Source organism: Staurois parvus, unplaced genomic scaffold, assembly GCF_062004578.1.
Source record: "Staurois parvus isolate SC_StPar_1 unplaced genomic scaffold, SC_StPar_1.0 ptg000430l, whole genome shotgun sequence".
NCBI classification, from domain to species: Eukaryota; Metazoa; Chordata; class Amphibia; order Anura; family Ranidae; genus Staurois; species Staurois parvus.
Window position 1 is genome coordinate 1,183,719 of NW_028318226.1, and position 144,179 is coordinate 1,327,897.

At 44.6% G+C, this 144,179-nt stretch overlaps 1 protein-coding gene across 1 annotated transcript; it reads right to left on the reverse strand.

Annotated features, from left to right (window-relative positions):
* Positions 1–20,731: 20,731 nt before the first annotated feature.
* CARNS1 (carnosine synthase 1) lies at positions 20,732–71,656 on the reverse strand. Its single transcript, XM_089687561.1, has 10 exons — positions 71,532–71,656; positions 40,878–40,893; positions 33,753–34,011; positions 32,698–32,787; positions 29,065–29,528; positions 28,775–28,979; positions 28,040–28,125; positions 27,567–27,798; positions 26,673–26,956; positions 20,732–23,407 (listed from the first exon to the last, which is right to left on the reverse strand). Exons 2-10 carry the CDS (start codon positions 40,878–40,880, stop codon positions 22,037–22,039), a joined length of 2,994 nt encoding a protein of 997 aa, XP_089543687.1. The 5' UTR covers positions 40,881–40,893; positions 71,532–71,656; the 3' UTR covers positions 20,732–22,036.
* Positions 71,657–144,179: the final 72,523 nt, after the last annotated feature.

The window sequence follows — 144,179 nt, forward strand, 5'->3', positions numbered from 1 at the left end:
TTCCCTTCACTGGAACAAGCCCAACCCATGAAAAACAACCCCACACCATAATCCCCCCTCCACCATACTTTACACTTGGCACAATGAAGCCAGGCAAGTACCGTTTTCCTGACAACTGCCAAACCCAGATACGTCCATTTGATTGCCAGTCAGAGAAGCATGATTCCTCACTCCAGAGAACTTGTCTCCACTGCTCTAGAGTCCACTGGCAGCGTGCTTTACACCACTGCATCTGACGCTTAGTATTGCACCTGATGTTGTAATGCTTAGATGCAGCTGCTCAGCTATGGAAACCCATTCCATGAAGCCCTCTACGCATTGTTGTTGTACTAATCTGAAGGCCACCTGAAGTTTGGAGGTCTTTAGATATTGACTCTGCAAACAGTTACGACATCTGCGCACTGTGCGCTTCAGCATTTTCCATGGCCTACCACTTTGTGGCTGAGTTGTTGCTGTTCCCAGTTGCTTCCACTTTGTTATATCATTACTAACAGTTGACTGTGGAATATTTAGTAGCAAGGAAATTTCACAGATGGACTTATTGCACAGGTAGCAACTTATCATGGTTCCACGCTTGAATTCACTGAGGTCCTGAGAGAGACCCATTCTTTCACAAATGTTTGTAGAAACAGTCTGCATGCCTAGGTGCTTGATTTTATACACCTGTGGCCATGGAGGTGATTGGAACACCTGAATCCAATGATTTGGAGGGGCGTATCAATACTTTTGGCAATATAGTGTATTTTGACTTATTTTCAATATAATATGTTGTAGTACTCATTTTTGACCACAAGATGGTAATGTCTATTAATATAGATTTTCCTACTATATGACCTGTTTTTGTCTACCATTATGGGGAGAGCGGTGTGTTTTGGGGTGAGAGGACAACGATTGTGCCCTAACCACTACCTAAAAGAGTATCTCTAAAGAAACTGGAATATTGAACCTGAAAACTAGTCTGTAGGGCGGCGGACTGACGCTGATGCAGGGACACATTATCCTTCATCCTATGGAGTGATCCAGGAATCTACAAATATCTGCAACATTATCACATGCACACACTGTTATACACATTGGAACATACTCTAATTCTTAAGACTGTGAATGTATCTCTGGAAAGAACAGGATTTATGAATGACAAAGCCACAGATGGGGTGAGATTGGATGTGGACTTTGCAAGTTGTATTTAGGAATTACATTTATAGTGTAAACCAAATTTGCAGCCAAAAGCCAGCATATTATACCTAAGGGATAAATGGTGACTGCCTATGCTAGGCAGGATCCATGGCAATGATTTTGGCAAGCTAAGTCCATTTATATAACCTATGACTCCTGGTGGCTTGGGGGAGCCTTTTGTCCTAAATGTACACTGAGTTTTCCCAAGATCTGGTTAATTTAGACATAGGGAAGCTTTATAAAGCTCCTGCTGGCAGTGGTGTATTTTGGTTTTGTGTTGCCCTAGGCAAGATTAAATCCGGCACCCCTCCATCTACATTTGTCCCACCCCTTCCTGTTTAAAATCCACCCCTTCATCTGTAAATTTCACCCCTTCCTCTTTAGGCTCCAATTCTTCCTATTAGAGCTCCGCCTCTTCTTCTCTGTGTACATTAAAAAGTGGATAACGAGTGCATATATTTTGCTGGGACACTGACAACAATGTTGGGACACTAGTCCTCCCACTGAGACCAATGATGGGGCACTGTTCCTCCCACACTGGCACCAATGATGGGGCACTATTCCTCCCACACTGACACCAATGATGGGACACTATTCCTCCCACTGACACCAATGATGGGGCACTATTCCTCCTACTGACACCAATGATGGTGCACTATTCCTCCCACTGAAACCAATGATGGGGCACTATTTCTCCCACTGACAACAACAACGGAGTACTATTCCTCTCAATGACACCAATGATGGGGCACTATTCCTCCCACTAATACCAATGATGGGGCACTATTCCTCCCACTGACACCAGTGAAGGGGCACTATTCATCCCACTGACACCAATGATGGGGCACTATTCCTCCAACACTGACACCAATGATGGGGCACTATTCCTCCAACACTGACACCAATGATGGGACACAATTCCTCCAACACTGACAACAATGATGGGGCACTATTCCTCCCACACTGGCACCAATGATGGGGCACTATTCCTCCCACACTGGCACCAATGATGGGGCACTATTCCTCCAACACTGACACCAATGATGGGTCACTATTCCTCTAACACTGACACCAATGATGGGGCACTATTCCTCCAACACTGACACCAATGATGGGGCACTATTCCTGCCACACTGACACCAATGATGGGGCACTATTCCTGCCACACTGACAATAATGATGGGGAACTATTCCTCCCACACTGGCACCAATGATGGGGCACTATTCCTCCCACACTGGCACCAATGATGGGGCACTATTCCTCCAACACTGACACCAATGATGGGGCACTATTCCTCCCACACTGACAACAATGATGGGGCACTATTCCTCCCACACTGACACCAATGATGGGGCACTATTCCTTCCACACTGACACCAATGATGGGGCACTATTCCTTCCACACTGACAACAATGATGGGGCACTATTCCTCCAACACTGACACCAATGATGGGGCACTATTCCTCCCACACTGACAACAATGATGGGGCACTATTCCTCCAACTGATACCAATGATGGGACATTATTCTTCCCACTGACACCAATGATGGGGCACTATTCCAGTCCTCCCAGATCCAGCAGAGATGAAGTTTGTAAGTAGCACACATTTGTCACTGACAACAAATGCATGACTGAGCCTGAGCTATATTTGCAGTGAGTGGCCACCAATGTATATGTTTGCACTGACCAGACCAACAACATACAATAAGGCCATGTTTACATTGACGACCCTTCCTCCAGGCCGAGGTCCTTCCCCCTCCCATCCACAGCCAGCATACCTGCAGCACCAACCTCTGCTCTCCCCAGATCCCAGCCACATGACACAGACACTCACCGATCAGCTGTCTTCCTTGTCTGACCACTCTCCTCCTCTCCACAGGCTCTAGCTACTCCCTGGCAGCACACTGATTAGCTGTCTTCCTCATCTGAATCCAACCACTCTCCTCCTCTCCCCCAGCTCCGGCCGCTCCCTCACAGCACACCGATCAGCTGTCTTCCTTGTCTGGCTGCTCTCCTCCTATCACGTACCTGGTGATGGAGGCTAGTGGAGAGAGGGCTTCCCTTGCGGCTAAGTTCTGGACTCCCCTGAGAGTGGGACAGCGGGAGTCTGGCCCAAAGTTGCACAGGTCGCCTGTAGGTTGGTGGTCCACTCAGAAGCACAGCTGGTGCACGGAGATAGGTCTGCAGACAGGAGGTGCCTGTGCGTGGTATGCAAGCCCTTCCGGGATTTGGATGTTTACTGGATAGTCAGTTCAAGCCAAGGTCAGGTACCAGGTGGGAATCGGAGCAGTCATAGTCAGATGGGATAGCCGAGGTCATTCACAGAGGAGCGAGAGAGAGAGTGTCCGTAAGCCAAGCCGAGGTCAGATCAGGGGTTAAGCAGAGTAGACTGGTCCAGGAACAAGCCGAGTCGGTAACAGGAAATCACTAGTCAGAATCTGTCAGGGATCCCCTCGATCCCCGCCGCGATTGTCCCGGCGCAGGCGCACTGCACCGCCCTGTGCAGGGACACGGGCACTAGTTCCGGGCCGGCCGCGGCGTTCGAGTTCGCGCATGCGCAGTAGAAGCCGCGGCCGCCCGCTGGGCACCAATGGCAGCGCAGGGCGGGATATTTAAATGTCCCTGAGCTGTCATTTCAGTGCCTTCTGGTCCTACCTGTATCCTGCGAATCTGAACCTTTGCCTTGTAAGTTATTTGACCCAGATTGCTCTTGACCTGCTGATTTTTCCTGCCCAGACCCTTGCTTTGCCTGACCTCTCTTCCTGAATGCCCCTCATTAGATCTGACCTACTGTTGCTGACCTGGCGTGTGACCCGACGATTCTCTGCCCGCTCCCTTGTACCTTACCGCCCTCTACGTTACCAACTCGGCCTGTCTGACTTCGCACTTGCTCAGCCATCCATCCATCCATCCCATCGGGGTCACCCGACCTCCTCACATCTGGCTCTCCCTGGTTGGAGCCCCTGGCGAACACCCCTACCACTGACAGGTGTGCTCAGTAGTGGCGACCTGGTCCCGGGGTACTACAAGTCCATCCCCACCATCAGGGGCCCTGGTGAACAAGTACCCTGGGGCTTAGACTCCGCGCTCTGGGCACGCCTGACCAGTGGAGTGCTAGTGGTGCCGTCCGGCGGTCTCTCACGGTACCAGAAGGCCATGACTGAGCCTCAAGGAGGACCCTCCCCGATGGAGGAGGTTTGCAGGCACCTGGCTACCCTGACACAAGCAGTAAATATGTTACAGGACAGATGTTTGCAGATTGAGAATCGGTTTCAGGCCTGCACCATATCTGCTCCTGTTTCACAGGCCCCGGCTCCTGCACCCCCGGTCGCAGCAGCCCACGAGCCGGCTCCTGGGCCTTCCACATCACTCCCTATGGCGGAACCCCGAGTACCCTTACCCGAGCGCTTCCACGGGAATCGCACACGCTTCCGGTCATTCCGTGACTCCTGTCTGCTCTATTTTGAACTGCAACCACGGACTTTTTTGATGGAATCGGTGAAAGTGGGGTTTGTTATCTCCCTGTTGCAGGGTGAACCCCAAGACTGGTCCCACCGACTAAGGGGAAATAATGACCCCCATCTGGTTACGGTTGACAACTTTTTTAATGCTATGGCCATCTTATATGATGACCCACAACGGGCGGCCTCGACCGTGGCCACATTATACGCACTCCAACAAGGTCGGCGAGCGGCTGAGGAATACGCCTCTGACTTTAGGCGTTGGATGGGAGACACTCGCTGGAACGAGTTTGCGCTTTTGCACCAGTTCCGTATGGGCCTATCTGAGGCCCTGAAAGACGAGCTCGCCCGGGTGGAGGTGCCCGAGACATTAGAGGACTTGATTGCACTCACCATTAAAATTGACCGTAGGCTACGGGAGTGCAGATTGGAGAGGTCTGGTCAGGGTCGCGGAAATACCTGGGGGTCATTCCAAGGATCCAGTCAAAATACTAGGCCAAACATTCAGAACCTGCCGTCTGAAGATGCTCCCGAACCCATGCAGCTAGGCCTGGCACGGCCTAAACTACCGCCAGAGGAACACCAGCGCAGACGCTCCCAGAACCTGTGTCTCTACTGCGGTGAAGCCGGTCACATGGTACGTTCCTGCCCGCAGAAACTGAGTAAGTTCACCTCAGCTTCTTTATCTATTGGCAATATGAATCCGTCCCAATACTTAGTTGTCCCCCTCTCCTTTCAGCTTTCAGAAAGGACCGTGGAGGTGACGGCCATAGTTGATTCGGGGGCATGCAGCTGTTTTGTGGATATCAATTTTGCTCACCGGCAGGGTATCCCCCTCCGTCCAAAGGAGAAGGGGTTTCACATCTTTTTGGCTGATGGTTCCCGGATAAAGTCAGGGGTGGTTAACCAGGAGACCCCTTCCATTGTGACTTCCGTCAAAACCGGGAGCTCCTCCGCCTGGATGCTATTGCATCACCCCTTTTCCCAGTCATTCTGGGGCTCCCATGGTTGCGGGCCCATAACCCCCAAATTGACTGGGAGACTGGGGTTGTCTCGTTCCCTTCCCCATACTGTCGGGAACTGTGCCGAACTTTGGGCCCGGAGGTCCCCCAGGTCCTCCTGTGCTCTGAAGGGGATGCCAGCCGAAAACAAGTAATTCCTGCAGCCTATCATAAGTTTCTTGATGTGTTCAGTGAACGGGGAGCAGATACTCTACCCCCCCACCGCCCATATGACTGTCCTATCGATCTGTTACCCGGTTCTGAAATTCCCTTCGGGCGAATTTTTCCCCTTTCTGAACTAGAATTAGGGGCCCTAAAGGATTATATTGAGGACAGTCCCCGGAAGGGATTCATCCGTCCCTCCACTTCCCCAGCAGGTGCAGGGATCTTTTTTGTAGAAAAGAAAGACAAGACCTTGAGGCCATGTATCGACTATAGGGAACTGAATAGGGTCACAATCAAGAATCGTTACCCATTACCACTGGTACCAGAATTATTCCAGAGCTTAAAGGCTGCAGTAGTATTTACCAAGCTGGACTTAAGGGGAGCCTACAACTTGGTTCGCATAAGGGAGGGGGATGAGTGGAAAACAGCCTTCCGCACCCGTTTCGGCCATTTCGAATACCTGGTCATGCCTTTCGGGTTGTGCAATGCGCCGGCCACCTTCCAGCACTTTGTAAATGACATCTTTAGGGACTTCCTGGACATCTTTGTCATCGTCTACTTAGACGACATTTTGATTTTCTCATCCTCCCTGGGGGAGCACAGGGTACATGTAACAAAGGTTTTGGGGCGGTTGCGGCAGCATGGGTTGTACGCTAAAGCAGAGAAATGTTGCTTTGAACAGGCTAGCGTTACATTTCTGGGCCTGATCATCTCCACCACGGGGGTCGCAATGGACCCTCAGAAGGTCTCTGCGATCCTAGATTGGCCTGAACCCACGGACAGGAAAAGCGTCCAACGTTTTATCGGGTTCGCAAACTTCTACCGGAAGTTCATCAAGAACTTCTCGGGTCTGGTTTCCCCCATCACTCAGTTAACCAAGCTTGGGACGCGATTCAGATGGACGCCAGAGGCACAGGAAGCTTTTGAAGCGTTAAAGAAGTTATTTACCTCGGCACCCATTCTGGGTCATCCAGACGCCTCCCTGCCCTACATCTTAGAAGTAGATGCGTCGGAGAACGCGGTTGGCTCCATTCTTTCCCAGCGAAAGGGCGCCAAGGAATTACTTCACCCAGTAGCATTCTTCTCATGGAAACTTACCCCTGCGGAGAAGAACTACGACATTGGGGATCGAGAACTACTGGCTATCAAGACCGCATTAGAAGAATGGAGGTACCTGCTGGAAGGTGCCTCACACCCCATTCTGATATTCACGGACCACAAGAACCTGGAATATCTGAGGACCGCCAAACGTTTGCGCCCACGACAAGCAAGATGGGCATTGTTTTTCTCGAGGTTCCAGTTCCACATCACATACAGGCCGGGATCAAAAAACACGAAGCCAGACGCGTTGTCACGCATGTACGAGGACGCCAAGGAGATCCCAGTACCTGACACTATTCTGCCTGCAGGAAACTTCTTGGCCCTCCAGACGAACCTTCGCTCCGAGATAATGAGAGCGTCCACAGCCATGTCTACCTCCGATGGGGCGCCCCTCCAGAACAAGGGGGGACTCCTATGGAGGGAGGACCGGATTGTGGTGCCGGAGGAAGCCCGAACCCTAGTCTTGGGACATTGCCATGACCACCCGATGGCAGGACATTTTGGCCCGGTCAAGACCCTGGAACTTCTCCGACGTTCCTTCTGGTGGCCAGACATGGCCAAGGATTGTAAGAGTTACGTGGGCTCCTGTGTCATCTGCCAGCGGAACAAGCCTTCAAGAAATAAGGCGTGGGGCCTGCTACGTCCATTACCCATCCCTGAACGGCCCTGGCAGAAGATCTCTATGGACTTCATAGTCGAACTTCCACCTTCACTGGACCACACAGCAATTCTCGTGGTTGTGGACCGTTTATCCAAGATGGCCCATTTCATTCCTTTACGGAAGACTCCATCGGCAGCCGAGACGGAGCAAGTCTTTATTCGAGAGGTTGTTAGACTGCATAGGGTCCCCGAAGACATCGTCTCGGACCGAGGGGTGCAGTTTACCTCGAGATTTTGGAGGGCATTGTGCAAAGCCCTGGATATCAAGCTATCCCTTTCCTCGGCATTTCACCCTCAGACCAATGGTCAGACCGAAAGGACCAATCAGACCCTAGAGCAATACTTGCGATGCTACGCATCATTCTCTCAGGACGACTGGGTGCCACTTCTTCCTTTGGCGGAATTCGCGTATAACAACGCTGGCCATTCAGCAACAGGGCAGTCCCCGTTCTTCTCCAACTATGGGTTTGACCCTGTCTTCCTCCCGGATTTAGTCCCGGAATGCCCAATTCCAGCAACACAGGATACACTAACCTTTTTCGCGTCAAACAATAAAAAACTACAAGAAGCCATCAGTCAGGCCCAAGAAGATTACAAGAGGGCTTTTAATAGGAAGTGAAGAGGGGATCTGGTGTTGCGGCCCGGAGAGAAGGTTTGGCTGGCTACAGCTAACTTGAAGATGCTCTGCCCGTCAAAGAAGTTGGGACCTAAATTTATAGGCCCTTTTTGCATTAAGCGGATGGTCAATGAAGTGGCCTATGAACTTGTTCTCTCTGAGACACTCAAGATCCACCCTGTCTTCCACGTGTCCCTGCTGAAGCCGGTAGTCCCTGATGCCTTCCCGGAACGGGAATCCAGGCCCCCGGAGGCCATAACAGTCGAAGAGGAAGAAGAATTCGAGGTGGAGACAATCCTGAAGTGCCGATGAAGGGGGGGCCAGACCCAATTTCTCATCAAGTGGAAGGGCTACGGCCCTGAGGACAATTCATGGGAACCAGCCCATAATGTCCATGCACCCAGACTTGTCCGGAGGTTTCTTTGTGATCACCCGTGGTGGAGAGATCGGGTGGGCATCGGGAAGTTGCCCGTAGGGGGGGGGGGCAATGGCCGGGCACTAGTTCCGGGCCGGCCACGGTGTTCGAGTTTGCGCATGCGCAGTAGAAGCCGCGGCCGCCCGCTGGGCACCAGTGGCAGCGCAGGGCGGGATATTTAAATGTCCCTGAGCTGTCATTTCAGTGCCTTCTGGTCCTACCTGTATCCTGCGAATCTGAACCTGTGCCTTGTAAGTTATTTGACCCGGATTGCTCTTGACCTGCTGATTTCTCCTGCCCAGACCCTTGCTTTGCCTGACCTCTCTTCCTGAATGCCCCTCATTAGATCTGACCTACTGTTGCTGACCTGGCGTGTGACCCGACGATTCTCTGCCCGCTCCCTTGTACCTTACCGCCCTCTACGTTACCAACTCGGCCTGTCTGACTTCGCACTTGCTCAGCCATCCATCCATCCCATCGGGGTCACCCGACCTCCTCACATCTGGCTCTCCCTGGTTGGAGCCCCTGGCGAACACCCCTACCACTGACAGGTGTGCTCAGTAGTGGCGACCTGGTCCCGGGGTACTACAAGTCCATCCCCACCATCAGGGGCCCTGGTGAACAAGTACCTTGGGGCTTAGACTCTGCACTCTGGGCACGCTTGACCAGTGGAGTGCTAGTGGTGCCGTCCGTCGGTCCCTCACAGAATCACAGGAAACAGGAACAGCTCACGGGGAGCTAGAGATCATCCAGCAACCAGAGGAAGTGATGAGCCTCCTTATAAAGGCCGTCTGGCACCAGACTGAGGCTGATGTGTACTTCTGCGGCCATGTAGAGTATTGGCAGAAATGCCAGATCTTCCAGAACTCCTGCCGTGGACAGGACCCTGACAGTGACCCCCCCCCCCCCCTAAAGGGCAGCCTCCGGATGCCCACCTGGGCCATCTTTTCAGGATACTTGGAATTAAATTCTCGGAGAAGCCTGGGGGCATGTACATTCCCTTTTGGTTTCCAGGAACTTTATTCAGGTGGGTACCCCTTCCATCTGACCTTCTGCAGTCCAGAATTGCTTCAACCTCATATTCCGTCTCCTCTTCAACTGTTATCGGCGGAGGTGGTGGTTCTACTCTTCCTGGAAAAGGACCAGGAACAGCTTGCTTGAGTATGGAGACGTGGAAAACTCGGTGGATGTTGTATGATTCCGAAAGGATCAACTCAAACGCCACTGGATTTATTACCCTCTTGATCCGGAAAGGGCCAATGTACCTTGAACCCAACTTACGTGATGGGCACGGGAGTTTTAGATTGGCAGTTGATAGCCAAACTTTGTCTCCAATCTTCAGAGGAGGGTTTCCTCTCCGTTTCCTGTCATAGTGTTTCTTATAATCAGCCTGGGATTTCAGTATAGACTCTCGGAGGACTTTACAGTTGTTCTGTAGCATGGAGAGTCTGTCCTGTACTGTGGGTACCGAAGCTTCAGGAATGGTGTCAGGTAGGGAGGAAGGGTGGAATCCATAACTGGCCCAAAATGGCGACTGGTTTGTGGCAGAATGAACTGAGTTGTTGTAGGCAAATTCATCCAACGGGAGTAGAGATGCTCAATCAACCTGAGAAAAGGCAGAGAAGCACTGTAAATATTGCTCCAAAGTCTGGTTTGTTCACTCCGTTTGCCCGTTACTCTGTGGATGGTAGGCGGACGATAAGCAGAGTTCCACCTTCAAGGCTTTGCAGAGGGCTCTCCAGAACCAGGACGTAAACTGCACCCCTCGGTCAGAGACGATATTACTGGGCAGACCATGTAACCTGACAATCTCTTTGATGAAGGTTAGTGCAGTCTCTGGTGCGGATGGTGTACCCACCATCGGTAAAAAGTGGGCTATCTTGGATAGCCGATCCACTACTACCAGAATGGTAGTAAACCCCTCCGAGGGCGGCAAATCCACAATGAAGTCCATTGCGACCATCTCCCAGGGACGATCAGGAATGGGCAGGGGCCTCAGCAACCCCCAGGCCTTGTCTCCCTTGTTCCGCAGACACACTGTGCACGACTTCACATAAGCTCTACAGTCATGATTCAAGTTGGGCCACCAGAAGGATCGCTGGATTAGTTCCATTGTCTTACGGGCTCCAAAGTGTCCAGCCAGTTGATGGTCATGAAAAGCGCTTAACACTTGAGACCTCACTTCTTGGGGCACAAAGATTTTTTCCTTGTGCCACAGAAGAGCATCATGCCTACTAAGCGAATTTTGTTCTGGTTCAGGACATAGTGCAGAGGCTTGCTTGATCAAAGTCTTTAGGCTGGGTTGGATCAGCAAAAAATTTTGGGCCGACAAAATGGTGTTGGGAGGAGAAGGCTCCTCTGGGTCCGGGAACATGCGGGAAAGGGCATCTGCCTTCCCATTTTTGGATCCTGGGCGGTAGGTTATGTGGAAGTTGAACCTGGAGAAATATAAAGCCCATCTAGCCTGTCGAGGTCTTAGGTGCTTGGCGAACCTTAGAAACTCCAGATTTTTATGATCTGTGAAAATCATAATTGGGTGGCTGGCTCCTTCGAAGAGATACCTCCATTCTTCAAAGGCTATTTCAATCTCTAAAAGCTCCCTATCGGGACAGACTAAAACATTTAATGTGAAAATGGCTTAATGTAGCTTAACGTGCAATAAACTGTCTAAATCTTAATCAATTGACTTGAAACTTTGCACAGCCCAAGTTCTCAACGTCCCAAACATGTCCTAGACGTTTCATAGATTTCAGCCTTCCACAAAGAAAATGGGGGACATTAAGCTTGTTTTTTGGGGAGCTTAATGTAGCTTAACGTACAAAAAAGAGCTTAGATGTTGACCAATCTCCCCCAAACTTCACACATTAGAAGACCCTATCTATGGCAACATATTCTGAAAATTGCAGGTCATTTGGTAAATCACACCAAAAGTTATTCACATTAAGCTATATTTTACAGTGCTAAAACATTTAATGTGAAGAGCTTAATGTAAAAAGAGCTTAACGTACCATAATGTGCCTGAACCTCAATCAATTGACTTGACACTTAGCACAGCCCAAGTTCTCAATGTCCCAAACATGTCCTAGAAGTGTCATAGGTTTCAGCCTTCCAGAAAGAAAATGGGGGACATTAAGCTTGTTTTTTGGGGAGCTTAATGTAGCTTAACATACAAAAAAGAGCTTAGATGTTGATCAATCTCCCCCCAAACGTCACACATTAGAAGACCCTATCTATGGCAACAAATTCTGAAAATTGACCTCAATCAATTGACTTGAAACTTTGCACATCCCAAGTTCTCAACTTCCCAAACTTTTCATAGAAGTTTCATAGATTTTGAACTTCCACAAAGCAAGTGAGTGACATTAAACTTGTGTAGACCCTACCACCTTGTGTAGTGGCCGTAGCGTGGGACAGCCAATGGGGGAATATTATGAGTGTGTGTTTGTAGCTCACCAGCCAATCACTGGGGATTTCTGGCTTGTGGTGCATGCTTGGGAAGTGCATTCTTCCAAGTTCCAAATACCAGTCAATATTGGCACAAAACCTTTAGGCTTCTGCTAGAAAGCTGAACATGAAGAGGAACTTCATCTTTCAGCATGACAATGACCCAAGCATACATCCAAATCAACAAATGAATGGCTTCACCAGAAGATGATTAAAGTTTTAGAATGGCCCAGCCAGAGCCCAGACCTGAATCTGATTGAAAATCTGTGGGGTGATCTGAAGAGGGCTGTGCACAGGAGATGCCTTCGCAATCTGACAGAGTTTAAGAGTTTTTGCAAGGAAGAGCGGACAAATATTGCAAAGTCAAGATGTATCATGCTGATAGACTCATACCCAAAAAGACAGAGTGATGTAATAACATGAAAAGGTGCTTCAACAAAGTATTAGTTTAAGGGGGTGCACACTTATGCAACCATATTATTTTAGTCTTTTATTTTTACTTCCCTCCTTAAAAAAGATTTCAATATGTTTTTCAACTGAGTTGTACAGTTTATAGGTCACATTAAAGGTAGAAATGTTTCTGAAATTATTTTTCTTTGTCTTCTTATTTTCTTACATCACAGAAACCTGACTTTTTTAATAGTGGTATGTCGACTTTTTATATCCACTGTATATATTCATGAGAATTGCTATGTGCTCAATCTTAGTACAGTCTACCTCCAGGCTTGGCCTGGGGAGGTAATGCTTATGTGCGGGAAAGGTTTGACTAGGCCTCAAGCCTAGAAGGGGCCTCACATGCTGATTGAGGAGGAGAATGAGAGAAGTTGGATGGCTACTGGAGGTACCTGGTACTAGAATGTACCTAAGGGGCAAGTCTGTCTGACCTATTGAAGATCACATGACTATCCATATTTAGCTGTTCCTCTAATAACCAGTGCCGGCTTGTGCTCCTATTGATTCTGCACTGTGAAATACTGAAGTATTTGAAGGGTCTGGTGAGTCTGAAGTTCTTTTCTAATATAGTTTTGACATGAATGTTCTAAACCCTATGTCCTCGCTCCCAGTTATGGAGTTCCCCAATAAAGAATTCAAAGATGTACTTAAACTGACTGGCGCCTACCATTTCTTTGATCGCACATCCCTTCACAGGCCTAGGATCTGCACGAAAACAAGATGTCATCCTTCCCTACCTTTGAGGGTCCACGCTACGCCTCTGGGGGTCAGGGGGGTGCTGCACTTATTTTTAGGGGAACTAATTGTGGCTTAAAGTACAAAAGAGAGCTTGGATGTTATCCAATTTCCTCAAAATGTATACAATAGAAGACTCTATCTATGCCAACATATTATAAAAATCTCAGGTTGTTTGGTAAAACAGACTAAAGATTATTAACATTTAAAGGAGAACTCTGGGCAAAATCTTTTTTTACATGTTCTTGTTGCTTATCTCCTGCCTTCCCTGAATATGTAATCCATATTCTTGTTATCTGAGTAGTTGTTCTAGTAAGACCGATCACTGCTATGCCTCCTATTCCCACAGACACCGGTCTTGGTACATCCCATCTGTAGTTCTGTTCTCCAGCAAGCAGGGATGTATTTCCATCCCTGCTTATTGCAGTGGGCAGACCAGGATACACAGACCGCCGGTATGTATCTTCCATGGAGGTGGTGTCCTAGGAATGACAGCCCCCCTGGGCTGCTCTGAAGGCTGCATCCAAGGGAGTCTGTAACCCATGCTGCCTGCACATTGGGGTAGCATCACAGCTGGCTCAAAATCCTCTGTTTTCTGTACCATCCAAAGACCAGCTTTCGGAAGACCAGCTTTCTGGTTCTGGTAGCCGTTGCCCAATGTCCCCCAGTGAAATCACTGGTTGCTAGGACCGCCTGGTATCTAGCAACCAGTGATGTATATGCAAAGCCACAGAATTCACAGCCAGGAGGCTCCAACTTTATTCTATTGAGCTGCTCCACCTCCTCCATTGTCTGCCCTGCTTACCATGACTATGGAAGAGTCTGAGAGCTGTGAGTGATTAGGGGAGCCAGGAATAGAGAGACAGAGGCATTCTGTGCTGGAGGAACAAGAGAGTGTAACTAGAGATGGGTGGGGGGGGGCAGAGCAAGCAGCTGGAGAAAGCAGCTGAACATCCTACACTGGCAGACCTGCAATACCATCCGTGAAAATTCTGCCTCCACTGCTGTTCTGCACCAACAGCCCTTCTCTGCCTTTACTGACAACTGAGAGTACGGGAAAGGCTGACAGGCTTTAGTGATCACTTTGCTTCGTCTCCTGTGCTGTGAGCTGAGCAATTGGAGCCAGTCAAGCCTTGATATGTAGTGGCATTGAGAGTCTCGCCCCCCCCCCCTTCTTTCTCTCTCTCTCTTCCTCTTCCTCCCTCTATGAATAACTTTTGGCATGTTTTATGAAACAACCTGAAATTTTCACAATTTGTTGGTACATGTAGAGCAGGTTTCACAAGTGATAGTTCAGTCTGGACCTCAGCCGTACCACCTAGCAGCCTGAGCGGACTTATTTACTCCCACCACTGCAGATGTTAAGGATTACTGTCCTGCAGAGGGTGGGAGAAATGGCAAGGTGGACGGGGACCTGGACTCCCCATGCACCCGCCCACCGCAGCAGAGCGGGTGGAAGGAATGGAAGGTCTACAGGGGGAGCAGCAGTTGCCCGACCCCTCCCCCTGAATACACCTGTCGCCACTGAACCCACAGCAAGGAGAACCTGAATCCCCTCCCCCCACATTCACTCACCTGCCACCGCTGTTGAAGTCACAGCAGAGTGGGTTGGAGGAAAGTAAGGTGTACAGGAGTATGCCCAACCTCTTCCCCCCAATGCACTCGTCCACCACTGAACCCACAGTAAGGAGGAGGGCAGGAGGCACGGAGCCTAGTGGCAGGAGCAGGTGTGCGCACCCAGAAGAGGAGTCTAACTTGCCACTCTCCCAGCCCTCCACAACACTGAGTTAAGCTAGGGGGAGATTATGGGGGGGTCTGTGATGTCAGAGAGGGAGCTGTGATATGGGGGGCTGGGAAGTGAGAGGAGGAAGCTGTGAGGGGTGAGCTCTGATATGAGTGGCTGTGAGAGAGGGGAATTGTAATACTTGGGGAGCTGTGATGTGATAAGGAGAATCTGTGATATGGGGGGCTGTGATGTTATATAGGGGACTGTGATGTGAGAATGGGGAGCTGTGATATAAGGGGCTGTGATGAGAATGGGGGGAGTGCTGTAATATAAAGTTTTGTGAGAGTGGGGCAATAATGTGAGAGGGAGAAGCAGTGGTATGGGGGGCTGTGATGTGAGAAGGGGAAGCTGTGATGCGGGAGGGAGAGCTGTGATAAGCCGGGCTGTGATGTAAGATGGGGGAGCTGTATTATGGGTGGGCTGTGATGTGATGTGGGTGGCTGTAATGTGAAAGGGGGGCTATGATATGAAGGGTTTGTGATGTGAGGAGGAGGGCTGTGATGTCAAGAGGGGGTGAGCTGTTATGTGGGGGGTTGTGATTGCAAAGGTGACTGTGATGTGAGGGAGGGGTCTATGATTGCAAGGGGATGTGATGTAAGTGTGGCTGTAATGTTGGGGGCTCTGATGTGAAAGGGAGTTGTGATATATAGAGGGGTGTGATTGGAAAAGGGGGACTGAGGCAATTAATTGAAAAGGGGCTGTGACGTTAATGACCTGAGTCATAGAAGAAAAATGAGATTCGGAACTCTGCAGAAAAAAAGGATTAAAAACTGGACCTCCATGAATTTGAATTCAGTACCCGTGATGTAGATTCTTGTATTTTGTAAAGTTTGGGGGAGATTGGTAAACATCTAAGCTCTTTTTTGGACGTTAAGCCACATTAAGCCCCCCAAAAACAAGCTTAATGTCCCCCATTTTCTTTGTGGAAGTCCAAAATCTATGAAACTTCTAGGACCTGTTTGGGACGTTAAGAACTTGGGCTGTGCAAAGTTTCAAGTCAATTGACTGAGGTTTAGGCACATTATGGTACGTTAAGCTTTTTTTACATTAAGCTCTTCACATTAAATGTTTTAGCACTGTAAAATATAGCTTAATGTGAATAACTTTTGGTGTGATTTACCAAATGACCTTAAATTCTCAGAATATGTTGACATAGATAGAGTCTTGTATTGTTGGAAGTTTGGGGGAAATTGGTCAACATCTAAGCTCTTTTTTGTACGTTAAGCTACATTAAGCTCCTCAAAAAACAAGCTTAATGTCCCCCATTTTCTTTGTGGAAGGCAGAAATCTATGAAACTTCTAGGACATGTTTGGGACGCTGAAAACTTGGGCTGTGCAAAGTTTAAAGTCAATTGATTGAGGTTTAGGCACATTATGGTACGTTAAGCTCTTTTTACATTAAGCTCTTCACATTAAATGTTTTAGCACTGTAAAATATAGCTTAATGTGAATAACTTTTGGTGTGATTTACCAAATGACCTGAAATTTTCAGAATATGTTGCCATAGATAGGGTCTTCTAATGTGTGAAGTTTGGGAGAGATGGGTAAACATCTAAGCTGTTTTTTGTACGTTAAGCTCCCCAAAAAACAAGCTTAATGTCCCCCATTTTCTTTGTGGAAGGCTGAAATCTATGACACTTCTAGGACATGTTTGGGACATTAAGAACTTGGGCTGTGCAAAGTGTCAAGTCAATTGATTGAGGTTTAGGCACATTATGGTACGTTAAGCTCTTTTTACATTAAGCTCTTCACATTAAATGTTTTAGCACTGTAAAATATAGCTTAATGTGAATAACTTTTGGTGTGATTTACCAAATGACCTGAAATTTTCAGAATATGTTGCCATAGATAGGGTCTTCTAATGTGTGAAGTTTGGGGGAGATGGGTAAACATCTAAGCTGTTTTTTGTACGTTAAGCTACGTTAAGCTCCCCAAAAAACAAGCTTAATGTCCCCCATTTTCTTTGTGGAAGGCTGAAATCTATGACACTTCTAGGACATGTTTGGGACATTAAGAACTTGGGCTGTGCAAAGTGTCAAGTCAATTGATTGAGGTTTAGGCACATTATGGTACGTTAAGCTCTTTTTACATTAAGCTCTTCACATTAAATGTTTTAGCACTGTAAAATATAGCTTAATGTGAATAACTTTTGGTGTGATTTACCAAATGACCTGCAATTTTCAGAATATGTTGCCATAGATAGGGTCTTCTAATGTGTGAAGTTTGGGGGAGATTGGTCAACATCTAAGCTCTTTTTTGTACGTTAAGCTACATTAAGCTCCCCAAAAAACAAGCTTAATGTCCCCCATTTTCTTTGTGGAAGGCTGAAATCTATGAAACGTCTAGGACATGTTTGGGACGTTGAGAACTTGGGCTGTGCAAAGTTTCAAGTCAATTGATTAAGATTTAGACAGTTTATTGCACGTTAAGCTACATTAAGCCATTTTCACATTAAATGTTTTAGTCTGTCCCCTGTTGGTGTGCAGCTCAGCTTGAAGCAGTCTACAGCAGCCAGAGACTTTAGCAGGTCCTCAAACGTTGTAAACTGTTGCAGCATTTCTTCATTTTGGGGCATCCCATGTACCCCCAATCCCTATTCAAGTTCTAACCAAAAATAAAACAAAACAAAACCCCCTAGACTGTTTTGTGGAGCCATTTGAAGTGTGTGGATAGTTCCTGTTGCCTGGCTGTGGCTGCTGTGTGGAGGAAAAGGCCCGAAATCGAGTGTCTCTTCTGGGTCTCTTCCGGGGGGTAGCACTACATAACATTATGATCACTAACAGGTGAAGTGAATAACATTGATTATCTTCTGAAAATAGCACCTGTCGGTGGGATATATTATGCAGCAAGGGAACATGTTGTCCATGAAGTTGATGTGTTGAAAAATGGGCAAGCGAAAACAATTTTGACAAGTGACTAGACAACTGGGTCAGAACAATTCCAAAATTGCAGCTGGAATCCTAGAATGGCCTAGTCACCATCCTGATTTCAGGTTAATAGACAGTTTGAGGTTGGACTTGAAAAAGGCCATTCATTCACAACCTACATGTAACTTGACAAAGTTTAAGCATTTCGGCAAAAAGGAATAGCAAAAGATTATGGCCAACAGACCGTACAGGAAGTTATTGGCAGGATCACCAGTTTTTTTATGGAACGCTTTCAATAGTTTATTCAACATACCAAAAGAGACCAAATAAGATAAGGTGGTTAACTTCACCCATTTGTTGAACTTCCTCTTATAACAATGCTCAATGGCAATACAAAATGGATATTGTCAATTTTTGATATAATTCATAAATACCTTTTCCAAATGCAGTTTGCCGGCACTTCCTGTCTTAGCTGCCTAGGCGGTTACATCATTAGGCGATTCCCTAGGACTCCTGGGATATCGGCGTCATCTATCCCAGGAGTCTTTGGGTAGCCTAATAGTGTAATCTTGCCAGTACTTGCCTCTGCTCCTTCTGGATCCTTTGCTGTTAACAGGTTGCTATTACAACAGGGCGGACACTTCCACTGCTGCCAATGCCATTGCCAGAGCAACTTGTTGACAGCACTGTGTGCCGGGCACTATCACTTGTGCGTGAGATCAGGAATTTCATGCTGCACTACATTCTGGAACTCACTGGCGCCAGCTTCAGATGCCCTCACCTAAGATGGCTGCCGCCAGCATTTGATCAGGGGCAAGTAGGGGGAAGTAAGCACTTCATGTAAAATATTGACAATATCCAAATTTAAAAGAGCATTTTTTTTTAAGTAGCATGGGGAGGTTTTTATTGTATTTTTCATTAGGAGAATGGTTTTGCACAGAGCGGCCCTAAACCTCCTCTTCTGAGCACCCCACTGGCGCTCTCAGCTCCTTCTGCCTTCCGAGTGCCCCTATAGCAAGGCACTTGCTATGGGGGCACTCATGTGGGCTTGATCCCAGCTAGGTTGTGTGTCTGCTTGGTTCCACCTCCTGCTCTCTCCTTATAGGAATTGATTGACAGCAGCAGGAGCCAGTGTCTCCAGCGGCTGCTTCTATGTCCAGTGAGGAGAGAGAGAGAAAGCAGCTCCACTGCTCTCAGGCACATTGCTGGGTGGAGAACAGAAGTGTTGGGGGGGGGGGGGATCTGACCATGGAAGCTTTTTACCTTAATACAGAAAATGTACTAAGGTATAAACCTTAAAGTGGTTGTAAACCTTACATATAACCAGTGAAGTGACTGGCATTGGGTTATTTACAGGGATTAAACAAATCCTCCTATATAAGTTGTGCCTGTTTACCTGTAGTCTTCTCTTCTCTACTTCCATTCAAAGTGCAGAATGTATAAACCTTGTCTGAGAGTTCAGAAAAAAAGGACGGAGAGATGAAATTACACTCTGAAGAGTTCAGTGAGGAGAGCTCTGAGAGCTTATTGGAGGGAAGGAACATACCCCCCTCCACACAACTCACAGGAACAGGGCTTAGGCTGTCAATCTGATGGAGGTCCCTCCCCAGTCACCATTTTTCTCTTGGTGTGAGGAAAACTTGGCAGAAGTGATTCATGCTGATAGCAGAGATACAAAGCAGCAGAAATAGCACTTATACACTATAGAGAGATCTGCTTTTTTATATTTCATGTCTGAGGTTTACATCCACTTTATGTCAAACCTTTGCCCAGAATAATCCACAAAGTTTACCAGTATTGTGTCTTCAGAGGATCAAAGCAGCAGACAGAAATAGCACTTATACACTATGGAGGGATATGCTTTTTTATATTTCATGTCTGAGGTTTACATCCACTTTATGAGCAGCACAGTGGTTAAATGGTTAGCACTTCTGCCTGGCAGTACTAGGGTCATTGGTTCAAATCCCAGCCACACCACCACCTGCCTGGAATTTGCATGCTCTCCCTGTGCCTGCGTACGTTTCCTCCGGGGGCTCGAGTTTCCTCCTACACTCCAAAGACATGCTGGTAGGTTAATTGGATTCTGTCTAAATTGGCCCTAGTATGTGTATGAATGTAAGTAAGGGACTTTAGATTGTATGCCCCTTGAGGGTTAGGGACTGATGTGAATGTACTCTATATATATATATCTATATATAGATATATATATATGTAAAGTGCTGTGTAAATTGACGGCATTATATAAGTACCTGAAAAATAAATAAAATTAAATAAATGGCAAACCTTTGCCCAGAATAATCCATAAAGTTTACCAGTAATGTGTCTTCAGTCTTCAGCTGCCACAAGAGGGTGCTTGGAGCAGCATTTTTTCTAGCAAAAGTATGTATACCAGACCTTTTAGTTCTCAAAGGCATACCTTCCAACTGTCCCCCATATGGAGGGATTTGCAACTAAATCCTTCGGTCCCTCTTTCTTTCTCAGTTGCCCCCCCTTTTTACTTTATGTAAAGATCTTCAAAAATTATCAAAAGTGTTTTACTGCATTGAACTGCAAAAATGTTTTATCTAAAATTTAGATTTGTCCTATGTGTTATTCTGAAAAGCCAAAATAAAGGAAAAGTAGTGATTAAAAAAATATTAGTCAAACCAATGATCCATCCTCACAGTCCTTGTTACTGGAAGTACGTGTGTCTTTGTGCTTGAATATATTCTTCTTTTCCATCCCACAAAGGTGAAAGGTGTGTATTAACTTATTTTATGTTACTATTTCAGTATAGGCTCATAGTAACAATAGATCTTAAAGAGACATACAAGATTATCTGAGATACCCAACAAGAAACAACCAAGCATTCGCAATTAGGAATAGGAATTTTAATTTGTTTTGATTATACAAAGGCAAAGCCAAATTACCTGCACAATGACTATACAATTAAGATACAATAAAACTTTATTACAATGACCAACAATCCTTCCAAGACTGACAATTCAGTGCATTCAGTTATTTAAAGGAGAGGTACAGTTTAGGTGAAAAGCAGACTCATAAGTAGTTACATAGAGGAGTTTATCACATTATAAATAAGAGAGGACGTCTTTCCCTGTGTTGATTACAATGCTTGGTGACCAAAAATCTGCCCCATACAGTACAGTACATTCTGAGCTTATTCACTCTTGCATGTGCACATTTTCATTCCCACATCGATGTGCTCATTTTCATGCGATTGCATCAACCTGGGAGGAGCTGCAATACTGGATACATCCCTTGTTGGTAAGATCACAGTTCCCAATTCTGGTAACACAGGGCAACTAAGAAACGTGTCAGATGTTCCATGATACTGTGTTGAGGGGGGTGGGAGGTCATACATACATTGTACTGTAAATTTTTCTTTTAAATTGGGGTTTCCATTTAACTACACAGAACAAGAGATTAAGTTTGAAGTCAGTCTTAGAAGCCAATCACTGAGCAATTTTTATTATTATGCCAACATCATACTGCTGAACGCTGATTTCCATTTTTTTCCAAAATCTGTTTTGCATTTTGCATCGTATATATATATACATATACATATATATATATATATATAATTTGTAGATTTAAGATGTTCCCAGCTGTTAGTTTTCTTGATTTTGTTATTTTACATAGTCTACTTTCTTGTTACCACCCTCCCCACCACAATAAAATTCCATTGTCTAGTTTTATGCTTACATTATTAAGGAAGAACTCCATTCTAATGAAAAAAAAGATATTATTTAAAGTGTATCTGCCGTGCATGAATTTCCTTCAGAAGTTAATATTTCTCTATGCTGATCCTGTACCTTTTAATGGATGTCAGTGGCCTGGAACAAGTATGCAGATTTGGAGTTTAAACTTCACTAGATACTTCTGAAGTAAGTAGTAGAATTGAAAGTATAAAATTTGTGATCTATTCATTTTAAAAATTAATATCTGTTCAGTTTGTTATATCAAGCAATCAGCTGTATTTACATTTCTTGAAAAAAGGAAAACAGCTATAGTCAAGTTACCCTCACAAGGAATGGGGGAACCCACAGTTTTGTTTTTTGCTGAATGGCTTGTTGCTTTTTTAAAAGTTATAATGCTTTTATGGTATGGACATATTAGAAATGGTACTTTGCAGAGTTCTTCTTTAATGGATTTCTTATTGAAACTCTCCAGTTAAATAAGGTACTGGGTAGTTCTGTTTGTCAAACCCAAGCACTGAGCATACCCCAAGAAGTCTCTGCCTAGCTTCCTTCTGATTCGTTCCCTCACAAGCCACATTGCCGTACGGTTCCTGATCTGGTCCATGCACTGCGCTACCCTCCAGGCAGTTGAAGCGGATGTGCCCAGCATTATGAAGCTCTGTCAACCTCTGTGGATTTGCTGTGCTACTTAAAGCTTCCTCATGAGATTCTCCTGTACACATCAGCCCAACAAGTACTGTAGACTCTAGGGCACCTTTTTCAGGCAATGCTGGCTCAATGCCACATGACAGTGCCAGAGCCACAAGCACTAGGTCAGTGCCGTAGATATGGCGAATCCAGTCTCGTAAATAAAACCCACCCATGCGAGGATTAATCTCTAGTAGCCTTGGACCAGATTCAGTCAGTTTGAGCTCTACATTAAAAACTCCAGGGTAAAGGTTTAGTGCCTGGCAACTGCGCAAAGCAGCCTGAACTAACTGACAGCGTCTTTCTTGGTTTAGACGGGAGGGAAGTGCTGCTGCTGTTTCAGTAAAACCTGGAAGGAGGGTTGGCCCATTATCAGACACATATGCAGCCAAAAGACGGCCATTAGGACCTAAAACTAGATCCACATCATGCTCAGTGCCAGTAATGTACTCAGCAAGAAGAGGTGGGGGTGTAGTTTGGGTACTATCTCTGGCAGGCTGGCTTTGGTTAAGACTGGTTTCTCCATTCTGTATTACTGCCTCAGCCATTTCTTGTCCCAAACTTAACCCAATTTCACCATTACAGATTTTACTTTCATGTATTCCAATGTGTGTTTCATTTTTTTGCTTGCAAGCTTCGGGATCCGCTCCCATTTTCTTAACTAGTTTCCTACACTCTTCTGCACCCTGCACTAAGCGTACACCAACAGCACCTGCACCAGACTCTGGTTTTATAATCAAAGGGTAAGAAAGAACAGATTCTGCAGCTTCTATTCCACCAGTTCCTGGACCCAGAGGGAAGCAGGGCACAGCAAATGCCTTAGCATATGGATAGGGTGGCGATTTTGAGGCCATGTTGAGGAGACATAGTTGTGTTTGTGTCTTGCGCTTGGCAAGTCTCACTGCGCTTGGAGGAGGACCAGGAAGACCTAGTAAGCGGCTTAGTATGGCAGCGAGGATAGTGCACTCATCCCAGAATGTCATACAACCGGAAAAATGTACAGCTCTCTCCTTAACTATAGCCAAGATATTCTGAGCATGTTCCTCATCTCCACAAGAGCGGTCATCATAGTCATAGTGGATGAAAGAGGCCACAAGAGAAGAGGCAAAATGGTTCGGATTTGACTCCACTAAATGGATCTAAAGGAAACAGAGGTTTGAAAAGAAGTAACAGGTTTATAAAAACACCATTACAAACAAAGGAATCAAAACAGTCAGTATACCATTACACACCATAATATTACATTTGTATGTCAATTCCTGGCAGGTGGAAAAACCATTGTCAAAACATGGGATGGGTATGCATCTAGGGCCTTCAATCATCTGTGCACCTGTGAAGTTCTAGAGACTAACCCTGGCCTACTGTATAAACACATATGACCTATGACCATCAGAAAGTACATTGCTTTGCTCTACAACTTTGTAATATTTTTTTAAAGACCTAACTGAATGTTCAAACTCTGCCGTGAAACTAGTATCTCATTTGTGGGATGGGGAACAGCTGCTTCCATCAGAGTTACCATGAATGGATGTTTTTCTTTCTGACAGAGTCCTTCCTCCAGGAATGTATATTTTAGGTACAGGTGGATTCAGATGGACCACCAATGGCCATCACTGTTGTGACTATTCTAAATCCAAGAATAAGAGTCCAACTGTTTGTGTTGCTTTGTCCTGTATAATTAACATAAATAGAGAACCTGGAGCTAAAATCAAGTCCTTATGATCCTCACAACTGTACCAGGAAGCATGGCTGGATCTAGGGGGGTGTTGGGGTGGGCTGCTCCCCTCCAGATTTCAGTTTCACTGCCCCCCCCCCAGGCAACTCCTCTTCCTCATGAATATTGTGCCCATCAAGGCTGCCCATCGCTCATCAGCACAAGCGGCTGTCTGTGATATTCTGCCCAACCAGCACACAACCCCCCTCCCCTCCATGAACAGGAGAGGAGAGAGGGCTTGGTCAGCTCTGCCACCTCTTGCTCCTATCCCCATGTCTGCCTAACCTACACTGCAATCCCCTGTGTGCAGCCAGTGCTGTGCATAAGAAAGGGGATGTGTGGGCAAGAGATTGGAAGTAAAGCAACTGGCAGCTCCTTCAAGGCTGCGTGAATGATGCCTTTACCTGATCCCACAGATTCCAGAATGAAGAGAGTGAGCAGCTCTCCCCATCTCCCTCTCTTCTTCCTCCCATCCCCCCCCCTTATTCCAGGAGCTCCTCACACTTGCCCACCTGATTTCATGTCCAGTTAGCACTTAGGGACAACTGAACCCTGATGTAAGGGGGCACTCTGCCAGGCTCTTATGTAAGGGGCACTCCGATGGATTCTGATGTAAGAGGTCACTCTGTTGAATTTTGATTTAAGGGGTCACGCTGTTGAATTCTGATGTAAGGGGACACCCCACTGGATTCTGATGTAAGAGGACATTCCACTGGATTCTGATGTAAGAGGGCACTCTGCCGTATTCTGATGTAAGAGGGCACTCTGCTGGATTCTGATGTAAGGGGGAACGCTGCAGGATTCTGCTGTAAGAGGGCACCCTACTGGATTCTGGTGTAAAGTAGCATTCTGCCAGACTCTGATATACTGTAAGGGAGCACTCCACTGGATTCTGATATAAGGGAGCACTCTGTCTGACTCTGAAGTAAGGGGACACTCTGCTGGGTTCTGATGTAAGGGGGCACTCAGCCAGAATCTCGTGTAAGGTGGAACTCTGCTGTAAAAGGGGACGATGCAGACTCTGATGGTGGTGGAATTCAGGGGACACTGATGTAATGTAGGACTTTGGAGACATGGATGTAAGGGGGGACTCTGATGTATATGGGGAATGCTGGGTTACTTTAATCTAAGAGAGGACTCTGATGAGAATGTGACACTCGTCCTGGCTGTTGCACTCCATATGCTGTTTTGTTTATTACTTGCTCATGACTCCTGTATTCTGTACGTTATGCTGTACATACAGTAGACCTGACCAAGATGTTCATTGTCTCAACAATTGCTGGTTTTAATTAAGTGCACCTTTAGGGTAGGCTCAGTAAGGCAGCCCATACATTATTCATTTTTAAAATTTAACCACTAGGTTGAAAGGAAAACAAATGTTCCAATTCACACTCGAGGTGGATGGGGGAATCTCACCCACTGAGGTATTGTGTTCTGACAGCTGGGAGACTTCTCTGCCATCAGAATACACTATTATTGCTGCCGGCCACAGCCAGCAGTGCTGACCAAACGGACGTTTTCCTAAAAGCTGGTTGTACAGAAGTTCATGGGTAGATTGACCTCTATACAATCAGCCTGCCCATACATGGAGTGAAATTCAGCTGGTGCCTAAGACAAAAATATCCTTTTTGTGTACATAAAAACATGTAATGGAAACGTTTAATTGATAATCCTTTGTCCTGAGGTTTATTTGTGTCCGTGAAACTGTCGGTTGTTGCACAGTATTTAGTATTTTGTGGGAATTGTATACAGCAGATGCAGATTCTGTTCAATCCCCCTTCAAGAACCCCACTGACCACTGTAGAACATTTCTGTTCTGTCCCAGAGCTCTCTATGACTTTCATAATTCTAGTCTTAATCACATTTTGTCATGCTGTTTTGACTTTTTAATACTAAAGCTAGGCAGATTACTTGTTATGAGTATTATTAATATTCTCAATGTTACATATTGTTTATTCTGTTTAAAGGCTAAGTTTTTCTTTAGGAACATATTATGTGTTCTCTGCCCTGCTGACCCACCTGTGCACTACAATACTGACTCCCGTACGCTCCCGTTAACTTCTCACTTTCTGCCCCCCCTGACATTTTGTACTGCACCCCCACATCAGACCATGGAACTCAGATGCAAAGCTATAAGAAGCAGGTGGGTGCATCAGTCCATCAATTTCAATATAAATATGAATAGTGTACTCTACTGGCAATCAATTCTTTCACAAAGTTTGAAGTTTAAGTGATACCTTTTACTGGTTAACTTAATATTTAAAAGAAGAATCCAGGTTTGGCATTTTATACATACAGTAGTACATTGGTTCAGCTTGGACCAATGTGACTATGCATTTACCATACCTGTGGGATCACTCTTAAACCAGAAAATCACTGTAGTGGCCACCACTACTCCAGTGATCTCCACTAGCTTCTGAGTCCCATTCCGAGCGGTTGCCCTGCTGCATTCTGAACAAGGTTGGCTGCTCGGCACAGGCACTATTTAGAGAATACTTTGCATTTTCTCAAGGAATGCAAAGCAATCCCTGATTGGACAAGGTGCAAAGGCAAAGCAGAGACAGAAACACTGAAGCCATCAGATGGTCCCACACCAAAGAAAAAAAAAACAAAAATGTATGAGTCTTAAATCACCAAATACATTTCTGTTCTTTTTGCAGTTACAAACACAGTAACATGTCTCCACACACCTTTATTCCATAGTCACGAGCTGCTTGCCAGATAAATTTTTTACTGATGCCACCAGCTCCAATCACCAGGACTTCTTTCCCTTCCATTATATAGGTCATTGAGCGTCTCAGCATGGTCTCTATCAAAGGACTTGATGCGGAGCTAACAGTCACAGATTTTGCGGCAGCCAAGCTTCCCAAAAGACATTCGTGTATTCCACAGCTCTCCAGGCAGAAGGCAGTGGTGACACCCAGAACTACCGGGGTTACCATGTAGTCAATGCAAGTAAGCAAAAGATCGACTCCTAAAGGTAAAATAAAAAAATAAACGTAGCTTTATTCTGGCAAGGTTAACAGTATCTGGTCAGCAGGTACTCAGAAATTTTCTTGTTTTCTGCACATTATTTGAATGTCAGTTTAGAATAGCAAAAAATATAATATGAGATATTATCTTATCATGCATAGGTTAGGACATGGTGGTGTTAGGATCTATTATGTACTGTTAGGAAGTGTGCACTCTGCCACTGTCACCATAATATTCAAGAGCAAGAGCACTATGCTTATAATGGTAATGGCCTTAGATGATAAAAGTTCTTCAGTGGGTATGCAACGGCATAACCATAATCCACATGAACTAGGCTGTTTAAGCTTTCATTTACCAACATGGTCTAATTCTTCATGGATGCCAAGGACAATACTGGTGAGAACAGTAAATATGATTAATGCTAAGTATTTTTAAAGAAAAGCTGGTGTCTAGGGAGAATGGCAGACACGACTGAGGGTTATAAAAAAGCAAATAGGTCTACCTTCAAATACATTTATAATTAAAGGCTATGTTCTCATCTTTGTAAAAAGGTCTTATATTTCTAATGCTACATGCTGCATTTTTTCTTTAAGAACTTTTGTAATCCTTACCAAGTACATCTGTTTGCACCTTGTTCCCTCCTCTTAGTTTTGGGCTCAGCTTTTTCTCTTCCTCTATTATTACTTTCATGACCCTTTCTGAGGTCTCTTTGAGTTGGGCCCGAATATTGTTCTTCTGTCCTTCATCTTGTATTCCCCATAATTCCAAGGTTGTGTCCAGTGACTGGGGAAGGGCCGATCGATGGCAAAGAGGTTTCTCTGCCCGGCCCACGGTACATACCACCTAGAACCGAAGCATCAAAAACCCTCTCAATAAGAGAAAACAGAAAAGATAAGATCAGCAGCACAAGATAAAAAAAATCACTGATTAGCCAAAAATACACTATTTGCTCATGAAACATTTGAGAAAGCGATTTTCCATTATGAGAAAATCTAAAAGAACTCTTGTCTTCAGGGGCTCAGGATAAGGGTTTGTAGATTGGAGGGGTTACAAGCCCCAGGAGAATAGGGGGCAGCCCCGTTACCTTGCTTAGAATTGGTTGGTCTCCGCGAGATCGGCAGACAACGGCACAGAGACGAATCGCCAGCTCTGGGGGGCGCACGGAGCAGCCTGGGGGGTGGGGCAGAGACAGTAATACAGGAAGAAAGAGGGGGGAGAAGGAAGGGAGGCAGAAGTCGAAGAAAGTGGAGAATGATAGAAGCAAAGATGTACAAGGAAGAGAGAAAGAAAGAACTGACCCTCCTTCAATACAGAAGCAATATATCTCACAATAAAAAAAATATTTGGGATAAGAAGAGGGAAGCCTCTTCTCAGACTTCCATGAAACTGCTGCCCTGTGCTGGAAAAAATGTCACCTCTATACCACTAGAAAAGATGTGAAATCTTACCCAGCACAGGAGACAGACCTTATGATTGAGTAAGGGCCCAGCGAGATACAGAGGAGGTCAAAAAGGACAAGTGTGACAGGGTGTGCAAGAGAGGAACATGTTTAATACAGAACATGAAAAAAATGCAGATTGAGTATAAAGCAAGAACAGGAAAACAGGAAATCAAGGTAGAAATGAAAGATGTAAAAAAATAAATAAATAAAAAGCAATAAAAATAAATAAATAATGAGAAAAAAACATAGAGAGAGATGGGAAGGAAGAGACAGAAGGAAAGGGGTATCAGGAGAGGATGCTGCAGAGTATCACTCTCTCTTTGCCCCTCCCATAAAGAAGCAAATAGATTTTCCCTCCCATTAAGTCCCCATGCTTACGTGGTATACAGGCAGGAGGTTGTGGTGGCTTGAGTCTGCGTGGGGGCACTGTGTTTATAAACCCCTCAAGCAGAACTGCTTGACCCTCTGGGTACTCAGATAGAATGTTCAGCACAGCATCAAACACAGCATGTGGGTCATGAGTGAAATAGAAGGTTGGTGAAGAAGAAAGGTTTAGATGAGGCCAGCAAGTCTTCACCACAACCTAAGATAAAATGAAACAATTTATAGAATCTGTAAAGGCAAACTACATTGTTGAGCCCTAAAATTGAGAAACATGTCTTTCCTACCTTATGATGACCCTTTAACTTCAGTGATTCAAGAAATGCAGAAATCTCTTGCTGTACTCTTTGTTCTCTACCTTCCTTTTGAAGGAATTCCACCACTTTTATGGATTTAGCCTCCCCATTACGTGGTTCCCAAGGGCCTAACTGATGAGAAGAATTAAGAACCAGGGCAGGAGGAAGTGGAATTTCCTTGTGATCTAGTAAGAGTCGCACCCCCAAAGTATCAGCAAAGAGGCAGGAAAGCTGAGGAGATCCTCCCATTGGGCAGTCCCACTGGTCTTCCAGCAAGAACTGCTCCCCTAACCAGGAGAGGTATGTAACTTTTCGAGGGGGAGAGAAGGTATCCAAGAAGGTTTGACCCCCATGATCAAAAGTTATAGCCTGTCTGATGAAGAGAGGAGGTGGGCATGCTGAGGCAGGAGGCCGTGGGCAGAACCATGAACTGGACAGACAGAGGAATATTTTGCCTGTAATAAAAGGAAAAATCTGTAAGAGAAAATTTGTAAACTGCATTTACCCATCTCTTTTAGGAACCCTACATACAAAAGCATTGTACATCAAACGTGAAACAAATGTAGCGCTAATCGCTTGATGTTCAAATAAATCAATGTGCAAATAAAATCCCCTCAATTATAAGTGAATAAACGTGCTACTATAAATAACCTCGTGCTTACAAAGAAACACAAAAAAATTCCTATAGTGATGGTGAAAAACCAGTCTTATTGACTGACATAACAGTGCATATTTAAACAAATATACATAAACACACAATGTGCACTAATATATATATATATACACACCTACACAAATCCCATAAAGTGGATAAAACAACCTCATGTGCAAGAGGTATAGTCATCAACCCACGTTTTTTACACGGATATCAGCACGAGTTGTTTTGTTCACTGGAGTGTGATTATTGAAAGATTGGACTCTAAAAAACGCATGAAAATAGATTATTGTGTGTATACTATGTCACTAATCAGAGTTCACTCTTGCATATGAGGTTGTTTTATCCACTTTATGGGATTTGTGTAGGTGTGTATATATATATATATATATTAGTGCACATTGTGTGTTTATGTATATTTGTTTAAATATGCACTGTTATGTCAGTCAATAAGACTGGTTTTTCACCATCACTATAGGAATTTTTTTTGTGTTTCTTTGTAAGCACGAGGTTATTTATAGTAGCACGTTTATTCACTTATAATTGAGGGGATTTTATTTGCACATTGATTTATTTGAACATCAAGCGATTAGCGCTGCATATGTTTCACATTTTAATTTTTGAGGATCATTGGATACATGATTTAATGTTGGCAGCTTTTCGCTATTAATATTATCGTTTAAAATTAGTCTGAGCGCAGGAGGTTCACACCACTATTGTACATCAAACGTCTCCACATATGCTTATACTTTGGAACAAAGAATAACTGTACAAAGTTTAACAGAACCCCTTCTCTCAGTTTGACATTATATTGGACTTCTAAAAAGCTAGATCAGAAATAAGAAGGAGGTCTAATACACAACTTATGTAAATATAGACATTATAGATGCAGTTACTGGGGTGATCTGTTTTTAATCTTTCTCATTGCAATGCAATATAATGTTTTGAATCACATGTAAAATTAGTGACTGAATGAAAACAAGCCATATAATTAACATATTCTAAATAATTTAAAGGTTGGTTGTCAACCTTCATCTTGGAGCAGTTCCCTCACAGTGAATGCACTGCAGTGTTCCCACATACAGTGCATCCAGAAAGTATTTCCAGCGCTTAACTTTTGCCACATTTTGTTATGTTACAGCCTTATTCCAAAATGGATTAAATTAATTTTTTTCCTCAACATTCTACAGACAATAATCCCTTAATGACAGTGAAAGAAGTTCGTTTTGAAATCTTTGCAATTTATTAAAAAAAAAACACATGTACATAAGTATTCACAGCCTTTGCCATGACACTCAAAATTGAGCTCTGGTGCATCCTGTTCCTACTGTTCATCCTTGAGATGTTTCCACAACTTGATTGGAGTCCACCTGTGGGAAATTCAGTTGATTGGACATGATTAGGAAAGGCATAAACCTGTCTATATAAGGTCCCACAGTTAACAATGCATGTCAGAGCACAAACAAAGCCATGAAGTCCAAGGAATTGTCCGTAGACAGGATTGTATCAAGGCACAGATCTGGGGAAGGGTAGAGAAACATTTCTGCAGCATTGAAGGTCCCAATGAGCACAGTGGCCTCCATCATCCGTAAATGGAAGAAGTTTGGAAGCACCAGGAATCTTCCTAGAGCGAGCCGCCCGGCCAAAATGAGCCATCGAGGGAGAAGGGCCTTAGCCAGGGAGGTAACGAAGCACCCAATGGTCACTCTGAAAGAGCTGAGGAGAACCTTCCAGAAGAATAACCATCTCTGCAGCACTCCACCAATCAGGCCTGTATAGTAGAGTGGCCAGACGGAAGCCACTCCTCAGTAAAAGGCAAATGGCAGCCCGCCTGGAGTTTGCCAAAAGGCACCTGAGGGACTCTCAGACCATGAGAAAAAAAACTCTCTGGTCTGATGAAACAAAGGCTGAACTCTTTGGCCTGAATGCCAAGCATCATGTCTGGAGGAAACCAGGCACTGCCCACCACCTGGCCAATACCATCCCTACAGTGAAGCATTGTGGTGGCAGCATCATGCTGTGGGGATGTTTTTCAGTGGCAGGAACTGGGAAACTAGTCAGGATCAAAGGAAAGATGAATGCAGCAATGTACAGATACATCCTTGATGAAAACCTGTTCCAGAGCACTCTGGACCTTAGACTCGGGTGACGGTTCATCTTTCAACAGGACAACGACCCTAAGCACGCAGCCCACATAACAAAGGAGTGACTATGGGCAAAATCAGTGGATGTCTTGGAGTGGCCCAGCCAGAGCCCAGACATGAACCCGATTGAACATCTCTGGAGAGATCTGAAAATGGCTGTGCACCGACGCTCCCCATCCAACCTAACGGAGCTTGAGAGGTACTGCAAAGAAGAATGGGAAAAACTGCCCAAAAATAGGTGTGCCAAACTTGTAGCATCATACTCAAAACGACTTGAGGCTGTAATTGGTGCTATAGGTGCTTCAACAAAGTATTGAGCAAAGGCTGAGAATACTTATGTATATGTGGTTTTTTTTCTTCATTTTTTAATTTTAATAAATTGCAAAGATTTCAAAACAAACTTCTTTCACGTTGCCATTATTTGTTGTAGAATGTTAAAGAAGAAAAATAATTTAATCCATTTTAGAATAAGGCTGTAACATAACAAAATGTGGCAAAAGTTAAGCGCTGTGAATACTTTCTGGATGCACTGTATAGCACAAACAGGCACTTTCATCTGCTCACAAATATTCTCAGAATCACCATATCTTTGGAAACGTACCAGAGCTGTCAGAATGTCATTCCAGGCCTTCTTTTTAGTATATTTTTAGTCTAATTGTATAGAATTGTCGTTATATTTAATGATCTGAGGACTCCAGAATTGTGGAACCCTAAAATAATTCTGTTCCCACAAAAATATTTATATTCTGCCTTTCAGGAAATTCACTTTCAAACTTTCATCTCTTCCCATGGCCCAGTGATTTCTTGATAGAGATATTGTCCTACCTGGACACTGTCTTACTCCTTCCAGAAGAATGGATATGGTAAAGGTTGGGGCCCCAGCAACACAAATTGTGATGGTGTCCTCATTATGGCCTGGGTAGAAAACAAAATATTAATGTTTGTCATTACTAAACTAATATAAGGTAAGTAGAATCTCTAATCTTCTATGTTTTAATATATACGGTACTTGTGGAAGAGACTAGCAAATATTCATTTTTCAAAAACAAATGCGAATGGGGTAAAGACCTTTTCTCATTACGTGTGTAGGCTCTACTTTCTGCTTATTAGTGCTGTACAATAGATGTGCATTTTTACTCCTTTTTCTTACTGTCAAGCTACCAGACAGGGTATGTCTGAAGAACAAAAACTCACTAAGGATGTCTCTAAGAATGTGAATCCACCAAAATGATGGTGTCATTTTTGCCTTAAAGCGGAACTAAATTTCACACAGGTTTCTAAGGGCTGTTGCCATAATTAGCATACTTTCACATTAAGTCCATTTTCACCCTTAGGGGTCTATGTATAAAAAAAATCACCATGTAGCTGTCTTAAGCATTCACACAGGCCCAAGGAGTGACTGCTACATTATTTGTAATATGATCTCCTATGATCATCATCCAGTGACCATAAAGTAGTTTTTTTCTGAAATACCTCAATAAAAAAAAAATATTTCTTTCTGAAATAACTCAATTAAAAATAATTTCTACAGTACATTATACTGTATAAAGTATGTACACAGTTTTTTCAGACTATGGTAGTTCTAGCTGCAGGAATCTGGGGCTGTATTTCCCATTTTGTTTTTAAAAAACTTTATCAGACCTCAATGTTCGGCCTAATGGCATGCTTTCAAAATTAGCACCTGCTTGTAGATTACTAGCACAAGGTGATAGCTTGGTAAGATAATTGTTTTCCTTATCAAATACATTTTATGTATTTGTAATCTACATTGACGTTTGCCCAAGGCTCAGACATTTGTTCATCATGCTATTTTTGTTGCCAGTTGGGTCATTCTGTTTGACTAAACTTGCCCTGAATATGGTTCCAATGATATAACATACCTGTGCGTGGTTGTTTGGTCCGGTCTTCTGTCTCTGGCAAACCTGCATTAATCAGAATTCTCTGTAGCTCCCTAAACCGCTCAGTGACATTAGTTTTATGGTCCATTCCATTACTGCTATTCTTCAGGTCTTGTGATTTGACTGATGAGTCTTTTTCCCATGGTGGACCATCAGGAACAGCTCCTGCAGACCACCCCTTATTTATGTCTCCATCTTTGGAGTACATAGGGTGATCCAATATAAGCTGATCAAGTGACAGCTGAAAAAAAATGCAAAAAAACACAGAACAAAAGCATTTTTATTTTCCTAAGGTGGCTTGACAATCCCAAAAGTCCAGTAAACAAAGCAGATAAAAAGTTAAACTGGTAAGCAAATTTTGGAAGCCTAGTTTATTGTCAATGGAAGGATGTATCACTTGGGTCCCTAAAATCAAATTTTGACTCCTACATTTGACCTCCTGGCTTCTGAGTTCTAAATTAGTTTGTCTACAAATGCTACAGTCATCAGCCACTTTATTAGGTACACCTTGCTAGTACTGGGTTGGACCCACTTTTGCCTTCAGAACTGCCTTAATTCTTCATGGAATAGATTCAACAAGGTGTTGAAAACATTCCTCAAAGATTTTGGTCAATGTTGACATGAGTTACTGTTTCTTTTCTATCATCTGGAACCAGTCTGCTCATTCTCCTCTGACCCCTGACATTAACAAGGCATTTACATCTGCACAACTGCCTCTCACTGGACATTTTCTCTATTTTGGACCAAGCTATGTAAACCCTAGAGATGGTTGTGCATGAAAATCCCAGTAGATCAGCAGTTTTTGAAATACTCAGACCAGCCCATCTTGCATCAACGTTTACCACATTCAAAGTCACTTAAATCCCTTTTCTTCTCCATTCTGATGCTTGTTTTGAACTTCAGCAAGTCGTCTTCACCACGTCTAGATGCCTAAATGCATTGAGTTGCTGCCAAGTGATTGGCTGAGTAATATTTTGTATTACCAAGCAATTGGACAGGTGCAGGTTTTTTGAGTTTGGGCAAGGACACAGGGGCCCCATGATCCCCTATTGCCCGGAGGTCCCATGAGTTGTCAGTCCTCCCCTGGACAGGTGTACCTAATAAAGTGGCCGGTGAGCGTATATAGATGTTTCCATATTAACAGGGTACAAAGATGCACCTTATTAAATTTAGAGACAAAATGTGGCTCAATGTATTCAGCAATAAACGGATCCCTATTTAAAGAGACTCGTCAGGTCTCTAAACAAATCAAAAGACCAGTTTTACCTCCCCCAAATCCCATGACTCCCATCTTCCCACCGTTTCAAAGCCATGGCCTCTATCTGTCTTTTCTGCATTCAAATCAGGGAGTGTAAGATGACTGGCATATCCTGGCACCTTCCTTTGACCTCTAGTCTTAGCCTAGTGCTGCAAGGTGGGGACACAGGAACCCAACAGTCCTAGAAGTTTTAAATGCCACAGAGACTGTCAGAGGCTGTTGGACCAGAATAGAGGGAAGGCTGGAGTCATGGCTACCAGAGAGACAAGTATAATGCCACTTCTCTTGCAGGGAACTGACCGTATGATTCGTTTAGAGTTCTGTCCTGCAACTGAAACTTGAAAAGGCAAATTCAGGTCTTAAAACATGCAATTAACATATACCTGCATGTACCTTTATATATGTGTATGTCCAGCAAAAACCTTAATTTTGTATAGAGTGGGAAAGAGTCTACAGAACTGGGAGGAAGTGGGGAAGGACCAAAAGTCAATTGAACTCTTCAACAGCAAAGCAACACTTTGCTGGTTTACTCAAAAAATAGCCTTTGAGGTTGGTGAAAATACATATGCATATACCAGCGCACTTCCGCTAAAAGTTGAGTGTTTGTCACCTTAACCAAAAAACATTAAAACAAAAACAAAACTGCCCAAAGGGTAGGCAAAAGTGGTTACTATTGTTGTCAAATATTTACTGGGCATAGGTATCACAGAAAATGAGTCTTATTACTTAGTATCACAAAACCGACAATTTTATTATTCTATTTGAATAAAACACCAGCGTGGATGCAAACATCAATCATAATAGATTCAGCACATAGAAAACATGAATAGACAAAACAGAATAGACAAGAAAAAATAATAAAAACGTCCGGACGCATGCAAATTCACACATGGGTTACATGTGCACCACGCCGCCTATGTTGTCTAGAATAACTTTCAAGGTAACCCGCATGTGTGAATCTGAGATCTGTAGGGGCCCAATAATTAAAAAGAGACAAAAGTGCAGTAAAGTAACTCAAAAATTTTTGAGGCTTCAAAAGCATGCTCAATTGGGTTGCCAGGCCTTAAGTGGTCAGTGTGGCGATTTGTGTTAGAAAATTCATCCATTAGATGGTTATATCCCATAAGGCGTCAGAAAGATCAGTTCATCACACAGGTCCCTATGGAGTGTATTGCAGGAGGCGGAGACCGTAAATTATCCTGTATGATATAGGACTTAATAATGGCACTGTGATGGCGTTCCTGGAGTGTCAGTAGGAGCATGAAGAGATTTTTGACTCACACAAAGCTATAAGGAGCAGCAGCCAACTCTCCGTGAGGATCGGACTGACATTTTTAACTGTGGAACGGCTGTGGACAGGCAAGTGAGTGGTAATGTATGTGCCACCCTTTCCTGGGAGGTAGTGGAGACCCCAAGGACACAAGAATACTTAATGCTCCTTGATATTGACCGGAAGAAAAATGGAGTTATAAGTAACTGTGTGCCATATCAGGTTGGCTATTTGTCCTGGGGTGACGCTGCTCACAGTTTGCCCATATTTACCATATCTACAGTTGGATTTATGCTGCTCCCTGATGCTGTCACGTACACTTATTAAGTCATATATTGTACAGGATAATTTGCGGTCTCCGCCTCCTGCAATACACTCCATGGGGACCTGTGTGATGAACTGATCCTTCTGACTCCTTATGGGATATAACCATCTAACTGATGTATTTTCTGAAACAAATTGCTACACTGACCACTTAGGGCCTGGCCACCCAATTGAGCGTACTTTTGAAGCCTCAAAAATGTTTGAGTTACTTTAGTGCACTTGTGTCTCTTTTTGAATATTGGGCCCCTAGAGATCCCAGATTCACACATGGGGGTTACCTTGAAAGCTATTCTAGACAACATAAGCGGTGTGGTGCTGTAGCATGTAACCCATGTGTGAATTTACATGCGTCCGGACGTTTTTATTACTTTTGTTTGTCTATGCTGTTTTGTCTATTCATGTTTTCTATGTGCTGAATCTATTATGATTGATGTTTGCATCCACGCTGGTGTTTGTTTCAAATCAAATAATAAAATTGTTAGTTTTATGATACTAAGTATTAAGACTCATTTTCTGCAAAACCTATGCCAAGTAAATGTTTGTTATCAATTGTAACCACTTTTGCCTACCCTTTTGGCAGTTTTGTTTTTGTTTTTTAGCACTTTTTTGCAGGTTGCTAAAAATATTTTATTTAGTAGTGTAGTGGAAGGCTAGAACCCCTGTTCCAATCTTTCTTTAACATTTTGTGGTTATTGTACAGAAATGAGAACAAGAAATCATAAGTATTTGCAAGACAGAATATATAGGGGAGTCATGAAGGTACATTGTAGAGGAGACACTGTCATTGGCATATCATACAGTTGGGTAGTAATCAGTATACATAACAGACAAGGCAGATGGTTAGAATTCAAAATTTGCTTCTTTGGCTGAAATATATATGGGATAAAGTTGTATCTTATGTTAGGAGCAAGCACTTTTGTGGATGTAACAACATTTGTTGTGATGTTCAGAATAGAGGGAGCATTTCTGCTGTAGTACTGTACTGTACTGTACTGTAGTATCAACATTGTATACCAAATTAAAAAAGAAGAAAAAAGCGCCACTTACAAAAAACACCAAAGTGTCAGCAGCATATCCCATCCCAAATAAATTTTGGCAACAATAATCCAAATTAAAAGGTATGCGCTAATAACAAACTTATACAAAAGTGTATGTCATCATTCATGGATGATGACATACACTTTTGTATAAGTTTGTTATTAGCGCATACCTTTTAATTTGGAGTATCAACATTGTGTCTTGACTTCCTATAGTACCTTAAAACTTACTATATATTTGTCAGTAAAGAAAAAGTGATAAGAAATCAATATCAGTAGGTAAGGTAGACAAAGGGGTTTAAGTAAGATGTTGTAGGGATTAAGTGTTAGAAAATGTAGGAGATAATAGTACTTTTTACATTATTCTCAACAAATCTTTGGCTGATATTCTTTCATATGTTCAATAGATTAATAATCACTCCACTTGGCTCCTCTTACCGCATTATTTAATATTCAATATGATGACTGCATATAGCAAGGTCTCCACCCAAGAACCAATCTTTCTTGACGCATTTCACCACTCCTGGCTTACTCACAAGGATAAAGTCCAGAGTCAATTTATTGATTATTAAATTAGAAGTAAAAGGTAAGAGGAACCAAGCGAATTGCATCTATTTCTTCATATTTTCAATAGATGAATGATCAGAGATTTGTTAGTCAAGAATAATTTAAAAAGTATCTAGCATGTCCAGGTTAGCTGAAATTGTGTAATGGTATGCATAGAAAAAATATTGGGACTTCCAGTGGGTGAGAACTAGAGCTTTTGCTGAGTTAAGAAGGTGTATGGTCAGTTAGGATTTATATTTATAAGGAGAGACATTTGATATACTGTAGTAATCTGAGTAATTTGATATACTTTATTCTGTAATCTGAGTGATGAGGTCTCTGACACTGGACTAATAACGGTAATGTGGGATCATTTCCACCAGATATGGCTAATTGGCATCTCCACCAATGGTCAGATCTGGTGGGAGACCAAGATTGGAGTTTAGCTTGGGTAGCTCACCTTTCCTGGATTCTGGTGCTAAGTAGTAGTACTTATGAAGTATTTATGGGCCAAAATACAGGCCCAAAAGATAGGAGTTTAGCTGGGGAAGCTCACCAATATACAGTATATTGCCAAAAATATTGGGATGCCTGCCTGCCTGCCTGCCTTTACACGCACTTGAACTTTAATAGCATCCCAGTCTTAGTCCATAGGGATCAAAATTGAGTTGGCCCCCCTTTGCAGCTATAACAGCTTCAACTCTTCCTGGAAGGTTGTCCACAAGGTTTAGGAGTGTGTCTATGGGAATGTCTGACCATTCTTCCAGAAGCACATTTGTGAGGTCAGGCACTGATGTCGGACGAGAAGGCCCGGCTCACAGTCTCCACTCTAATTCATCCCAAAAGTATTCTATCGGGTTTAGGTTAGGACTCTGTGCAGGCCAGTCAAGTTCCTCCACCCAAAATTTGCTCATCCATGTCTTTATGGACCTTGCTTTGTGCACTGGTGCACAGTCATGTTGGAGCAGGAAGGGGCCATACCCAAACTGTTCCCACAAAGTCGGGAGCATAAAATTGTCCAAAATGTCTTGGTATTAAAGAATTCCCTTCATTGGATCTAAGGGGCCAAGCCCAAGCCCTGAAAAATTACCCCACACAATAATTCCCCCCTCGACCAAACTATACACTTGGCACAATGCAGTCAGGCAAGTACCATTTTCCTGGCAACCGCCAAACCTAGACATGTCCATCGGACTGCTAGACAGAGAAGCATGATTGGTCACTCCAGAGAACATCTCCACTGCTCTAGAGTCCAGTGGTGGCGTGTTTTACACCACTGCATCCAACGCTTTGCATTGCATTTGGTGATGTAAGGCTTGGATGCAGCTGCTCGGCCATTGAAACCCATTCCATGAAGCTCTATATGCACTGTTTTTGTGTGCTAATCTGAATGTCACATGAAATTTGGAGGTCTTTAGCTATTGACTCTGCAGACAGTTGCCAACTTCTGTGCAGTGTGCGCTTCAGCATACGCTGACCCCGCTCTGTCATTTTATGTGGCCTTCCACTTCGTAAGTTGTTGTTCTTCCCAGTTGATTCCACTTTGTTATAATGCCACTAACAGTTGGAATATTTAGTAGCAATGAAATGTCACGGATGGACTTATTGCACAGGTGGCAACCAATTATGGTACCACGCTTGAATTCACTGAGCTCCTGAGAGCGACCCATTCTTTCACAAATGTTTGTAGAAGCAGTCTGCATGCCTAGGTACTTTATACACCTGTGGCCAAGGAGGTGATTGGAACACCTGAATCCAATGATTTGGAGGGGTGTCCCAATACTTTTGGCAATATAGTGTATGAGGAGTTTGTAGGACTTTTTCTGGATTCTTCTGTTAAGCAGTAATGTCTATGGTGTATTTATGGGCCAAAATATAGGCCTTTCCCACTGTTTTAGCAAAGTGGGGTCTGGAGTACTTTATGTTTAATTTTTGTCCTGTAAGATTTTATTTCTGTTTGTGTCCTTGTTGCAGATTTTCACCTACTTCCAGTCTGGTGAAAGCGTTGTCAGCAGGACAGGAAGGGAGGGTAAATCTCTCTAATGGAGGTTTAGATAGCAGTAAAAGCCCAATAGGAGTTCTAATCTTACTCCACTCTACTGAAAGCTAGAATGTTTTTGGCTTGACATACACATTTAAGAGCAACCCGATATGCAAACTGCAACTCTGAGCTCTGCCACTTCATCTTTAACATGAAACTCCTACTTGTTAGAGAAACTCAGTGCATTTCAACCATGAAACTGGAGAGTTAAATAAACTGAGCACCTCAAGTTTTGGTGATTTTTGGGGTGCTTAGGAATGACATAAAGGCTCTCTTTTATAGCATGTTTATGGATTTAGCTCAGTTTTATTGGAAGTACTTTAGGTAGAGACATAAGAATGGTGTCACAGAGCACTGATGCTTGCTTTCACCATAAAGAGCAGTTGTGATAAAATAGGTTTACACTATATTGGGAAGAACAGGCACATTCAACATAGCCTTTCAATGACATAGGACATGCTTCTTTCTGAGAAGTATTTATGTCGAAGAAGATGACACAGTAACATTACCAGATAATCAGCTTAAGTGAGAGAGGACAGATAGGGAAAAGCAAACACAAGCTGACAAGTGTGAGAAAGAGTTGGACAAAGTAAGAGAGGCGTAGGACGATTAGGCATTATACTCTACTTACCATCGCTGGTCTTGTCCTGAAAAACAAAACACACATTACAGTTACAGATACGTTACAAACAGAACCTTGTTATTGAAAATATATCTGAGATTCAATGGCAGTTATGAAAATCTGACATTTAAAAATAAATTATTTTACACATTTTCATTGAATATCTTCTCATCAATTTATATGAATCAATAAACTTAGGTTGCCTTTATTAGATACTTGTATAGTTAACTGCAGACCATGCTGTTCATTTGGATATTTAATGAAAACCATAAATCACAAATTTCCCCTATAATAATGTAATAATGTGATAATGTAATGATCAACTTTGCAAAAAGTATAAATCATCTGCCTACTTCCATTACGTTCCACAGAAGATATCTCAAGCTTGAGTTTTTCAAGGCTGTATACAGCCTTACAATTTTTTGTGCCCATTGACCTTTTTATAAAGAAAAGTGATGGCAGAAAAAGACCGAACGGTCCATCGAGTCTGCCATTTTTTGGGGGTTTTTTTGCGTGTGTGTTTTTTGTGTGTTTTGTTTTTTTGGGGGGGGGGCATGAAAGGAAGCCATCCATTGTATACGACCGTCATGTGACCTGATGTGATTGGTCACAGCAGGTCACATGGTACTGACAACGGGGCCGCTACACAGATCTGTCATCGGCCGTGTCCGAGGTACACGGCTGGTGACACATTGTGCCGCTGCACGGCTCTGCAGGCAGGCAAACTGCGCATGCCTGAAAGGAGGGATCCGGAGGGATGAGCTGCTCGTCCGGCCGCCTATGTGCTATTGGCCGGGCGGCAACTGGTTAATGTTTACTGGCTCACTACTTCTGCTGGCAGTTTAATATTTGTTTGAAGTTTATGTATTTATTTTTTTTGTGAATTTTATGTAATGCTTTTTTAGTTTTGGATTAGGAGTCAGGAAAGATTAGAACTAGGTTTTTACCATTTGACATCCCGAAAAGCTCCGATCTTCCTCCATTAACCATGATAGCGGCAGTAGGCCCTCTATATAACCCTCCAATCCACTTTCTCATTCTATCTCCTATCCCCAACACTTCCAAGGTATCCATCATAAATCCCCAACTCACTCTATCAAATGCTTTCTCAGTGTCAATTGACATCAGTACCATTGGGGTTTTCCCTTTTTTACCTTACTGTATGAGCAACAGTGATCTCAAGCCGTTGTCTCTACCCTCTCTCCCCGGGACAAACCCCACCTGATCCCCATGTATCCACTCCGGCATCAGATCCTTCAGTCTATTTGCCAAAACCTTTGCATACAATTTAGTATCTACATTCAGCAGCGCTATTGGTCTATAACTTGCACACTACGAGGGGTCTTTATGTTCCTTATGGATTAAAACTATATTAGCCTGTAAGGATTCTCCCCTTATTTCCATCTCATTTCCCAAAGCGTTCATATATATCTTCAACTTAGGTATTAACAGCTCTTTATATTTTTTATAATATTTTACCGTATATCCATCTGGACCCGGGCTTTTCCCCACCACGGTACCTTTTAACGCTGTTTTTATTTCCTCTAATGTAATTTCTGCTTCTAGGGAGTTCAATTGTATTTCAGTTAATTTTGGTAGATCTGCCTCTTTTAAGTATGTTCTTTTTTCTCTATTTACTGTTTCAGTTTTATTTAATGTATCCTGGGGTGTAATATTATATAACTCATTATAGTAATCTTTAAATACTCTAGCGATGTCTTTAGTTGAGTGCACTAGTTCACCCTTGGGATTTCTTATTTTTTCTATATAATTCCTATTTTCTTTTTCCTTAAAGTTCTCATTAAATACTTTCCTGGCCTATCTCCCCATCTATACCTTTCACTTATTACTTTATTAAAGACTCTTCTTTTTTCCTCCTCCATTACATTCTCTAGTTCTTCTTTCTTCTTTATTATTTTCTGCATTATCTCCTTAGACATTTCCCTGTTATGAGCCTGTTCAAGATCATATATTTCATTTAGCAGTCCAATAATCTTTTCCCTCCTTTCTTTTTTCTTTTTTGCCCCTATTGCGATGAGTAGTCCTCTAATGTAGGCCTTGTGGGCCTCCCACACTGTTGCAACTGACACATCCTCTGTTTCATTCTCCTCAAAAAAACCATTTAATTTCCATCTCGATCTTTCGATCGATCTCTTCATCCAGAAGGAGTGCCTCATTCATCCGCCATACAAAACCTCCTCTCTCCTCTCTACCCCATCTTGACTTATCGCAACAGGGGCATGATCCGACAGAGTACTTCCTCCAATTTTTACTTCTACTACGGACTCTATGAATCGATGTTCTACCAATATATAATCCAATCTAGAGTAAATCTCATGTTCATGTGAGAAAAAGTATAGTCTCTATCTTTCATATTCCTGATTCTCCATATATCCACTAATTGACACTCATGCATCAGTTTCTTCAATAATCTCAAGGACCTGCTCTCCTCCCTCCTTACATAGGAAGTAGTATCCATAAACGGGTCCATACAGACATTAAAGTCTCCAGCTATTGTCAAACAACCCCTTTTGAAGTCCATCTTCAATGCACCTCTCAAGAATATCTCCGGTTTCTTATTTGGACAATATATACTAGCTATTGTACACTCAATTCCCTGCAGTTTACCCCTCAAAAACAAAAACCTTCCCTCCAGATCCGTTATTCTCTTCTTCACCTCAAACCTTATATTCTTTGCGAAACCTATAGCAACCCCCTTTGCTCTTTTAATTGGTGAATCCGCATAATACCATGTCAGAAGATATCTAGTCTTCAGCCTAACCTTTTACTCCATCTCTAAGTGTGTTTCCTGTAAAAATACCACCGAAGATGTTCTATGTTGTAATTCTTTAAATAACCTAAATCTCTTCCCAGGACAACACAACCCCTTTACATTAGAGGTTATAAATTGGACTTCTTCCATCTTACCCTACTCCTCTTAACTCCTTCTTCCTTGTATCTCCCTTAATCCTGCAGAGTGTTAACCCTAATACCCCTTCCCCCCTACCGCACCCCTCCCAACCTACTCCCCTCCCCTCCCTCCCTCACCTCCCCCCACCCCCGCCTCCTCCCACTTTTAGGCTTCTAATATGCCTATTAATCATTTGTGGACCTAAACGCCACTATTGATTGTTATTCGGGGTTGAACTCTGCCCATGGGCAGCTCCTCCTCCCACCCACCTCCCCAGCACTCCCCATCCGTTATATCAACTCTTTAAAGTTAAAGTTCCACAATATCCCCCCGGAGAAGATCTCAAAAAGGTCCCTGTTTAGGCAGTGAGTCTATTATTTTTTTTTTCTATATCCCCACTATTCCTCAAACCTCCTAATATGTACTTCCGAGGGGGATATTAAAATCCCACAAGAGCGGAGAGAAGAGGAGCTAGAGGGGAACAGAAAGAAACAAGGGGAGAAAAAAAAAACAAAAAAAACTTTCCCTCTCCTTCCTCTCTCTCTCCCCCTCTACCTTCTCCCCCTAACCGACTGCCAGTCCTCTTGTCTTGTCTCTCCTTGTTCTCTATTTTCTTCTTCCCATCCAGGAATCTCCATTCTTTGCAACTCAAGTCTTTCACAAAATTCCCTCATATCCTCTGAAAATCGCAAGTGAGCTGTAACTCCATTTTTCCAACCAATCAGGCATACTGGGGTTCCCCATCTGTAAGACACATTCTTTTTTCTCATCTGCTCTATCAAAGGTTTCAGAGTTCTTTTTCTCCACAAGGTCTCTGGTGTAAGGTCTGCAAAAATCTGAATGTCCATTTCGCCATATTTAATCGTTGTTTTCCCTTTAATCTTCCTCCAAATCTCCTCTCTATCCCCATATCTGTGGAATTGGACGATTACATCTCTCGGTTTTTCCTTCCCAGCATTTTGATATCGTTTTCCTCTTCTCAAAACACCCTGCACTTCAATCACTTCTAATTCAGATCTGTCCATTATAAAATTCAAAATTCTGCATATTTCTTTTTGCAATATTTCCCCTTCTATAGTCTCTGGGACACCTCTCAACCTTAAGTTATTCCTCATGTCCCTATTTTCTTGTACTTCCAATTTATACAACAACTTTTCCTGGATTCTCTCCATATTCTTTATTTTTTCTCTAATTGAGAAATGCTTTGGGCCTGATGTTTAACTTTCTCTTCCGTTTCCTCCACTCTTATCAGCACATGCCCCAGATCATTCCGGATAGTTGCATTTCATTCTTTATTATTTTTTCTAAGGCCCCAAACATTTCTGCCATCTCTTTTTTGTTTGGCATTTGTAGATCACTTTCCATTTCTCTCGTCTCCACTATTCCGATTATTTGCTGATTACTGACATTCAAGCCCAATGATAGTCTAGGGCTATTTTCCAAACTAATATCACCTTCCCCTTTTCCGTTTATACCTTGTAGTCTTTCTGGGGTCACATTTCCCTGAGACGTGTATTTTTTAATTGTTCCCGTTTGGGACCCTTTAAGCCCACTTCCTTTAGTACTTTTTCTCTTCATATCTTCTATAGGGCTTATTCTCTATAGTTTCATAAGATAATAGGTGTTGCAACTATATGATAGGGTCCCCTCTTTGCCTAATAAATTGTCCACTAGGTTTCCTTTTTAGTTGCTTAATTTCTTCTTTTTATCTCTCCTTCAAAACCCCTGGGAATCTCCTCATCTCTCCTTCATCTTCTGCTCTTCACTTGCCTACCGGGCACTTATACCCCCTTCCTTACCAGGCCAATTTTCAGCTTTCAGCACTGCCGCACTTTGATTGACAATTGCGCGGTCATGCAACATTGTACCCATATGAAATTTTGATAATTTTTTTCTCACAAATAGAGCTTTCTTTTGGTGGTATTTAATCGCCACTGGGCGCTTTACTTTTTGCGCTATAAATTAAAAAAAGTGCAAAAAATTTGAAAAAAAAAAAAAAGTTTATTTGTTTCTTTTATAAAATTTTTCAAACAGGTATTTTTTCTCCTTCACTGATTTGCATTGATGAGGCGGCACTGATGGGCACTGATAGGCGGCACTGATGGGCACTGATAGGCAGCACTAAAGGGCACTGATAGGCAGTACTAATGAGGTGGCACGGATAGGCGGCACTGATAGACAGCACTAATTAGGGGTCACGGATAGGCGGCACTGATATGCAGCACTGATAGGCGGCACTGATAGGTGACAATGATGGGTACTGATAGACGGCACTGACTGGCATCACTTCTGGGCACTGACTGGCGGCACTGACTGGCACAACCCCTGGGCACTGACTGGTGGCACTGACTGGCAGCACTGGTGGGTGGCACTGGTGGGTGGCACTGGTGGACAGCACTGGTGGGTGGGCACAGGTGGGTGGCACTGGTGGGCACAGGTGGGTGGCACTGGTGGGCACAGGTGGGTGGGCACAGGTGGGTGGCACTGCTGGGCACATGTAGGTGGCACTTCTGGGCACAGGTAGGTGGCACTGCAGAGTGGCACAGGTGGGGGCACTGCTGGGCACAGGTGGGGGCACTGCTGGGAATGGGTGGGCGGGGCTAGTGGGCGCACTGCTGATCGGAACTTGCGGGGGTCACTGCTGGGCACCGATCATCAGGGCACTGATCATCAGTGCCCTGATGATCGGTGCCGATCCCCGCTCTGACAACTGCCGGTTCTCGGCAGTACTTTCCTCACGATCTGACAGCGTGAGGAAAGTGCAGCCGAGAACCGGCACTTTCATTTTCCTGTGATCAGCGTGTCATTGGACACCGCTGATCACGTGGTAAAAGGCCGGTGGGATCGGCCTTTCACCACATCACGTGACCAGCTGTGTCCGTAGGACACAGCGATCACGGAGATCGCCGGGTGCGCGCCCCCTGGGGCGCGCAGGAGAGCGCGTTCTGGGAGGACGTCATATGACGTCCACTCAGAAATGGCCGGCCGCGGTGAAGCCGTCTTTCGGCTATGCGCGGTCGGCAAGTGGTTAAACTTTTATCATGAAAAATGACTTGAAGCACAATATAACATCAGTTCATTTCAAGCTGCTTCCACTCACCCATCTCCTCTCCTTCTCCTCATTGTGGCTCCAAACTGCTGTCATCCAGCTACCATCCTGGAGCGGTCTCCAGGGGGATTCCACAGGGTTATTTCAGTTGTATTTCCCGGCTCCTAGGTATGTTAGGGCACACGTCCTCTCTCTGATCCGGGTATCCAGCCAGGGGGTACTCAGGGAAGCCGACTCATCCCCCTCCTCTCCTTTAGGGACGCCGACTGGCTTCCTCCTTTCCCAACGCTCCTTTGCGGTTGACCACGTGGTCACGCCGCTCTCCTGTCTCCCGGCAACCTGGCTTCCCGGCTCTCTCACTTGCCGAGCTCTGGGTCTCCGGACAGACCAGTCCCCACCAGCAACTCCCCGCTCTTCTCATCCCCGGATCCCCGCACCACCACCGAGGCTCCAACACCTCAGGTATTTCTCATCTTGGGATATCCCGACACGGATAGGGTTCTTAGGGAGGCTGGGTGGGGGAGTCTTTTCGGAGAGCTCCTACCTCGAGCTCTCCGCCCCCGCCATCTTCAGGCTCCTCCCCTCGAACCATCCACTTTTCTAGACAGGGATGCCCATTATCCCCACTGTTATATGTTTTATCATTGGAGCCATTGTTGTCTATGATAAGGAAGAACATAGATATAAAAGGAATATGGATAGGAGATAGAGAACATAAGGTGGCGGCTTATGCGGATGATTTGATATTCTATGTTGGAAATCCTAGGATGTCACTTCCAAATTTAATGAAGATATTGAAGGAATATGGGGAATTATCAAATTTAAAAATTAACCCGACAAAAACCGAAATCTTAAATATAAACCTTAAAAATAGTGAAAAAGAAAAAAATACAAAGACGAATTCCCATTTGTTTGGAGAGATGAAGAATTAAAATATCTAGGGATAAAACTGTCAGCCTCAATTAAGAATCTGTGTAAAGTTAATTATATTTCACTACCAAACAAGCTTAAGGAGGAGTTGAAGAGAGTGGGAGGTGGAAACCCGTCCTGGATAGGTCGTATAAACTTGATAAAAATGGTAATTGTGCCCAAAGTATTATATAAATTTCAAATGATTCCAATCAAACTTCCAGAGGCATATTTTAAAGAACTTAAAAAAATTATAATAAGATACTTATGGAGGAATAAAAAACCTAGAATACGCTATGAAATGTTGACTAGAAGTAAAGAAAGAGGTGGTTTGGGTGTACCAGATTTTAAGAGATATTATAAAGCGGTGATAATTGCGAGAATCTTTGATTGGACTCATAATCCAGAGAAAAGTTGGGTCAAAATGGAAAATACACTGAGTGGAACAAATTTAAGTAAGATAATATGGGTGCCTGCACAATATAGGGGATTAGATGATAGCACAAGTACGTACACTTTTAAGGTTTTAAGAGTTTGGAAAATGTTACACAGACAAAAAGGGATGGGTTTTTAATTCACAGTTAATGCCACTAAGGAACACAGAATATTTTACCCCTGGGCAGGAAAACATCACAGGGAAATGGATAATAAAACAGGAGGCGCAATTGAGAGATATAATGGTTGGGGAGGAATTGGGATCATATGGAGAGCTGGAGAAAAAAAAGGGAGAAGTTTTCAATAAGATGGACAGATTACAATACTACCAACTGAAACATTTCTTTGAGAGTCTCCCAAAGCCTATGAGAACTAGAAAAGAGAATCCATTGGAAAGATTGTTAGAAGCATGGGGAGATGGGAGACACGGAATTGCAAAAATATATAAGATTTTAATTGAATTAGACACTGACACAAAATTAATATATATAGAGAAATGCGAAAGAGATATGGGAAGGGAAATAGATGAGGAGGAGCAAAGGAAAATGTTTAGATTAATTCATGAAAATATTAGTATGCGGGAGGTGGAAATAAATTATAAGTGTTTGATGAGCTGGCACATTACACCTAATATAGAGCATAGATTGAATGGGGAGATTTCACTATTGTGTTGGAGAGGTTCTGGAGAGGTGGGCATGTGGTATCATATGTGGTGGGAGTGTCCAGGAATACAGGTGTTTTGGCGGAAAATAGTTTATCTAGTAAGGAAAATCACTAAAATTAATATTGGATTAGACCCAGAGCTATGTCTTCTCTACATCACAGAGCTTCCAGTGAAATTATATAAGGTTTTGGGGATATGGCATTATTTGAGTGCAGCGAAGAGCTTGATACCTAGGTTTTGGGAAAAAAAGGAGGTGCCAACAGAGGAGGATTGGATGGGCAGCATGAATCAGATCTGCGGGACAGAAAGATTGTATTATATGCATATAGATAAGATGGAGATGTATAATACAAAGTGGAAAAAATGGGAAGAGTACAGAGAAAAAGTGAAATATATGAGGATGTAATACCCCTTGAAATGGATTTTAGAAATAATAGAAATGTATGGCGTAAAGGAGAAGAGAGAAAACGCAGAGTGGGAGGGGGGGGGGGGTGGGGGGGGGGGGTGGGAGGGGGAGGAAGGGGGAGGGATGAGGTGAGGGATTTAAATAATTTATGCTAATAGGAAGATATTGTTTTGAATGTCTTTTTAATAGAAATGTGATTGTGATTTGTATTTGGATTGATAAATTAATAAACATTTATAATTAAAAAAAAAGAACTAGGTTTTTAGTGCTGTCTATGTGCCCTCTTTATTTATCTGGGTGGCCATTATCACAGATATAGAAAGTGATAGGAAATCGAAAGTGTTAGAGTTGTTAAAAAAATTAAGAGACAAAAGGTAAATCTTCCACTAGGGACAGCTATTTTGGTGACATATATCTAACAAAGAAATTCTTCTTTTTTGTACGAATATTTCTCATTTCTTGTTGCGCCTCCGAGGCAGGATATCTTCCCAACACAGGCAGCAAAAAGTATACTGACCGGGGTTTTAACCATGGATAAAATATTGCAGCTACAGTTGTTATATTATTACCACTAAAGTTTTTTAGTATCCTTTATAACTACATAAGTACAACTCATTCTGTGTATTATGCTACAGGTGACAAACAGTTCAGATTTTTTATGCAACACACAAATTGTAAATCTATAATACAATTGTAGAAATCTTTGTAAGTGAACACATAGGCAGGCCATAGATTGTGCAATTTTCTTTCCTTCCACCTGCTTGATTCCTCCACCAACACTGACTGCTTGCTAATCTCTAACATTTCTAATTATTACATGCAATATCAAAGTTACAAGGGCCACACCCGGGTTCATAGGCAGGGTTGAAAGTGCAGTAGCCTCAAGCAACTGTTTTCAAATGATCTTTTATCCTGTCTGGTCTGGAGTTCTACCATAATTTAATTTACTGAAGGTTTTAAAGTTCAATTCCACATTATTATTTTTTTCAGAAATCAGTAGCCCAGCATCAAGTTATACTAAAAAATAGGATTGAGATTTAACTGTAGACATTTTGCAGAACAAAGAGAAAACACTCATCAGACGCAGCACAGCATCACAGCAATTTTGCAATTCTAGGCCATGTGACCTAGGACTGCCTAAACTTAAAGTATAACTCCAGTTTCGTGGGAAAAAAAATTAATAAATATAAAAAAACATAGTGTTTACTATTGTGACTCAAGTCATATTGTAATAGAATGTTATTGAAAAATACTTTCCATTTTCAATCTGCAGTGCTCTAATTTTTTGTAAAATGCAATACAATATGGCTACCTAGAGGTGTTCTGTACACATAGTGTGTACAAAACGCTATCTGAAAATGTAATTTCTTGCTTGTGTGATTGGCTCACTGCTTTTCCTAGAAGTCTGCACTAAGATACAAGTCAGATTTTTGGCATCCCCTGCAACATAAATAAAATTTTTGGTAAAATACTTCCTATGGGAAATCACATCTAAAGAGATGCAGACCCTGCAATTTTTTTCAGTAGTGTCCTGCAAGTGCAGTAGCTGATTGATAATTCATCAGTCACTCCCATATACATTCACTCTGCACATGGACAAGACAAACAAACATCTACTTCTTCAGAATAACAAAAGGAAGGAATCTGCAACAAAGTTTGTTAAAATCATTTCAATGTACGTAGATTTTAAATTAATAATAATTTTGTTCTCAACAAAATTGGAGCTACTCTTTAAATGAACTTCACTTTCATAACATGAATAACTGCTACACCACCCACTGCTTAGATTGCAGCTGATATGATTTCCTAAAATTGGTAAAAAATTTCCGATTTCTGACAGCCATGGCATAGCTTTTAAATTCTCTCTACCATCCCTGTTAATGTTTTTGACTACTTTTTTCAGATGTCTTTACAGAGCTTGCAGTCAAATTACAGTCAGACTCCACAATAGCATATTTCCAATGAAAGAGAAAGGTATTGCTTGTGGGGGAGATATACTTTTTAATGCTCAAAGGATTTCCTCCTATAAAATAATCCAGACAAGAGATTGTGGAAGCAGAACCTCGTAAAAATCGTCTCACAGTTCCAAAAAAAAATTTCCAGTTAAGGGGTATATCTAGAAGCCCGCTACGCGTTGATTAAAAAGGAGAAAAAGTAAAAAAAAAAAATGTGCATACCTTCTACATAGGCTGTATAGTAGCATATGGTGTATAACAGCTACAAGCACTTGTTCCCATCAGATGCGGGTATTGAGGCTTCACAGTGGAGATGGATATTGATATCCACTGGCAACTCACGGTTATGTAAAAATTCCAGATCCTGCGAAGCCTATATATGGAGTGTTGTAAAGCTTCTAACAGGGGGTCATTTGGAAGCTTACAACACTCCATAAATAGGCCTTGCAGGATATGGAATTTTTACATAACCGCGAGTTGCTGATACTTAATAAGGAGACAAGCTGGATGGTATAGGACATTGGTTTTAAAGTGGATCAACAAGGCAGCTACCTCTGCCATATAGCTTTTTAAAAAGGTCAAGGGACCAAATAAAATGTACAAATTGAAAAAGGGCTGCAGTATATTCTTGTATATGTTTTAAGATATATTTATTATGTTTTAAAAATATAAATATTTTAACTTTGTCCAGAAGACTTGGGCAATTATATCTTGTATGCATAATATATATATATACACACACATACATACATATATATATATATATATATATATATATATATATATACATACATACACACACACACACACACACACACATATATATATATACACACAGTGAAGGAAATAAGTATTTGATCCCCTGCTGATTTTGAATATTTGCCCACTCACAAAGAAATGATCAGTCTAAAAATCGAATGGTAAGTGTACTGTAACACTGAGAGACAGAATGGCAAGAAAAAATTCAAAAGAAATGCATGTCTAACAAATGATGCACTGATTTGCATGTTCATGAGGGAAATACGTATTTGATCCCCTTCACAAAACATGACTTAGTACTTGGTGGCAAATCCCTTGTTGGCAATCACAGAAGTCAGACGTTTCCTGCAGTTGGCCGCCAGGTTTGCACACATCTCAGGAGGGATTTTGGCCCACTCCTCTTGGCAGATCCTCTCCAAGTCTTAAGCTTTTGGTGCTGGAACACCCATCCACGACCCATTTTAAATGCCCTGGCTGAGGGAAGAAGGTTCTCACCCAAGATTTGACAGTACATTACCCCGTCCATCATCCATTTGATGCGGTGCAGTTGTCCTGACCTGTCCAGAAAAACTGATCATTTCTTTGTGAGTGGGCAAACATTCAAAATCAGTAGGGGATCAAATACTTATTTCCTTCACTGTATATATATATACCATGTATATATATATATATATATACATACATACATATACATATACACACACACACATATACACTCACCAGCCACTTTATTAGATACACATGTTCAATTACTTGGTAAAACAAATTGCTAGTCAGCCAAACACATGCATTCAACTCAGCAACTCAATGCATTTAGGCATGCAGACATGGTGAAGACGACTTGCTGAAGTTCAAACTGAGCATCAGAATGGGGATGAAAAAGGGGATTTAGGTGACTTTGAATATGGCATGGTTGTTGGTTCCAGATGGGCTGGTCTGAGTATTTAAAAAACTGCTGGGATTTTCACATACAACCATCTCTGGGGTTTACAGAGAATGGTCTGAAAAAGAGAAAATATCCAGTGAGCGGCAGCTGTGTGGATGAAAATGCCTTGTACGTCAGAGGAGAATGGATAGACTGGTTTGAGATAGAGAGGCAACAGTAACTCATATCCATATGAACCAAAATCTCTGAGGAGTGTTTCCAACACCTTGTTGAATCTATGCCACGAAGAATTATGGAAGTTCTGAAGGCAAAAGGGGGTCCAACCCAGTACTAGCAAGGTGTGCCTAATAAAGTGGCTGGTGTGTGTGCACATGCACACATATACTGTACATATATATATATATACATACATACACACACACACACACACACACACACACACACATATATATATATACACACAGTGAAGGAAATAAGTATTTGATCCCCTGCTGATTTTGAATGTTTGCCCACTCACAAAGAAATGATCAGTCTAAAAATCGAATGGTAAGTGTACTGTAACACTGAGAGACAGAATGGCAAGAAAAAATTCAAAAGAAATGCATGTCTAACAAATGATGCACTGATTTGCATGTTCATGAGGGAAATACGTATTTGATCCCCTTCACAAAACATGACTTAGTACTTGGTGGCAAATCCCTTGTTGGCAATCACAGAAGTCAGACGTTTCCTGCAGTTGGCCGCCAGGTTTGCACACATCTCAGGAGGGATTTTGGCCCACTCCTCTTGGCAGATCCTCTCCAAGTCTTAAGCTTTTGGTGCTGGAACACCCATCCACGACCCATTTTAAATGCCCTGGCTGAGGGAAGAAGTTTCTCACCCAAGATTTGACAGTACATTACCCCGTCCATCATCCATTTGATGCGGTGCAGTTGTCCTGACCTGTCCAGAAAAACTGATCATTTCTTTGTGAGTGGGCAAACATTCAAAATCAGTAGGGGATCAAATACTTATTTCCTTCACTGTATATATATATACCATGTATATATATATATATATACATACATACATATACATATACACACACACACATATACACTCACCAGCCACTTTATTAGATACACATGTTCAATTACTTGGTAAAACAAATTGCTAGTCAGCCAAACACATGCATTCAACTCAGCAACTCAATGCATTTAGGCATGCAGACATGGTGAAGACGACTTGCTGAAGTTCAAACTGAGCATCAGAATGGGGATGAAAAAGGGGATTTAGGTGACTTTGAATATGGCATGGTTGTTGGTTCCAGATGGGCTGGTCTGAGTATTTAAAAAACTGCTGGGATTTTCACATACAACCATCTCTGGGGTTTACAGAGAATGGTCTGAAAAAGAGAAAATATCCAGTGAGCGGCAGCTGTGTGGATGAAAATGCCTTGTACGTCAGAGGAGAATGGATAGACTGGTTTGAGATAGAGAGGCAACAGTAACTCATATCCATATGAACCAAAATCTCTGAGGAGTGTTTCCAACACCTTGTTGAATCTATGCCACGAAGAATTATGGAAGTTCTGAAGGCAAAAGGGGGTCCAACCCAGTACTAGCAAGGTGTGCCTAATAAAGTGGCTGGTGTGTGTGCACATGCACACATATACTGTACATATATATATATATATATATATTTATTTATTCCAGGTACTTTATATAACGCCATCAATATACACAGTGCTTTACATATATTTTGTACATTCACATCAGTCCCTAACCCTCAAGGGGTGTACAATCTAAGGTCCCTAACTCACATTCATACATACACATACTAAGGCCAATTTAGACAGGATCCAATTCACCTACCAGCATGTCTTAGGAGTGTGGGAGGAAACCGGAGTACCCGGAGGAAACCCACGCAGGCACAGGGAGAACATCCAAACACGTGGCTGGGATTCGAACCAACGGCCCTAGTACTGCCAGCAGAAGTGCAAACCATTTAGCCACTGTGCTGCCCACAAATAATAATGGATGTATACATCTGTACATGTATGTGTATATGTGTGTATTTATGGATGTACCCACATATAGCATATATATATGCTATCCATGATTTTTCTATGTTGTAGCACTGATGAAAGAGAAGTATTTTCTACCCCCCGGAAATGCAGTGGATGTTTAGTGTAAACCAATAAATGGACTTGGACATTCTTATCCTTTGTTCTGGAGCTCCTTCCATTGGTGCATGTATTTTTCTGGTCGTTCATTTGATTGACTTCTATCAAAAGGATAAGTTGAAGAATTATTCTCAGTCAGTGGTTGCAGCCATTGATCAATATATTCTGGAAGCTGTCAGAACACAATGTTCTTTTGGGTCAAGATTCTTCCATCCACTTCATTTGTGTACATGAAGTTACCTGCTAGGATTTTTTATGTTCAGCCTGAAAAACTAACAGTGTACAGCCAGCTTTATCCAGGTACTAGAGGACCTGCAGGCTACTTTCCCAGAAATTTGGACTGGATTCAGAAAGGATGCATTGTTTGAATGTCCTTATGTACCTAGCTCCTGCTCATATGGTGTCTGTCTGTGTGTGACTCAGGCAGTAAAGATAGCATGTGACTGATGATTGGATATGAAAACAACAAATACCCCTTGTTGTCATCCATTCTCTTTTTGCGTTTATACCCTGCCCCCTGGATGGATCTTTGGCATCATGGTTACATGCCTATTTACTTGTGATAATTCTATAGTCTGTCAATAGCATTATCACAGCAGTTTTTAATTTTCTGAGCCCACCCTGATGTTTTTTTTTAAACTATTGATTCTGTAAATCCATTCCTACTTCCTTTAACAAGCCAAGCTGTCCGGTAAAAGTGGCAATTACTAATTCACAAGTCTCTACCTACATGGGGTTTAAATGCTCTCCCTGTGCCTGTGTGGGTTTCCTCCGGGTACTCTAGTTTCCTCCCACACTCCAAAGACTTGCTGGCAGGTTAATTGGCTCCTGTCTAAATTGGCCCTAGTATGTGTATGAATGTTACAAGTTAGGGACCTTAGATTGTAACTCCTTGAGGCTTAGGGGCTAATGTGAATGTACTATATACAGTGGATATAAAAATTCTACACATCCCTGTTAAAATGTCAGGTTTCTGCGATGTAAAAAAAACGAGATATGAGCCCTTTTTTCTGTCATTCTGTAAGTTGCCAATTGTCTTTTGAAGTGTCAGCTAAATTTGTTCTCAAAATCCAAAGCCAGACTCAGTCACTACAATTCAAGCCATTTACACATGAATTTTAAACAAACAATTGTCTTCCAAAAGCCAGGTGGGTCACTAGACATAACTGGCATCAAACCCCTGGACCGCAGCCAGTTCAATACACGTAAATTAAAATTAAAGATATCAAGTACAATATCGGATATGTTTATGCCATCAGGTCTATAAAGACCTGCAACACCACCTTCTAAATACACCTGCCTTTAACAGCAGGCATGAATTTTTGAATAGCCCTGTTTATATGGTTTTTTGACTTTTCCAAATGGCCTCCATATGGGAGAAGGCAAAGAAGCCTAGGAATTATTTCTGAAAACACAATAACTGTATTGGGAGAGGATCATTTAATATATTTAAGGTTTTTTTCTGATAGAAAAAAGTAAATCAAGAGCTTTCTACTGACCTATGTCATTACCCCCGAATGTAAAATTAAAATATCGGGGGGCAGCAAAAAATTATATAACCTACCAAATTCATAAAGTAAATCCTTCCACAACATACTCTGAAGGCCACACCAAAAACCTTTAAATGACCCTGAATGAAGGCCCAGATTTCCAATGTATACTCATCTTGCAGCTCTTCTTTGAGCTCAGAAAATAAAGGAGTGACCAGCTATCCAGACAATACATACTGGACCTAGAAGCAATGATGCAAACAAATAAGTTAAGGACGAATATATTACTTGTACCTATTAGAATGCCATCTGCCTATCTTCCTAATAGTACTAGCTTCTAAACCAATTCTCCAGTATCAGAATGTCCCTTACCCCCCCCCCCAGAATCATCCTGGTGGTCTTTTCCATGCCTCATCACTGGTTGTGCTCCTTCTGTACATGGTGGGCTCTGGGACATTCATTGCGGGGATATTACCAAATAGGTTTTTAATACCATGGTCTATATGTGACGATGTCAAATAAAGCAATATTGATTTTATTTATATGTGTACCTAGTCTTTGTGCCTATACAGCCCATTTGTAGTATTTCTGTTTCTTTTGACTAGCTTCTAAACCATGTTTGGATGCTTCAGTGGCCGCTCCAATTTGGGACAAATGAAAAGAAGAAATTTGAATTATCCAAATTAAGATACTTCAAACATTTTTTGAATACACTTTTACACTGGAACTTTGTTAACGGAAAACCAATGGAATGAATAAAAAGAAAATTATCAAACTGTGGACGAATTGTTAAATATTCCCGTAGTAGACAAACAGGACAAAATTCAGAGCCACTGTAAGCATACAAACTTATAAAAGAAAGAAATTTATAGAGTCCACAAAGTATGGCATATATATCTGAGACGACGATCTCATTTCTTATGTCCGAAAAAAATGCCAGGACAGTACAAATATCCCCTAAATTACCCCTTTTTGGAAATTAGACAGCCCAACGTATTTAGTAAGATGCATGGCAAGTTTTTTTTTATCATAATGTTTTTGGAAAATGAAGAAATTAAAAAAAAAAAAAAAAAAAAAATTTTTTTTTACATATCACCAGAGCAGTACAGCATCATAATATAACAGGTGTGGTGGTGATCATGGATACTGACTGGTGAAAAAAAATAAAAAAAAATAATTAAAATAAAAATTATTTCATTTTTTTAAATTTTATTTTCTTTTTATTACATTTTACATACTGTAACCAGAGCAAAACAGTGTTACCATAGTAACATTGCACTACTCTGGGGAAGGGATCAGGATTTTTCACACTATAATTGCTTATATATCAGTGAAATTTTATGGTTATAAGCAACCATTTTTATGAAATGAAATCAATTAATTCATTGTTTACCATTGTGATTAGTTGTGATTGGCCACAGCTAATCACATTATTATTATTATTATTAATATTATACAGGATTTATATAGCGCCAACAGTTTGCTCAACGCTTTACAATATAACGGGAGACAATACAGCAACAATACACTTCAATATAAGAGGGTTAGGAGGGCCCTGATCCTGGGAGCTTACAATCTAAGAGGTGGTTCAGATGGGCTGTTATTGGCCCTGTCTGTAACATGTGATCACTGTGACCAATCACAGAGATCAACACAATAGTACACAATGAATGGCATGAATAAACACCATCCATTGTGTACAACTGTCATGCGATCTGCTGTGATCGGTAACAGCAAGCAATGGCCAGTACACGATTGGTCATCAACTGGACACAGCAGGTGACAGATCGCACTTCATTGAACAACTCCTCTGATATTTGATCATTCAATGAAGCACCTATCAGAAAAGATAAATGTTCTAATTATTTAATTATTTTAAGAACCTTCCTTTTTCTTGGGAATAACTCCTAAAGGTGAAATTCTAAATTTACATTTTAAAGGTTTAAATTTTTTCCCTAACTGCATCACCTAAACTATTTACAGATTTTAAATTATTAACAACGGTACAACAAAACTCTCAAAACTATGTAACAGAAAACGTTCATTAAAACCTTCAATTAATTGCTGAGCCGTCTGATGGTCTGGATACTCCAGAAGCCACGGTAACATTTTTTCCAGCCTCTCCGGGAATGGGGCTTTTAAGAAAAAGCTCCCTTCCAGGTTGCTTATTTGCTAATGCCAAACATTTAGAAAGTGGGTGCTCTCCTGAGCAAAAAGCACAATCAAGTCTTTATCGGCATGTATTAGGCCATTTGCATTGACTATGATTAAAGGAAAAGCAAATGCCTTTATATAACCATAAGCCAGAGTTAATTTACCTGTAACTAGTTGTTTGAGACTAGATGGCGGCAAAAATAAAGTAATCCACAAGCCCACGTCCTTTGAACCCCCATTTAAAAAGTGGGATACATGGCCAACTTTTGCCTGAAGGACTTGTGTATAAAAGCACAAAAGACTGCCAAAATTGTATAAGCTTCTACTCAGGGGCGGACTGACCATTTAGAAACTCGGGCACTGCCCGAGGGCCTGACGTCAGTAGGGGGCCCCATGAGATGCCCCTGGTACCTTTTTCAAAGGCTTTTTTGAGTTTGGGCAAAGACACAGGGGCCTCATGATCCCCTATTGCCCGGGGGCTCCATGAGTTGTCAGTCCACCCTTGCTTCTACTATTATGTCAAGTCCCGAACCTTTGTCCTGAAAATTCTCACACATTACACTAGTGGAAATGCAGAAAGCCTGCAGCCAGTTATTAAAATTCCTTGCTGCAGGCTTACACTTACAGTATCATCATCTACATTATTATCTTTTGTATCATCTCTAAATGCTCTAAAATTATTTTACGAGATGGAAACAAAGCCAATAAATCAAAGTCACCATTCCAGATTTTTTTCCTTCAGGTTAGCTGAGAGGTCGAAATCTAGAGGCGATAATTCACCTTTAACCACCTCAATTCTGAATATTTTCACTCCCTTCCTGCCCAGCCCAAATGACATTATTATCTTTTTTTATTAGATAAATAGAGCTTTGTTTTGGTGGTATTTAATCACCACTGGGTTTTTTACTTTTGTTATATAAATGAAAAAAGGCCAATTTTTCTATGCGTTTTTCTTAGTTTATGTTACAAAATGTTGCAAATAAATAATCATTATTCATAAATTTTGGCCAAAATTTAATCTGCTACATTTCCTTGGCAAAAATAACCCAAATCAGTGTATATTATTTAGTCTGTGTGGAGTCTACAAGCTATGGTACATATACGGTATATGAAAATTGATCAATCCTGATGGCCTCATTTGATCTAATTTCCTGAGGCCCTAAAATGCCAGGACAGCACAAATACCCCCTGAATGACCTCATTTTGGAAAGTAGACATCCCGAGGGATTTATTAAAAGTCATTGTGAATTTGTTTAAGTTGTAATTTTTTCCCACAATTCTTTGGAAAATGTAAAAATTAAATAAAATTTTTGGTTCTGTTCACAAAATTGTCATTTTAACAAGTTATTTCTCACACACAGCATAGGCATACTTGCAATTACAACCCAAAACACATTATGATAAGGGGATACCACATGTGTCTGGGCTTTCAAGGAGCATAATTTATGTATAAATTACGCATTTAATCCCATGACTACCTATCACGTAGGTCCTGGAGCACCAGGATAATGGAAACACCCACAAAATGACAACATTTTGAAAAGCAAACATCACAATGTATTTTGATGCATTGTGAGTTTTTTGAACATGTAATTTTTTGCCACAAGTTTTTGGAAAATGTGGAAGGAAAATGAAAACCTTCTTTTTACACAAAGTTGTCAATTTCTAAGATATTTCTGACACAGATGTGACAGATGTTTTTGTGCACTGGTACATTGTGACAGATGTTGATGGAACATTGGTACAGATATTGATGTGCACTTGGACACTGTGACAAACGGTACTTGGTGCACTGGTAACAGATGACTGCACTATGTGAGATCTGTGTTTAACTGCACAGTAAAATCAGCAGTTACACACAGATCCCTGACAGATTGCATGGATTGGCTCTCCTTCTCACTGTGCTCTCTGTTTGAGGAAGGAGAGCCAATATATTGGCACATATTTGTATTTACATTGTGTAATCAATATACAGCCATCACATGAATAGGAGGGCCAATCAGAGAGCGGACGAGGGACACAGCCATCACAGGATCGCACCGCTAGTTTCATGCCCCCAGGGAGGACGTACTGGCACATCCTCCCAGAATGGAACTTGTCCCCCCCAGCCGTTTATCTGCAGCGGCCGTGTGAGAAGAGGTTAAAGAAGTCTCATGAATGTCCTGCAGTCTATGTGCATCAGGAGACTCCTTACTGACACCAGTATTAGACTCATGCAGAGTATCAATAGAATTTCTAGTCGCATTAGTAATGCTGTGTAAAGACCCAACAACAGCAGGGGAATCACCACAAGAATTACCAACATAAGTCTTCTGGTGAGTCCTCTCATTTGAATGTACTACATATGTAGCACTTCCCCCCTAGGAGTTGCAATAGATTGAGTCCCCCTATAGTCCTGCACTGCCAAACAACATGAATTTTTTATTCAGACTTGCATCCAGGAGACAGTGACCAGTCCTTGAGCTTGTTTTGATGTTTGATTAGGGAATAATAAAACTTGGATGGGGTGAGGGGTGTACAGAATGTCCATTGGAACTGGAACTGAGGACAAACTTCCTGAAACTATTTGCAAGTCTGTACAGCAAAATATCCTCTTCTGATGAGCTAGCCAGCGGTTCCTGGTGTACCAACCCAGACCCCAGACTCTCCTCTATCTGGCTGCCTGGAGGAATCCCTGAGCAGGGGAGCTAGTGCCTCACAGGTGGTCCTCTCTCAGGGGGCTGGTGAAGTCCCAGATTTTCCTCCTTCCAAGATCTTCATTTGGGCCCTCTCATAGGCTCCTGCCTCCATCCTCACATCCTTCTCTCTCCCCCACCCAACTTTCAGTTACCCTTAAAGAAGGTTGTCTTGGCCCCTTGTCAAGCCTCCTGTTGGGGATTGGCCAGGGTCCTCCAAGGGTACAGACCAGCCACTCCTCAGATTCGCCCACTGCTTCTAGACCTTTCTCCAATGTTCTATAACAAAGGGAAATTATAGAGGGTTGGTCTGCAGGGCCTCTCAGCTTTGACCACAATTTAACCCTAAGTATTGCACCCAGGCTGCTACTTAGCCCTCTTGACTAACAATTGAGCTAGAGCTCCCCCTAGCTAACTAGGAAGGTGCTTCATGTACTTTAACTGATTTTGTCTATATTGGTTAATGAAACAGGCTGACGGTTCACTGAAGCATGATGGGTACAGATCACAGGAATGCTGCAGGCTTCAGCTGGTCCAGATGAAAAAGCAAGGGATTCAGCTCTGCTGTGGCTTTTCCCAGGTGATTTTCCTCTGTAAGAGGACCCAAGTGCATGACTGGAGGCCCCTCTGCTTCTCCTTGGCATTCCTGGTTACCCTAGTGACCAAGCTCCACTCATGGAGAGTGATGTGTAGATCCGCCATTCTCTGCCTCCAGATCCTTCTAAGGCAAAGCCCCCCCCCCAATACCAATCTCAGGCAGGGAGAATCAGTCTTAGGCTTAGTAGAAACTGCATTATGTGGAGGGGAAGGAAAGTATCTCCTGTACTGCCTGTGCCTCCATTTTGCTAGCCCACCTTCAGGAAATCCTTCTCTTCGGGCGGTACTCCAGGCTGGGACTGCTTTCCAAGAGAGAAGGTCTTCTTACTTTTCCTCCCCCTGGGTATTTTCTTTCTGGCTGGCTTCCTCCATGGTGGAAAGGGAGAAAATGGCCGCAGAATGAAGCGATGGCAGCAAGGGTATCAGCGGGGATGGCATCTGAGGCAGGTCAAGTCATCTTCTAATCCATTCTTCTGCCACTTCGTCATCCTTACAGGAACTCACGGGTGGTGTATAACAAGAAGATGGCACCTGAGGAGGGCTCTACACAGCCTTTAAATAGGAAAAAGATTCATCCAGAACTTTCCAAAAGGTCACCTAACCTTTTTACAGACCCTGGAAAAGTCACCTAAGCCTTTCCTCACATGTCAGCCCTCACAGGTACATGTGCAGGTGTGAGGGGCCTTGAAACCCCCTGATGCTGTCCCATGAGGGAAAGGGAGCCTTGAAACAAGTTTCTTTGTGTTTCCTCAAGTGAACTGGCCCTCAAGGCATGCCTTTGGGAATAACTGTCACAACTATCAGTATGCTAGCTCTCAACCTGAGTCTTTTAATGGCTGGTGTCATAGTTGATCACACGTGCAGCATTAAGGCAACTGCAGATCTTCACAGAGGCTAAGATGGCACCATCTTTGGTGAGTGGGGTGAGCATGAAAAGTTTTTTTTTAAATCTTTTATTTTTAAACATCCAATGCCATTAATCTGGAATAGAGATGACGATTTTTATCTTATTACTACAAAGGATAGGAGGTTCACAGGGTGACAGCACTACTGTGCAATTTCACTGAATGATCAACGTTGTCACCCTATTACAGGAAGTGGGAAAATGACAGATCTACTGGCAGAATGAACAGATTATAAAATTATGTTTCAATGGGACTCAAAAAAAATAAATCCTCAGTGCGAGCGACAGATTGCATCATGTTATCAGTCATTTTTTATTTCATAGTTCCACTTTAACTAGGTTTTGTGAGATTTGCACAGGAGTTTGTGTCAAACTATCTTCAGTGGGCACTTCAACTCTCTTTCCCATCAGTAGCTGAGTGGGTGTTACATTTGCATTCGAGGAGCATTCTGTAGCTGAACTGCTACGTGTGAATTAACACTTGTGCAGAATGACTTATTGAAAAATTCTACAGTCTGAATCCTCCTCTCATTTTGCACAATGGATTATGGGAATCAGCTAGTTAGAACCTGCCAGCTTTAAAACAGTTAAACCAAAATGCTTATACTCTAAAAAAATGTAAGTCTGTTTTCAAGACATGTTTTGAAGTTTTTTCCATATTTGTCCAATGGCCATACACATAACTCCACAAATTGTGCCTTATTTTTAGTCTGCAGTCTGTCACTTGAAATTATTATATAATCAGTAATAAATAATGATGCGTACAATGCCATAAATCCTGCAATTTGTGTTTATCTGTAACTGTTCTCAAAGTAATATTACCCTTTGCTTCCTCTTATGGTTTGTAGCCTGCAATTTGTCTTTGTCTTTAACTGTTCTCAAAGTCATATTATCCTTTCGTTCCTCTTATGGTTTGTAACCCTTTTGCCTTCCATTGTTACTTGCAACCTTGTGTATCCATTAGGAATCAACTTAATACCATCTAAGTTTCTGATACTATCAAAATGGTCTTCTTGGGTTCAATATTCACGAAAACAGTAAATTACTTTTAACTCGTATCATATTAATCTCTGGTCCAGTATGTAGCATAAAGAAAGTCTGTTAAAGTGGTTTTAAACATCTGCAATTAAAAATTAACAAAGCCTATCCTTCTATAGTGTGCTTGCCTCAAACAAAAGCCCCAAGTGTGATTTCTGACCACTCTCTCATTCCTCTGCAATCTGCATGAGTCACTTCTAACAGTCTAAACAATTGTGGGAGACAGCACACAGCAGGTGATTGACAGCCTCAGCTGTGCATGTTTCTGTAAGAGACTGTGTAGATGGAGGTGTATCCATTTCCTCCACTTGGGTCTCAGATTACACCTGCTATGTGCTCTGCAGTGTCATCTGCTATGTGTCTCTGCAGACATCAGATCCCTGCTCCCTGCCTCCTAAAGCTCAGTAATGTAGTTAGTACAATGTGTGCTTTAGGAGGCTGTAGAGTTTAGATGGCTAAAACTAAACAGGTACAACATATGTAGGAGGATTTGAGTCATCTGTGTATCATCTGAGGCTAGTCACTTCATTGGATATATGTAAGGGTTTACGACCACTTTGAGCTCCAGAAGGTTTTACCCCCAGCACTGTGCTACTTTAACTGGCAATTGCACGGTCATGCAGCACTGTATCCAAATTAAACTTCTATTATTTTTTTTCACCCAAATAGAACTTTCTTTAAGGGTATGTAATCGCCACTGGGTTTTTTATTTTCATTATACAAACAGAAAAAGACAGATAGTTTTGAAAAAGAGACAATATTTTTTACTTTCTGTTATAAAACATTTCCAATAAAAATATGTTAAAATCTAATTTCTTTTTAAATTTAGGCCAAAATGTATTCTGCTACATGCCTTCGGCAAAAAAAAATCCCAATAAGTGTATATTAATATGTTTGAGTGAAAGTTATATTATACAACCTATGGTATATATACTGGAATTTTAATATTTTTTTTTTATACTTGTAATGGCAGTGATCAGCAACCTATAGTGGGACTGTGATAGTATGGTGGCCCCCCACCCACTACCACCCGCCACTTCCACTCTGTGCCAAGATACTCAAGTGGCTAAGGAGTTAAGCAGCTGACAGATGATATACTTTTCTTCCCTTCCACTATAAGTGAAGGAAAGAAATTGTTTGAGTCTCACTGCTGGTGCCTACAGCCACTGGCAGAAACTGAATGTAAAAAAATCTGACAGGTTGGTTATACTGAAGTCGGTTGATGAATCAATGAAAGAAAACTCTTTTCCTGTACGCGCTGCCCTCTCCTGCGCTCATTGCCCCCCTCCCTGTACACAATACCACCTCCCGTACACAGAGCCCCTTCTTGTACACACAGCCCCCTCCCTGTACACATTGGTGTATTTTGGTTTTGTGCTGCCCTAGGCAAGACTAAAATCGGGCACCCCTCGCATCTAAATTTGCCCCACCCCTTCCTGTTTAAGATCCACCCCTTCATCTGTAAACCCCCCCTTCCTATTTAGGCTCCACCTCTTCATACTGACACCAATGATGGGGCACTATTCCTCCCACACTGGCACTAATGATGGGGCACTTCCTCCCACTGACACCACTGATGGAGCACTAATCCTCCCACACTGGCACTAATGATGGGGCACTATTCCTCCCACTGACACCAACGATGGGGTACTATTGCTTCCACACTGACACCAACGATGGGGCACTATTGCTTGCACACTGACACCAACGATGGGGCACTATTGCTTCCACACTGACACCAACGATGGGGCACTATTCCTCCCACTGACACCAATCAGAGGGGGAGAGAGGGGAGAGAGGAGGGAGAGAGAAGAGAGGGAGAGTAAGAGAGAGAGGGGGGAGAGAGAGGAGAGAGAATAGAGGAGAGAAGAGAAGGGGGGTAGAGAGAGAGAGGAGGGAGAGGGAGAGAGAGAGAGAGAGAGAGAGAGAGAGAGAAGAGAGGAGAGAAGGAAGAGAGAGAGGAGAGAGAAGAGAGAGGAGAAGAGAGAGGGAGAGGGAGGAGGGTAGAGAGGAGAGAGAGAAGAGAGAGGGGGGGAGAGGGGGGAGGGGAGAGAGAGGGGGAGGGAGAGAGGGGAGAGAGAGGGGGGAGGGGGGAGAGAGGGGGAGAGGGGGGAGAGAGGGGAGAGAGGGGGAGAGAGGGGGGAGGGAGGAGAGAGAGAAGAGAGGGGGGAAGGGGGAGAGAGAGAGGAGGGAGAGGGGGGAGAGAGGGAGAAAGAGAGAGGGGGGAGAGAGGGGGAAGAGAGAGAGAGAGAGAGGAGATAGAGAAGAGAGGGGAAGGGGGGAGACAGAGAGAGAAGAGAGGGGGAGAGAAGAGAGGGGGGAGAGAGAAGAGAGGAGGGAGAGAGAAGAGAGGAGGGGGGGAGGGAGGAAGGGGGAGGGAGAAAGAGAGGAGGGAGGGGGAAAGAGAGGAGAGAGGGAGAGAGGAGGGAGGGAGAGAGAGAGGAGGGAGGGAGAGAGAGGAGGAGGGAGAGGGGAGAGAGAGATGGGGGAGAGAGGGGGAAGAGAGGGAGAGAGAGGGGGGAAGAAGGAGAGAGAGAGGTGGAAGAGAGAGAGAGTGAGAGGGGGGGAGATGAGGGGGGAGAGAGAGGGGAGAGAGAGGCGGGAGAGAGAGTGGGGGGGAGAGGCGGGAGAGAAGAGAGGGAGAGAGAAGAAAGAGGGGAAGAGAGAGGGGGGGGCGGAAGAGAGGAGAGAGAGGGGGGAGAGAGAGAGGGGGAAGAGAGAGGGGAGAGGGGGAGAAGGGGGAAATAATACACAAGGCTGGCTGGAAGTGTGGGCGGGGCAGACACAGGAGGAGTGGGCGCAAGGAGGAGGGGCAGCTTTCTCTCTCCTCTCCCGTCTGTGTGGGGGGGGGGACTGTCAGCACTGGGGACTGCATATGCTGACAGATCCCCTGCAGTGCTGGAGGGGGGGGGGGCGGCCGAGGGGGAGCATACAGGAGCTGACCGCATGCAGGAGATGGATAGGGGAGGTGACTGACGGCACATAGAGCAAAAGAGAAATGCACGGTCCTCTATGTGCCGCCCGGCCCTCTCTCCAGCTGGCTCCATGGCTGACAGGTTCTCTGTCTCCTCACCCATCCTCGCTGCCGAGCACACACGTACCCGCCCCACTCTAGTACACACGAGCACGCCCCCGTGGCCAAGCACAGCCCTTTGCAGTGACAGCACTGGTCCCTTCTGCCTGGGGGCAATGCCGCCCCCCTGAAAAGTGCCGCCCAAGGCAGATGCCTTGTTTGCCTCGCGGCAGATACGCCCCCTCCTGTACATGTTACCCCCCTCCCTGTACATGTTACCCCCCTCCTGTAGTATATTTTGTATATATAGATATATATATATATATATATATATTGAAGATATTTAAACACATACTGTTCGTTCTGGGACAAGCCAGTGACAAAACCACTTTACACATCAAAAGAACTCTCTGCTATGTTAATTTTCTGCAAGGTCATCTGGTATTTGGGGAATACCCTGTTTATCTAATTAGACATTCCAAAGGGTACATTGTACTGTATATGTGATTTGACCATACAATAAGTATTTATTGATGGCAATTAGACTCCAGGGGGTAATTCATGGGAAATGGTGAAAGGGTGACTTGATTACCTGGGAAACACTATAGTGACCCTAATTGTTATTTATAGTAATGATAAGTGAAATCTTTTCATGTAACACCAAAGTGGCCAATCAGAGTGCTTGCCATTGTACTGAATGGGGAAAATGTTTATATGAACACATAAGACAAAACACAGTGTGACAGGACACAGGAAGGTCCTCTAATGATTGCCTGTCATCTTACTTGTCTGTACCTCAGCTGGATTTCTGTAATCTGTAACAAATATCTTTATCCGCATAAATGCATCTCTCTGGAAAAGGACTATTGGTTGCTGCGAGAAAAGTATATATAAATATACAATGGTCATACATCTTCCATAATTGATATAAGACAACAGATTTGACTTATGAACTATTTCTGTGTGGACTTCAATATTTTAAGACAACACCTCCCTGTACATACTACCCCCTCCTGTACATATTACCCCCCTCCTGTACATGTTACCCCCCTCCCCATACATACTACCCCCTCCTGTACTTCTGTACATATTACCCTCCTCCTGTACATGTTACCCCCCTCCCCATACATACTACCCCCTCCTGTACATATTGTCTCCCTCCTGTACATGTTACCCCCCTCCCCATACATACTACCCCCTCCTGTACATATTACCCCCCTACTGTACATGATACCCCCTTCCCTGTCCATGTTACCCCCCTCCATGTAAATATTACACCGTCCCTGTACATAATACACACCCTGTACATATTATCCCCTCCCTGTACATATCCCCTCCCTGTACATATTATCTTCTCCCTGTACATACTATCCCCTCCTGTACATGTTACCCCCCTCCTGGTACATATTACACCCTCCTTGTACATACCACCCCCTCCTGTACACGTTGCCTCCTCCCTGTACATATTACACCCTCCCTGTACATGTTACCCCCTCCCTGTACATACTACCCCCTCCTGTACACATTACCACCTCCTGTACACATTACCACCTCCCTGTACATATTACCCCCTCCCTGTACATACTACCCCTTCCCTGTACATACTACCCCCCTCCTGTACACGTTACCCCCCTCCCTGTACATAGTACCCCCTCCTGTACACCTTACCACCTCCCTATACACAGAGCCCCCTCCTGTACATACTACACCCTCCTGTACATGTTACCCCCCTCCCTGCACATATTATCCCCCTCCTTGTACATATTACACCCTCCTTGTACATACTACCCACTACCTGCACATATTACCCACTCCTGTACACAATGCCCCCTCTTGCCCATATTTACCCCCCCCCTCCCTGTACACATTACCCCCTCCACCCTTGCATTGCCCCCTCCATGTACACATTGGCCCCCATCCCCCTACACGTTGTCTTTTTACCCAAAATATGGCTGAGAAGTTGCGCTAATTCCAGCTCAGCCTGGCAAGGGTTAAAGCTGATGCTGTCTCACTGGGATGCCCACAAATAGAGCTTTCTTTTGGTGGTATTTGATCACCTCTGCGTTTTGAATTTTTTGCGCTACAAACAAAAAAAGACCGACAATTTTGAAAAAAAAAAAACATTTTCGACTTTTTGCTATAAAACATATCCAGTAAAAAAAATAAAAAAAATCTAATTGTCATAAATTTACGTCAAAATGTATTCTGCTACATGCCTTTGCGAAAAAGAAATCCTAATACATACAAATTAATTGTCTTACATGAAAGTTATAGCGTCTACAAATGGCAGTATATATACTGAAATTTAAAAAAAATGTTTATACTAGTAATGGCGGCGATCAGCGACTTATAGCGGGGCTGCAGGACTGCGGCAGGTATTCTGACACTGGGGGGAACTGACTAACTGTCACTGACATTCCAATGACACCAATACAGTGATCAGTGCTAATAAAAAGCACTAACACTGTACTAATAGCACTGGGCAGGAAGCGGGTAACATCTGGGGCAATCAATGGGTTAACTGTGTGCTGTGTGTGTTTTACTAGGGAAACATACTGCTGTGTATTTCTCTGCTGTGCAGAAAAATACACAGCAGCATGTTACTGCTGGCAGGAGTGAGACCTGTGTTGGTTACATACAGACCTCTCCCCTGTCAGTGATACTTGGCGATCGCCGGGTAATCATCGGCCGTGACTCGGTGATCGGCATCTATAGCCGCCAATGGCGGTGTGGGTAGGGCAGCGCGCATGCCCCCATCCCTGAAATGCAAAATCACATATATATTCATGATTGTGCTCAGCCCTGCCACCCTGTAGCAGTAGTTCTGCTATTGGGCGGTCGGAAAGCGGTAAGATTTTCTTATCCTATGTACTAGACTTAAGTGTTAAACCCACAATCTTTAGCAGTTTCACCTTTTCCAAATATTTGTCTGTAACTACAAGATCTGCCATTGGGTGAGCTGAAGACTTATATCTGTGATTTCAATAGTCTTCAAAATACAAAAAACCTGAAATCTCCCTTTCAGACAATAGATGGTGCAGTGACTGCATCTCCTAACAGACAAACCATAACTCATGCACTTACAACTGAACTATTGTAGTTTTAATTTTTCTGTGGTAAGTGACACAATATTTAAACAGATTTAAAAAGGTAAAAAAAAAAATCAATAATATATATGCACATATTTCCAACATGATCACGGCATATATTTTGATTAAATGTGGAGTTCTTCACTATTTTGCAAAAACGTAAATTCAACTCTCAGCAGCTATATTACAATTATGGATTATGGAATGTAGGGCTGTCTAAAAACCCCATATGGCAGGGCAATACAGTACTACGAAATTCACAGCAATCACAAATCCTCTCTTAACAGTTACAGTATACTAAAATCTGATTGGTTCCTAATATTTACAGCACTTTGTGGATTACCACTGTTTACTCAGTTAGTTAATAAATGTGTAATTATTTTTGTATTAATAATAAAGTAACAATTACATGAAATAACACCAAGATGTTTTGGAGGAGCGTCAAAACCAAAAAATAATTAAAAAAAAAAAAAAAAAAAAAGCACAAATGACCATTAAAAGAATACTTAATAAAAAATAATTTAATGTGTTGCTCTCAGGTTACAATGTGTGGCTCAGTTTGAACCCATCCCATCTTTACATGACCTTCTTCATTGCCATAGCGTGGCTTGTATCTGTTCCTCCATTTTACTAGCTCCAACTCTACCACACAACCAGGATAAAATGGCACTGGGTTCTTAAATTTGCCATTTAAGGGGGATGTAACTGCATCACTTACTAAAGATCACAAAAATCTAAAGCCAGTTATAGCCTATTGGGGTAGCGCTAGTGGTACAACCAACTAAAGACATCATAAAATATTCCGCATACAAAAAAGAAACAATCCTTCCTTTTCCCATGCTTCAAATGAGGATAATCTAATCTAGGGCAATGTGGTTTTGTTTGTTTTTTTATTTTTAAAATTTGAGTATCGCTATAGATGTTTAGATGTTACGATACAACAAGCAGCAGTGAGCATTTATAAGTGATGTAAATTATCAGCATTGTTTATAGGCATTTTACATTTTTTTTTCTAACAGAAGATAGCAATCATTTCACTGCATATGCATAAAACAGAAACATTCGTGGATGTTCAGAGATGATGTGCCTAAAGAACAAACATACAGGCTGATGTGACTATAGAACAAACATACAACTCTTTCAAATTTAAAAAAATGTGCCCAATTAATGCGAGCCCAAGGGCCGTCACGGTATGTTTGCTAGCGATACAACTAGTACAAGGCTGTGTAGGAGTTAATTTTCGAGTAGTAACAAGTGTCAGCAGAAGTAAAACGGTAACCGAATAAAAGTCTACATAGAACCACACATGCATCACTGACAAACTTCAACCAAGTTGGGAAGGAAAGTTGCAACAGACCCCCATCATTTCATCATCTGAAAGAGCATGGCCAGATCTCTAAACACTTATTCTCAGTACAAAATCTGCCTATATATGTTTTATTAAAAGAAGCAAATGGTAAAATAATCAATACAGGCATATTGGATTTAAATAGCTCCTGTGGTTGCCCTTTACATTGTACCCAGAAGGTTAATGGTGCCTTATGTCTAGAACAATCAGATCTCACCTCTAAATGTCCTCGCAGAAAGAACAACAGGTAAAGAGGAACCTCACAAGACAGACCAGCACACAGAGAGCTCTGAGGGATTAGGGCGTCTCTTTAAATCCTACTCTCCCCCCTCGCCTTCCCCCTCCCTGCTAGGCTTTGCTTGAGCTGCTCCCAGCTGTCACTCAGCCAGACCCATATCAGTGGGTCAACATCACAGCAGTGCCCGTCAATCACTCTGATGTGATATTGGGAACTTATTCCATGACACCCAGTGCTGTGCCCTGCTCTTTCTGCTATATCTGTACAAAATACACACTCAGCTGTTAGTGAACAAGGCGGCATTCAAAACCACGCTACTCATTCTTATACTTCTACTTTGGACAACTGCCTCTCATTAGCAGGGGTCACCCTTACAATGCTGGACTATATATAGTTGTATTGTACCTTACTACAATTGTACTGTAAAATTAACTCTGCATAAGCTGCAGAGTAGGAGCAGGAATTACATACAGGGTGCGGACACTTTATTTTATGTGTTTTTCTTGTTGTATTAAAGAGAAACTATGGACACATAGGTTAAAATGTTGCCCTGTGTATTAACCTCATATATCTGCGAACCTTAAACAAGTTCTGCTTACCTTTGTTCAGTGAAGAAAAAGCCCTCCTGTAGTCAGAAGCTTGATTGATGCTGGTTTGAGGGTCAGATAGAGCAACCTACCTTCACGTTGTCTGATGACAAAGCATCAATGGTGCAAAATATATCTCCCAGTAGCCCCTTGGGCTCAAAAGGCAGCTTGTGTGAATATCACCACCAATGGTGTGACAGAAGAGCAAATTGGGTGGATCCAAAGTCTGGATGGATCCACCTAGCCGGAGGCTGTCCTTATGGATTTGCCCAACTCAAATTAAGGTACAGGATCACATGACTAAATACGGTAGATGGGTGATACCAGATGGGTCATTTTTTTCTGCCATATTTTTTCTGTCAACTGAAAAAGGTTTGCTAAGGACATGCAAAAGTGACTTCTTTATTGATTTTTTTATGGTGTATAGATCTTTACATTTATTTTAAAGATTGCTTTTATACTTTATTTTTAAGTTCCAATAAAAGCTAAGAAAAATGTTCCATAATCGTTTTCAAATAGGTACTGTATGCTTTTCACAAATATGTTACTGTCAAAAATAGCTTAGATCCACAAATCCTAAAAAGCACATTGCAAGGAGACAAGGAGCAATTGCAGTTGCAAGGAGATTCGCATTATTTTCACATAACCAGCTGGGCATTTTGCTTCTGTTATCATACAGATGCTATAAAGAAAAGGAAAAAGAGGGCACTCCAGCCTAGTGCATTACCACAAATAACAGCTTTATTGTATCCAAGTATATATTTTCTCACAAACTGTGGTAAAAGAGCATATCAAAGTCCAAAGGACCCTCAAAATGACAGACACGTTTCTAGAAGTCTCCTCTTCCTCAGGACTCCTCGAAACGCATCATCTCGCATTAATCACAGTACTCCCTCTGACAATGTCTCCAGAAGGACAGTGCCAACTTTGTTCAGGTACCAGAGACAACACAATTATTATTATTATTATTATTATAAAGGATTTATATAGCGCCAACAGTTTGCTCAGCACTTTACAATATAAAGGGAGACAATACAGCAACAATACATTTCAATGCAAGAGGGATAGAAGGGCCCTGCTCCTTGGAGCTTACAATCTAGGAGGGAGGGGTTAGTGGTACAAAAGGTAATAACTGTGGGGGATGGACTTTTAGAAAAAATAGAAGATTCTATTATTAGCTGAGGATAGGCTTCCCTGAAGAGATAGGTTTTCAGAGCTCGCCTAAAAGTGAACAGAGTAGGCGATAGTCTGATAAATTGGGGTAGAGAGTTCCAGAAGATGGGAAAGCTCTGGAGAAGTCCTGGAGATGAGCATGGGAGGAGGAAACAAGGGAGCTAGAGAGCAGGAGGTCTTGTGAGGAGCGGAGAGTACGGTTTGGGTGATATTTCGAGACAAGATTGGTGATGTAATTTGGGGCAGAGTTATAAATGGCTTTATATGTTATTGTTAATGTTTTGAATATTATCCGTTGGACAATGGGAAGCCAGTGTAGGGATTGGCAGAGAGGGGTGGCTGATACAGAACGGTTAGTAAGGTGGATGAGTTTGGCAGCAGCATTCATGATAGACTGAAGAGGGGATAGCCTGTGATTAGGTAGACCAATGAGTTACAATAGTCAAGGCAAGATATAACAAGGGAGTGAATAAGTTTCTTAGTGGTTTCCGAGGTTAAGAACGGCCGTATCTTGGAGATGTTGCGGAGGTGAGGTCTACAAGATTTGGACAGCGATTGGATTTGGGGCTGAAAGGACAGATGGGAGTCTAGGGTTACACCTAGCACCCTGGCATGATAAGAGGGACTGATGATTGTGTTATTGATTTTGATGGAGAAGTTAGGGGAGGGGGCACGGGCTGGAGGGAATACTAAGAGCTGAGTTTTGGAAAGATTGAGTTTGAGGAAGTGGAGTGACATCCATGTCGATATGTCGCTTAGTAGGTTAGTAAGGCGAGAGGAGACTGAAGGGGTGAGGTGAGGGGTAGAAAGATAGATTTGTGTGTCATCAGCATAGAGATGGTACTTAAAGCCATGGGAGTTTATCAAGTGACCAAGAGAGGAGGTGTAGATGAAGAAGAGTGAAGAGGAGGAGCCAGAGTTATAAGTAATGCTGAAGGAGTGCTGCGATAGGTAGGAGGAGAACCAGGAGAGAGCAGAGTCTCAGAGGCCAAGAGAGTGGAGTTTTTTTTTGAGGAGGGGATGGTCAACCATATCAAAAGCTGCAGAGAGGTCGAGTAGTAAAAGTACGGAGTAGTGGCAATTGGTTTTAGCAGGTACCCTTTAAAATTCTGCACAATCTCATGGTACCCCATTCTAAAATGTGAAAACCTAAGCAAATAGTTGTACATAATGCAACAACATTCACACACGTAGGACACCCAACATTAGAGGTAATTTATTCTTCCAAAGCAAATACACCTTTGCGCACTGGTACAAACTTGTAGTCCAGTGTTTCTCTTCTCCCTCAGTTTCTTTCCCTCACTCTCCTCTCATCTAATGTGACCCCAGTGTTGATGGAGAGGGGCAAACAAGAATGTTGTACAGGGGCCTGACATCCTCCTTATCAAATGATGAGATCATTGGTTGTTAGGACACTGATGGTTGTAATGATGCACAATGAAAACTTGTGGCATTCTGGCAAGGCATCTCTGAAGAAGTCTGAAGGCACTGCAGGGTACTTGAGCACCCTTGTTGAAAAAGACTGGCTTATACCAGCTTCTGCTGTTGTCTAGCCACCCCAAGCTTGACTTCCTGTGCCATCAGGTTCTACATGTCTTAGTATTCATGGCAGAATTTTAAAAGGAGGTGGCTCAGGCTTTGGTTCCATCGTATCATCAGGCTTGGAAACCAGGAGCTTTCCAAACTATTCTGCACCACCACTTTGTATAATTTGCTGCTCTGTAATACACACTTTTTGAAGCCTAGTTTAGATTCCCATTGACTTCAAAGGGACTTTCTAATCATAAGTTCAGAATTTTGGAGGTTTGCAGTTTTTCTAAAACATTTGGTTGAGCCAAAACTGAATGGAAGCTTCAGAAGTTCACTGACCTCTTGCAAGGCTCTGCTGTGCTCTAGGCCTTATGACTTGCTACAAAGTTTCAGCATTGAAGTTTGATAACCGGGAGAGAGGAGAATGAGGAAACACTGCCTTCTGCCAACAGCAGACTAACAATATTATCTCAGCCAAAGAAGTGTCACCTGGAGATTAAAGCAGAACTCTAAGTATGGTTTTTATTGCACAAGTAAATTGATGCTAGTTTGAAGCAATGAAAGTGTCAGGGCTCCCAGGTATGACCAGAGGTGTGTGACTGAAGCAGGGAAACGCAGACTTCAGATATGTGATTAACAATGTAATTTATTAACACTAACAATACAAACATAAACGCAGTGCAATACTAAACATAATACAGTGCAAACAAACCCAACCAACCACCCACAGATAACAGTACATACAAGCAAGCGTCGTCAGGCAGGCCGAGTCAATATCAATTGGGCAGGTAGGTACAGGGGGAGCAAGCGGAGAATGGTCGGGGTCACAGGCCAGGTTCAGCAGGTAGCAAGCAGCGTAGTACAGAGGGTCAGGCAGAGGGATGGTCAGGGTCACAAGCCAGGGATCAGAACAGGTAGCAAGCAGCGTAGTACAGAGGGTCAGGCAGAGGGATGGTCAGGGTCACAAGCCAGGGATCAGAACAGGTAGCAAAGGAACAGAAACAGGATGCAGGACAGATACAGGGCCCAGGACAAACACAACACCAAGGCAGAGTCTGCAAGTCTGGCCATCCCTTAAATACACCAGTATCATCAGTTCCAGGTGTTAGCTGGCTGAAAGGTTGAGTCTCTGATTGCTGGGAGCACCCGCTGGCCAGCCCTGGTACTGCAGATCAAAAGGCAGGTGAGTCCCACCATTGCTGGCCAGTCCATTCCTGACAGAAAGTATGCATATCTAATACCCAGCTATCACTGTGGAAGCTGTAAATCACTGTAGTAGTTAACACTACTACAGTGACAGCAGCGATCGTCTGCGTCTTGTGCCATGCATTTTCCTTATGAATAGTAACCACAGGGGGTGGCTCATTTGGCACTGCCACTTTTCACAGAATGCAATGTATTTTTTTATGAATACAAGGCACTTATGATTGGACAAGGTGGAGAGGAGCAGTAATGTCACATATGCCCTCAGAGAACACCTTGTACTCATTTAAAAAAAAGGGGAAGCTGCAGCTTATCCTCTTGTCTACCACATAAGTCATATGTGTAACCTGGTCCATGATTGGCAACCAGCAACAACCATGTTGGTCTAGGGCACGTCCCTTCATTTCCTGAAATGAATAGGTTGGGGGTATCTAACACACCTTTTTCTAGAGAAACTTTGCCATTTTGGCTACTCACATAAACCCAGACACAGGCCCCCTTACCACTTATTTTTGAATTTGATTCCAATAAACAATTGTTGAAATGGTCAGAAACTGCAGGCGGCGCTGGACTGCAGCAGCAATGCAGAGAGGAGAGGGTGTGGAGAGAAACTGGGTTTCTCTATGACTTCTCTGGTCACAACAGTGATGTGGTTGGATGCTCTTGATCCATGTGTCTCTGGTGGCCATCTCGGGTCAAGAAGAGTCTATTTAAGACTGACCCCAGGTTTTGGCATGCTATATGTAAGTGGCTAGTGTGGGGGACAGGTTCCCTGCCTATCAGGGACAGCACTAGCAATAGGTAAAGGTTCTTGTGGAGTAGGGAGAGAGCAGGAACTACGTCTACCTTCTCAGGAAGCTTCCCTTCTGGGTTGGACTGACCAGATTGTGCTCGGATCCTCGTGGCAGACGCGATCAGCAATACTGAGTCTACATAACACTGTCTCTACGCACTGTTGTAAGTATTCCTGGGAGTGTGAGCCTCCCCGCCTGGCCTGGTTCTACAGTTGAATTACTTTTACAATATACTGTCTTTAGCAAATTGGGACTCTGTGTGCTTACTGTCCGCCACAGCAACCTGCACCTATCCAACACTTGAGGGCAATTGCCAAAATATGGCCATCTTTTCAGCTGTTGTGGAAGGAGGAGCTATTATGGGACCGTTAGGAGTGACCTTGGCACTGGTACCCAAATTTGATCACAGAGCTGGCCATTAACTGTCTGGAGGATGACACCTGTAGAGCAGTGATGGTGCTACTGGAGGACTCTCAGGCCAGCCTGGAACAAATTGTGGTGTGCTTGAAGGGTCTGTTTGAGGAGAATGTGGCAGTCCCATAGTTAAAGCAGAGGTTCTTTGTTTGCAGGCAACAAGAGGACAACTTTGAGGAAGCTCTCCAGAATTTGTGGAAGCGCCTAGAAAAGAAGGATGTACTCGGCTTTACTGACATCACCACCTCAGAAAGATTACTGAGGGACCAGTTTGTGGTGGGAATGAAGGCCGGGCCTGTCAGGATTGCCCTGCAGGAACAAATAAAAGCTCAACCCTTCCTCTTTCAACAATTAGGTAGTGAAGGCGGTGGCAACGGTAGATGTGGAAGCAACATTAGGAGTGAGAAAGAGGCATGAACCACTACCCCGAGGGAGGAATGCTTGGCCCCATCTCTCCTATTGGACATTCAGATGCCATATGGGACCTCATATGGCATCCATAAAGCGAGATATGTCCACATGTTAACAAGAGCTGGTCCACCTCTCCAAGGCTGAGAATCTGCTATGGATGGAACTGAATGAATACTGAAGTGCTGGTAGTGTGGCCACTTTAGACCACTATATAGCCAGAAACTGTGGCAGGCCTGATTAAAAAAACATCCACAGGCCGCCATTAACCTAGGGGCACCTGGGGCTGAGGGACGACCCCCAAAACCATCAACACAACGTCCCATCAGACCAGAAGCCATGGTCACGCCAAGTCCAGTGGTCAACGCACTAGTCAATGACCAAGAGGTCCCCTGCTTGATTGACAGGGGGTTACTGTCATGGAGTACGAGTTCTAGCCCAGCAGTTTGGGACCCCTCCTGATTGTCCCTAAAGGTGTCCAACAATCTGCCCATCTTAGTGGAAGGTGTCACCTGGGTCAAGATGCAAATAGAAGACCAGGTAGTCGAATAGGTGGGGGCAATGGTGACTCACTGCCAAGTGAGCTCAGCATAACCCACTGTCATGGCCTTTGAGGCCTATCAGCAACCATCTAGAAAACAGACTGAATGGGTGGGGGGTTGTCCGCATGCAAAACAAACAAAAGCTGCTTCTGGCACCCCTCCTAGAGGTAGCATGGTCCCTGCCCATTGGAGTTCACAAGAAGTTGCAAGGGTCCACGGTAATGATAGAGCTCCACAAGTACATAGGGGTACAGGGAGAGTGGTTGACAGCCTGAACCTTGTCCAAAGTCCACAAGTGAAAGGTGCTCGTCCACCTTATCAACTTGGGTACCTCCCTAAAACCATCTCCCAAACAATCATCACAAACCTCTATGTGGTGCCTGTCACTGCATCTCCAAAGCTCAGCCAGGAGTGGAAGCCATCTGTACACTGTTACAGGCCGCCATAACCTCCCTGGATGAGGATCAGTACATATTGCTGCTGCAACTGTTGGCCATCCCCTTCCAGGACAATCCCTTATCACAACAGCTCCTTCATCATCGGTTCCTGGAAAAACACCTGCTGGTTTTTGGAACCAGCCCTGAGGATTACAACTGCACTCAAGCAATAGACCATCCAATCTATACAGGGGATGCTCCACTCATCCAGGAGCAGTGCCAACATATTTTCCTGGCCCTTTGCCAGGAGGTCAAGGACCTGATCCATAACATGTTACGAAGTGGGGTCACCCGAGAGAGTTGCAGCCCATGGGCCGCCCTTGTTGTTTTGATGTGGAAAAAATATGGGAGCTTATGGTTCTGTGTGCGCTATCACAAATTAAATGCCTGCACCCACCAGGATGCCTACCCACTACCCAGGGTGGAAGAATCGCTCATGGCACTGGGCCAAACTAAGTTCATCTCTATGCTCAACCTGGCAAGTGGCTATTGGCAAGTCCCAGTAAGGGAACAAGACCAAGAAAAAACTGCCTTCATCACGTCTCTGGGACTATTCCAATTTAATCATATGACCTTCGGACTGAGTAACGCTCCCAGTATGTTTCAGCAGCTGATGGAAAGGTATCTGGGAGATTTCAATTTGAGACTGTGTAAGTCTAACTTGATGATGTCATAATCTTCTTTAAGTCATTCAAGGATCATATCCAACATCTGGACTGGGTGTTGATAAAGAACCCGAAATGTCAAAGTGGGCAGTAAGCTGGAGTCTTCACGGGAGTGCACCCCTTACTGGGTGGAGAAGCAACCTTTTCCTCAGACTCCAGTATACAATGTGGTCTCAGAGGGTCCTACACCTTTTAAAAGGCTGCTCTAGTGCAACCTATTGAGGCCATGCGTACTGAGTGGGGATTGCTCCATCAAGCCTGCCGGATACAAAGAGGACATGAACGTCCCACCAGTACAGGAAGTCCCTTTTGAATGGTACCTCCCTCCCCTTGAGCTAAAGCCACCAGCCCCTGTGGATTTTGAAGAAAAAAGCCTCAACACTGTGCCTGTGGACAGTTCAGCAACTTCTCCTCAAGAGGCTGCCAGCCCCATTGACTCCCTGGACTCTTCTGAGGTGGTAGGGTGGCTGCTGACACTACTGACCCCCAGCCACCTGGGGCTTTGGAGTCCCAGGAAGAAGCTGAGGACTGTGATGAGGCCTACCACCCCAATTCAGTCTAACCATGAGCAACTTCCTGCAAAGTATTCTGATTATGTTGTTTGAAGTTTTCATGCAATAACCGTATCTATGTTGTTGCTTTTGATGTATTGTTCTGTTTTGTTTGATGCCTAGGACAGCATCTGTCAAAGAAGGGGGGTGTAGGCAAGTGCACTCTGTATTCTCCACTGCAGGTGGCACGGAACCACAGCAGTAATTCAGAGGGGATGACATACAGGGAAACTGGGTTTCTCTATGACTTCCTCGGTCACACGGAACAGTGATATGGTTGGATGCTCTTGTCCCATATTACTCTGGTGGCCATCTTGGATTATGCAAGTGGCTAGCATAAAGACAAGATCCCTATCAATCAGAGACGGCAATAGTGGAGGGGAAAGGTTCCGATGGAGTAGGGAGAGAGCAAGGACAGGGTCTTCCTTCTCAGGAATCTTCACCTTTGGGTTGGACTGGCCAGGCCACACTCTGTTGCTCGTGGCAGATGTTGTCAGCAATACTGAGTCTATATACCGCTGTTTCTATGCTGCATTGTTGTAAGTGTTCCTGAGCATCCCTGCTGGGCCTGATTGTACTGTTGAATTACTTTTACAATACATCGTCTTTAGCAAATCAAGACCCTGTGTGCTTATTGCCTGCCACACCACGCTGAACCTACTCAACACACCCTTCAGGCTAGGAACAGATCCACAGTCTCCACTACAACATTGGACTCCTCAAGACTCAAGAGGGCACTGGAGTTCTAAAGATAGCTGGGAATTCGTCTACTCAGGTATGCTCCCCTTTCACTAAATGTACTACCGCAGTCCACAGTGCTCCAGGTAACAACCAGAGAACAGTGTCATTCTTGTGGTTCAATTCTAATTCCACCAGCTCCTGAATTACTTTTACAACAGCTATCTGTCCTACCAGGAGGAAGCATCCCTTATATCAAGCCACCTCTGCAGGTACCTGTATCTTCCCTGCATCCCTCTCTGGTACCATTTTCATGTTCTTTTGTGGTTCTCTCTGTGGTATAGCAGCTGAGTTTACTGATACACTTGGAGCTTGCTCTGCCACACTCAGTGGGAGTGGTTGCAATTCCTCTGGCTACATTCGTTTGGGCTCTCAGTGAGCTGACTCAAGTCACATGATGGTTGTGGAGTCTTCCCATGACTACCATCCTGCCAGCCAATGCCAACTGGGGCTAGGAGAGCCAAAGGGGTTCCTCACCAGCAACCAGGCCACTATACCCTTTCCACATGGAACCTCTTCCCATGCTTCATCCTCTTCGCAGCGTGTTAATAAGTTCCGGGGCTCCTCACAGCCTAGGAGAACCTCAACAGGAAGGCACAACATTTTCCACAGCATGCCTAGGGAAAGATGATTGGTGTTACCTGGCTGCAGGGCAAGCACATCAGCACCAGGGTTTTACTGAGGCTGTAATGGCATAGGACAAGTCTTTTCTTAGGCACAAACCACAACCCAGTCTCCACAGTAGCTTCCCACCCTATCAATACTGCTATATAAGGACTAACCCCATCTTCAAGGCTCTCTTCCACAGGAATCAAAACATGTTCCTTGTTATGACCATACAGTCTGACAAGATGTCACACTCGCCTGCTGCCATGGATGTTCCACTCCTTCCACACATACTTACCTTACTTCCAAAGGTTCAGCGCCTGTGAGGCATCTTCTCTCTGGCTTCTTCCGGATCTTGGTCTTGGGAATTTTGATTGGCCAGCATTGGATGATGTCACTTCTGTACATGCACAAGAGTGCAGCCTTCCCAGCATACTGGCAGTGTGCTGGAATGTAAATTCACAGAGGAAGTGCTTCATGCAATGTTGCTTCTGCAATAAAAAGCCTAACTGGTCACATTTTTTAACTATTTACATTTAGTTCCGCTTTAAATTGTGCTGCTGCTTTGACAAGTCAGGAATTTATTGATACATTCTAGTAAAATGACTGAAAGGTCCAGTTTAATAAATTCTAATAACAATATAACTGCCGTCATTCTCCTTGGTTACATTCCTAAGCTAAATTTAAATTGAAAGCAGCAAGGAAACCCTTAACCTGACTAGCAAATATTCCTCTCAATATGAGTGTTATAATGAACATTTGTATATCTAAATAACGTTTCATCACAGAAAACATCCTTGTATCCTTAATACGGTTATACAGGCCTTTGTTGCCTAGGTGATGCCTCAGGAAGAGAGCTTATCTCCGTAAGCACGCTTGGTCCCTGTATGTCTCCCTCTCTCTCTTTCTCTCATCACAGCTCACAAGGCATTTGTACAGGTCAGGGCAAAATGGAAGTTTCCAGCCTAACCTTAAATAGGACCCTAATAATTTATCCCATTACACCCATTAACTATTGTAGCACTACCCACCAAGGAGCCAGTTGGTAATTTGGGCTCTCTGCTCTGTGACTTGACTCCAAAAACAACCTCAGCCCTTCTTACACAACTGGTTGGATCCCTTTAAGGTAGCTGTGAGTTAGTACCAAGAAATAGACACAAGACTGTTTAGTGGTAAATTAGCTCAATGTATTGGTACAGGTTAGAATAAATGATGGTTTGAGCATAAAAGCACATACAGTACATAGATACAAATGTAGTCTGCAAGACAATGTAATAACTATGCCAAAGTAATTTAGAATAGAGTTATGTACTACTTGACTGGAATTAATTCATAAATCAGCAAAGTCAACAATAAACATTGCCTATACACATTAATGTGGTTGTAAAGCCTCAAGGTTTATTACCTTCATGCATTCTATGCATGAAGGTAAAAAAAAATATTTTCTGTGCATCTCCCCCCCCCCCCAATAGTCTCCTAAGGCCCCTCTCGGTCCAGAGATGTGCACTAGAGTCTCGGATATCCTGGAACTCCTTCTCCTCATTGGCTGAGACAGCAGTGGAAGCCATTGGCCAGATGTATGGCCAGTTCCTATAGGGCTCAGTTTTGGAGCAGCAATGAGTAAATCCCCACAGCAACAGCTCCCAGTAATATTGCTGCTCACCATCCAGTCACACCATGATTAGTCCATTCTCTGCTCTGCACCCAGGTGACTCTGTCTTTCAGCACCCCCAAACTCAGCACTCTGGATCCTGCTCACGCCACCGATGCAGCAGTGGTGCACACTGGACAGCAATGTGCAAGGGGAAGTGGTGTCCTGTACAGCCTGGAAAATGCAGCACTTTCCTCCTGGAAATTTCCTTTCTTCTTAGCAGCTTCTTCTTTTTGCTGAAATAGTTGTTAACCAGTTCATCACCACAGGGCAGCAGCTACAGAGAGCAGCTGCAGCCAGTGTTTCCTTCACTCTTATTCATTGCCAAGCAGCTAAGCAAGGGCTTCCCTCAACTTGGTTCTAGCTTACAGATGTAGCATCATTCTAGCATAGGATGCTAGGCATATTTAGTTTTTGTCTCTTTCTGTAGTCCAGGGAGCAGTGGTTGTTTGTTCTAGCCTGTTCAGGGTTTCATACACTGGGAGTTTGATTTCTTCCCCCTGCCTCTGGAGGAAGCTTCCAGAAAACAGGGAGGGAGTCAGATCAGCCTGAATGTTTATAATGTTCTGGCCAATCCCCAAAAAGGAGTGTCTAGGAGGTGATAAATAGGTGACAGTCTAAAGCCCTGGAGATATTGTTCCTTCTCCCCCAGTTGCGTTCCAAAGCCTCAGGGGCTGCTGTCCTAAGGCAACTCATGGACAGCGTAGCTGTCAGGGCAGACAGCCTAGATTGATCTACTGAGGACCTGGTTGTAGGACTCCACCACAAGGAATCTGGCCTGAAGAAGGATTGCCTCCCTCACTGGACTGGATGGTGTCAGCTGTCCTGGGGACTTGAGAGTAATGACCCTGAATTGATTCCTGGTGACTGTGTGCTTTTGGGGTGTAAGTGCCAGTGTTAGCTGTGGACTGAGGCAGCTCTCATTGGGTCTCAGAGTACATAGTTACATAGTTAGTCTGGCTGTAAAAAAAGACAAAAATCCATCCAGTTCAACCATTAAAAAAAAACCGTTATAATCCTATACTCAGTTGATCCAGAGGAAGGCAAAAAAACCCCAGCAAAGCATAATCCAATTTGCCCCTGCAGGGGAAAAAAATTCCTTCCTGATTCCCTGAGAGGCAATTGGATATTGCCTGGATCAACTTTACCTACAAATGTTAGTATCCAGTTATATTCTGTGTATCTAGGAAAGAATACAGGCCTTTTTTAAAGCAATCCATGGAGCTGTCCAGAACCAACTTTTGAGGGAGTCTATTCCACATTTCCACAGCTCTCACTGTGAAGAAACCTTTCCGTGTTTGGAGATTACATTTCTTTTCCTCCAGATGTAAAGAGTGTCCCCTTGGCCTCTGTGATGACCTCAGGGTGAATAACTCTACACCGAGTTCACTGTATGAACCACTGATGTATTTATAAATGGTGGTCATATCCCCCTTAATCTCCTCTTCTCAAGAGAATAAATTCAGTTCCTCTCATCTTTCCTCATAGCTGAGCTCCTCCATGCCTCTTATCAATTTGGTTGCTCTTCTCTGTACTTTCTCCAGTTCCCCAATGTTCTTTTTGTGAATTGGTGCCCGAAACTGACCTGCATATTCCAGATGAGGTGTTACTAATGATTTGTACAGGGGTAAAATGATATCTCTCTCTTTGGAGTCTATACCTCTTTTAATACAAGAGAGGATTTGTTCGCTTTAGAAACCGCAGCTTGGCAATTGCATGCCATTATTAAGCTTGTGATCTACCAGAACCCCCAGATCCTTCTCCACCATTGAATCCCCCTAGTTGTACTCCCCCTAGTATGTATGATGCATGCATAATCTTAGCCCCCAAGTGCATAACCTTACATTTATCAACATTAAATCTCATTTGCCACATAGTTGAGCAATTTAACAATGCATTGAGGTTGGCTTGTAAGTTGAAGACATCCTGTAAGGACATTATTCCACTGCACAACTTGGTGTCATCTGCAAATACTGAAACTGTATTTTTAATCCCAGACCCTATATCGTTTATAAATATATTAAAAAGTAAGGGTCCCAACACTGAACCTTGGGGTACACCACTGACAACCCTAGATCATTCAGAGTATGAATCATTAACCACTACTCTTTAAATACGATCTTTTAGCCAGTTTTCTATCCATTTACATATGGATTTTTCCAAGCCCGTAGACTTTACCTTACACATTAGCCATGTGTGGGGAACTGTGTCAAACGCTTTTGCAAAATCCAAGTATACCATGTCCACTGCCACCCCTCTGTCCAAGGTTTTGCTCACCTCCTCATAAAAAGAAATCATATTTGTTTGATGTCTGTCTTTCATGAATCCATGCTGTCTGTTGCTTAAAATATTTGGCCATTGCCCTGTCCTCAGCAGAATCCTGCAGTGTCAACCTAGAGAAGAGTGTTCCCCCATTACTGTGAAGTGTTATGGAAATCACACTGGGTACCAACAGTTGTGCAATGGCACAAGGTAGCAGATGCCAAAAATAATTGCCTTATGATCTACAGCTGTAAGGCTTTAGGCTGTTCTAAGTCCCAATTACCTTCAGAGAGATTGGAGAGGAAATTGTCCTCTCATTGTTGTTGCTGTTTTTTATTGGAGTATCCCATGCCCTAACCCCTCTACTGTTTAAAGTTTTCCATGCAGTAAGTATTAAAAAGACAACCCCTAGACTGTGTTATTACAGCCGGTGAGCATGAACTGGTGCTTGTGGTAGTGTTTAGCCTCTGTACTATTAGGGAAGAACCAGTTTTTACCAATGACCCTGGCGCCCATAGCAACCAACAAGAAGATTGAGAATTTAGGGTGTTCTGTGGACTGAATGGTTCATGCACAGGCAGGAGAGGGTTGCTGTGGGGCTTATTTACTGTGAAAATGGAAGTTTGTCTGAGGAAATAGCTGCCAGAGCAAGATGCATTTGGCAGTGGGAAGCGAAAAGTTAACTTTCTCTGATGAAGGAGTCTACCCAGCTGAAATGGAAGGTTTTTTTCCTGCCTCAAAATATTAAAATATGCCTAATTGTCCTAATGTGCATGGACTGATAGGATAACACATGGACTCATAGGATAACACTGAACTATGTCTACAGGAAAACACAAAGCTCCTGTAGAAGCAGCCAGTGTGCATGGAGCCTTACATACACCCCTTGAGAGACTTCAGACCAGGTAGATTAGATGAACAAACAGAATATTTTACTGAGGTAGTTAAAGATAACAAATTAATAGTGCCCCTGAATAGCGCCTCGTGAGGTAGTCATACTTTGGGCAGATGGTTAAGTCGTCCATAGAGAGTCCTTCTCAAGGCAAGAGTCCATGTTTGGCATTAATCCACCAGAGGTAGCAACAATCCATAACAGGCTCCAGCTTAAGTTAGCACAATTGATATAAGTTCAAAGGTTCCAGACCCCACTTGGAACCCTTGCAAGCCGTGTACCGGGGTGGGCTCCCCAGGATACCGTGAAGTCACGAACGAGGAAAGCAACCACAACACCAGCTTTTGCCACAACAGAATTTTACTTAGATGTGGCAAATAAACACAACCACAAATGCTGGAAACATACAATAAATTTACATACACCCAGCCCAAAGGCTGAGACCCTTGTGCTGCACAGCACCTTCTGATGGATGAAGGTAGAAAGTGAAGTAATTTACCTACTGGAGGGCACAACTAAGCTGCCACAGCTTACCTGTTATTACCCTAAAAGAGCAGGAGTCAGTGTATGGGTGTATGGTATGGGCTAGCCTGCGGTGCAGCACAACAGCTTACAATCTTACACAAATCTACAGTATTTCCTCTCCCATAACTGGTCCTGTAGCACGTGCCTGAGTATTCCTTCTGAACAAAACGCCAGTCTGGCTTGAGTTTGTGAGATTTTATCAGCTCTCCAATGTGAAATGTCACTTTAAGTTGTGGAGTCCTTCCAATGATCAGTAACAACACTTGTGGCCTGACACAGAGACCCTAACTAACTAGCTATAGGCCTGGACTCAGTCTCAAAGCACCAACACTGAAATGAGGTGCGTGCACGATCTTACCAACCCGGGTCTGCTTTGTATCCGCTGGTGACTCTGAACAGAACAAATGTCTCTCCAACAAGCATGCGGTCTTGCCGTATATCTTGCTTAGTTCCTCTGCTTTCATCAGCATTCCTGGCAGCAATCTCATCAGCATTCCTGGCAGCAATCTCATCAGCTTCCTGGCAGCAATCTCATCAGCTTCACTTAGCTGCAGCTCTGGTTACGGAGGTGCGTGCACGATCTTACCAACCCGGGTCTGCTTTGTATCCGCTGGTGACTCTGAACAGAACAAATGTCTCTCCAACAAGCATGCGGTCTCGCCGTATATCTTGCTTAGTTCCTCTGCTTTCATCAGCATTCCTGGCAGCAATCTCATCAGCATTCCTGGCAGCAATCTCATCAGCTTCCTGGCAGCAATCTCATCAGCTTCACTTAGCTGCAGCTCTGGTTACGGAGGGTTGCTTTCACATCTGGATGTCATCAGAGTCTGTGTTAGAAAAATAGTGACATCTTGTGGCTAAACTGCAGAATGTCAGTCAAAACATGTAATTTACTCCACACAAGCAGTATTCAAACAATGAGAGCTGTTTCCCCATCTCACACCCTGACAGGGCACCACCCAAGATGTAGTACAGACCAATAGCATAACAGTTACATTTTGGAAGTCTTTCCCCTAGGTGACTTCAGTGGACATTAATGAGACCCTATTTATATGGTTCGACCTGTAGGGGATGTTAACCTTCCTGAAAAGAGCAGGAAAACCTGTCCACCAGGAACTACCAGTTCAGCAGGTCAACCAAGGACATAGTACAATTAACCTACATTGTAGCAAATAGCTTTCACACAAACACAGTTGAAACAAAATAACCCTAGAGCATGAACATAGTAGAAGGCTCACAGTGAAGGGGTATGAGCACCTAGGAATACTATGCGGACATTGTAAGAAGTTCACGGCTGTGAAAAAGGCCTGGAGCCACTTTACGCATTGTGGAGAGGCTCTGTAGGGCTCCTTACCAAGCAATTTACCACCAAGTATATTGAGAGTCGACTGAGACACTGGCTGTTGTATGGAAGCATCTGAGTTTACTTGCCCAACTGCAGTGAGGCATGAGGCTTCCAATACTCCCACCACTGCCCAGTGGGAAGCAGCCAATGCATCTTCGGGGCAGGGAATGAAGACTATTGGTTACACCTGTAGTCGCGGGTGGAGATTCCCCATGAACAATGAAGACCTACCCACATCTACCCACAGTAACAATGTGGTGTCTTGGACTGTAAAGGAGAGGTCGACGGCTGATGGCACCAGTGTACCAGAGGAACTGCATATTGCAGTCCAACAAGGTGATCCTGTTGGGGAATGTAGTGATGAGGAGATGGATCCAGGGTCACCAAAGTTTAGGGTTGAGCCTGAGTCACTGGAAGAGGAGGTTGGAGAGTGGGCATCCTCCAAAGTGGGACTGAGCGAATGTGAGAGATAAAGATTCACCAGTACCAGAAGGAGAAAAGCATGACAGCGCCACTGATCTGGAGGTAGCAGAAAAGAAGGAGTTTGCCAAACAGTTGCTATTGAGTGCCCAGAGACTATGCTTTGAACAATCCTATGAAGAGTGTGGAGTTGACCTGTCAACACCCTGTTCCTGGACACAGGCTAGCGCTTGGCATACAGGGTACTCAAAAACAAATTCCCTGCATCCTGTCAGGGAAAGGTGAAATAACAAACACCTTGACTGTCCCGTCTACAGAGAGTAGCACAGAAAAGAGTTGCATGGGAGTATGCGTATGATTACCCAAACATGCACATGCATGGCATGGAAGAGGTGGAAGAGTGTCCCCAGGGTTGTTGCAAAGAAAGTATATAGGAGTACTTAAACATCCTAAAGCCCTGCAGGAGTCCACAGTTCCCTGAATTTTGGGAGAGATTTCTGGACAATAGAAATTAATTGAGCTATCTATAAAGACCGAGTAATCATTGAAAAGGCTGCATTAGGTTTGGTCTGAAAATATCTGGGGTACAGATGGCAAAATTATTCAGATCCTACATCTTCAGTTTTACAGCTGAGCTAGACAAAGTTCTTTACCTGCAGCTGCATCCTACAGGCAAGGCTGGGATAAAGGGAGGGCAGAAGGGACAGCTGGCCTGGGCACAGTGAAACAAGGGGCAAAGAATGAACGCACAGTGGTATACCCATTCTATGCCATGTATCAACAATGGGGGAAGTGGGCACAATTCTGGATCCTTGCCCTGGGTGCTAGATTACCCCGTCTACTGCCAACAGGAGAGAGTTATAGGTTTTAGACGAAATTGCTTTAGGAACTGATCTGTTGCCCAAAGCAGGGAGCAACTGACACCTGGCAATTCCCTGTTGCTTCTACTGAATCCCGCAGAGGGGATTCTCTGCCCTTGTTCCTGAACCAAAAAAAAAAGTAGAAAAAAAACAACTACCTAAGGCATATTGGACTTTGGGCTTTCAGATTCAATGACTAAAATGTAGATGCATAAATATACATTGAAAAGAAAATGTAATGATATTGCAATATATTCTTTTCCCTCAATCAAGGAATGGTGCTGCTAAGTAGAAAATATATACATATTGTCTAGCTAGGATTTATTATCGATAGGATATAGCTTTGTTTTATTTCAGGGCTCTGGAAGATGACGGTCTGTCAAAATTGACCGTTGTATCTATTTAAAATATTCTTACATTTGCACTTGCTTAAATTTTTGCCCATTAGGGGTGTCGTAGTACTTTTTGGCCTCTAGGCAATTCAGTAGCAAAAATAGTTATTGACTCTAAACACTATCCATCAGGATTGTAGGTTGTTATATGCTATCGATTTGCTGGAAGATCATCTCTGTGAAGATAATGCTCTGGGTTGTAATGTCTATGCTGCTCTTTTAATTCTGTTTTTTTTTGCAGGTGAGTAGTGACAAGAGATTTATCAATGCCACTTGGGCAGCAAAAAGCCTTTCTTTGGTGTAAGGCGCTAGCCTGCCATGGTGCTCACGAGAGACTTCTCAAACCATCAACTCTGCAGTTTTTTCAGCAGAAGGTACCCCCTTAACAGGCATAAAATGATCCATCTTATTGAGACAGTCGATGAATACCAATATGGTAGTCATTTCTTTTGAGAGATGTATTATTATTATACAGGATTTATATAGCGCCAACAGTTTCCTCAGCATTTTACAATATAACAGGAAACAATACGGCAACAATACAGTTCAATACAATAGGGTTAGGAGGACCCTGCTCCTTGGAGCTTACAATCTAAGAGGGAGGGGCTAGTGGTACAAAAGGTAGCAACTGTGGGGGATGGACTGGTAGGAGGAGTAGAAGATTCAATTATTAGCTAAGGGCAGGATAGGATTCTCTGAAGAGAGGTTTTCATAGATCGCCTACAAGTGAGCAGAGTAGACGATAGTCTGATAAATTGGGGTAGAGAGTTCCAGAGGATGGGGGAAGCTCTGGAGAAGTTCTGGAGACGAGCATGAGAGGAGGAAACAAGGGAGCTAGATAGCAGGAGGTCGTGCGAGGAGCAGAGTTTGGGTGATATTCGAAGAGTTATAAATGGCTTTATATGTTATTGTTAATGTTTTGAATTTTATCTGTTGGGCAATGGAAAGCCAATGGAGGGAGGGGTGGCTGATACAGAACGGTTAGTAAGGTGGATGAGTCTGGCAGCAGCATTCATGATAGACTGAAGAGGGGATAGCCTGCGATGAGGTAGGCCAATGAGGAGGGAGTTGCAATAATTAAGGCGAGAGATAACAAGGGAGTGAATAAGTTGCTTAGTAGTTTCTGAGGTTAAGAATGGGCGTATCTTGGAGATGTTGTGGAGGTGAAGTCTACAAGATTTGGACAGCGATTGGATTTGGGGCTGGAAGGACAGATGGGAGTCTTGGATTACACCTAGCACCCTGGCATGAGGGGAGGAACTGATGGTTGTGTTATTGATCTTGATGGAGAAGTCATGGGAGGGGGCACAGGCTGGGGGGAATACTAAGAGCTGAGTTTTGGAAAGATTTAGTTTGAGGAAGTGGAGTGACATCCATGCCGATATGTCGCTTAGTAGGTTAGTAATGTGAAACGAGACTGAAGGGATGACATGAGAAGTACAAAGATAGATTTGTGTGTCATCAGCATAGAGTAGGTACTTAAAGCCATGGGAGTTTATCAAGTGACCAAGGGAGGAGGTGTAGATGGAGAAGAGTAGGGGTCCAAGGACAGAACTTTGAGGGACCCCTATAGAAAGAGGGAGTGGAGAGGAGGAGACAGAGTTATAGGTAACGCTGAAGGAGCGCTGCGATACGTAGGAGGAGAACCAGGAGAGAGCAGAGTTTTGGAGGCCAAGAGCGTGGAGCTTTTTGAGGAGGAGGGGATGGTCAACAGTATCAAAAGCCACGGAGAGGTCAAGTAGTAAGAGTACGGAGTAGTGGCCATTGGTTTTAGCAGTTAGTAGATCATTAGTGAGTTTTAGTAGGGCAGTTTCAGTGTAGTGGAGTGAGCGAAAGCCAGACTGTAATGGGTCAAGAAGGTTGTTGTCAGTGAAGTAGGAGCTCACGCGATTGTAGACTAAGCGTTCTAAGAGTTTAGAGGTAAACGGGAGATGGTTCTTAAGTTGTTCAGGTTGGTGGGGTCCAGGGAGTGATGTGTGCATGCTTTAGAGGGGAGGGGAAGGCACTGTTAGAGAGGGAGAGATTGAAGACGTGAGTGAGGGAGCATAGGATGGAAGAAGAGGGGGACCGTAGTAGTTGTGAGGGGACAGGATCCAGGGGGCAGGTAGTGAGATGGGTTTCTGAAAAAACCTTAGTGACCTCTTTGGTAGTAGCAAGGTCAAAAGAGGAAGTGTTGAGGGAGGTTTAGTATAAGGTATGATAAGTGGGATGGATGTCTGCAGTGGAGATGCCCCTACGAATTGCATCAATCTTGTTTTTGAAATGATTTGCAATCTTGTAAGCAGTGAGTGAGGTACTGGGTGAAGGTGGAGGTGCAGAAAACAGAGAGTTAAAAGTGGAGAAGAGACGACGAGGACTGGATGACAAGCTATTGATGAGAGTGACAAAGTAGGCTTGTTTGGCAGCATGGAGGGAGGAATTGCATGTTAAGAAAGCAGATTTATATAGGGTGAATGCTTGGTGAGATATGGTTTTACGCCACAATCGCTCCAGCACACGACTACGTCATTTAAGATTCCTGGTATTATCAGTCTGCCAAGGTTGTAATGGCCGGGGCCTGATGCTTTGTGTTGTTAGAGGAGCAAGTGAGTCTAATGTAGATGAAAGTGAACTGTTGTAGACAGCAGTGGCCAGGTCAGGGCAGGACAGGGGAGAGATTCTATCATAGAGGTGGTCAGTTGCAGAGTGGAAAAGAGCAGGGTTCAAGTTGTGAAGGTTTCTGGGGGTAACTGTTTGCTGCTTAGAGGGATAAGTGTTTGAAGATGACACTGTGAAGGTGATGAGATTATGATCAGAGAGAGGAAAGGGGGTGTTTGTGAGGTTGTAGGGAGTGCAACAATGGAAGAAAACAAGGTCTAATGTATTCCCATCAGAGTGAGTGGAGGACTGTGTCCATTGCATTAAGGCAAAAGATGAGGTTAGGTTGAAGAGTTGGGATGTAGCTGGGTTTTTCACATTAATGGGGATATTAAAATCTACAAGAATGATAGTGGGTAGTTCAGAGGAGAGAAAGTAGGGTAACCAGGTGGAGAAATCATCAAAAAAGCGGGACACCGGTCCAGGAGGCCGATAGATCACTGCAATCCTCAGAGAAATGGGAAAAAACAGCCGAATGCAGTGAGTCTCGAAAGAAGAGGATGATAGAGAGGGAGGGTTAGGGAGGACTTGAAAGGTGCACAGTGGGGATAGAAGCAAACCAACCCCACCTCCTTTCTGACCACTGAGTCTGGGTGAGTGGGTCCAGAGAAGGCTTCCATAGGAAAGTGCTGCTGGAGAAGAAGAGTCTGCTGCTTGAAGCCAGGTTTTTGTAATTGCTAGTAGGTTAAGGGAGCAGGAGACAAAATAGTCATGTTCAGAGGTGAGCTTATTACAGACAGAGCGGGCATTCCAGAGTGCACATGAAAAAGGGAGGGTGGTTTTTGGGAGCATGAGGACTGATATTAGATTGATAGGATTGCGACTATTCCTGGAGGAAAGAGGGTGCCTGGTGTGGGGGTGAAATAGTGGAGGTCCAGGGTTTGGGGAGATATCCCCAGAGGTTAGGAGAAGAAGGAGAGTGAGGAAAGTAAGGTAGGAGCGGGATGTATACGAGTGGACATGCCTTCCTGTCCTGGTGTTTGGGTCAGCAGGTGAGTAAAGTATCAGCAGGAGGTGATGAGAGCAGTAGTAGGGAGATGGTAGCAGTGAGGGTGAGATGCATAAGCTTTGAGGTGGAGCAGAGGGGTCATGAGATGAGATTTTGGGAACACAGTATAGTAATATGAAAAGGAGTAGAGGTGGTATATTAAAAAGGTAGATGGAGTGGGTTTCAGACTTGTAGGAGATGTTTCTCAAGGTGCTTGCAGTCTATCCAGCGTGCAGTAGAGTTCTTTGTTGTATCTTCCTGCTGCTTGGGTTATCCTGCTTTCGTAAAACTGCTGTGTTCAACTGCATCTTCACACTCCAGCATTAAACACACTGCTGTGTTCGACTGCATCTTCACACTCCAGCATCAAACACACTACTGTGTTCAGATGCATCTTCACACTCCAGCATTAAACACACTCACGCAGAAAACTGCACCCTATTTGTGACTGTGCCCCCCATCTGTGACCTCCCCCCATGAGCTGGTCTAAATTTGTAGGGAGATGGTCAAATGAGCAACTCTTCTCCGCCCCAATTAGGAACTGATAAGGATCACATGAATTAGGGGGGGGGATGTTTCTCAAAGACAGACCAGCCACAGACACAGGCCAAAGTCATAAAGAAGTGAAACAGGATGTGAGAATCAATCACCACAAACAGACCAATATACTGTATATACAATAATTGTTCTGAGATTTGCAGAAAGTCTATGTGTTGCTGGAGATACAGTTTAAAGTGGAGATGAGAGCAGATGCAGCATTTACCCAGAGATAGCAGAAGTCTATGCGTTGCTAGAGGTACAGTTTAGGTAAACCACAGAGTTTAAAGAAATTAACCACCATGGTCTGGAGGGAACAGGCAGTGGCTGGAGCAACCCCAAAGGAGAAACTCAAAAAATAAAAAAAATCCACAAACCAGTAAAGAGGACTACAAGTCCCAGCTTCCACAGATGTCAGTTAGTGGTATTAACGAGATGCAGTGAGAGCAAATTCCATGTAAAAAAAGGGTCCTGCAGCTTGCAAAGGAGACCTGGGGAGATCCAGTAAGCTCAAACAACAAAAGAAGAGCAGCACAGGATCCTCATTAGCATGATAAGAGTAATTGATTAGCTGGTTCCCATCCGGCCAGTAGCTGATTGATGGCTGGGCAGGCATTTCATCCCTCAAGGTGGAAGTCATATGATGTCCTACCAGATACACAGCTTAAAAGCGCCCCTGAGGGCCGCAGCACGGTGATTATTGGTGAGCTGTCACCATCACTGATCAGGGTAAAGAGCTAATGACATTGGCTCTTTACCATGTGATCAGCTGTGTCCAATCATAGCTGATAGCCGGCTTTTCTGTGACAGGGGACATTTACACTGATAATCATTGCAAACCCATCAGTACAGCATATCAGCGCCCATCAGTGCAGAATATCAGCGCAGCCCCATCACTGCCAATCCATGTCCATCAGTGCAGCATATCAGTGCCCTTCAGTGCTGCCTCATCAGTACCTCTTTATCAGTGCCCATTAGTGCAGCCTATCAGTGCTGCCTCATCAGTGCCCATCAGTGCAGTTTCATTAGTGCCCATTAATGCAGCATATCAGTGCCCATCAGAACAGTCTATTAGTGCCCATCAGTGCAGCCTCATCAGTGCACATCAATGAAGATGAAAGTTTACTTATTTGAACATTTTTATAACAGAAACTAAGAAAGGTTTTTTTTTTCTAAAATTTCGACGTTCATTTGTTTAGCAATAAATAAAAACTCCAGTAGTGATTAAATACCACCAAAAGAAAACGTTATCTGTGTGAACAAAATGCTAAAAATTTAGTTTGGGTACAGTGTTGTCTGACAGTGCAATTGTCATTCAAAGTGTGACAGAGCTGAAAGCGGAAAATTGGTCTGGGAAAGAAGGGAGTGAAAATGTCCAATATTAAAGTGGTTAAACAATAAAAAAAATAGCTGGCATGAGAGGAAGCTGACAGCTACCAAAAATCCTAAACCCCTTTTGAGAAGACTCAAGAATGTCTTGGAACTTGTGGCCCCTAAGAAATTATTTTGAGGCACACATTCAGAGTTGCGTTTCTGGAGTGGTTCAGACAATATCTTACCATGCCTTGGCCAAGGTCGATACAAGATAATAAAATTTAACCTGGAGAAGTCCAACGTGTTTTGCCTATAAGACAGTCTCTTGACAGAATGAATGAATTCCAAATTGTTATGCTCAGTGAGAACAGTTGCAGGATGCATAACTCCTTCCAGCAGATGCCTCCACTCAGAAAAAACTTCCTTAATTGCTAGCAACTCTTTATTTCCAGTGTCATAATTTCTCTCAGATGAAGACGTTAAACAAGAGAAATAAGCACAAGGGTGAAGCTGCATCTTTTCTACTCTGTACTTTGCAGTGGAAGCTATCCTTTCTTAGCACAAACATCCATTTCCACAATAAAATGTAGTTCAATATTGGTTCAGAAGTGAAGAGTCTTTAGCTTATTAAAGGCAGTCTGTGCCTCAAATAACCACACAAAAGGCATCCCTCTCTATGTCAGCTGCATAATAAATGCTATAATTTAGACATTTCATATGAATTTTCTGTAGAAGTTGGCAAATCCAACAAAATGTATTTCCTTAGCGCTTCTAGGGGCAGGCCAATCCACTACTTCTTGGGATCCATGCTTACTCCTTCTGGAGAAATAATATATCCCAAGAACCGGATCTGGGTTAGTTCAAATTCAAATGTTTTCAGTTTGATATAGAGTTTATTCTTCCTTAATTTTTCAAAGACAGTGCAAACATGCTTGCGATGCTCCTCTAGGTTATCAGAAAAGGTGAGAATATCATCACAAACTGGTCTAAAAGATCTAAAAAAAATGTTGATGTAGTGTTGAAATGTTGCGGGAACATTGCAAAGGCCAAAAGGCATAACCATGGACTTCAAATGCCCATATATGGTTCTAAAGATGGTTTTCCATTTGCATCCTTGACAAATGTGGGCAAGGTTATAGTCTTAAGTCTAGTTTTTTTAAGACTTTGGCAGAATGGAGTCTAACATTTCAGAGAATAAGCAGATAACAGTTCTTAATACTGCTTTTATTCAAGTCCTTGTTATTGATGCATGGACGCAAGGTGGATTCTTTTTTTTTATTTTTCAACAAAGAACAGGGCTGCCATGCAGAAGATGTGCTTGTAAGTCTAATAAAGCCATTCTTAAGATGACCTTACCAGTTAGTGTTGATGGGGGAATCCCTCCTGCAAAGTTATTGTGTTCTCCCAGGGGGTGGGTGTAGGAAGCTCTCCCTTCTGGGAGAATTCACAATGATTATTGCTAACAGCTATAGCCACTGGGCATTAATCGCATAAAAAATCCAACATGCTGTTTGCACCCAAGCCAATCGATGGATCAACTTTGGTACAATCATCCTGTCCATAATTGTCCTGTCCCTGCTGAACCAGCCAAGATTCAAACCATCCTTGTCCGGCTTTTCTGGAAGTACAAATAGAGAACAGTACAACCATAGAACTGTTATGGCAAATGAAGGTAGAACTTGCAAGCAATGAAAGTGAGACACAGTTCGAGATTAACAAACAGTGGCATACGTACATAGTAGGTACAGCAAACTCTTATGAATCAAACTAGACCATCAAAATCAACCACAGATGGTCAAAAATAAAATACTGGGGGTGCTACTTCAAAGAGTGTTGGTCAAATAGGATAGGACGTATTTCCTGTTCCATACTGCTCCGTGGGACGACAGAAAAAGGAGACTAACATGTTGCTGCACAGCTCTTATCACAATGAATAAATGGATATTGTGTCATACATATTGCCTATACATATTTTATACATTATTATTTTTATTATTATAATGCCTGTGATATTTACTTCATGATTACGAATGGCTACATGTTCTTCTGGGTTGTAGTTTTTTGCAAGCATGGCATGCGCACTATTTCTCTTGTGATGTTTTATTGTACGAAACCAGTACACATTACACGAAAATCATAAGTTCTTTTCAGTAACGAATTATGCCATTTGCGCTTTCAGTCATTTCTTTTCGAAGGTCTGAACCGGCCCTTGAAAATATTATGATCATTATGAATAGGGAATTTTCCCTCTAATTATCATATAATATGGAAGCCCCATTAGTGATTGCCAAATCTGTTACAAGGTAGACTTACCATTCCATAGATATGGTCATACACAGTTAGGCCCACATTTTGCAAACTTGGACCAAATGTGACATTTTCAACTCCACCGAAAAAGTTTTGTTCCCTTTTGGCCACAGAGGAGGGGACAATGTTAACTGGCAGGGCTATCTCAGCTTTTGTATAATCACCAAAAAAATTCTGCTGTTGGGAGCATACAACTGCACGTGGCAAGAACCAGTTATGATATACAAATTAAAGTTATTCTTATTCATATTAACCAACTTGAAATAACCTTCCACTTATCTATCTCTACTAAAAAGTGAGTGTAATGATTTGGCTCTTGCACTAACTTACATAATAAAACTGCCACCTTTATTTTCATAGATTACATTACTTGATGGTGAGAAGGCAAGCTGCTTTCAAATGCAGTGGATCGGATCTATGTGCATATATTGTACCACATATAAAGTAGGAATCTATTGTACAGTACATATCCAATCCATTACCATTACCAGTATTTAACTCCTTGAATCTTCTTAAATGGCATAGTATATGTATAGTAGACTCATTGTAATGCTCCCCAATCCTATTGTGGTGGCAGTGGATGGTGTGCACAAGTGCAGGCATAACATGTTTGTAATAACTTTACTCAACGTAATTGTTATGCATGTGTGTCTTAAGGTATGCAAAAAAAATAGTATCTTTGATCACATGAGTTTCATGTTAGTAATAGTAATTACAATTTTATACAATGCATAAAGTTGCCACCATAATTTCCTATCGAAGAATTTAGTGGTATTTCATGAATAGCATTAATGTGTTTGGGGTCCAGCACATGTTGATATGTAATGATATTAATTTACCCATAATTTCAAGTAACATATTCTCTTGGGCCCATAAGGGAGGCTTTTAAGTTGTAAAAACGTATTTTTATCTAATAAAATCACAAATATTAAAACAGTCTATAAACAAGTAGTACCTAACTAATTTTTGGATATTTGATTTGACTCAAATGAAATATGATTCGAATGCGGACAAAAAATTCAAAACGAAAACAAAACAAATTCTGAAAAAGAATTATTCTAACATATCAAATGTAACTAAACAAAATTTTTAACTTAACCGCTTCCCCTCTGCCCTATAGCAGAAATACTGCTACAGGGCGGTAGGGGTGCACACAATCATGTATAAATACGTGATTTTGCATTTCCTGATAGGGGGCGAGCACTAGCCGCGCACACTCCCTACGTGCACCTCCATTCATGGCCTCGGCCGTCAATCACCGGGTTCCGGTGATCGCTGAGTATCTCCAACGGGGGAAAGATATGTGTATAAACAACACAGATCTCTCCCCTGTCAGCTCCTGCACACTGCTTTGTATGGCTCTGCAGTGTGCTTACAGTGCAAAACACAGACAGCATACTGTGAAACAGCACACAGTTAACCCTTTGATCAGTTCCCCCCAGTGTCAGAATGCCCGCTGCAGTCCCACTATAAGTCGTTGATCGCAGCCATTACTAGTAAGAAAAAAAATAAATTCCAGTATATATACCGCCATTTGTAAATACTATAACTTTCATGTAAACCAATTAATTTACATGTATTGGGATTTTTTTTTTAGCAAAGACATGTCGCAGAATACATTTTCGCCTAAATTTATGACGAAATTTGACTTTTAAAATTTTTGTATTGGACATGTTTAATAGCAAGAAGTCAAAAAGTTTTTTTTTCTCAAAATTATCAGTCTTTTATTGTAAAATTAAAAACGCACAGGCGATCAAATACCACCGAAAGAAAGTTCTATTTATGGGAGAAAAAGGTAATTAATTTGGGTGCAGCGTTGCATGACCACGCAATTGTCAGTTAAGTAACGCAAAAAATGGCCTGGCCAGGAAGGAGGGTAAATCCTCTGGAGGGCAAGATGAAACTATACAATTTTTTTCATTCCACACATGTCTACAAACAATACTTTCTGTTTTTCAGATGTAAATGCAGCAGGTTGCAACGAGAAATAAATGCAACATTGCTTAAGGAACCTCTGTAATAGTGGTGATCTGCATTGAACTTGAGTGGTAGAGGCAGATGTGCATTAGCAACATCTTGGGAACATAAGTCCAGCAATTGATTCTACAGAGCAGGGTTTTCCATCTGTTGCCTTTTTACCACACTTTCCAGTTTGGAAACTTTTTCTTCAAAGGAAACACTGAACGTGGCGTGGCTTAAATAGGAAGTTCATGGGAGGAGCAAATAGGTCAAGGTTCAACCAGAAGCAAGACAGAAAGTAAGTTTGTCCAAGTAATCACGGAAGGCACTGTCCAGCATCTCATGTGGCTCAGCAAGATGATCTATTGCCAGACACAACAGAGGTTATGGGTTCAGATCCTGGGCCTGACAGCATGCTACAATGTGATGCTGTACAACAAACTAAATCCTACAATTCAAACCAAACGCCAAGGCCTATTGTTGGAAGGTTTTGATGTTGATGTGACAATGCACAGCCACATATTGCTGTTCACACTGTTCAAACGCTTCAGAAATTGAGTTTTAAAGTATTGGAGCATCATGCATATAATCCAGATCTCACTGCCATAGACTTTCATCTGTTTGGTCCACTTAGATGTAGCACCCTTCTAGTATAGGATGCTAGGTACATTTAGTTTTTGGCTTAAAGACTGTTCAAATAAGTTTCACTTAGTTTAGTGTGCCCTCGTGATGCAATATAGCACTCTTGGAGTACCCCATACAACCCCAATTACTCTCCTGTTTAAGTTCTGCAAGCAATAAATCATAAAATTACATCCCCTAGACTGTTTAATGGAGTCAGAGTGAGTGGACTGCCTGTGTGAATGGTGGCCTCTGCATTGTTTGGAAAAGAACCAGTTAAATCCAGCGGCTTCTACAAAGGTAGAGCTATTTAAGATGTTAAAGCGGAGCTCCACACAAAAGGGGAAGTTCCGTTTTAAGGCTTTGTCCCCTGTTCCCCATTAAGGTTTGGCACCTTTGGGGAGTGGGTACCTGAATTTGACAGGTACCCGCTCCCACTTCCACTGCGATCGCCTAGGAGATCGGAAGCAGAAGTTGTCCTCCCCCCTCTCTCCCCGTAGTCTTCTGGGACACGTGACAGGTCCCAGAAAACTACGGGGCCATTCACAAAGCACAGAGCTTCTCAGGCATGCACAGTGGGCACCCGGCTGTGAAGCCGCAAGTTGTCACAGCCAGGTGCCCACACTGAAGATGCAGGCACTGGGGAAAGAAGACGGACGGTGAAACCGGCGTGGTGAGGACACTGCTGGACCAAGGGACAGGTAAGTGTCTGTATTTTAAAAGTCAGCAGCTACAGTTTTTGTAGCTGCTCACTTTCTCACTTTTTTACATGACTGATGGAACAAATCAAAAATATTTTTCCTGAGGGTCTACACAAGCTTGTGGAACGCTGGAACAAGTGCACTGAAAAGCAAGAGGTCTATGTTGAAAAATAATGTAACTTTATGTTTTTTACTATTGTTCCAATAAGTTATAGTAATAGGGTGTGAGTAATAATTGACTCACCCTTGTACATATCCAAAAAAGGGGCATGGTTACAATCATGACCTTATGTCTGTCTCAGCTTTATTAAAAGGAAAATAGAGATACCATTAGTGCAAGACTTTCAGGCACAACCGCGGCAAGAAGAAAGCAGAATGAACTTACTAATAGTAAATGGGTTCAAATAGATGATTGTTTTATACTGCAGTGATGAAAAAAATTCAAAGGAGCAAGATGAAAAAATGTTCTTGAACAATCAAAACTCTAACAATGAATGTGGTTTTCCTTTGGGAAATTCTTCAATTCATTCCAAAACTTCTTTCCAACAACATTCATCTAGTCTCTGCTGGAATGTTGAATGTATGGATGAGACTTTTCACACGAATATTCTTACCAAAATCTACCAATATATGGCCAGCTTCACGCCCTAAAATGCCTGTTGTGGAGCATCAGGCAGCAAGACAAATCCATAACTGGAGGGGAGGTTAATCACATGATTTTTATGGCCATGGGACTGGGCACTTTTTTTTAAACTCCATTAAGCAAGATTCCAGCCAAAAACAAGATAAAATTAACTTTGCATTAAAAGCTATGGTAATAAAACCAGCATTTGCTGCAAAGCTAGGCTTCAATCCAGAGATTTTCCCTGCAGTATTTCTTCCTATCACTACATTTCCTTAGTCTGGTAGTTACCAATGTCATTCAAACCACTTTAAGTCATCCTAAACCCACCCAGCTTGTGACTGGACAGTATAAGGAGAAGCAGCACAATAGTGAGCTCATCGTTCTATTACTTTTCTCACAACTCCTTGCCTCTTGCTTCTTGTCATCACATTAACTTATTGGCTTCTTGTACTGTTTCATCCTCCCACACTCCAGGTCTGCAAGAGGCAGATACCAGGTCAAATGCAGGTACTTATACTGCTTGCATTAAAAAAAAATACATTTAGCCACTTGTTTACCAAGGAGCATTTGTAAATATCATGGCAGTGATTGCATCAAGCTCAAAGCTGGTCCTGCAGCTGTGACCTTGATAACAGACCTAAGAGCCTCTATAGCCACCCAGTTACTTTTTTAAGGGTATCAAAGGACCCACCTTCCCAACCGCTGGTACTAAAGGTGGTTCCTGGGTTCTCCTGTTCCATCGGGGAGCCCAAGACTTTAAGAGACTGCTTCCTCAAAGTAAGCAGGTCTCCCCTGCCTTCCAATAGTTGCATTAGAGGGCAGAGATGACATTTGAGGTCTAATAGACCCCCAAGAGTACCTGTCACTTGACCATGCTATCATATAAGCTACTTGTTAGCCTCCTTGTGATGGCAATAAAGTAAAAAAAAAATAAAAATAAAGAACTGTATAAAATAAATAAACATAATTTAAAAAAAATTTAAAGCACTCCCATCCACCCAGCACACACCCCATATAAAAAGTGCAGCATAGGGCAAGCAGATATATATATATATATATATATATATATATGTGTGTGTGTGTGTATATATATATATGTATATAAACTTCAGTTGTGCCAAACATGTGAAATATCGTTGCAAATGTCTAAGTAGGTGCAATATTTCTGGGGCCATAATTTATGGTTAACTTCAAACTGATAACCTATAATCATTTTTAAAGAGTTGCCTGTGGAGAATTTGGGGAACCATAGTTTTTTGTGATTCCATTGGTGTATGCAATTTTAAGACTTGACATGTATTTACTCTTTCCACTCTCATGTTTTATATTTTATCAACATTTGGGTATAATATTTTGTTTGTTTGCACTAAAATTAATTTGACTGTTAAATTTAGATGCACAGAATATATTTGGATACTAACATTTCTAGGTAAAGTTGATCCAGGGAATATCTGATTGCCTCTCGAGGGATCAGGAAGGAATTTTTTTCCCTGCAGGAGCAAATTGGATCATGCTTTGCTGGGTATTTTTGTCTTCCTCTGGATCAACTGTGGGTATAAGATTTAATTTTTTTTTTTAATGGTTGAACTGGATGGACTTTTGTCTTTTTTCAGCCGGAGTAACTATATAACTATGTAACTATGTAATTTGCATTTGATAAATAACAGCAAATTTCATGCAACATAAAAATATTGCAGCTACCATCATATTATTCTCCAGGGTCTTTTTATTTTTAGGGGGGTGGGATTACAGTAAATTTTAGCTAACAAAAATGCAACATTTAACATATGTAAAAAAGTAAAAAATTGCCCCAGTAGACAAGTGGTTATGGTAGGATAATGATTGCAGTGCTGAGTTGATTTGTGTCTTTTATATCTGTCTAGAATTTGGCTTTAAATTCCTCCTTCACTTCAAAATTGTATACAGTGTTTTGACTTCTTATTCTGTATGCAGACTATAGGCAGCTGACACTAGAAATTGTGTGAACTTAAAATGCATAAGAGGACCTTTGTCCTTTTTAAATCCTTTTTAAATAGGCCCTTCATTACTACACACATGCCACACATGAATTCACTATCCCTACGGACCAGCCTGTATGCGTGATCTGGATGTATTCACTGAAAGAAACGCTCAGCACTACCACTCAAAACAGGTGGTGTCTTGACAAACACAAAGTGAAGGGTTAATTCCAGACTATAAATCCTCTAGATGTCAAGCTCAAACCTCTCTCCTTTGTCTAACTGGAGGTAATACTTCTTGTGCAGTACCACCAATGTGCCAACTCACATACAGTACAAACCAGCCTAAAATGGTATTGCATTTTAAATTCATTTTATTTTATGATTAAAGACCTACATCAAATAAAAATGTTCAGGTATTCTGATAAATCTGCTTGATTAAACTATACAGTAAGAGATGTCAATAATTACTTTTCACTTTATAATAATAATTTATTATTAATAATAATAATAATAATAATAATAATTTACGTTTTACTTTATTTTAATTTACTTTAGGACTTTTGCTTTAGGATAATAATCTTACCAAAAATTGTAATATGTTGCATTTTAAAATATGTTTGGGTTATAATTAAAGACCCATATTCAAATACAAATGTTCAGTTATTCTGACAAATCTGCCTGATTAAACGTTAAGAGTTGTCAAATAATTACTTTATAATTAAGGCTATTTATAATTTAATAATAATATTTTACTTTATTTTAATTTACTTTACTTTAGGACTTTTGGTCATTTTGTCTCTCCTGAAGCGACTTTTCAGGACTGGTCTCAGTGTAACATGTCTCTTTAAGACAGTGTCACTTTCAAACAAATCGCAAGGCTTCTAACATGCTCCTTATCTGTGTATAGACTCCAGAAATAATTTGCATTCACGCCTATGTGTGCTTGACCCAGCTCGTACCATGCAATGCCTGTAACAATCTCATAGACAGCTCAAGGCCTTTGTGATTCATGCACAGTTCTTGGTCATTGTGTGCTAAAAAAATACAAACAATTCCACATTGTCTTCTGTCTGAATTCTGCACTGATGTCACCATCACATTTTTGGCTGTTATACCCTTAGTAGCACACTTGCTCTTTTTATAGTATCATAATAGAAGCAATGGCAGTGAAAGCACAAGGGACTGGTTCAACAAATAAACATTGTTTATTACATCTACTATGAAACAGATGGCAGGTATAGGAGCTTGCAGGTTTAAAATCTTGATCAACAATAAACAATGGTACATTTTGTAAGTATTTACAGACTCTAGTAATTATTGAATTTAAAGCAGATTAAGCATACCTCCATTCACAGTTGAAATTTTACCATATGGATATATAGTTCAAATACTATGCAAAAATCAAAAGGAGTGGGCTTGGGGATTTATATCTGCCTTCTGTTTGAAATAGCTCTGCAATTCAGTGATCCAGAAGGGGGATATGTTTTCATAAAAGGATTTTTATTCCAAAAAACAATCACGTTGGCTAATATATACTGTACCTACCTAATTAACAACAGGTACCATTTCTTTTGTCATCGCTTTCTCGGGTAGAGGATTTTACAGAGGGTGCAGTGATTTTGGGAGGAGAATTCAATTTTGTCCCAGACTCTGTGCTGAACTCCACCTCTGGAAAATTCCCATGCTCAATGTTAGCAATGACAAAAAAAACCAGCTACATGCAATGCAGCTAGTAGACATCTGGCGTATTCAGCATCTGCAGATGAAGAATTTTACATATTACTCCTATGGTATCCTACTAACGGTTAGCCAACAGCTAGCTAACAAAACTGACAGAAGCAGCGTTGTATTTATTTCCAAATCTGAATTTACTTCTGTCAATAGTTCTGTAAAACTGCAATCACAAAAACTGAAGTTACAATATGCTTGTAAACATGTTTCTTATAAATGCAAACAATAAACACATTTCTGGCAATTTCTTGCAAACAGCTACTTAAATATATTGAAATGTGATTTAGATATATATGACTTTGACAGACACAATGAAAGAACCTACAAGCGTGTGTGTATCAAAGGAAGAAAGGAAGCCTTCACTGGTGTGTCCTTCCGGAGGATAAAGTGAAAGTGCAGTGGTAGATGGGAAATCTTTATTTTTAACAATCATGAGACACTCCTTGTCTGAATCACTGTACCCCACACAAGCATCCCATTTTGTACGTTTTTCTTTTGGGATGTGCACATTATACAGGATTTATTATACAGGATTTATATAGCACCAACAGTTTGCTCAGCACTTTACAATATAACGGGAGACAATACAGTTCAATACAAGAGGGATAGGAGGGCCCTGCTCCTTGGAGCTTACAATCTAGGATTATGTATGGTTCAAATCGCACCGCATCCATACCAAAAATGTGCAGGACCCTTTTTTGGGTCAGCACTAGAATCATAGACTTTGCTTCCAAAAATTTCCATTCCACAGTTCATATGGGGTTCTTTCTCAGCTGATTTACCTGGTAGTTGATTTTGGAGATAGCATGCGGTCATAATTGCCTCCCACCAGTATGTGGTTGGCATATCTGCATCAAACTGCATGGTTCTTCCACTCTCACATAGAGTACGGTTTATTCTTTCTACAACCCCATTTTGAAATATTATGCAATGCTTTCTGAGAATTGCCAGTGTGTTATCACCTGTATATTTAACGCCATTATGAAAAAGGTACAGGTCTGTGAGAGCCAGAAATCTTGCTTGTTTGTAGGTGACCAAATACTTTTTTTCCACCATAATTTGCAAATAAATTCTTTCCAAATCAGCCAATGTGATTGTCTGGATTTTTTTTCTCATTTTGTCTCTCATAGTTGAGGTCTACCTATGATGCCAATTACAGGCCTCTCTCCTCTTTTTAAGTTGGAGAACTTGCACAATTGGTGGCTGAATAAATACTTTTTTGCCCCACTGTAGCTATTGCGCTACACTTTATATTTTCATTATTTGCAGTACCTTGCAATTGCTACAGTCTGGAATTTATCTTTTGATTGCACTGACTGGTTCTTTTTATTTAGAACTGAGAATAATGCTAACTAGGAGTACAGGAGAAGCAGAGACCACAGTTTAACAAATTTCTATCAGGATCAACAGGTATGTTTTTGCAATTATTGAACAAATATAACAAAATGTTTATGTATATAAACAACCAAAACGTATGTGCAACAGCCAAAAATAGTAGAAGTTTTGTCACGTACCTGATAGAAGTCTGAATTGAAGAGATCAGCCCTTGTATCACCAACCTAGGCCCCACAGAAACATGAGTGCCTGTGGGTATTGATTGTAGAACTGGCAGCTGGTGGTGTAGCCTTGGTAAATCAAGCAAGGCATCCGGTCAGGAAGAGAGGAGATGCCAGAATGGCCAGCTGACATTAAGGAGGCACTCCACTGGAACTGCAAGATCTGGGTACCTGGCTTGCTGGAACTTCTGATAAGCGTGAGACTGGAACACACCATGACAACCGGAGCTGATATAATGGATAGCCAGGACAAGCACTAGGCAGGACTGTAGGGCCAAACTGGAGACGGAAGATTAGTCAGAGTAATAGCCAGGGTCAGCAACGAGCAGGCTATGAGGTACCGGAACATCAGACAGGGACAAGGTAAGGAGGAAGCCAGGATCACAAACCGATGAGCAGAAACATAAAGAGAATCCAAGAGCAGATCAATGGCAAGCCAGGTAGGTAACGAATACACACAGGATACAGCAGGACACAAGAAATTAGTTGAAGACCAGTCAGCACTGACAAAGAGTAAGAGCCTACTTTAAATAGTCCATCTGGCACCAGAGACAGTGGGCACGCTCCCGCGTGCACGCATTCTTGCACACATGCGCGAGCCTATGCTCATTTCTATTAGCAATGCAGCCATGCTCAATTCTATGCACGATATTGTGCGCATGCGCATTTCTATGTGCCAGTCGCCATACAGGAATTCCCTTACAAGTTTATTTTCATGGTTTATATAGCAGCTCTGAACCCAGACCTGAGCATTTCAGGGTTCCTGACTCCTCGCTGAGATGGGGAAATCCTACCCCTTTACCAAACTTATTGATTCAGCTTCATTTTGCATATGCAGTTCAGTTTTGGTCACCAGTCCTCAGGAAAGATGTTAAATTAGAAAGAGTTCAGCAAACGGCAACAACATGAATAAGAGGTATGGAAGACCTGAGCTATGAGGATCAATTACAGTTACAGTTTATGTTAGAGAAGAGTCAAAAGTAATTTCAGTAACTGTAATAAACTTTTTACCCTAATGTCCCTTAAGAGGACACATGGTCACAATTTGAGGTTAGAAAAAAGGAGGCTTAATTTTAGATCGTGTAAAGGGTTCTTCAGTGTTAGAGTAGTAAAAACATGGAACTCCCTCCCCCAGGAGTTTGTTAACAACTTCAAAACCTTTTTTTGTTGTCTTCCTCTGGAAGCAGAATATACCCAGCTATGGGAATTGTTAGAGATTAGGAATTACATACATATAGGTTGAACTGGATGGACCTGTGTTTTTTTTAATCCTTATATACTATGTAAATATGTAACTGACAGAAGCAGAACGGATAAAACAAAAAGCTAAGATCACCTCTATGCTTCCCCTCCTTTCACTGTCCAGTCACAGGCTGGGGCAGATTCAGGATGACCTGACCTAGTGTGATATGAAAACATAGAGACAAGCTGATCTCACCTTTATTTTATTGTTTCAGTTGCCAGAAGTAGACAGAAGTTCTTCTTTATCAAGTGATTAGAATAGTAAACAAATGTTCCTAATTTACCATTTGAATAGACAGCTTTAGGGCCTGGAGAACAGAGGAACTAGCACCTTGCTGATTATTACTCTCTGACAGGTCCTGTAGGCTTGTGTGTAGATAAGGGGAGGACAGCTGTCACCTCAGCAGCTCTGGTAGGGATGTTTCAGACCCGTCAGCCTCTGAATTAGCAGAGGTCATCCCATGTTCAAGGCATCAGAGTGTCTGCCGCAACACTAATTTTCTTAAGATCAGATAAATAATGTTTCCTCTCATAATAAAGACCAAAATTATTGTAGCAGAGAGATTAATCTAAATTTCTTCTGCTAGTACATATCATGGGCTACAGACAGATAAGAAATGAAATGTCCTGGTTGTATAGAAACCATAATAACAGACAAAATAGTTTTTTGGATCCCACCTGTAGCGGTCATGTCGTACTTGATGTGACTGTGATAATCCTTCTAACCCCAATCCAGCCATTAGGATCATCTGGTCCATATAAGCTAAGGCCACCTCAGGAGGCAGGCTCTCCTCACAGCAGGTGAGATGACACCTCCAGAGGTGATTGGCCAAGAGGTATAGTCTGTCCCACATTCATGCCTCAATAAAGGCAGTAGCAGGAAAAATGAACAGGGAAAAAGCAAAGCTTAAGTCTCTATCAGACCTTAAAGTATATCTAAACCCACACTTTGTAAAACAACCCATTGTCAGGGCAGGGCTGTGGAACGGACAGGTAGGCCTAGTGGCAGGGTAACGCACTGGCTGATGACAGCCACCACCAACAGACCGAAGTCCCTCAGGGCGCGGAGTCTAAGTCCCAGGCTGCCCTTCACCAGGGCCCCTGATGGTGGGGATGGACTTGACGCAGCCAGGAACCAGGTCGCGGCCCCCGAGACACCCCGGCTGCAGTAATGGCCGCCGCCAATGGCGTGTAGCTGGTGAGAATGACAATAGCGTAGTCAGGCAAGCCGGGTCAACAACAACGGGACAAAACAGTACAGAAGAGTAGACAGAGAATCATAGGTCACGGGCCGGGTTCAGCAACGGAAGGTCAGATCGAAGGAAAACACAGAGAATGGTCTTAGTCACAAGCCGAGTCAGAATACCAGAAGAGTCACGAGCGTATACACAGAGCTGTAGCAAGACAAAGACACAAGACACAAGTGCAAAGAGCATGTGCAGATCCCAGGGTTATATGTACTCAGCCACACCCCTCTGGGGGATGGACCTCAGAGACCTGAAGGCATAAAAGATTCCCATCATGCTCAGCAGAAATCCAAGATGGATGCCAGCACATGGAGTAACATAACCTCTGGGAAAAGGTAGGACCTTGACACCCATTTAGTTTAAATGTAGCACATACTTAGGAGTCACTAGAGATTTGGGTCCCCCTATAGTTCTGCACAACCAGGCAACATGCATTTCCTTCCAGACTTTAACTCCAGAGCATGGACGGACTGACCATTTGGGCATTCTGGCATTGCCCGATGGCCCAGGGTCAGTAAGGGGCCCCGTGAGAGGCTCACTGGGCACAATTCACTAAGCGATATCTTACCGCATCCGAGTATGCGGTAGGATACCACATAGCATTTAAAAAAAAATATGTTTGATTGAAAAACGCTACTAAAATACCGCATGAGTTATTTTATCAAGTCATGCGGTATTTTAGTAGTGAAAACCATGCGTTAATGTTTCAGCTATCAGCGGGGTTCCCCACTGACAGCTGAATGTAAAAGAAAGAATTGCCAGCAATTAAAAAAATAATTTTTAATTGCCGGGTCTGGTATGGATTTTGTGGGGAACCCCCTACACCAAAATTAAAAAAAAAAATGCCTCCCCAAAATCCATACCAGACCCTTATTCAAGCATGCAGCCAAGCAGGTCAGCCCGACAAGGGCCTCTTCCCCACAACCCTGGCCGGTGGTTGTGGGTGTCTGCGGATCCCGCCCCCCATGTGAATGAGTATGGGGTACATGGTACTGCTACTCATTCACAAAAAAAGTGTAGTGTGAAAATAGACAGGAGACAGTCCTTGACAAGTCCTTTATTAAAAGAAGAAAAATAAAAGAATGTCCCCCGAAGTAGTTCCAACATCAATCACCATACCCGCCTCTACCCTAAAAAAGAAAAAAAAAAGGCTCCGGTCCTGAGGCTGGCTCCCGGCCGTCTGACTGCTCCGCTGGCTTGACAGTTCTTAAATATGTAAGGAGCAGGGCCACCCGATGGCATCACGTATGTGACCCGGCTCCTTATGGCGTCATCAATCGGGGCATGCTGGGTTAATGATGTCACAAGGAGGTGGGGCCACTTGCGTGATGTCACTGGGTGGTCCTGCCCCTTACATATTTAAGAACTGTCCAGTCAGCAGAGCACACAGACGGCCGGGAGCCAAGCCTTTTTTTTTTTTCATTTTTCGCGTAGTGGCAGTGGCGGGCATCATGCTTAACGTTGGATCTACTTCGGGGGACATTTTTTTATTTTTCTTCTTTTAATAAAGGAGTTGTCAAAGTCTTTTTTTTGTGAATGGGTAGCGGTACCATGTACCCCATAATCATTCACATAGGGGGGCCGAGATCTGGGGGCCCTCTTGCTAAAGGGGGTTTTCAGATTCTGATAAGCCCCCCACCTGCAGAACCCCACAACCACAGGCCAGGGTTGTTGGGAAGAGGCTCTTGTCTCCATCAACATGGGGACAAGGTGCTTTGTGATAGCTATCACATCCCCCTGACAAAGCCACGTGACCCCATGGTGCAACGCGTAGGAGAGGGGCTCTGACGTCACCACGCACCCGAGCATAGACGGCGAGTACAGGCTGTGTGCGGCAGACACACAGAGGAGGCTGTGTTATTTATATGAAAGCATGTTACTTATTTTAACAATGTGAGTGCACAATCTTACTGGGCACTAAATAAATAACTTTTTAAAGGATAAGGCACTATATTTTCCTTTCTCTTATATATACATATTTTAAAAAATGCTGAGAAAACGGAGGAATGGAGGAGTAATCCTGCAGCATAAGGAGGGAGAGATCCTTACAGCCATATCTGCAAAAGAGGATTGGATCATCTGGGAAACTCCAGGGGATATCCATTGCCCAGCAGAACCTCAAGGCATAGCAGTTGCAAACATCTTACTATATTTAAGGACACAAAGTTATGTTTGCCTATATATATTAGGATTTCATTGAGGTGAGAGCTTAGCACTACTATAATTTGAAGGAACTCACACAAGGAATATAGATATCATCTGGATCACATATATTAATTTGGACTTTCACTATTTATTTATTTATTTTAATTTGGATTGGTATTTTTATTATGTAATAGATTTATTAATTTAATTCACTTTATATTTAATCAAATCACAAGGCACACAGGGTATTATACACATGATTAATTATACAATTATGGAAATGTAGTATTGCATATTTATTTTTATGGTAATCAAATTTTGGAGTGCAGCATTTTAGTTTTTATTATTTCTGGTTGATTAACACATGATTATGAGGATGTGTATTTATACCAGCAAACCACACTAATAATAAGGAGTCATTAATTTATTCATCTTTAGTGGCTCACAAGTAATATTCACTTTTTTTATTTAGAAACAATGGGCACATGCTTCTCACTCGATTGGTTACTGCCTCGACCTTGTACTCTCCTACCTATGCGCTCCTTGTAACCTCACCAACTTTCCTTTTCCTCTCTCTGATCACTCCCTTATTAGCTTCACTCTCTCCTTGGCTTCCAACTACCACACAGTTACCTGTAGAAACCTTCGTTATCTTAATCCTTCTCTTCTTTTTTCGGAAACAGATTGTCTGGCCACTTCTGTCTACAATAGTTCACTGTCATCCACCCTGTTCACATTGGCCCCCCTCACTACACACAGAATTACTACAGCCCTGGCAAACAGACAAAACCAGATGCCTCAAAAAACATAGCCGTGCTCTGGAGCATTTGTGGCATAAGACTAAGACCCAGCAAGACTTCAAACAATATAAATCTGCCCTTCAAAAATACAACTCCTGTCTCCACACTGCCAAACAGACCTATTTTATCACTCTCATTAACACCCTCTCATGCAATCCCCGTCAACTCTTCTACCTTTAACTCTCTACTTCGTCCTTCTTTACTTCCACCCACTCACTGCCCAGGAGATCGCTTATCAATTCAAAAACAAGATTGATACAGTTAATGACTAGATCTCTACTATACAGATATCTCCCTCACCGTACGCTCCTTGTCCAGCTGCATAATCTATACTTCACTTGTTTAACCCAGCTACTATAGAGGAGGTTGATAAACTGTTTTCTAAAGCCCACCTAACCACCTGCCCCCTGTTCCCTCAGAAATACTACAGTCACCCTCTGGTTCTATCCTTCATTCTTTAACTCATATCTTCAATTTCTCCCTTTCTACTGGCATCTTCCCCAACTCTCTAAAACATACGCTAGTTACCCCCATCCTTAAAAAAGCCTCACTGGACCCCACCAATCTTAGCAACCTTAGACCCATCTCCCTTTTGCCTCCCAAGTCCTTGAATGTCTAGCCTACAACCAGCTGAGCTGCCACCTTATTGAGAATAACCTTCTCGATCCCCTTAAGTCTGGATTTCACCCACAACACTCCACAGAAACTGCTTTCCTAAAACTCACAAATGACTTACTAACCGCTAAAACCAATGGTCACTATTTAGTACTCTTGCTCTTAGACCTCTCCGTTGCCTTTGACCACCCCCTCCTCCTCAAAAAACTCTGTTTACTTGGTCTCCGTGACTGTACTCTCTGTTGGTTTGAATCTTACCCATCTCACCACACCTTCAGTGTCACTTACAACTCTACTCCCTCCTCTCCTACACCTCTTACTGTCGGAGTCCCCCATGGTTCTGCCCTTGGACCTCTCCTATTCTTGATCTGCACTTCTTCCTTGCGTCAGCTGATAGCTTCCCATGGTTTCCAATACCATTTCTATGCTTATGACGCACAAATCTATATCTCTACTCCTCAGCTCACCCTATCAGTTTCCTCACGTATCACCGATTTACTAAAGGACATATCAGACTGGATGTCACACCACTTCCTAAAACTGAATCTATCCAAAACTGAGCTCATAATATTTCCTCCCTCACGTGCCTCTTCCCCTGATTTCTCAGTCAGGATCAATAGCACCACTATCAGAACATCCCTGCATGCCAGGGTGCTAAGGGTAACCCTGGATTCTAAACTATCCTTTCAGGCCCACATCCAATCACTGTTCAAATCATGCCACCTCAACCTCCACAACATCTCCAGAACACGCCCCTTTTTAACCAATGATACCACAAAGCTCCTAATTCACTCCCTGGTAATCTCTTGCTTCGATTACTGCAACTCCCTCCTCTTTGGCTTACCTTTACATAGGCTATCTCCCCTCCAGTCCATCATGAATACTGCTGCCAGGCTCATCCACTTTACCAGCCGTTCAGTGTCTGCTAGCACTCTCTGCCAATCCCTCTACTGGCTTCCACTCGCCCAACAAATAAAATTCAAAATGCTAACAACAACTTACAAAGCCATCCACAACTCTGCCCCCAGCTACATCACCAACCTGGTCTCAAATTGTCAACCAAACCGCTCTCTTCGATCCTCCCAAGACCTTCTGCTCTCTAGTTCCCGTGAACACCTCCTCCCATGCTCGCCTCCAGGACTTCTCCCGAGCTTCTCCCATCCTATGGAACTCGCTACCCCAATTTGTCCGGCTGTCTCCTAATCTATCCACCTTTAGATTAAAACTTTATTTTAATGGTTGAACTGGATGGAATTTGTCTTTTTTCAGCCAAACTAACTATGTAACTATATTATTACATTACTGCACCAACAAGATATAACGTTCACCTCAGGATGACCAGCCCATAATTATTGTATGTAGCAAATATACTTTATATATGGCCATCTATCACATCAAAGTTATTAAGACCTGATTATCAGACAGATTGGTGTATTGATTATGGACATGGTCATAACTTGATGAGTTTTGCGTTTTCCTTCTTGCATTGAATGGTGCTCAGTTTTTCCCTTTCCCTTGCTGACAGACCGCACTCATATGCTTGCACCACAATATGTTATGTAAATGTATAAAAACTAAATATATGTATGTTTATTTTATAATAGAAAACAAAATATGAACCTTATGCTATTGATTCTTTTTTTTCCAATTCTTTATTTTCATCACACAACAACAGTACAGAGATCATAAAACAGAAACATCAGAAATAATAACATGTATATTCAGGGGTTCAGTGAGAGAGGACCAGGTACCATCTTAGGAACGTTTAAATTCTGCCCCAGGGTACCAGGTCCAGACAGGAAGAGATGGTTTGTGTATGCGAGAATTCCCCAGGTAACTAGGCAGTCAGTTGTCTCGGTACCCTATGTTTCATTTTGCATGTTAAACTCAGTAAAAAGTAAAGAGGGAAAGGGGCAGAGAGGAATAGAGAGTTTCCATCCACTCCCCCATCTCTTTTGACCCGGCAAAACCAGCGGACTGGCCTCCAGATTCTGCAGAAAGGCAATTTAGCCCACTAAGGCTGCGTAAATACATTTGTGCCCATGGTCAGTAGTCAAGGGCCCATGGTCAGTAGTCAAGAGGCTAGCCTGCAGGCCCCTCCAAAACACCCTATCCCGGGTTGGGTCTATAGCACATACTTTTTAACATGGTGTGACAGAGGGAGGCTCTGTCACTGTGAGAATATAGGAAAATGTGACACAGGAATCACATTTAGGGTCTGGGATTAAGAGTACCATTTCAGTGTTTGCAGATGACACCAAACTATGCAGTGAAATTACAGTCATGGCCAAAAATATTGGCACCCCTGCATTTCTGTCAGATAATGCATTACTTTACCCAGAAAATTTCATGGAATTACAAATGTTTAGGCATTTTCATGTTTATTTCTTTTGTTTGTATTGATATGACACAAAAAAGTGCAGAAACAAAAAGTCAAATCTGACATTCCATGAAAAACCCCAAAACTGGACTGGACAAATTTATTGGCACCTTCTCAAAATTGTAAGAAATAATTGCAATTGCATTTAATTTGCATTTGTGATGCCCCTGTAATTTGTAATCAAGCTCACCTGTAACAATTAACAGGTACCATGTGTGCCACATGAAGCACCAAGAAGAAAAAGAGCAGCAAAGAATTGTCTGAGAATTGAGAACAAAAATTGTGGAAAAGCATGGACAATCTCAAGGTTACAAGTCCATCTCCAGAGATGCTAATGCTCTTGTGTCCACTGCGCGCCCTGATCAATCTGCGGCTACCCAAACCCATACATAACAAACGGAGATGCCCATTGTTTCTGCTTTCAACTTCAGCAACATGTTTGCTTCTGCCTAATATATCCCACTGACTTTCAAATGCCATTGCAACAAGATAATCAATGTTATTCATGTAACTGTCAGTGGTCATAAAGTTATTGCTGATTGGTTTATATCCTGTTGGTAAAAAAAACAAACACAGGAAGAAGGTGCTCCAGCCTAGTGCATTACTGTCAGACTCTTGAATATACAATTTTATGCCAATATATTCACAATAGGGCATAGCCATTGAAACATGTAACTATGAATTTCACCTTCCAGAATGGCTTCACTAGAAAAAGATCAAAGTTTTGGCATTCCAAAGTTTTGCCCAGCTAGAGCACGGACCTGAATCCAATTGAAAATCTGTGGAGTGACGTGAAGAAGGCAGTGCACAGCGGCTGCCAGACAGATTTGGAGTGCTTTTGCAAGAAAGAGAGGGCAAAAACACCACCCAATCCTCGAGATTCTTATTCCCCCCTCCTCTGAGCAGAGTTACTTAGTGGAGTATGCTTACCAGCCTATTAGATTCCCATCTTTTACTCTTTGCTCATTATACCGACTGACACTACCAACAGGTTTTTAACCTTCTAAACATTCCGGTCTTTTGATTACCAGGCCCCCATCCCATTACATCTCCGACTCACTACACGATAATCCTATACTCCGAAAATCTTTTTCAGTATACTCTAGGCCCTGACAATGTACTCTCTGTTTACAACTACTGTATACCCTGCCACATTATACATGCAGTTTTTACGTACTTTTCATTTAATGGATTAAAAAAAAAAAAATCCCAAGGCAAGATGTGCTATGCTGATAGACTCCTACCCCAAAAGACTGAATGCTGTTATAAAATCAAAATGTGTTTCAACAAAGTATTAATTAAAGGGTGTGCATATTTATGCAACCATATTGTTGTATGTTTTTTCCTTTAAAGATTTCAGTTTCAGTTGCAGATTTTAGGTCACATTAAGTTCAAAAGTAGTTTATCTTGGTTTTATATTTTTTTTACATCTCAAAAACCTGGCATTTTCACAGGGGTATGTGGACTTTTTGTATTAGCTGTAAATATGGGTGTATCTGTGAATCCTTTGAGCACCATATCCCTAGTAAAATGTATACACAAACCCAAAGAAAAAAATGGGACTTTAACCAAAGACTCTACAGCTCAAGCAATAGATAGTCATATACAGTGGGGATCGAAAGTTTGGGCACCCCAGCTAAAAATTTGTATTAATGTGCATAAAGAAGCCAAGGAAAGATGAAAAAATCTCCAAAAGGCATCAAATTACAGATTAGAAATTCTTATAATATGTCAACAAAAGTTAGATTTTATTTCCATTATTTACACTTTCAAAATAACAGAAAACAAAAAAATGGTGTCTGCAAAAGTTTGGGCACCCTGCAGAATTTATAGCATGCACTGCCCCCGTTGCAAAGCTGAGACCTGCCAGTGTCATGGATTGTTCTCAATCATCGTCTGGGAAGACCAGGTTATGTCAATCTCAAAGGTTTTAAATGTCCAGACTCATCTGACCTTGCCCCAACAATCAGCACCATGGGTTCTTCTAAGCAGTTGTCTAGAAAACTGAAACTGAAAATAGTTGACGCTCGCAAAGCTGGAGAAGGCTATAAGAAGATAGCAAAGCGTTTTCAGATGTCAATATCCTCTGTTCGGAATGTAATTAAGAAATGGCAGTCATCGGGAACAGTGGAAGTTAAAGCAAGATCTGGAAGACCAAGAAAAATATCAGACAGAACAGCTCGCAGGATTGTGAGAAAAACAATTCAAAACCCACGTTTGACTGCACGATCCCTCCAGAAAGATCTGGCAGACACTGGAGTTGTGGTACACTATTCCACTATAAAGAGATACTTGTACAAATATGGTCTTCATGGAAGAGTCATCAGAAGAAAACCTCTTCTACGTCCTCACCACAAAAATCATCGTTTGAACTTTGCAAATGAACATATAGACAAGCCTGATGCATTTTGGAAACAAGTTCTGTGGACCGATGAGGTTAAAATTGAACTTTTTGGCTGGAATGAGCAAAGGTACGTTTGGAGAAGAAGGGGCACAGAATTTAATGAAAAGAACCTCTGTCCAACTGTTAAGCATGGGGTTGGATCAATCATGCTTTGGGGTTGTGTTGCAGCCAGTGGCACAGGGAACATCTCAAGAGTAGAAGGAAAAATGGATTCAATAAAATTTCAGCAAATTTTGGATGGTAACTTGATGCCATCTGTGAAAAAGCTGAAGTTAAAGAGAGGAAAGCTTCTACAAATGGATAATGATCCTAAACACACCTCGAAATCCACAGTGGATTACATCAAGAGGCGTAAACTGAAGGTTTTGCCATGGCCTTCACAATCTCCTGACCTCAACATAATTGAAAATCTATGGATAGACCTTAAAAGAGCAGTGCGTGACAGACAGCCCAGAAATCTCAAAGAACTGGAAGACTTTTGTAAGGAAGAATAGGCAAAGATACCTCAAACAAGAACTGAAAGACTCTTGGCTGGCTACAAAAAGCGTTTACAAGCTGTGATACTTGCCAAAGGGGGCAGTACAAGATATTAACTCTGCAGGGTGCCCAAACTTTTGCAGATGCCATTTTTTTGTTTTCTGTTATTTTGAAAGTGTAAATGATGGAAATAAAATCTAACTTTTGTTGACATATTATAAGAATGTCTAATCTGTAATTTGATGCCTTTTGGAGATTTTTTCATCTTTCCTTGGCTTCTTTATGCACATTAATACAAATTTTTAGCTGGGGTGCCCAAACTTTCGATCCCCACTGTAAATATTGTTAAAAGCATACATTTAATTACATAACACAATAGTGTTTTTTGGGGCAAAAACCAAGATTGTTGTTATTACATTAGTAATCAACAGGATATAGACAAAAAAATAAAACAGACCATGCTACAGGTATGGAGGTCCTCAAGACAGCTCAGTCCAAATGAAGATCAGAGTGGATATCTCCTCAATCTTCTCAGTAAGAAGACTCCATCTCTGACATCTACAGCTGCACGCACTATGAGAGCCTTGCTGCCCTCTTCAGTTCAACCAACTAAAAAACAAACATAGGAAGAAGGCACACCAGCCTAGTGCATTACTATGAGACTGTTTATTGAATATAAATGTATGCCAATATACTCATACAAAATAGAGAACAAGTGCATGTAACAATTCTTGTCAAACCACCTAGGGTGCAGCTTACGCATTTTCCTAAATTTTCCTCATGTCCTTCAATAAAGACAACAGTCCATCCAGTTCAATCGTAGTGTGTATGTCTGTGACTATAATTTTCCATTGCCCTGTACATTGCATTAAGAAATGCATCTACATTTTTAAAATGTATCCACACTTCTTACCGACCCCACCAACTGTGGAAGGGAGTTCCACATCCTCACCGTTTTAACAGGAAAGAAGCCTTTATGCAGTTTAAGACTGAACAGCTTCTGTCCAACCTCATTGTATGACTGTATGTCTTTTTTTTTTAGAAACCTTAGGTTAAATTGTTTCCTCCCAATGCTAAAGTCACCATTCAAAGTTTTGTATATTGCGATCATATCCCCTAATAGATGTCTCCTCAAAACTGAGGTCCTCCAGCCCCCTTATATTGCCTTTGTTGGTCTTCTCTGGACTCTCTCCAGTTTAAACACATACTTCCTGAGGATTGGTGGCCAAAATTGGACAGCATACTCAAGATGTGGTTGAACCAGAGTTTTGTAAAGCAGTAGAATAATAGTTTTATCTCATGAGTAAAAACCCTTTTAAATGCATGCTAATAGTCTGCTGGTCTTGCTTGCTTTAGCTTGGCATTGGATGCTATTGCAATTTTTCGATATTAAACTTAATTTGCTTTATCGGTGCCCACCCCTATATTCTAAGTAGGTCTTCTTGTAAAGTTGCTATATCCAAGTGTGAAGTCATTACCTTACTTAGCTTTGTAGTATCAGCAAATACTGAGATTGAGCTATTTATTCCAAACTCTACTGTATATTGTTTATAAACAAGTTAAACCGAATTCGTTCCAGGACTGAGCCCAGGGGTACCATGCTTACAACTCAGACCATTCTGAAAATATGCCATTCATCACCATCCTCTAGCCACACTCCTGTAACCAGTTTCCTATCCGGGTTCACACAATATCATCAATGCCAAAAGACTTAATTTGTAAATTAAGCATTTATAGGACACTGTATCAAATGTCCACAGACCTTCCTATATCCAAATTACAGCTTACCTCCTCAAATAATGTTAAAAGTTTGGTCTGGCAAGAGTAGTCCTTCATAAATCCATGTTGTTTACTACTAAAGCTACTATTTTAATCACCTAACAAAAAATAGCAGTATGACAGATGCAGTACTCCTTAAACAAAAGTGGTTACTTCAAAATCCAAGCGAAGTAATATTGTTATTCAAAAAACTTTATTCGATCACATAGATCATATAGAGGTTAGAGATAGATATGGTAAACAAGTAATAATAAAATCACTTAAAAACATTCGGCGTCCCCAAATAAAGTAGTTGTTTGGCAGTTTGAGGATCCACATAAGGCAATGGAGTTCCTAATCACTAGATCAAAGAATTTTCCATATTTTCCATAGAAAATCAGCATAGGGAGATCATTCTTCAGAAACCATTATGGTAATAATCACAATAAGTAGAATGACTTCCTAAAATGGAAAAACCAAAAAGAGAGATCATAGTAGGTGGAACTACAATAGGGTAAATATACTGGGCGAATGGATTAGCCCAGCAAACACAAAACTGGTGTATATTTAAATCATTACCTTCTCAAAAGCTTGACCATCATTGAAGGATGGATATATGGCCTTCCTGGGTAACCACCCCAGATGAAAGTGTATCCACATTAATAGATGACTCTAAAGAGGTGTATAAATGTGAAACATCAATGACAAAAAGCATATACCTGAATAAAAATAAATAAAGGTAAAAAAACGAAATATTACCATATGGAAGATCAAGAGGACTTAATCCACTTGAAATACGATCAGGTCTTGATGAAAAAAGTGAATGCAGGGGTGGGAAGCCAGGTGGTAAGTGTATATAGTCCAGACTGATATGGCTCAGTCTAAATATACTGTGAAATATATACCCAAAACTGGGTTTCCAAAAATTGCTCAAATGATGAGGAGGCAATGTAATCCTAATGGATATGTGAGACTATTTTCACATGCCACAGCACATATGTAGCGTATTAAATACGTATTACTCCAATGGGAGTTCAAAAAATTCCCCCAATTCTGAGGTAAAAATAAGCACAGGTTTTTTAGAGGTGTAAAGGTATACCTCATATACAGGTTAGGGTTCAAGCCTCAATATACTATACGGCTAATAACGTGCCACCGGTGGAAGTATGCTGTGCCTCAAAATCATCATGTGCGGGCTGCTTATAATGGTGTATTCATCGTGATTTCAATGTCTCCTGCCTTTCAAATGTGGAGCTGAAGCAAACCGCTTCTTCCTTCCTCGTGGGCACCGCGCCCTATGGAGACGCCGAGCGTAATGATGTCATCACGTTGACGCGTTTCGTCCGCCAATCACCGCAGACTTCGTCAGAACTGGGAGGGGACTGTTATTCCATTGCCTTATATAGTGCCCCAACTACATATAACGTTGTATATGTCGCCCTCTTGTGTTGAAAAAGCATCATTACATCTAAAATCAAAACTTATGCAAAAAATGTATACTCTATGATGACATTATGGAGGGGCCTTTTTTTATCAGAAAAGAGGATCACTTTTACAAAAACATACTTATATCAACAATTTTCTAACCCCAATGGCAATGTGTAGAGATGAGCGAATCGAACATGACGAAGTGGAATTAGTTTCGAAGATTAGGAAATATTCGATTCGCGCCGAATCCGAAAATTAGCAAACTTCGGATGCACGAATCAAATTTTCCCAAAAATGGCGGCGACATGTGTGGCGACGGAGCGGGGATCTCTGGGAAGGCGCGCAGACAAGGCGCGCTGACCCATAATGCATTCATTCATGACATGTGATCGCATTAGCCAATCAGCAGCCAGCCAGCCAGCACTGTGTAATGGTGGAGCTATAAATCGCGGCCATCTTAGAATTCTCCATTAGCCTCCGGTCATTCAAGAGAGACAGACCTCTGTGTATTAGGGACAGAGTTAGGGCCACAGAGACTTTAGGGCCACAGAATCGTTACTCAGGGACACAGAATTGTTACTCAGGGACACAGAATCGTTACTCAGGGACAGACACAGAATTGTTACTCAGGGACACAGAATTGTTACTGAGGGACACAGAATCGTTACTCAGGGACACAGAATTGTTACTCAGGGACACAGAGTTGTTACTCAGGGACACAGAATTGTTACTCAGGGACAGACACAGAATTGTTACTCAGGGACACAGAATTGATACTGAGGGACACAGAATCGTTACTCAGGGACACAGAATTGTTACTCAGGGACACAGAATTGTTACTCAGGGACACAGAATCGTTACTCAGGGACACAGAATTGTTACTCAGGGACACAGAATCGTTACTCAGGGACACAGAATCGTTACTCAGGGACACAGAATTGTTACTCAGGGACACAGAATCGTTACTCAGGGACACAGAATTGTTACTGAGGGACACAGAATTGTTACTGAGGGAAACAGAATCGTTACTCAGGGACACAGAATCATTACTCAGGGACACAGAATTGTTACTGAGGGACACAGAATCGTTACTCAGGGACACAGAATCGTTACTCAGGGACACAGAATTGTTACTCAGGGACACAGAATCGTTACTGAGGGACACAGAATCGTTACTGAGGGACACAGAATTGTTACTCAGGGACACAAAATTGTTACTCAGGGACACAGAATTGTTACTCAGGGACAGACACAGAATTGTTACTCAGGGACACAGAATTGTTACTCAGGGACACAGAATTGTTACTGAGGGACACAGAATCGTTACTCAGGGACACAGAATTGTTACTCAGGGACACAGAATTGTTACTCAGGGACATACACAGAATTGTTACTCAGGGACACAGAATTGTTACTCAGGGACACAGAATCGTTACTCAGGGACACAGAATCGTTACTCAGGGACACAGAATCGTTACTCAGGGACACAGAATTGTTACTGAGGGACACAGAATCGTTACTGAGGGACACAGAATCGTTACTGAGGGACACAGAATCGTTACTCAGGGACACAGAATCGTTACTCAGGGACACAGAATTGTTACTCAGGGACACAGAATCGTTACTGAGGGACACAGAATCGTTACTGAGGGACACAGAATTGTTACTCAGGGACACAGAATTGTTACTCAGGGACACAGAATTGTTACTCAGGGACACAGAATCGTTACTCCGGGACACAGAATCGTTACTGAGGGACACAGAATCGTTACTCAGGGACACAGAATTGTTACTCAGGGACACAGAATTGTTACTCAGGGACACAGAATTGTTACTCAGGGACAGACACAGAATTGTTACTCAGGGACACAGAATTGTTACTCAGGGACACAGAATCGTTACTGAGGGACACAGATTCGTTACTCAGGGACACAGAATTGTTACTCAGGGACACAGAATTGTTACTCAGGGACACAGAATCGTTACTGAGGGACACAGAATCGTTACTCAGGGACACAGAATCGTTACTCAGGGACACAGAATTGATACTGAGGGACACAGAATCGTTACTGAGGGACACAGAATCGTTACTCAGGGACACAGAATCGTTACTCAGGGACACAGAATTGTTACTCAGGGACACAGAATTGTTACTGAGGGACACAGAATCGTTACTGAGGGACACAGAATCGTTACTGAGGGACACAGAATCGTTACTCAGGGACACAGAATTGTTACTCAGGGACACAGAATTGTTACTGAGGGACACAGAATCGTTACTCAGGGACACAGAATTGTTACTCAGGGACACAGAATTGTTACTGAGGGACACAGAATCGTTACTGAGGGACACAGAATTGTTACTCAGGGACACAGAATCGTTACTCAGGGACACAGAATCGTTACTCAGGGACACAGAATCGTTGAATTAAAGAGTATGTCAGACAACACGCAGAGGAGTGGCAGAGGAGGCAATGTTTCAGGAGCGAGCAGACGTGGCAGCAGAGGAAGGGGTCGAGGCAGCACTAGTCGCAGCCAGAGGCCAGTGCTCCCGGTGTCATCCAGCGGTCGTGTCTCCACCGAGAACCCTGCCGTCATCGATTGGTTAGCTCGGTCGTCTTCCTCTTCCCAGGTCACCTCTGACACCTACAGCCAACGGTCGGTGGGTACGTCAGACACAACCGTTAGTTGGCATGGCCCAGGAGCAAGCCCACTGAAATCACGTGTCCTCTACCTGCCCCTGTCCTTTGGTGTTCCCTCACCAAGCGAAGTATCGCATGCTGTGGGCTCAGCCCCACTGTACAGTGAGGAAGAGCTAACAGAGGGCGGTCAGGAACGGGGGGAGACATCCGCCTCTTCAGCAGCCAGGCGAAGAAGTGCTGGCGAGGAGAGTGGCTCGGTAGCCGGTCTAGAGACAGGTCTGTCTCCTGACCCACACGCAGCCGAGGGGGCTAGTAGTGAGGCGGAGACCCTAATTGATGATGATGAGGCTGATCGCACTTGGCAGCCTCGTCGTCATCAGGCTATTACTTCCGCATCATCAGGAGAAGAGGGTGCCAGCTTGGCAGCGAGCAAAAAAGTCGGTGGGTTGCCCAGGAGGCAGCAGGGTCGCAGCAGTGTCAGTGGAGGCAAACGGCCACGGAGTAGAGCACCAGCTCCACTGCAGCCTACCACCACGGCCAGTAGTGGTGCCGGTGTGCATGGAGGAAGTAGCAGTCAGCCAGTGAGGAGTAGCGGGGGCAAAGTTTCCTACTCGGCGGTGTGGCAATTTTTCGTCAAGCCGCCCGAGGAAGTAAACGTAGCCGTATGTCGACTATGTGGCCAGAAAGTCAAGCGTGGCCAGGGGGCCCATGTTGGGACTACAGCGTTGCGTCAGCATATGCAGCGTCACCATTCGGTGGCCTGGGAAAACCGTGATAAAGATACGGCGGTTCTGCCTGCCCCAGCCCCCGCTCCATCACCCGCTCCGTTACTTGCTCCGTCACCCGACGTCAATCGCCCTCTATCAGCCAGTCAAGGCTCCAACACCTCTGCTGAGGGGAGTTGTCGCTCGTTGGCATCTTCCGCTCGTTCAGATGCTCCTTCTCCTGCTACTCCTCTTCACGGATTCCGTCAGCAGTCTTTCTTGGAATCCGTTTCCAAGAGACAACAGTTTGCGAGCACGCACCCGACGGTGCAGAAGCTGAACGTCCTCCAAATTGCTGGTGCTGCAGTCCCTCCCTTTCCAAGTGGTGGACTCAGCACCTTTCCGAGAAATGATGGCTTGTGCCGCGCCGCGGTGGAGAGTGCCAAGCCGGCATTTCTTCGCCAAAAAGGCAGTGCCAGCCCTGCATTCACATGTAGAAGAGATGGTGGGCCAGTCTTTGAGCATGTCGGTCTCTGCCAAAGTGCACGGCAGCGCCGACGTGTGGAGCTGTAACTACGGTCAGGGACAGTACATGTCATTTACGGCCCACTGGGTGAACGTGGTGCCGGCACAGCCGCACCAGCAACTTGGACAGGTCACGCCGCTTTTGCCTCCACGTTTGCTCGTCCTTGGTCCAGCAAAGATGTCCGCCTCTACCACCTCTTCTTCCGCCGTGTCCTCAGCCGCCACCCCCGTGCCAAGTCCCATTACCCAACCGGCATATCACATGTGCAGGGCACAACGGTGTCACGCTGTGCTGCACCTGGTATGCCTTGGCGAACGTAGTCACACAGGGGAGGAACTTCTGAGTGTAATGAACAGAGAAATCGACAGATGGCTGTCTCCGCGCAAACTGAAATTCGGAACCATGTTGACCGACAACGGAAAGAACATGGTGTCTGCTCTGCGTCAAGGAAGGTTGTGCCATGCGCCATGCATGGCTCATGTGTTCAATCTGGTTGTCAAGCGGTTCCTAAAATCCACCATCCCACTGCAAGACATCCTTAAAATGTCACGTAAACTTTGCATGCATTTCAGCCATTCCTACACCGCAAAGCACACCCTCCTTGAGCTGCAGCGGCAGAACGGAATTCCACAGCATCGCCTGATCTGCGACGTTGCAACAAGGTGGAATTCAACCCTACATATGTTAGACCTCCTTTACGAACAGCGAAAGGCCATCACCGATTTCCTGATGTTACAAGCGGATAAAGGTACTCCCCTGTGTAACTTAGATGTCAGCCATTGGCAGCTCATGCGTGACACCTGCCTCTTGCTCAGGCCCTTTGAGGAGGCCACGCTATTCGTGAGTCGGCAGGACTATGGGATGAACGACGTCATTCCTCTGTTGCACGTCCTGGAACAAATGCTGTTAACAATGGCTGGTCAGGGTGCGGTAGACGTGGCGCACAGATCTCAACGCCACATGACCCCTGTGGGGGCAGGACAGGAAGAAGAGGAGGAGGTAGAGGAGGACATTGGTGCTCAGGAATTATTGAGTGAAATGGGTGGTTTTTCCACTCAGCGGACAGGAGTGGAGGAGCAGGAGCATCTGGTAGAGGAGGAGGAGGAGACAGAGGACCCAGACGCACCGTGGCAGTATGCTGTGGAGATGGAGGCAGGGAGTCCCTCGCATTCCTTGGCACAAATGGCCCATAGCATGCTCGGTTGCTTGCGTAGCGACAGCCGAATAATAACCATCAGACAGAGGGATGACTTTTGGCTGTCCACCTTGTTGGACCCTCGCTACCGTTCAAAAATGGTGGCCTTTTTCACACCTGCTGAGAGGGAGGCCAAAATAACGTACTATAAAAACCACCTATGTAGTCAGTTGGTCTCTGCCTTTCTGCGCCAACGTCCATCCTCAGACACTGTGGGCCCTGTGCACTCACGTTCCGCTGCCATGGCAGCAGGGGAGGGGTGGGGTGGTAGGAGCAGTGGCAGCTCCACCAGCAGCGGCTGCCTCAGTCTGCAGTCGATGATGAGTAGCTTTCTTCACCAGCGCATTGAGGAAACTACTAACCAGCCGCAGCAGCAGCAGCATCAGGTGGACCTGGAGCAGGACCTCAAACAACAGGCTTGGGCCTACTTGGACAGCACCCTGCAAACCGAGGTAGACAATCCCCTTGACTACTGGGCAACGAAACTTGACCTTTGGCCCCAACTAGCTGAATTTGCCCTTGAAAGGCTGTCATGCCCGGCCAGTAGTGTGGCATCGGAGCGCGTGTTTAGTGCGGCAGGAGGTATTGTAACTCCGCGGAGGACACGACTGTCCACCCAAAGTGTGGAGAGACTCACGTTTGTGAAAATGAATCAGGCGTGGATTAGTCTGGATTTCAAACCACCAGTTCCTGACACAACTGACTAAATCCGCCATGAATCATGCCCCAAACATGTTATTATTTTTAACATAGGCCTCTGTATGGCCTTCAATTTAAGCTGCTTATGCTTCGCCACTCTGCCATGGGCCCCTGTACCGCCACCTCTTGCTGCTGCCAGGTCCAGAGTGTGTCATGGGTCCCTGTACGGCCTCCCATTGCTGCTGTCTCCATCGCCACACTCTGCCATGTGCCACTTTCAGGTCTCCTCACACTGCTGGTGGGTTCCATTTTGTCATAGGGTGCTGGCAGATTACGGGCCTCCCATTGCTGCTGCCAGGCCCGTAATCTGCCATGGGCCCCTGTACCGACTCCTCATGCTGCTGCCAGGCCCGTAATCTGTCATGGGCCCCTGTACCGCCTCCTCATGCTGCTGCCAGGTCCAGAGTGTGTCATGGGTCCCTGTACGGCCTCCCATTGCTGCTGTCTCCATCGCCACACTCTGCCATGTGCCACTTTCAGGTCTCCTCACACTGCTGGTGGGTTCCATTTTGTCATAGGGTGCTGGCAGATTACGGGCCTCCCATTGCTGCTGCCAGGCCCGTAATCTGCCATGGGCCCCCGTACCGACTCCTCATGCTGTTGCCAGGCCCGTAATCTGTCATGGGCCCCTGTACCGCCTCCTCATGCTGCTGCCAGGTCCAGAGTGTGTCATGGGTCCCTGTATGGCCTCCCATTGCTGCTGTCTCCATCGCCACACTCTGCCATGTGCCACTTTCAGGTCTCCTCACACTGCTGGTGGGTTCCATTTTGTCATAGGGTGCTTGCAGATTACGGGCCTCCCATTGCTGCTGCCAGGCCCGTAATCTGCCATGGGCCCCTGTACCGACTCCTCATGCTGCTGCCAGGTCCAGAGTGTGTCATGGGTCCCTGTACGGCCTCCCATTGCTGCTGCCAGGCCCGTAATCTGCCATGGGCCCCCGTACCGACTCCTCATGCTGCTGCCAGGCCCGTAATCTGTCATGGGCCCCTGTACCGCCTCCTCATGCTGCTGCCAGGTCCAGAGTGTGTCATGGGTCCCTGTACGGCCTCCCATTGCTGCTGTCTCCATCGCCACACTCTGCCATGTGCCACTTTCAGGTCTCCTCACACTGCTGGTGGGTTCCATTTTGTCATAGGGTGCTGTATGGCCTCCCATTGCTGCTGCCAGGCCCGTAATCTGCCATGGGCCCCCGTACCGACTCCTCATGCAGCTGCCAGGCCCGTAATCTGTCATGGCCCCCTGTACCGCCTCCTCATGCTGCTGCCAGGTCCAGAGTGTGTCATGGGTCCCGGTACGGCCTCCCATTGCTGCTGTCTCCATCGCCACACTCTGCTATGTGCCACTTTCAGGTCTCCTCACACTGCTGGTGGGTTCCATTTTGTCATAGGGTGCTGGCAGATTACGGGCCTCCCATTGCTGCTGCCAGGCCCGTAATCTGCCATGGGCCCCCGTACCGACTCCTCATGCTGCTGCCAGGCCCGTAATCAGTCATGGGCCCCTATACCGCCTCCTCATGCTGCTGCCAGGTCCAGAGTGTGTCATGGGTCCCTGTACGGCCTCCCATTGCTGCTGTCTCCATCGCCACACTCTGCCATGTGCCACTTTCAGGTCTCCTCACACTGCTGGTGGGTTCCATTTTGTCATAGGGTGCTGGCAGATTACGGGCCTCCCATTGCTGCTGCCAGGCCCGTAATCTGCCATGGGCCCCTGTACCGACTCCTCATGCTGCTGCCAGGCCCATAATCTGTCATGGGCCCCCGTACCGACTCCTCATGCTGCTGCCAGGCCCGTAATCTGTCATGGGCCCCTGTACCGCCTCCTCATGCTGCTGCCAGGTCCAGAGTGTGTCATGGGTCCCTGTACGGCCTCCCATTGCTGCTGCCAGGCCCGTAATCTGCCATGGGCCCCCGTACCGACTCCTCATGCTGCTGCCAGGCCCGTAATCTGTCATGGGCCCCTGTACCGCCTCCTCATGCTGCTGCCAGGTCCAGAGTGTGTCATGGGTCCCTGTATGGCCTCCCATTGCTGCTGTCTCCATCGCCACACTCTGCCATGTGCCACTTTCAGGTCTCCTCACACTGCTGGTGGGTTCCATTTTGTCATAGGGTGCTTGCAGATTACGGGCCTCCCATTGCTGCTGCCAGGCCCGTAATCTGCCATGGGCCCCTGTACCGACTCCTCATGCTGCTGCCAGGTCCAGAGTGTGTCATGGGTCCCTGTACGGCCTCCCATTGCTGCTGCCAGGCCCGTAATCTGCCATGGGCCCCCGTACCGACTCCTCATGCTGCTGCCAGGCCCGTAATCTGTCATGGGCCCCTGTACCACCTCCTCATGCTGCTGCCAGGTCCAGAGTGTGTCATGGGTCCCTGTACGGCCTCCCATTGCTGCTGTCTCCATCGCCACACTCTGCCATGTGCCACTTTCAGGTCTCCTCACACTGCTGGTGGGTTCCATTTTGTCATAGGGTGCTGTATGGCCTCCCATTGCTGCTGCCAGGCCCGTAATCTGCCATGGGCCCCCGTACCGACTCCTCATGCTGCTGCCAGGCCCGTAATCTGTCATGGGCCCCTGTACCGCCTCCTCATGCTGCTGCCAGGTCCAGAGTGTGTCATGGGTCCCGGTACGGCCTCCCATTGCTGCTGTCTCCATCGCCACACTCTGCTATGTGCCACTTTCAGGTCTCCTCACACTGCTGGTGGGTTCCATTTTGTCATAGGGTGCTGGCAGATTACGGGCCTCCCATTGCTGCTGCCAGGCCCGTAATCTGCCATGGGCCCCCGTACCGACTCCTCATGCTGCTGCCAGGCCCGTAATCAGTCATGGGCCCCTATACCGCCTCCTCATGCTGCTGCCAGGTCCAGAGTGTGTCATGGGTCCCTGTACGGCCTCCCATTGCTGCTGTCTCCATCGCCACACTCTGCCATGTGCCACTTTCAGGTCTCCTCACACTGCTGGTGGGTTCCATTTTGTCATAGGGTGCTGGCAGATTACGGGCCTCCCATTGCTGCTGCCAGGCCCGTAATCTGCCATGGGCCCCCGTACCGACTCCTCATGCTGCTGCCAGGCCCATAATCTGTCATGGGCCCCCGTACCGACTCCTCATGCTGCTGCCAGGCCCGTAATCTGTCATGGGCCCCTGTACCGCCTCCTCATGCTGCTGCCAGGTCCAGAGTGTGTCATGGGTCCCTGTACGGCCTCCCATTGCTGCTGCCAGGCCCGTAATCTGCCATGGGCCCCCGTACCGACTCCTCATGCTGCTGCCAGGCCCGTAATCTGTCATGGGCCCCTGTACCGCCTCCTCATGCTGCTGCCAGGTCCAGAGTGTGTCATGGGTCCCTGTACGGCCTCCCATTGCTGCTGTCTCCATCGCCACACTCTGCCATGTGCCACTTTCAGGTCTCCTCACACTGCTGGTGGGTTCCATTTTGTCATAGGGTGCTGTATGGCCTCCCATTGCTGCTGCCAGGCCCGTAATCTGCCATGGGCCCCCGTACCGACTCCTCATGCTGCTGCCAGGCCCGTAATCTGTCATGGGCCCCTGTACCGCCTCCTCATGCTGCTGCCAGGTCCAGAGTGTGTCATGGGTCCCTGTACGGCCTCCCATTGCTGCTGTCTCCATCGCCACACTCTGCCATGTGCCACTTTCAGGTCTCCTCACACTGCTGGTGGGTTCCATTTTGTCATAGGGTGCTGGCAGATTACGGGCCTCCCATTGCTGCTGCCAGGCCCGTAATCTGCCATGGGCCCCCGTACCGACTCCTCATGCTGCTGCCAGGCCCGTAATCTGTCATGGGCCCCTGTACCGCCTCCTCATGCTGCTGCCAGGTCCAGAGTGTGTCATGGGTCCCTGTACGGCCTCCCATTGCTGCTGCCAGGCCCGTAATCTGCCATGGGCCCCCGTAACGACTCCTCATGCTGCTGCCAGGCCCGTAATCTGTCATGGGCCCCTGTACCGCCTCCTCATGCTGCTGCCAGGTCCAGAGTGTGTCATGGGTCCCTGTACGGCCTCCCATTGCTGCTGTCTCCATCGCCACACTCTGCCATGTGCCACTTTCAGGTCTCCTCACACTGCTGGTGGGTTCCATTTTGTCATAGGGTGCTGGCAGATTACGGGCCTCCCATTGCTGCTGCCAGGCCCGTAATCTGCCATGGGCCCCCGTACCGACTCCTCATGCTGCTGCCAGGCCCGTAATCTGTCATGGGCCCCTGTACAGCCTCCTCATGCTGCTGCCAGGTCCAGAGTGTGTCATGGGTCCCTGTACGGCCTCCCATTGCTGCTGCCAGGCCCGTAATCTGCCATGGGCCCCCGTACCGACTCCTCATGCTGCTGCCAGGCCCGTAATCTGTCATGGGCCCCTGTACCGCCTCCTCATGCTGCTGCCAGGTCCAGAGTGTGTCATGGGTCCCTGTATGGCCTCCCATTGCTGCTGTCTCCATCGCCACACTCTGCCATGTGCCACTTTCAGGTCTCCTCACACTGCTGGTGGGTTCCATTTTGTCATAGGGTGCTTGCAGATTACGGGCCTCCCATTGCTGCTGCCAGGCCCGTAATCTGCCATGGGCCCCTGTACCGACTCCTCATGCTGCTGCCAGGTCCAGAGTGTGTCATGGGTCCCTGTACGGCCTCCCATTGCTGCTGCCAGGCCCGTAATCTGCCATGGGCCCCCGTACCGACTCCTCATGCTGCTGCCAGGCCCGTAATCTGTCATGGGCCCCTGTACCGCCTCCTCATGCTGCTGCCAGGTCCAGAGTGTGTCATGGGTCCCTGTACGGCCTCCCATTGCTGCTGTCTCCATCGCCACACTCTGCCATGTGCCACTTTCAGGTCTCCTCACACTGCTGGTGGGTTCCATTTTGTCATAGGGTGCTGTATGGCCTCCCATTGCTGCTGCCAGGCCCGTAATCTGCCATGGGCCCCCGTACCGACTCCTCATGCTGCTGCCAGGCCCGTAATCTGTCATGGGCCCCTGTACCGCCTCCTCATGCTGCTGCCAGGTCCAGAGTGTGTCATGGGTCCCGGTACGGCCTCCCATTGCTGCTGTCTCCATCGCCACACTCTGCTATGTGCCACTTTCAGGTCTCCTCACACTGCTGGTGGGTTCCATTTTGTCATAGGGTGCTGGCAGATTACGGGCCTCCCATTGCTGCTGCCAGGCCCGTAATCTGCCATGGGCCCCCGTACCGACTCCTCATGCTGCTGCCAGGCCCGTAATCAGTCATGGGCCCCTATACCGCCTCCTCATGCTGCTGCCAGGTCCAGAGTGTGTCATGGGTCCCTGTACGGCCTCCCATTGCTGCTGTCTCCATCGCCACACTCTGCCATGTGCCACTTTCAGGTCTCCTCACACTGCTGGTGGGTTCCATTTTGTCATAGGGTGCTGGCAGATTACGGGCCTCCCATTGCTGCTGCCAGGCCCGTAATCTGCCATGGGCCCCCGTACCGACTCCTCATGCTGCTGCCAGGCCCATAATCTGTCATGGGCCCCCGTACCGACTCCTCATGCTGCTGCCAGGCCCGTAATCTGTCATGGGCCCCTGTACCGCCTCCTCATGCTGCTGCCAGGTCCAGAGTGTGTCATGGGTCCCTGTACGGCCTCCCATTGCTGCTGCCAGGCCCGTAATCTGCCATGGGCCCCCGTACCGACTCCTCATGCTGCTGCCAGGCCCGTAATCTGTCATGGGCCCCTGTACCGCCTCCTCATGCTGCTGCCAGGTCCAGAGTGTGTCATGGGTCCCTGTACGGCCTCCCATTGCTGCTGTCTCCATCGCCACACTCTGCCATGTGCCACTTTCAGGTCTCCTCACACTGCTGGTGGGTTCCATTTTGTCATAGGGTGCTGGCAGATTACGGGCCTCCCATTGCTGCTGCCAGGCCCGTAATCTGCCATGGGCCCCCGTACCGACTCCTCATGCTGCTGCCAGGCCCATAATCTGTCATGGGCCCCCGTACCGACTCCTCATGCTGCTGCCAGGCCCGTAATCTGTCATGGGCCCCTGTACCGCCTCCTCATGCTGCTGCCAGGTCCAGAGTGTGTCATGGGTCCCTGTACGGCCTCCCATTGCTGCTGCCAGGCCCGTAATCTGCCATGGGCCCCCGTACCGACTCCTCATGCTGCTGCCAGGCCCGTAATCTGTCATGGGCCCCTGTACCGCCTCCTCATGCTGCTGCCAGGTCCAGAGTGTGTCATGGGTCCCTGTACGGCCTCCCATTGCTGCTGTCTCCATCGCCACACTCTGCCATGTGCCACTTTCAGGTCTCCTCACACTGCTGGTGGGTTCCATTTTGTCATAGGGTGCTGTATGGCCTCCCATTGCTGCTGCCAGGCCCGTAATCTGCCATGGGCCCCCGTACCGACTCCTCATGCTGCTGCCAGGCCCGTAATCTGTCATGGGCCCCTGTACCGCCTCCTCATGCTGCTGCCAGGTCCAGAGTGTGTCATGGGTCCCTGTACGGCCTCCCATTGCTGCTGTCTCCATCGCCACACTCTGCCATGTGCCACTTTCAGGTCTCCTCACACTGCTGGTGGGTTCCATTTTGTCATAGGGTGCTGGCAGATTACGGGCCTCCCATTGCTGCTGCCAGGCCCGTAATCTGCCATGGGCCCCCGTACCGACTCCTCATGCTGCTGCCAGGCCCGTAATCTGTCATGGGCCCCTGTACCGCCTCCTCATGCTGCTGCCAGGTCCAGAGTGTGTCATGGGTCCCTGTACGGCCTCCCATTGCTGCTGCCAGGCCCGTAATCTGCCATGGGCCCCCGTAACGACTCCTCATGCTGCTGCCAGGCCCGTAATCTGTCATGGGCCCCTGTACCGCCTCCTCATGCTGCTGCCAGGTCCAGAGTGTGTCATGGGTCCCTGTACGGCCTCCCATTGCTGCTGTCTCCATCGCCACACTCTGCCATGTGCCACTTTCAGGTCTCCTCACACTGCTGGTGGGTTCCATTTTGTCATAGGGTGCTGGCAGATTACGGGCCTCCCATTGCTGCTGCCAGGCCCGTAATCTGCCATGGGCCCCCGTACCGACTCCTCATGCTGCTGCCAGGCCCGTAATCTGTCATGGGCCCCTGTACAGCCTCCTCATGCTGCTGCCAGGTCCAGAGTGTGTCATGGGTCCCTGTACGGCCTCCCATTGCTGCTGCCAGGCCCGTAATCTGCCATGGGCCCCCGTACCGTCTCCTCATGCTGCTGCCAGGCCCGTAATCTGTCATGGGCCCCTGTACCGCCTCCTTATGCTGCTGCCAGGTCCAGAGTGTGTCATGGGTCCCTGTACGGCCTCCCATTGCTGCTGTCTCCATCGCCACACTCTGCCATGTGCCACTTTCAGGTCTCCTCACACTGCTGGTGGGTTCCATTTTGTCATAGGGTGCTGTATGGCCTCCCATTGCTGCTGCCAGGCCCGTAATCTGCCATGGGCCCCCGTACCGACTCCTCATGCTGCTGCCAGGCCCGTAATCTGTCATGGGCCCCTGTACCGCCTCCTCATGCTGCTGCCAGGTCCAGAGTGTGTCATGGGTCCCTGTACGGCCTCCCATTGCTGCTGTCTCCATCGCCACACTCTGCCATGTGCCACTTTCAGGTCTCCTCACACTGCTGGTGGGTTCCATTTTGTCATAGGGTGCTGGCAGATTACGGGCCTCCCATTGCTGCTGCCAGGCCCGTAATCTGCCATGGGCCCCCGTACCGACTCCTCATGCTGCTGCCAGGCCCGTAATCTGTCATGGGCCCCTGTACCGCCTCCTCATGCTGCTGCCAGGTCCAGAGTGTGTCATGTGTCCCTGTACGGCCTCCCATTGCTGCTGCCAGGCCCGTAATCTGCCATGGGCCCCCGTACCGACTCCTCATGCTGCTGCCAGGCCCGTAATCTGTCATGGGCCCCTGTACCGCCTCCTCATGCTGCTGCCAGGTCCAGAGTGTGTCATGGGTCCCTGTACGGCCTCCCATTGCTGCTGTCTCCATCGCCACACTCTGCCATGTGCCACTTTCAGGTCTCCTCATACTGCTGGTGGGTTCCATTTTGTCATAGGGTGCTGGCAGATTACGGGCCTCCCATTGCTGCTGCCAGGCCCGTAATCTGCCATGGGCCCCTGTACCGACTCCTCATGCTGCTGCCAGGCCCGTAATCTGTCATGGGCCCCTGTACCGCCTCCTCATGCTGCTGCCAGGTCCAGAGTGTGTCATGGGTCCCTGTACGGCCTCCCATTGCTGCTGTCTCCATCGCCACACTCTGCCATGTGCCACTTTCAGGTCTCCTCACACTGCTGGTGGGTTCCATTTTGTCATAGGGTGCTGGCAGATTACGGGCCTCCCATTGCTGCTGCCAGGCCCGTAATCTGCCATGGGCCCCCGTACCGACTCCTCATGCTGCTGCCAGGCCCGTAATCTGTCATGGGCCCCTGTACCGCCTCCTCATGCTGCTGCCAGGTCCAGAGTGTGTCATGGGTCCCTGTACGGCCTCCCATTGCTGCTGTCTCCATCGCCACACTCTGCCATGTGCCACTTTCAGGTCTCCTCACACTGCTGGTGGGTTCCATTTTGTCATAGGGTGCTGGCAGATTACGGGCCTCCCATTGCTGCTGCCAGGCCCGTAATCTGCCATGGGCCCCCGTACCGACTCCTCATGCTGCTGCCAGGCCCGTAATCTGTCATGGGCCACTGTACCGCCTCCTCATGCTGCTGCCAGGTCCAGAGTGTGTCATGGGTCCCTGTACGGCCTCCCATTGCTGCTGTCTCCATCGCCACACTCTGCCATGGGCCACTTTCAGGTCTCCTCACACTGCTGGTGGGTTCCATTTTGTCATAGGGTGCAGTATGGCCTCCCATTGCTGCTGCCAGGCCCGTAATCTGCCATGGGCCCCCGTACCGACTCCTCATGCTGCTACCAGGCCCGTAATCTGTCATGAGCCCCTGTACCGCCTCCTCATGCTGCTGCCAGGTCCAGAGTGTGTCATGGGTCCCTGTACGGCCTCCCATTGCTGCTGTCTCCATCGCCACACTCTGCCATGTGCCACTTTCAGGTCTCCTCACACTGCTGGTGGGTTCCATTTTGTCATAGGGTGCTGGCAGATTACGGGCCTCCCATTGCTGCTGCCAGGCCCGTAATCTGCCATGGGCCCCCGTACCGACTCCTCATGCTGCTGCCAAGTCCAGAGTCTGTCATGGGTCCCTGTACGGCCTCCCATTGCTGCTGTCTCCATCGCCACACTCTGCCATGTGCCACTTTCAGGTCTCCTCACACTGCTGGTGGGTTCCATTTTGTCATAGGGTGCTGGCAGATTACGGGCCTCCCATTGCTGCTGCCAGGCCCGTAATCTGCCATGGGCCCCCGTACCGACTCCTCATGCTGCTGCCAGGCCCGTAATCTGTCATGGGCCCCTGTACCGCCTCCTCATGCTGCTGCCAGGTCCAGAGTGTGTCATGGGTCCCTGTACGGCCTCCCATTGCTGCTGTCTCCATCGCCACACTCTGCCATGTGCCACTTTCAGGTCTCCTCACACTGCTGGTGGGTTCCATTTTGTCATAGGGTGCTGGCAGATTACGGGCCTCCCATTGCTGCTGCCAGGCCCGTAATCTGCCATGGGCCCCCGTACCGACTCCTCATGCTGCTGCCAGGCCCGTAATCTGTCATGGGCCCCTGTACCGCCTCCTCATGCTGCTGCCAGGTCCAGAGTGTGTCATGGGTCCCTGTACGGCCTCCCATTGCTGCTGTCTCCATCGCCACACTCTGCCATGTGCCACTTTCAGGTCTCCTCACACTGCTGGTGGGTTCCATTTTGTCATAGGGTGCTGTATGGCCTCCCATTGCTGCTGTCAGGTCCGTAATCTGCCATGGGCCCCCGTACCGACCCCTCATGCTGCTGCCAGGCCCGTAATCTGTCATGGGCCCCTGTACCGCCTCCTCATGCTGCTGCCAGGTCCAGAGTGTGTCATGGGTCCCTGTACGGCCTCCCATTGCTGCTGTCTCCATCGCCACACTCTGCCATGTGCCACTTTCAGGTCTCCTCACACTGCTGGTGGGTTCCATTTTATCATAGGGTGCTGGCAGATTACGGGCCTCCCATTGCTGCTGCCAGGCCCGTAATCTGCCATGGGCCCCCGTACCGACTCCTCATGCTGCTGCCAGGCCCGTAATCTGTCATGGGCCCCTGTACCGCCTCCTCATGCTGCTGCCAGGTCCAGAGTGTGTCATGGGTCCCTGTACGGCCTCCCATTGCTGCTGCCAGGCCCGTAATCTGCCATGGGCCCCCGTACCGACTCCTCATGCTGCTGCCAGGCCCGTAATCTGTCATGGGCCCCTGTACCGCCTCCTCATGCTGCTGCCAGGTCCAGAGTGTGTCATGGGTCCCTGTAGGGCCTCCCATTGCTGCTGTCTCCATCGCCACACTCTGCCATGTGCCACTTTCAGGTCTCCTCACACTGCTGGTGGGTTCCATTTTGTCATAGGGTGCTGGCAGATTACGGGCCTCCCATTGCTGCTGCCAGGCCCGTAATCTGCCATGGGCCCCCGTACCGACTCCTCATGCTGCTGCCAGGCCCGTAATCTGTCATGGGCCCCTGTACCGCCTCCTCATGCTGCTGCCAGGTCCAGAGTGTGTCATGGGTCCCTGTACGGCCTCCCATTGCTGCTGCCAGGCCCGTAATCTGCCATGGGCCCCCGTACCGACTCCTCATGCTGCTGCCAGGCCCGTAATCTGTCATGGGCCCCTGTACCACCTCCTCATGCTGCTGCCAGGTCCAGAGTGTGTCATGGGTCCCTGTACGGCCTCCCATTGCTGCTGTCTCCATCGCCACACTCTGCCATGTGCCACTTTCAGGTCTCCTCACACTGCTGGTGGGTTCCATTTTGTCATAGGGTGCTGTATGGCCTCCCATTGCTGCTGTCAGGTCCGTAATCTGCCATGGGCCCCCGTACCGACCCCTCATGCTGCTGCCAGGCCCGTAATCTGTCATGGGCCCCTGTACCGCCTCCTCATGCTGCTGCCAGGTCCAGAGTGTGTCATGGGTCCCTGTACGGCCTCCCATTGCTGCTGTCTCCATCGCCACACTCTGCCATGTGCCACTTTCAGGTCTCCTCACACTGCTGGTGGGTTCCATTTTATCATAGGGTGCTGGCAGATTACGGGCCTCCCATTGCTGCTGCCAGGCCCGTAATCTGCCATGGGCCCCCGTACCGACTCCTCATGCTGCTGCCAAGCCCGTAATCTGTCATGGGCCCCTGTACCGCCTCCTCATGCTGCTGCCAGGTCCAGAGTGTGTCATGGGTCCCTGTACGGCCTCCCATTGCTGCGGCCAGGCCCGTAATCTGCCATGGGCCCCCGTACCGACTCCTCATGCTGCTGCCAGGCCCGTAATCTGTCATGGGCCCCTGTACCGCCTCCTCATGCTGCTGCCAGGTCCAGAGTGTGTCATGGGTCCCTGTACGGCCTCCCATTGCTGCTGCCAGGCCCGTAATCTGCCATGGGCCCCCGTACCGACTCCTCATGCTGCTGCTAGGCCCGTAATCTGTCATGGGCCCCTGTACCGCCTCCTCATGCTGCTGCCAGGTCCAGAGTGTGTCATGGGTCCCTGTACGGCCTCCCATTGCTGCTGTCTCCATCGCCACACTCTGCCATGTGCCACTTTCAGGTCTCCTCACACTGCTGGTGGGTTCCATTTTGTCATAGGGTGCTGTATGGCCTCCCATTGCTGCTGTCAGGTCCGTAATCTGCCATGGGCCCCCGTACCGACCCCTCATGCTGCTGCCAGGCCCGTAATCTGTCATGGGCCCCTGTACCGCCTCCTCATGCTGCTGCCAGGTCCAGAGTGTGTCATGGGTCCCTGTACGGCCTCCCATTGCTGCTGTCTCCATCGCCACACTCTGCCATTTGCCACTTTCAGGTCTCCTCACACTGCTGTTGGGTTCCATTTTATCATAGGGTGCTGGCAGATTACGGGCCTCCCATTGCTGCTGCCAGGCCCGTAATCTGCCATGGGACCCCGTACCGACTCCTCATGCTGCTGCCAGGCCCGTAATCTGTCATGGGCCCCTGTACCGCCTCCTCATGCTGCTGCCAGGTCCAGAGTGTGTCATGGGTCCCTGTACGGCCTCCCATTGCTGCGGCCAGGCCCGTAATCTGCCATGGGCCCCCGTACCGACTCCTCATGCTGCTGCCAGGCCCGTAATCTGTCATGGGCCCCTGTACCGCCTCCTCATGCTGCTGCCAGGTCCAGAGTGTGTCATGGGTCCCTGTACGGCCTCCCATTGCTGCTGTCTCCATCGCCACACTCTGCCATGTGCCACTTTCAGGTCTCCTCACACTGCTGGTGGGTTCCATTTTGTCATAGGGTGCTGGCAGATTACGGGCCTGCCATTGCTGCTGCCAGGCCCGTAATCTGCCATGGGCCCCCGTACCGACTCCTCATGCTGCTGCCAGGCCCGTAATCTGTCATGGGCCCCTGTACCGCCTCCTCATGCTGCTGCCAGGTCCAGAGTGTGTCATGGGTCCCTGTACGGCCTCCCATTGCTGCTGTCTCCAACGCCACACTCTGCCATGTGCCACTTTCAGGTCTCCTCACACTGCTGGTGGGTTCCATTTTGTCATAGGGTGCTGGCAGATTACGGGCCTCCCATTGCTGCTGCCAGGCCCGTAATCTGCCATGGGCCCCCGTACCGACTCCTCATGCTGCTGCCAGGCCCGTAATCTGTCATGGGCCCCTGTACCGCCTCCTCATGCTGCTGCCAGGTCCAGAGTGTGTCATGGGTCCCTGTACGGCCTCCCATTGCTGCTGTCTCCATCGCCACACTCTGCCATGTGCCACTTTCAGGTCTCCTCACACTGCTGGTGGGTTCCATTTTGTCATAGGGTGCTGGCAGATTTCGGGCCTCCCATTGCTGCTGCCAGGCCCGTAATCTGCCATGGGCCCCCGTACCGACTCCTCATGCTGCTGCCAGGCCCGTAATCTGTCATGGGCCCCTGTACCGCCTCCTCATGCTGCTGCCAGGTCCAGAGTGTGTCATGGGTCTCTGTACGGCCTCCCATTGCTGCTGCCAGGCCCGTAATCTGCCATGGGCCCCCGTACCGACTCCTCATGCTGCTGCCAGGCCCGTAATCTGTCATGGGCCCCTGTACCGCCTCCTCATGCTGCTGCCAGGTCCAGAGTGTGTCATGGGTCCCTGTACGGCCTCCCATTGCTGCTGTCTCCATCGCCACACTTTGCCATGTGCCACTTTCAGGTCTCCTCACACTGCTGGTGGGTTCCATTTTGTCATAGGGTGCTGGCAGATTACGGGCCTCCCATTGCTGCTGCCAGGCCCGTTATCTGCCATAGGCCCCCGTACCGACTCCTCATGCTGCTGCCAGGCCCGTAATCTGTCATGGGCCCCTGTACCGCCTCCTCATGCTGCTGCCAGGTCCAGAGTGTGTCATGGGTCCCTGTACGGCCTCCCATTGCTGCTGCCAGGCCCGTAATCTGCCATGGGCCCTCGTACCGACTCCTCATGCTGCTGCCAGGCCCGTAATCTGTCATGGGCCCCTGTACTGCCTCCTCATGCTGCTGCCAGGTCCAGAGTGTGTCATGGGTCCCTGTACGGCCTCCCATTGCTGCTGTCTCCATCGCCACACTCTGCCATGTGCCACTTTCAGGTCTCCTCACACTGCTGGTGGGTTCCATTTTGTCATAGGGTGCTGTATGGCCTCCCATTGCTGCTGCCAGGCCCGTAATCTGCCATGGGCCCCCGTACCGACTCCTCATGCTGCTGCCAGGCCCGTAATCTGTCATGGGCCCCTGTACCGCCTCCTCATGCTGCTGCCAGGTCCAGAGTGTGTCATGGGTCCCTGTACGGCCTCCCATTGCTGCTGTCTCCATCGCCACACTCTGCCATGTGCCACTTTCAGGTCTCCTTACACAGCTGGTGGGTTCCATTTTTTCATAGGGTGCTGTATGGCCTCCCATTGCTGCTGCCTCCACTGCCACACTGTGGCTTCACACTCTGGTTTTGGCCCCGTGACTGCCCAAATGAGTGAAGTGTGCGGTGATTCTAAGATCGACGGCACTCATCTGCATGTCATACTGACTGACAGTATTATTTCTCTTCCCCAGCAGACTCCAAGGGCATTTAAATTAAAGGTACAGTGTTCTGCACTAATATAAAGGCTCTCTGAAGCCTAGAAACACCCTTTTTATAAGTTAAATTCGCAGCGAATATATTCGACTCAAATCAAATTTATTCCGCGAATTCGCCGAATCAGCCGAATCGAATTTTTGAATAATTCGCTCATCTCTAGCAATGTGGATATCCATTCAATATTAAAGTGGCTCTCCAACTCAGTTCAAGAATACTTTAAAGTTGAGTTCAGTATTTAGTCCATAGGGAACTAGTGTATTAAGAGAATATATCCAATATTTTTCCTTTTGGAGGAGAACTTTATCAAAGTCTCCTCGTCTAGCTGAAATATTTAGTTGGAAAATTCCTTTGACCTTTAGGCCCTCAATTTTTCTCCCATGTACTTCTTTAAAGTGTTGGGCAAGTGGATTTTCTCTCTCTTTTTTATTTCTATATTTATTTTCATTCCTAATATCTCTCAGATGTTCACCAATTCTAGTTCTCAGGGTCCTCTTCATTTTCCCTATATATTTCTTTTTACAAGGGCATTCTATCATATAGATTATCTTATTACTAGAACAGTTGATAAAATTCTTTATTTTAAATTTCTGGGATTCATCTGTATTGCAAAATTGGTTGGTCCTATGTACAAACGGGCAAACTTGACAATGTCCACAGGGAAACATCCCGGTTATACGAGTTTGTTTGTTTAGCCAGTTTGTTTGAGGAATTCTTTGAAATTCTGATTGCACCAGAATATCATTCAAATTTTGAGCTCTTTTTGCTACCATATGTGGATTATCTCCCACTATTTGTGCTATTCCTGGATTTTGAGTTAATAAATGCCAGTGGGAGTCCAGGGACTTTCTAATCTCATTCCATTGCTGTCCAAATTTAGTCATAAATCTTACTGGTTGGTTTTGAGGATTGTCATTCATTTTAATTTTAGAATTAGAGATTAATTCATTTCTTGTTTTATATGAAGCTCTACGTCTTGCTCTTCTCAGAGTCCTATGTGAATATCCCCTTTCTCTAAATCTATTATAAAGTTGAATAGATCCAGCTTTATATTGGACATCATTAGTACAGTTCCTTTTAATTCTCTGAAATTGGCCAATTGGTATACCTTGCTTTAGGCTTTCCGGGTGGTAACTAGTGGCGTGTAAAAGTGTATTTGCTGCTGTTTCTTTTCTAAAAGTTTTTGTAATCAATCTATTTTCACAGATTGAAATAGGTCTAAAAAAGAAATTACTTCTCTATCAGCTATATATGTTAGCCTAATGTTTCTATCATTCCCATTAAGGAGTTCAAGAAAACATTCCAATTGTGTTAAATCACCATCCCATATCAACAGGACATCATCTATATATCTTAGCCATTTAACTACATGTTGATTAAATGGAATGGATGGATAAACCAGATCTTCTTCCCATAGTCCTAGATGGAGGCATGCATATGCTGGGGCCCAAGGTGCCCCCATCAACGTACCACGTATCTGTTGGTACCATGCCCCCAAAAATTTAAAACAATTATGTGTCAGCATGAATTCTATGAGATCCAAGATAAATTCGTTCTGTACTCCATTCCTGGAAAGTGTACTTCTAGGAAAAAAGCTATAGCTCTCAATCCCCAAATATGTGGGATCGAGGTATATAGTGATTCGACATCGATACCTACTAAAAGTGCTCCCTTAGGTATTTCCAAATTGCTAAGTTTTCCCAGTACATCCCTAGTGTCTTTTACATACGACTTAAGTTCGATGACCATATCTTTAATAAGGTCATTGATAAATTTGCCAATTGTTTCTAACAGGGCCCTTTATAGCTGACACTATGGGACGTCCTGGTGGTTGAGTAGGATTTTTGTTTATTTTAGGAATAACATAAAATGTGGGGATGTTGTAGATATCAACTGTCAACATATCATATTCCCGTTTTGTTAAAAGGTTTACTTCAAATGGCCATTTTATCTTTCTATTAAGTGCCTCTACTATCTTGGGAAAGGGGTTTATATGTAGCTTACAGTAAGTATTAGGATCTCTTAGTTGTCTTAGAATTTCCTTCTCATAGTCTTCATTTTGTAATAATACGACATTCCCTCCTTTATCACTTCTCTTTATTACAATATCTTTCGCATTTTTTAGCTCAAAGAGTGCTCTTCTTTCCTCTTTAGTAAGATTATCTGGGTTCCTCATAGACCAATCAATTTTGCACAGGTCATTATGAACCAGATCCAGAAAGGTACTAAGCCATTTATTTTCTCTCATATTCGGCATTCTTCTGGATGATGTTGTTAATCTAGTATGTCTTTTCCAAATATCTGGGGTATAATCATCCTCCAGCTCATCTGCAGTGGATGTCTCATCCAGGAGGCTCACAAGATCTAAGAAAGCTTGCTGTTCTCTTTCTGAATCTAGAGCAAATGTCCTGTTTTCTCCGGAAATGTATGGAATTCTTAGCAAAACTTTCCTCAAAAATAAATTCAAGTCTTTATAAACTTCAAATAGATTCATTTTATCTGTTGGTGAAAAGGTTAATCCTTTACATAATAGATCATAGTGTCTTTTTTCCAGCTTAAATTTAGATAGATTAATTACCTTAAGATCTTTGGTATTCTCCTGTAGTTTTATCTCTTGTGACTTCGAGTTCGATTTTGGTTGGAGGATTTGGACATAGTTGTTACATTCCTTTCGTCTTTTGTTATTCCCATTGGTTTGTTTCCCTGTTTTAAAATTCCTTGACTTTCCCCAATGGTTTTTTCCTCCTCTAAAAAACTGACTGATTTCCTATTAGTGTCATCCTCATCCTCACTCATAGATGAATATTGTCTATTATTTCTAGAAAAATATCTCTTACGTTTAGATCTACTTCTTCCTCTATTGATGGACAGATCAAAGATCTCTCCCCTTTCCCAATCTTCCAGATATCTTTTAAATTTCTGTTGTTTAGTAAATTTCAAATTCTTTTGTATTTTTTCTATCTCTTTTTTAAGAAAATCATTATATTTTTCAAAGTCAGGGTTGTCCTTCAGAGGGTCTAGGGATTTAGTGCTAGCGTCAATTTGTATAGAGAGTTCATCTAATTGAACCTTCTCTTCTTCTACTATTATTCGCATCACTTCAATGCCATGTTTAATACAAACATCCTTCCATTTTTCCAGAAACCTAGAGGTATGGAGATGTTCTGCTGGAATTACTCTCTCCCGTAATCCTCTACGGATAATTCCCTTTTCTATATAGGATTCTAGGGAGGTAATATCCCATTTTCTATTCAAATATTTGGAAGTTAGTTTCTTATGGATTTTAAATTTATTTCTAATATCCACATTACCATCGTTTGTCTGGTGATTCAGA

What these genes read in the sequence shown, in the direction of transcription:
- CARNS1 (XM_089687561.1), bottom strand. An exon ending in GACCAAACAACCACGCACAG is followed by an intron (nt 32,788 to 33,752) that starts GTATGTTATATC and finishes TTTTCTACCCAG; the next exon opens with GCCATAATGAGGACACCATC. An exon ending in ACCAACCAATTCTAAGCAAG is followed by an intron (nt 27,799 to 28,039) that starts GTAACGGGGCTG and finishes CTTCGGTTCTAG; the next exon opens with GTGGTATGTACCGTGGGCCG.